Genomic DNA, 105073 nt, shown 5'->3' with positions numbered 1-105073 from the left:
AGGGCCATGCGAGAGCGCGGCCAGGAGCATCCAGGCTGACCTACTTACAGCACGGGCCCTGGGACTTTCTGGGATTCATCCTCCTGGAGACACGAGGAAGAATTTTAGGGCAGCAGAACCCCGCACGGGGTTGGGATGCTGTCCCAGCCTCCGCCAGGTCCGTGATGCTGGAATCACTGTGACTGCCTCTGAGCGCGCTTGCTGCTGCAAATCGATGCACAGGCTCCATTAACAAACCAAATTGCCACGGATATGCTGCTCATTATATCTCGGGCCTTACGCGTCATTATTTCATTTCAAAGACAGCATTTGTTTTCCCTTCCCTGAATTCACGTCCCCAAAATCTCATTAGGACGTTGTCAGTCGTTGAGATTTGGAGCAAATCGCAGCTTAATCCAAGCTGCCAGGAAAGCCGGCTGTCCTGCAGAAATCCCCTTAAAGTCTCCGTGCAGGAGGGGTGGGGATAATAAAAAGACATCAAATTAGAAGGTGCCAAGGCTCATTTCAGAGGAGAGGACGGGACTGTGGATACTGACAGGGCTGTAATGCAAATCCCCCTTGGAGCACCCAAAGAATCAGCCTAAATGGATTAATGTGAGGACAGAGAAGAAATGACTTCAGTTGTTGCCCTAATTCAATTCCATTTATTTTTATACGGCATCTTCATACAAAGCGTCTCACAGCTGCTTCACCCATCAGAGGAATAATAAAGGAGCACCATTCTGGCCGAGCTGCTCACCAGTACAGGCGTCTCAGCAGGAGGAAGGAACACGACTGCTGGCCTTGAGGATTTGATTTCCCAAATCACCAGGAAATCACATGCCTTCTTTTTTTTTTCTTCTTTTTTCCAATTCCAATATTACTAATTTCCCTAGGCTTTCCTCAAACCATCCTTGTAATATACTGAGGCTGATTCTAATCTCATGCTGCTTTTATAGCACTGTAATTCTGATCTCACACTGGTTTTATACTGGTGCAGTTCCACTTATTTCAACTGAGTAAATTCCTGATTTATGTCAGTGTAAATGACAGCAGAAATAGGCCCACGGTTTTCCCTGGAGCAACGCCTGGCTCCCACCAGGGTGAGGAAGAGGAAGACCAGGTCCTTTGCAATGCAAACAGTGCAGAAAACTGCCATTAAATCACCCCCAGACCCTCACTTTCCAATACACTTTTGCTTTCTGCTAGAAAATGCACTTTATTGTCCAAGTTGGAAATCCACAGAGGAGTGTCGAGGAGCAGAGGCCAGGGTGAGTTGCAGCCCTCCTCCTGCTCCATCCTCAGAGATGCATCTCCCTTCCTTGGGCCCAATTCTTTCCGCAAAGAGTCTGTTGCTTTGGATTAAATTGAAACGTGCACATCCTGTTTGATTTAAAATATCCACAGATAATCCCAGGGAATGAAATGAAAAGACAGGGGTGCAATGGGGCAGCCTGCAGCACGGCCTTTCCCACCCACTAGGAAGCAAGGAGAGCCCGTCTCGGGGCCAGATCACAAGAGGCTTCCTCCACAACAACATGGCAACAGAACTCTAATTAATTTATTTTTTAAGGCTACACGCCGGGGAGCTGATCAATGCTTTGCCTGCAGTTTGGCTTTTTCAGAGTACGTGGCATTTCCTTGATTTATTCTCTGGGATGTGATGGGATGTGACTGGTACCTCACTGGTGTGAGCAGGTGTGGTGCCCGGAGGTAACTCCTGAGCTGCTCCTGCAGCACCTGATCCCCGTTAGACATTAGACAGCCTTGAAAAGCAGCTCGCCTGCAGGCAAGAGGTGATGCTGGAGGGACTCCAGGGCTGTGAGTGTTGGTGTGTGAGGGCTGTACTCCCCAAACCCCCTGCAGACCCCACCAGGCAGGACCACGACTGCTGCAGCCACCTGGAGCTGGGCTCCCCACCCAGGTAAGTCTCATCCTCCCTTAATTCTGCTAACGGAGGAAAAACAGGGCTGCTGGAATTAATGGCTGTGATGGCCACTGAGTGGATTTTCCCCTTGCATTTGCCCTCAGAAAAGAGTGGGGTGGAGATGAAGGCAGGCTGGTGGCCAGCAGGGCTGGGGCCCTTTGCTCCTTTGGTAGCAGGGGCAGGATGTCTTTGCTTGGGTGCCGACCCGGTGCTGGGGATGGGGTCCCTCAGCCTGGCGCTGGCCTCTCCTTCAAACCCTTCTGCTGCTGCTGGCCCTCCTGCCCTGTGCCATTGGGGGAAGCACCAGCACCAAGGGCATCCTGCAGCAGCCTCATGAGGCCCCTGTGCCCTCCCCTGCCCCCCTCCCCCAAATGGACCCAGGAGGAGGAGATTCCCCCACCCAACATCAGCAGAATAAAATATGGCCCTGGCAGTAATCTGATAGAACTCGATGGCAATTTTGGGTGGAGGGGAGGGGAGAACGAGGCATTGAAAAAAGAGGCATTGAAAGTACACTTCCTCTCAGTACATTGCTGGGAAGACCATTAGGAAAACCACTAGATTATTTTTCACATTCTTCAGCGCAAAACTACTGCGTTTTATGACCACTATCAATAACAGCTATCATATTACTAATGCTACAGTTGCCACATATATAATATTTAAATCACATTTGTGGCTGACAGAGACCTATGGATATTCTCGATCCCAACAGGCTATTACAGTTCATATCATGTCTGTCATATAAATATTATGAATCATTTCCCACTATCTTTATGGGGGCTATACTGACATTGTCAAAAAGACTCTGGGTACTGCCAGATAGTGGCTGCATATTTATATACACCTTATGTATATGTATGTGAATGGAGGGAGATTTATACAACAATCAGTAATAAATGCCTATGATAAAGCATATTATCTTCACACTTCGTTTGCAAAGTGCTTTGTATGCAGGGATGGGGGAAAAGGCTAGAGAAGGCTGGAGTGAGTGTCTGGGTCACACCTCCAAGCTCTGGTGCAGGTTATTGGGCTTCTCTGCAATGAGGCTGGTGGTCAGGAGCTGAGGGATGGTCCTGGAGCAGCTCCTGCCTGGGCTAGCAGGGCAGGATGAGCCTCAGCTGGTGCCCACCAGGTGGTCAGGGTGCTGTTGGTCTGCATCAGGTCAGGATTTGGTGTGTGTTTCCCACTTGTTGGATGGGTGATGCTCGATGTGCCTTCCCCGAGGAGCTGTAAGTCTCATCATTCGTGTACTGCATTTCATCTTCCATCAGTTAATGCTTTCTTGGGCTTCCTTAGCAGTCAGGCCCTGGTCAGGGTGAGGAGATGAAATAGAGATCTCCAGGTGTTGTAAGAGGCGGAACCAGGCTTTCTATCTTGAGTCTTTTTGTGAAGCAGTGAAACCACTGTCCCTGCAAACCAGGTGAGACATGTTAAACTCAATCCCCCAGCAAATCACAAGAGAGGCAGCAACCTCCCCTAGGGTTATTCAAGCCAGATCCAGCCCAGGTGCCCTCAGCTCTCTTCCTCAGATCTGTTTAACTGCTGAAGCACTCTATTAAGGTTTGCTCCGTATGCAGAGATGGACAAGACCAAATGCAGTGTTATGGCTTGGAAGTTAACAGGTCTCTAATCAGCATTTAATGTCCTGCTCTGAAGCACGGAAAGCACAGCATGGTGTGTCTGACTGTGCAATGCTTTATTTTATCCGAGGAGCCTCCTAAAGGGGGGACAAACGTGGTGTCACTGCCTGTCCTTGGCATGGGAATGCGGCTCTCCAGTTCCAGCAAATCAAATAAATCATGTGCGTTTCACTTCATAAACAAACATCATCAGCCTGTTAAATGCTGCTGGGAGGAAAAAAAAAAAAAACACAAAGCAGTGGATTTGAATCTGCAGCACTTAAAGAAATGCCTTGTCATTTTGAGTTTTTGCTGGTTTGCATGTGCAGGGCCTGTCCTAGGAGTGGGGGCTCACCTTCTGGAGGCATTTGGGTTCTCAAAGAGGGGTCTGAGGGGGGTCTGACAGGAATGGAGGAGCCTGCTGGCTGGGCTAGGGATGGGCATTCATATACTCAGACTTCGTATTTATTCTTTAATCTGAAATAAAAGACAACCAGGGAGGGAAATGCTGTTATTTTATTTTATCTTTCCCCTGAGGTGCAGGAGGACATGAAACAGTTGGGGATTACAGCAGGCTTTGCTTTTCTCCTGTCAGATAATTTTGGGTTATGGACAAGGCAAACTGAAACTGCTCAAAAATAATAGCTGTGATTTCCAAATCCTGGTCCTGGGCCTGAATCCAAGTTCCCACCTGAATGTCGTCCAAGGTGTCTCATTCCCCCCCCCCAGAACAACTCTGCACCTACATCCCTTGGCCCCAAATATCTCAGGCATGTGCAGAAGGAACAGTCAGAGTGTGGGGCTGGGGGGAGAAGCTGTTCCTTCCCTGACCTGTGATGCAGGAACACTGTGTGTCTCTCTGTCTTGGTCAAAGCCAGCTGGGTGGTGGGATTGCAAGTGGCTTGGGTGAGGGCAGGCAGACCCCAAATCACCCCCCTCATACACCTGCCTTTGTTTGGATCTCAGGTTAAAAGGTATTTGTGTTATCCATGGGCAGGGAGAATGAGAGCCCCTGAAGAGTTTCCCGAGACAATGTGGGACCTTCAAGCACCCCTGTGCCAAGCAGATGCAGAAGCCAACGACCTGCAAAATTGATCCTAACCCCTCTCACCTCGATGATCCAAGTCCTTTGCTAGGAAATACAAAGCTGAGGTTGAGCACAGCATCAGGCAGCCTGGTGGAGCTTATTAAATTAATAGGGCATTAAAGAATTGAGGGGAGGTGGGTGGGTGGTGGTGGGGGGGAAAGGGAAAGAAAAGGTTCATAACATCACAGAAATATCCTTGCTACCTTCTGGCATCTTCAAGAGACTGGAAATGTGGGACTGCATCCAGCTGTCTTCTCTGGGGCAAAATTCCTTTGGCTTCTGTGGGAGGTTTTACCCAAATAAGGGCTGCAGGATCAGACCTGTTGTCACTGCAATTAACATTTCGATCCACATCTAACGCGGACTGTTACAGGCTGGTTAGGGAGAAATTTAATTTGCTCTAAACAGCTTGATGGGAGAGGAGCATGAAATGTCCCAGTTACAGTAATTTCTTGTGTCAGAGCCTACAAAAGGTGGATTTCCGGCCCCGGATCTAACAGTCCCAATACCTGCTGTGACTCTCAAGCGAAGTGTTTTGGGGGATCCCGACCTCTGGGGCTGGGTCCCCCCTTGTGCTATGTGGCAGCAGGAGCTGTTTGCCTCGACTGGCAGCCCAGCTGGTTGCTGTAGGCTTGATCAAAGCGGTAAAGGCCCACACTTACCTTAGGCTGTTAAGGCACCGATGACTCAAATGGCATTCGTGTGGTAGAGGCAGGCGGGAGCTTGAAGCTGCCCCGGCGAGGCCTGGGAGGAGCACTGCCCCCAGATGTGCTTTCCCTTATCAGACACAAGCACCAGCTTCAGTGTGTGTGTCAGGGGAATGATTTCTATGAATTTACTGTCGGTGTTTTGTGTGCAGGTAGCCACGAGATCTGTGATTTTTGCTGTGCCAGCCCGCTCTTAGACTTTGGCCCTGCTTCTGGGACCAGCCCCAACTTTCATTTGTGTCCTCACCCGGTTCCTTTTGGGCCTTTTCTCCCAGGAGTTAATGCAACTCAGCCATAAAAACTGACTTGGAGATGAAACTTGGCATTTAAGGTCCCAGCCCAGGAGCAAATGAAGTTACCAGTTACAAACACACTCCGAAATCTGTTTGGACATGCTGAAATTACAGGAGCAGAGGATAAAAAGGATCCAAGATGTTTTATTTTTTTTTAACTTCTGCAGCAATGTGTGTCAGTTCGCAGCCGCTCACCTCTGATGTGACAGGGGTCGTTTTGGCATTTTTCTTGTCCTTGTCATAATTAATGCTGATGAATTGTGGTGCTCTTGCTCGGGGGGGCCTGCTGGGCACCCCTCATCAAGCAGCCCTCCTGGGAGGAAAGGCAGGGCTGTCCCCAGGCAGATGTACGTAGAATGGGCTGGAGTTGGGAGAAATTGTGTGTTTGGGCCTTTCTTGGGCCTTCCCTCTGTGGATTTAGGTACTATGGTAGTAGGTATGAGGGAAACTGATAAGTGCATGCGGGTGATAGACAGGGACATGGCACTGAGCACGAGATAAGAGGCTGTTGTTATAGGAGGAGGTGCTAGAGTGCTAATATTTATGGCCTAGGAAGCGTTGCCAATTAAAGGATAAATCAGGGTGGGTAGGAGGCTCGGAAGTGCTCCATGGCTGGAGATAATGCTTGGTGGCAGCAGTGTGACTGCACGTCGTGGTGACTTCTGCTTGTGCCAAACCAGCACCCTGTGGTGAGCCTGGCCACATGGGACAGCAGGGGCACCCCGAGACCCCCAGCTGAGACCCCGACCCTGCTGGCCCCAGTGTCACTGGGATGTCCTGTGTGACCTTGCTGCTCTCACTATGGGTGCTGTGGCCCTCAAGAGTGAGGGGCCCTATGGTGTTTGCGATGTTTCATATGTCAGAGGGGTGCTTGGGTCCATGGAGTCACTAATGTGCCACCCTGAAAGGCCCAGGACCATTTAGGGAGGCTGGAGGCAGGGGGGTGGCCAGGGCCCCCTGCCCAGTGGCTGCGGAGTGCCCCCCTGACAGGACCCCTGAGATCACCCAGCAGCACCTGAAGGCACAGCCCTCATTTTATTTTTCCTTTCCCCCACATCACTTTTTAAACTTATTTCCTTTTTTCTCCACATCACCTGCTTTTAATATTTTTTCCCACATCACTTTTAATTTCTTTTCCATGTCACTTTTTAAACTTTTTTCCCCTTTCTCTCATTTTTAAGTTTTCCTTTTCCCCACATCACTTTTTTCTTTTACCCACATCCCTTTTAATTTTCCCTTTTTAAAGCATCACTTTTCCCCCTCTTCTTGTACATCCCCTTCTTTTAATTTTTCTTCTTTCCCATCACTTTTTATTCTTTTTTCCTTCCAAATCTTTTTCGTTTTTTTCCCATCGCTTTTTTCCTTTTCCTCCTGCATTCCTTTTTCTTTTCTTTTTATCCCATCGCTTTTTTCCTTTCCCCTACATCTTTCTTTTAATTTTTTTCCCCTTCACTTCTATTTTTCCTCCCCCCCCACATCCCTTTTTCCTTTTCCCCTTTTCCTATCACTCCGCATTATTTCCTTTTCCCCCGCATCCATTTTTCTTTTAATTTTTCCCCACTGCTTTTCTTTTTTTTTCCTTCTCCCCCCCCCCTTTTCCTTTCCCCCCCCCCCCCCAAACCCCCTTCTCCTTTAATTTCCCTTCTCCCCCCCCCTCTCCAACCCCCCCCCCCCTCCATCTCCCCTCCCACCACTTCATTTTCCCGTCCCTCGCCCCCGACCCCCCCGGCGCGGGGCGGCGCTGCGCTGCGCGGGGCGGGCGCTGCGGGGCGGTCGCGGCGCTCGCTCCCCCCCCTGCGCGGGCCCCGGCGCGGAGCCGAGCCGTTCCGTGCCGAGCCGAGCCGTGCCGCGGAGTTACATTGTTGGGACTTTGCACCAAACTCGCGCCGCCGCCGCCTCGGCTGCGCGCCCTGCCGCCGGTGCGGGGCTGAGCCTTCCTCCTCCTCCCCCTCCTCCTCCTCCCTTGGGTGTTTTTTCTTTTTTTTTTTCCCCCCTCTCCCCTCCCTCCCTTCCCCCTTTCGCTTTGATTTCGCTCCCCGCCCCTGCGCTGTGTGTTTTCCACCAAGCCCCTTGGCATGAGTTAGGCACCAGCGATGGACACCAAACACTTCCTGCCGCTGGGTGAGTTTGGGGCCGAAAAGCTCCTCCATTCCTACCGCGGGGCGAGGGGGGGGGAGGACTTAAAAAAAAAAAAAAAAAAAAAAAAAAAAATTTAAATAAAAACATTAAAAAGAAGAGACCGAGCTGCCCCCTCCTTCGCTTCCCCTCCGGTGTCAGCTGCGGGGCTGCGCGCTCGCCTCCGCGGCGTGCTTGCTGCTCGTTTGTTTTGTTCTCATCCTTATTTAATTTTTTGTTGTTTTTATTTTTTTTTTTTTGGTGAGGCGCAGCCGGGGGGCGGCGGGCCCCGAGCCGAGCCGGGCTGGGCGAGGGGCGCCGGGCACAAGCGGGATTTTCAAACGGGGCAGCGGGAGCGGGGCAGCCCCCTCCCCACTGCCCCGGGCTGCTGCTGCGGGGGGGGGGGGGGGGGCTGGCAGCTCGCTGCCTTGGCTTTATTTTTTTTTTTTTGCTCGTTTCTCCCGGATTTTCTCTTTATTATCCCCTCCCAAGCCCCCCTTTTCTCCCCGGGGTGCGCAGTCGAGCTGGGGGCAGCACCAGCAGGGTCCTGCATCGTCCCTCGCCGCTGGCGCGCTTGGGACCCTGCACGTTTTTCTTTATTTTTTTTTTTCCTTTTTCTTCCCTGCTTCTTTTTTCTTTTTAAGCTAACATTTTGAACCCCGTTTCCAGTCAGAGGTTGCCATCGTTCGGGTGACTTGAGTCAAGTCGTGGCTTGCAGGGGCGATTGCCTCCCTGTGCCTGGCTTTTGGGAGAAGTGAGATTGCAGAGCTCGCTGCTCGGGGAGGGGGAAGAAGAAAGTTTTAGCGAAGTTGCCTGGCGCCAAGCCCTTGGCGAGGAGGAAGAGGGGGCTGATCCTGCCCCCTCTGCCACTGCTCAGCCCAAGACCCCCAGCCACCGTCCTGACACCCCCCTGGCCCGTGCCGGGGCTCCTCTGGGCTTTAAACCTGTGCACGAGCTTTGTTAGTGTGTGGTTGTTGTTTTGGGTGGTTGTTGCTTTTTCTTTTTCCTTCCCTCTGAAGAACTGCAGTTTTAGTTGGTCCTTTCTAAGCGCAGCATAAACACATGGAACCAGGGGCTGGCCCCTGCCCTCCTGGCATGTCGGGGGCTTCGGCAGGGAGAGCCCGGCTCCACAGGCTGGTGGGGAGCCGTGTCGTCGTCCCCCCCCCCCAAATTGTGGCTATAGGGAGACCCTCATCGGTCTGGCTGTGAGATGGGGAAATGGAGCTGTGTTGACTTATCCTAAGTTGTTGTTCGGGCTCAAAGCATCTCACCTGCAGTCCTGCTGTTAGGGTCAGACGCGTTTGGGCTGGGTCAAACACAGGTGCCTGGAATGATCCCAAACACACCCCCCCGAGCAGAAATCACCTGTCCCTGGCCACACTTGGGGGTGGCTGCCTTAACTATTTACACCTCTTTCCAGTCTCTGGTGGAAGAGAGAGCCCCCAGCCTGTGCTGGTGGGGGCAGGATGAGGCCCTGCCTATCTGCTCACCTTTTCTTCCGCACCTGAGCGCTGGTGCGCCGCGGATGCTGGCTCTTGTGCTGTGCTCTTAGTCATGCTGGCTTTGCCGGGGGAGGTGAGGGGGAGCGTGTGTCACCTTGCTGCCGTCTCAGGGAGGGATCCCTCGCGCTGGTGCGGATGAAAACCCAGCGATTTGTCCGCTCGCCTAGCGGCGTGTGCGTGCGCCCGGTGGGGAGAGGGGGAGGCAGCCGAGCGCACCGAGCTGCTGGGGGGGGGGGGGGGGGAGCACCCAGGCAGCTGCCCCAGGACAGCTGGGGGTGCTTGGCTTGGCTTTGCTGGCTTGGGAGAGGATTCAGCAGCTCGTGGGAGCTGATTGAAGTGTGTGCAATGGGGGCCTGTGTCTGCTGTGTGTTTGTGCTGCTGCGGGAACGACGCGCGAACTTTATCTGCAGGCCTTTGGTCAAGCGTTGCTTATAAAAAAAAAAAAAAAAAATCGGCTTTGGTTTACGGCCGGGGGATCCTGCAGGTTTGGGAGGGGAGGACTCTGGTGCTGCTTCGAGCATGGGAGGCAGGCATGGCCTGGCAGCAGGCAGGCAGCTAGTGAGGGTGTCTGGAGCTGGCGGGGCCCCGCTGCCTGCAGGAGGGTGGCTCAGACCCCGCTCCTGGCTCCGCAGGGCACCAGTGGTTTTTCCAGCCCCGTTGGGACTGTGGTGGCTGGAGCTGGCGTGCCCAAGACAAGGGACGGAGGGGGGGGATCTCCGGGCTCGTGCTGGTGGTGTGTTCCTGCACGCTGGCACAGGCCTGAGATGGGGAACTGGAGCAAAACAGTGCTGCCCCATCAAAATCTCAGCTCAGTTTGGCCTAAAAAGGATAACCGCGTGGAGGATCCTGGCCAAGCCCTGCCCTTGGTTAGACTCAGATAACCCCGCTGATGTCATGGGTGGAAACGTGGCCAGCGCCGGGCACTTTTAATAGTAGTATCTCATTTTCCTGCTGGTCTCGGGAGCGGGTGGCAGATGCCAGGCAGAGGCTCCGGCGGGGACGGCGTGTCCCCAGGCACCTCCTGCGCTGGGAGCCGTCGCCCTGCGGCTCTGCGCACCGTGGTCTGCACAATCCCACTATTGCTCCCTTCTCCTCTGTGCCTGCTCCCAGGAAAGGGGGGGGGGGGGTCCTGTGATGGGCAGGGGGAACCCTCCCTGGCTCAGCTTCCTTCCTTCACCCTGCTGTGGCCGGGGGGAGCCTGGGTGCTGTGCAAAACCCAGGGCGGATCGGGGGTGCCTGGGCCGAGACCTCGGTGCGATCCCCCATCCTGCTCCTTTTAGCTGCAGGAATTTATGGCAGGTGAGCAAATCCGTAGGGAGGAAAGAACAGGAACGGTGCAGAAAGCACCACGGTTTGCACGAGCATCCCGTCTGGGCAGGAGGAATCCCCTGCCCCATGCCTGCAGGGTGCTGAGCGGGGCTGCGAGGGTCCCCGAGGGAGCAGGAGGGTGAGGACGGCCGCTTTCTGGTCTCTTGCTGAAGCACTGAGCAGGGCTCGACCTCTCCCAAGTGACACATGCAAAACAAGCTGGGAAGGAATTTTTGTCTTTATCAGGATCTCGGCTGTGACAGTTAAATAAATCCTCGGAGGGTCCGTGAATTTACTCCGCCTCGTCCTGCTGTGTTTGAGAGAGCATTTGTTCTCCTTGTGTTTAGGGCATTTTATTTATTTAAAAGGGAGCGGGGGAGAAAGCCGCAGAATTTTAGTTATTCATTACAAATATTATTATTGGCATTTTGCTCCTGTGGGGGGGGGGGGGGGGGGGTTCAAGGGGGGGAATCAAAACATTTCACTGGAAAATACACCCTGCCTTCGTCCCACCCACATCTTGAAGGCGAAAATAAATATTTATTTTCGCAACGGGTTACAAACCTTTTCGTTGCAGTATTGTTTTCTGGGAGCAGGGGTGGATTCCCATATGCCAGAGTCCTGCCGCACAGCTGAATATCTTCTTTTTATGGTTTTTTCCTTTCTTTTTGTTGTTGATGGTTAAGAAAAACAGCGGAGCTGTCGGCGCCGTGGGGCAGGGGCTTGGGTTTTGGGCCATGCCTCGTGTCACAGTGTGCTCGGTGCTCTGAGCATCCCCGTGTCTTGGGGGGTGCACGGTGTTCCCACGAGGCTCTAGATGGCCTGAAATCATGGAATGGTTCCTGCTATAAATGTCCTGAGCCTCTGCTGCCAGAGGTGCTGGGGTAACAGGAGGTGGTGGCGATGCCAAGTGGGTCCCTGCCACCAGCCTGGTGTAACCAAAGCTGCCTCGAAATCGCTGCCGGTGAAGCGCCAGCTCTTGCAGGGCCGTTCCCTGGGAGCTGGGTAACCTAATTGGGCTCTAATTAATCCTGATGGCTGGCTCCGAGCCCCAGCGCCTCTCCCCGTGTCGCAGCCATCGTCGCCTCCCTCAGAGCTGGGTCTTTCCCTGCGGTGCCGCTGGGCAGGGGGGTGCTCGGCGGAGCAGGATCCGGCCCGGCAGCTCCGTAATTGCTTCCTAAAAGGCCCAGGTGGGCTCTCCCAAGTCAGCCCAACTACAAAGCGATAGGGGAGGCAGCCTGGGTGGTTTTATTTTAATTGATTTTGTCAGGAGTAGCTGTGTTTTATTACGTTTAAAGACTAGACTCCGGGATAACTTTGAACGTTTGACACGCACACAAAAAGCAGCTTTCTGACGTTTCCCTCTTTGCTTGTCTCTTATTTTATTTCTCTTCTCCTCCTCCTCAAAGCGAAGCGTGTGCCTGGAGGGAGGACGGGAGGAGGGAGGAGTGGTTGTGTCTGTCCAAAGGCTGCTCAAACATCAAGGCAGCGCGAAGCAGACGAAATAATATTGCAAATAAGGATTTAAAAAGCCCTACAGAAGGATTCCCGCACATGCCAGCCGGCTCAAACTGCTCGAAGATTTTCAGACAGACGCAATTTAGCCTCGGAAAATGCCCTCTCGTTGTAATGGAAACTGGCTGTGGGAACTTGTCTTTTCTGAGAGTGCTTTGCTCAGAATAAAGCAAAGGAAGTCAGCGAAACAACCTGAGTTTTTATTTTGGGAAGAGAGCGTTTCAAAATGGAGGGTGTTTTCTGAAATAAACAGGGAACGACAGCTCCTGTACGAGAAAGGGAAGAAAGAGTTCAAATTCGGCCCAGACGCTGCTCTCCTCCTTTGAAATCTTGTTTAACGTGGAGTTAAAAAATAATCCTGTTCAAACAGACCGCTCATAAGCATGAAATGTGTTTGTTTTTTTTATTGTGATCGACAATAAAAGTTTCAAGGTTGCAGCTTGGGGCTGTGCTCCTGCCCCCGGCCCCGTTTGTGCCCTGGGAGCGTGTCCTGGGAGCGGGCTGGGAAACTGAGGCAGGCCCTGGGGACTGGCTGCTGCCCCCGAGTGAGGAGGAATTGGGATTGTGGGGCTTTTTGAGGGTTTTGACACTCGTGGGGATGCCATCGGGGGGTGCTCGTGTGGTCACTTGAAGGTCCCAGCTCTCGGAAGCCAAACCAAGCTGCTTTTTGGGCTGGGAGTAAAGAAAAGCCTCTGCTGGTGATTTGTGTGCGGGCTGGGCGCTCGAAAGCAGTGCGTAAAGAAGAAACACCCCAAATCTTGGTCTTAAGAAGCATCCAGAGCAGGGCTCACGTCCCTTCTTCTCCACTCTTCTCCCAGTAGTGCCCCCGCTGCCCTCCTCCTGTGCGCAACTTCCCTGTGCCCGCTTTTGCGCTGTTGGTGGTGGAAGAATTGACTTTGGTGACCGTTGTGGTGAGATGCCCGCGAGATGATCTGGGCCTGCCGGGGGCTCTCCAAGCCCTGGCGGTGCTGGGTCCATGGGGCGGGTTTCCCGTTGTGTTGTCTGAGTATTTGAGTTGGGGGTCCCGGCTGAACCGTGACCCCTTCGTCGCGTTGAATCGCGTGCGAGATCGCTGCGAGATCGCTGCGGGGCGAGGAGGTGAGAGGTGCAGCAGTGCTGGTATTTGTGACCAATAAAATGGTAACGGGATTCCCATCTGGTCGTTGCTTCTCGTGGCCTCCTCTTTTGCAGAGTTTTGGCTTTCTTTGGCTTTTACAGACTTTTTTTTAAAAAAAAAAAAAAAAAAAGGGAAGCAGGGCAGAGGGAGGTGAGGGGTGCCCCCGGAGCCCCGCTGCCTGCTTGCCTGGAGGTTTACAGCCCCGCTGAGCTCCGGAGCAAATCTTTTGTGCTGGGGCTGCCAGGAACGCATTAGGGATGGATGCCCCGTCTAGTTTCAGCTGGCTGTGTGGCTCTCAGCGCCGAGGCAGAGCCATTTGATTATTGTTTTTCCATTTTTGGCCGACGAGTAAGCGCTGGAAAGTTTTCGCTGTGAACTCTGTGGGCTGCCGCGATACAATTTCGCTGTGGGCAGCGCGTCTCCTACGTACCCATTACCGAGACGGAATGAGGCAATGTCAGCGGTGAAGCAAGAGCGGAAGGAGCGGGGCAGACGGGCTGGCACGGGCGAGCCGAGATGCGTAAGGAGATGCGGAGGTGACGGCGGGAGGCGGGCAGGCTGCGCCCGTGCGGCGGCGGAGACTTGCTCTGAGAGCGGTGGTGGAGGAAGGAAGGAGCAGGGCGATGGAGCGGCAGGAGAGGCCCTGGGGGAAGCTCACAGGGCCGGGGAAGCTGCAACAGATCTGGGGGACTGGTGCAGGCGGCTTGCGGGCGCTGTGGCTTTACCATCCTGCGGCGTGGGGACCCGCGGTTGGGTGGAGGCTCCTGCAAAATGGCACTGAGAGAGAGGCCCCCTTTCCCCACCAGTGCTGGAACACCCCATCCTTTCCCCCCTTCTCCTTTTGGAGCCCCGTTTCTGGCAGAGGAGAGGCTTTATCAGGCAGGGGAAGCTGTGGGCTCAGCCCCCCGGCAGAGGAGCAGTGGCCCCTAACATGGCTCTGCAGGGCCTGGCTGGCAGTAGATAACGGTGTATCAGCAGCAGGTCGTGCTTGCTCACACCATGGTGGGGTCGTGCACGGTGTTGGGGTTGCTTTTGGAGCCTCCATCCCCTCCTGGCAAGCTGTGGGGCCGGTGGCTCAGAGCTGGGACCCTCCGGGGACACCCGGTCCCTGTGAGGGTGCAGGGAGCTGGGGCGAGTTGGAAGGCGCTGTCTCGGAGCGCTGCACCTGCAGAGCCAGCCCTCCCTTTTGACCTGCACTTGTTCGAGTGTGACTTTCAATTGATCATAAAAACCCAGCGTGAGTCGCAGCGCTTCTGCCCTCCAGCCTGCCGGGCTCCGTCTCTCTGCGCTCGCGTAGCGTGAGGGAGAATTGCCCTCCCGTTCATCCTCCTAATTCCTGATGGGGAACCACTTCTTCCAGGGTCTGCTCCCCCCCCCCCCCCTTGATTTGTAATACGTTAGAGATAGTCACTTAGCATTTTAATTTAATTTTCTCTCTGCTTTTTGATTTTTTTTATTAAAACGTTTCAACGCAAGCCGCCAGGGTGGGGAGGGAGGGAGGTGCAGCTCCCTGCTCCATCCCCGCGCAGCCCCCGTGTGCGTGCGTGTGGCTCACAGACAGTGAAATTGCACCCTAGAGTTATAAAGCAATTGTCTAGCTCAGCAGCAGAATGAGCATGAAATGGTGCAGAAAGCAACTAAATAAAATTGGGTAAGGCAGATGCATGAAAATAACGACATCTCTATACCATAGTCAGGCGCGCTCTCTCTCTCTTGCACACGCAGATAAACTTTTATAACAGACTTAGCATTTATTTTCCTAGAAACTCTTCTGAAATGGAAACGCGTTGGTTTGCCGTGAGCCCCCCTGCCCTCTCCCTCGCCTTGGGAAAGGTGTCGCTGGGGCCGCCGGGCTGTGCGGCCCCCTCTCCTCCCCGCCGCCTTCCCAGTCCCCTCCTGCTTTTCCCTTTTCTGTTTCCCGAGCAGGATTTTTATGCTCAGTCAAACACGGAAACGATAACCTTTGCAACTTCATTGCCCTTCTGCGGCAGCGCAGGGCTCGGGGAGCGCTGCGAGCGGGTGGCTCCCGGCGGTCACCTGCCCAGTGCGGTGGAAAAGAGCCCAGGAGCATCTCTCCAGGCTCATTCTCGGGCTGTCTCTTCTGATTTCCTCCCTGGGCTGGGTGGAGGCAGCCTGAGGGGGTGGCACTGTGCGGGTGTTGTGTGGGGCTGGGGGACCTGTGTCTCCCTGCAGAAATTTTCCCCGCGGCAGCGTTGTGCTGGGTATGGCTGCGTGGGTGCAGAGCTGGGTTAAAAACACCCCAAATTGGAGGTCTGGACGCGTGGGATCTGTCCCTAACTGTCTGCCCCCGTGCTTCCCCTTCTCCCGAGCTTGGTGCTGCCTTCCCTGCTCGCAGGGTCTGTCTCGCTCCGTGCTCAGACGCTGCCCCGGAGCCTTTAACCTCCGCAGAGGCACGTTCCCCCCCATTAGCTCCTGGGAAGCTGATATGTTTCCTGACATTGTCTGACATCTCGCTCCTCCTGTGCCTGCCGAGATTCCTCCCAGGGTGGAAACAAGCTGCTAATCTTCCCACCCAAGAGGCCCTTTACGTGAGATTAAGGCTGCGTCCCCACCTGCCTGCGAACCCGTTCCCTCTCCGCGGGGGAAGTTCAGTCCATCCTTCAAAATTCAGTGCAGCCTTTTGCTGCTGCCAGCGCTCCGACTACGAGCATCCTGCTTGGACGCGATGTCCCCAGGGTCCAAACGTGGCACCGAGGGATGCGTGTGCTCCTGCTCTGCTGGAGGAGGCTTCCCCGCAAGCGCTGCTGCGGTGGGGTGCCGAGGCTGCGCCCCGATTTTGCTACAGGGAAGTGCAGGCTTGCAGAAATCCGTCTGCAGGCATCCATCAGGCCCGGTGTGAAAGGTTAAAGAAATCCAGAGGAAACAGAGCGGTGAGCCTGAGAGAAAGGGGTTTCCTGTACCTCCCCGGGCCACCCAGGCTCCCTTCCTGTTAGGGTAAACCTGTCGGAAGGCGAAACTTTCTGCACACCTAAGCAAGTTGCGGGCTGTTGGCCGCGCATCCTGCGGCATTAATGCTTTGTGCCTCTCCCCGGGCGGTTACGGGATGCCTGGCAGCTTTGGGGGAGCATCGAGGTGCTCGACCCCGTGGCAGGGAGCGGAGCTGTGGGATGTGATGCTGGTGCTGAAAGCCGTCCTGCCACCCGTCAGCCCTAAATCCCTTGTCCTAGCAAAGTGTGCCCAGAGCCGCATTAGGACCAGAGGTCGTCACCGCTGGGGGAAGAGGTCAGGCTGCGGGGACAATTACCTGCAGGCCCCCGTTTAAGCACTTAGGAAGGCTTAGCTGTGATCCCTGCCCGAGATAGCCTGGCCCCAGGCCAGCTGATACCTATTGTTTGCAAAGTCGGAGACTTTATCCAAACACGCGCCCAAAGCCGGCTCAGAGCATCTGATGGGGGGCAGCGGCGTCTTGCTGCGAGAGATACGGCAACGCAGCGCCCTGCCTGCGGGTTTCCCTGCTGCTTGTAGGGTCGGGAGACGCGGATTTAATCCGTGAGGGTTTTCGGCTGTTGCTTTTCCCATCGCTGCTGCTTGCCCTGGTGGGCCGGGTGCTGTGCCATGGGAGCGGGGCATGGAAAACCGGCGCCGGTTTCTGCAGCGAGGTTTCAAGGCCTCCAGGTGTGTGCAGGAGATGTTGCAGGGCAGGGATTTCTCGCAGCCAGCCCCGGGTGGCAGATAGCAGCGCCTGTGGGCGGGGAGGCTGCACCTCGCCTCCCCAAATCTCCCCGAACCCCAGCTGATTTATGCCTCCTCCAGCTCCCCTTCTTGGCACCAGGGCATTTGTCCCATGTCCCTTGCTGTCACCAATTTCCCTGGGTGACCTGGTGCAAGTCCCCTGGCTGGGCTTGTCCCCACTGCTCTGCTGTAAGGTTTTGGGAGCAGAGAGACTTCGGTGTGGAGGGCAGGATCTGGCCCTGGGTGGGAATTCCTGGGCTCAGGAATTTTTTTAATTCCCTGGCTGGGAATGAAAGCCCTGCACGGGGAGGGAAGCTTCAGCTGGCGAGGGGGAAGCCGGCCAGCTCCCTGCCTGAACGTACGTCGCAAATTAATAATAGAAGTGACTCTACCAAAAAAAAAAAAATAGCATGTTGGCCTGTCTTGTAGTTATCAGCGGGGAAATCACGGGCACGCGAGGGCTTGCAAACAAGTGGTTTAATCCACAGCCCTATTTCAGAACCAGGGGAAGGAGCCCCCCTCCGTGGGGCTGGGGGCTGCGGGGTCCCCTGGCGGGGTCAGCGCTCGGCATCGAGGGGGCTGGGGGTCCCGTCGCCGTGCCTGAGGTCTGGGATTTTTTGTAGTTTGCTGACTTTGTTATTAGGACAATAACGCGGCTGGGCCGGGGGAGCAGGAGCTTGTCGTTACCGTCTCAGAATGGCGTTGAAGCGCTCGGCGTGACAGCTCGGTATGGGGACGAAACGTTTTCCAAAATTTCAGCGCCTGTTTTGCTGTGGAAAGGTGAAATCCTGAGTGCACCTTGAAGGAGCGCTGGGAGAAGGATTTTTCCATCCGAGCTCTTGGCCCTGTCAGTAGCTGCAGAAGAGGAATGTTATAAGGGGCTATTCATCACTGCAATTATTTTATTAAGAGTACACAGTGTGCTTGGGAGCTGGAAGAGATGGAGCTTTGGGATGTTTTCAGCATTATAAATACTGCTTGATTACATCACCCGGCTTTTAAAAAATGGTATGTGTAGCCCTGGCGAAAGAGGACTCGCAGACAACCTCGGAGAGCGGAGCTGCCTGCGTGCTGCCGGCCCCGCATCCCGGCAGGAGCAGCGGGGAGCGGCGCTTTGGGGCTCCCAGCCCACCTGTGTCGTGTGGATCCCCCAAAATCCGGCTCTGGGCACACGCAGAGGCTGCAGCGGGGACCCCGGGCTGCTCTCCGCCAACCACATCGCACAGCTCACCCCGCGGTTGGGCCGAGAGCTGCCCTCCTCCCTTTGCTCTCCTGCAGCGTGGCCTGAAAAGCTGAACCCTCTGCGCTGGGCAGGGGGTGGGCACTGAGCTGCAGCATCCATATCAATGGGAACCCTGCCTCTAAAGCTTAAAAGGAAGCTTGGCTGCTGCTTTTTCCCTCTCCCATACGCTGCTTTTGCCTCCTGTCTCGGACACCTGCGTGTCGGAGGGGGGTTTCTCCCAGCATCTTCATCCTTCTTCTTTGTGCTTTTTCCCCTGCTTTTGTTGTGCCTGTTTTCCTCTGCAAGTTGCGGCTCCCGTTTGTTAGGGGAGGGCCTCTTGAAGCCTGGAGCTGTTGTGGGGTCACCAAAACGGGTTTCCAGCAGTTTCAGCAAACCCAAGCAGCCACCCTCGCTCCGGCGCCGTGTATCCCAGGGGAACTGATCCTGCAGCGGGGACGGGGCACGCTCCCCAGCAGGACCAGGGGCTTGCAGGGCACGCAGCACGCTGCCCGGAGCGCCACTAGCACAAGCTGTAGGATGCTGGTGCCAGCTCCAGGCCCCCTTTTTCCCTCTCCCATCTCCGGGTAAGGCAGGCTTTTCCTCCAGCCCCGGCACTCGTTGCAGAAAGGCTCCATTCAGCTCCGAGGGCACGGGGCCAGCCTGGGAGGGATGGCGATGCCGGGGGGCGCGGGGCTGATCCTGCACCCCGCTGTGCCCCTTCGGAGCAGCTCGGCGCGGGGCAGGCATCGCGGGCAGGGTTTTTTTGGGGCACACCTTTGCCTGCGAGCCGAGCGGCTTCCCCGTGCCTCCCATCTCAGGAGCTGGGCCGTCAATGGAAGCGGTTCGAGGGTGAGAAGTTCCAAATGTGAAAGCCTTTATTGCTGGGTAGAGCTAGGTTTGTTTTGTTTATCATCCATTTACTTGCCTTTGGAGGCATGCCCAGATTTCTCCAATTTTGTGCGTGTGGATGTGTGATTTATTAGGACTCAGGGTTTTTTTCTTTTTTTTCTTTTCTGCTTTAATTTCACTTCCTCAAACTGACAGGCCCCTCGAACAAACTTCTTTTGGATGATTTCCTCTATCGTTCGAAAGGGATGCCTAAAAATACAGAGAAAACGCTGCGGCACGGGCGACGATCAAGAAAACACACGCTTTGCTGCTGTGACAAGCACCGTCGGTAACAGCGAGAGCTCGGGGGCTAAAAAATCCCCAGAGGTTTCACTTCGAGGTACCTGGGGCTTCAGACAGCCCGTCAGGGACCGCTGGCTCCGCTCGCTTCTCCGACCAGCCCGTGCACACTCGGGCACGTTCGTGGCTTTCCGCATGCGAGCGGCCCATTAAAATAGCCGAGCGTGTCTAAAGCTCTGCCAGCTCGCAGCTTTGGTTTCCTCTCCTCGGTTTGATCTGTTCCGCAGCACTCGGGAAGAAGTGGAGGGGGGGGGAAAAAAACAAAAAAAAAGATCCACTTAGGAAACCCTGGGAAACGTAATCGCAGCCTCCGGAAAGCGGGGAGGAGGCAGGCGAGGGGCAGAGCACCTGTGGCAGCTCCGAGCTCTGTCTGCTGCTGCTTTTGTTCTGCTGGGGATTTTTTTTTACGAGCTGGATTTCGCAACGGAGCCCTTGCTTTCGAAATAAAGAGCCGGGTTTTGCCTGGGCGTTCTCCGGGCTGGGCCCTGGGTGTGCTGGCGGCGGGGGGGCCCCCACAGCAGGGTTTAGGGGTGCAGGAGCAGGGGGGGGACCTTCAGACGTGCTCCGTCACCTCGGTGCCTGGCAGCGAAGAGGCTGCGATGAAGGAAAACTTCCTTTCCCCCTGTCCGGACTATAAAAGCGTGAGAGAGGGAGAAAGAGAGAGAGTTCCCCCAGGGATCGGCGGTGATAAAAAGCCTCTCCTTTGAAAGGCGCCGAGAGAGAAGCAGTGTGGCTAATCCTCCAAGGGAAGAAAGGGAGAACATCCCGCTGCCACGGGGACGGAGGGTGCAGGGGATGGGGCACGTCCTGCGGGAGCAGAGCTGAGGATTTGGGACGGGATGGATGGGGTTGGGGGGCTGGGGTGGGGGCACGGCTCTGCTGCCTCCCCCCTCCTTGCTCAGCCGTGGCAGGAGAGCTCTCGGCCAGACACGCACAAATTTTCTGTCCCCTTTTACCCTTGGCCCTGGGGTTGGAGAAGAGTGGGACGGGGAGGCGCAGCCCTGTGCGAGGACGGGTGTTTGTCCCCGGGACGGGCACCCGAGGGACTAACGCAGCTCCTGGTGGCTTTTTTCCCAGTGACGCGGGGAGGTTCCCAGCGTAAGGCTGGGAACGGGGTTTTGTGGGCTGGCTTGGCCCTGGAGGATCTGGGATGGAAGGAGCTGGTGGTAGCGTGGCCTGCTGCGGTGCTGCGGCTTTTCCCAGGCTGGCTTTTTTTTTTTTTTTTTTTTGCAGTCCCTCCCGTTCCCACGGGGACACGTGGCAGAGCTCCCACTGCTGCACGGGAGCACCGAGGTGGGGGCTTTGGGGCTGCCCCCCAGCACCCGGGGTGCCAGAGACACCCTGGGCTCATTGCAGGGGCCGAGAGGACACGGGACGTGCCGAGCATCCCTGGGGACCAGGCTGGGCGAGGAGCACCGTGCCCTGCCCGCACCCCTACAGCACAACCTCCCTCCTGCCCTGGCAGGGTGAAGGCTGGGGGGCTCGGGGGGGCTGCCCGTCTTTCCACAGCCCTTTTTTCCCCCGTCGTCATTTCCTTGGTGCCGACCAGGCGTGGTGCTGAGCCGCTCCGTCACCCGGTCAGCGATGGGCGGTGGAGGCTGCGCCGCCGATCCCGCGCCCGCTCGGCCTCCCGGTCGTCTTTATTGTCGCTGTGGTTGATGATTTATTTCGGGCGGCATCCGCCCCGCCTCGTGACTTGGTTGGGGAAAAAAAAAAGAAAAATAGAGCAAACACAAGGGCAGTGCTGCGAGCCGGGGGTTCCCTTCCCTGCGCCCCCAGCCCCCTGGGTGCGAGCAGCGGGGCTGCCCCGGGGGTTTTGCAGAGGGCTGGGGTGAAGGCAGGCACCAGCCCTGCGGTGGGCAGCCCTGTCTGAGCTGGGAGAGCGGCTCAGCGGGGTCGGGTGGGCGGTGGGGTGGCAGCAGCCGTACGTTGTGCCGGGGAGCACGACTGCCACTGCCATCGGTGGGTTTGGAGGTGGCGGAGATTGGTCTGCTGGCTGACGGCTAGCTGCGCCTGCTGGAAGTGGGGAACGACAGCCCACGGCCAGTGAAATCCTCGTTATACTGGATTTAGGGAGTTTCTGCTTAATAAAAAAAAAAAAACCACCAAACCCAGATAAAAGTAGAACGTGACCCCGGGAAGGAAGGCTGCGATGGGTGGTGGCGTGGGCTGAGCTCTCGCCCGGCCCTGCTGCCCTTTCGGATGGGGGCACGGGGCAGGCTCAGCACCTGCACGGTGTCGGAAATCAGGTCCTTGCTGAGAGCTGGGGAGCGGAGCCTGGCTGCTGCTCGCAGGGCTGCAGCTTCGGTGCGACCTTCTTTGTAAGCTGGGCTTTGAATCAGCAGCCCGGGCGAGCCCTGGCAGCATGCGGACAGTGCCACGCTCCCGCACCTGCGCCGGGTTGCGCTCGCTTTGCTTCCGGACGGGGATTTTGGAGAGCATCGGCAGCCTCCTGCTGTCGGAGAATCGCGCGGGGCTGACCGGCGGGCGAGGACAGAGCGTCCTTGTGTGCCGGGAGCCTTTGAGGAACTGGGTGTTAGACAGCGCGTATCGCCTCTCAGGGGCACCTCCTGCCAGCCCGCCCTGCCCAGCTGCTCCTCGCGCTAGCGGTGGCAAAGCGGGGCTGAGGTTTCGCGGGTCAGCCTGGGCTGGTACAGCCCGCAGCCCTTCGTGCCCTGTCCCTTTGGCGAAGCCCACCGCCCTTTGTTCGTACACAGAGGGAGCGGGTGACTCACAAACCCTCGGATGGAAAGGGGATCGGGAAATTAGCTCACGGCTCTTGTGAAAGACCGAAGCCAACTCGATACCTATAATTAAAGCGGGTGTCAAGGAATGAAGTGCAAATTCCTCCGTGGGCATATCACTGGGAGGGAAAGCAGCGCCTGCCGGCTGCCCTGGCTCCCTCCGGGAGGACGCGGGGCTGCCAGGGGACAGGGCTGGGTGTCCCCTGCGGCAGGAACGAGCCGATGCGGGTGGCATCAGGCACCAGCCTGGTCCTGTCCCCGGCCGTGCTTTGGCCAGCGTGAAGCTTGGGGGCTGCTTGGTGCCCTGTGGGGTGGCTCTGCCCCGGGCAGAAAAGCAATGGCTCGGGCAGCGTGCCCCTTGTCCACCCGGTCTGGTTTGCTCCATCCTCGCCCTCACTGTTAGGGTTGCACTCGGTGATCGTCGAGGTCTTTTCCAACCTGAATGGTTCTGTGACGCTGTGATTGCCCTCGTTACATTTATTGTTTGCTCCTATTGCCGCTTCTTTTCCTCTGTTCTGGGGCATGGCCAGGGCCAGGGCATCCTTCTGAAGACGTCGGTGCTGTGCCAGGAGCTGTGGCAGGGGGGGGCTGGGGAGAGCCAGGATCCTGCTGCGGCCCCGAAGGTGCTGGGCAGCCCTGCAGAGCTGTGCGACGGAGCCGTCCTGAGCAGCATCCGGGGTTGGTTTTCCCCCTCTCCAGCCCAAACACGCCTCTGAGGGGAAGAGCTCCTGCTTCAGGCGGGGAAACTGAGGCACGGGGTAGCGTTACTTATTCAGATTGACTGCAGAGCACACGCAGTGGTTCCAGCTCTTGCACCGGCCCCATCTTTTGCAGCCCCTCCTGCCTGCAGCCCCTGGCCTCGTGACAAGGACACGGAGCACGGCGGGGTCCCGCGGGTGCTGCTGCGGCTCTCACCCGGCGCAGTGCCCCTGCTCGGTCCCCGCAGCCACCAAATGGCAAATCTGCTGAGCAGACGGAAAAAGAAAAAAGAAAAAAAAAAAAACACCCAACCCAGTCGTACAAGGAAGAAATGCTGGTGTGTCCTGGGTGGATTAGTCGAGACTCCTCGCCGGATTCCTCCGAAGGGAGGTGCTCGCGCTGGAAGCCGGCCACCAGCCGGGCCTGCCGCATTTTTCCTGGATTCTCTTACCATTTGGGGACTGAACTTTTGTCTGAAAAAATACGTATTTTTAACTTGGTTGTGTCTGAAAGCGCGGCGTGGCTTTGGGCCGCTCGGCTTTGTCCTGGCCCGGTGTGCGCCCAGAGGGATGAGGTGGGAGGTTGGGGCCGGATCCTGGTGCCCAGCCCAAGGTCAGGAAGCGAGAGAAGGAAAGGTTTGCTCTGACCCAAAAACAGGAGTGGGAGAGGTTGCCTCCTGCTCGGTCCCATCGCCCGAAATGCGCAGCAGGAGAGTGGAGCAGCTGCACTGGGCGTGTCAGAGGGCAAAAGCAGCAGCGGTGGAGACGTGAGCGAGAAAATGCGGTGTGAAGACAGGGAAAAAAAGAAGGAGAGGGGATAAATATTTCAGAAAGTCTTGCAGCCCCCGACACGCGGGACTGATGGACGCAGATACACGATTGCCTTGGAAACAGCCGCCGGAGCGCGAGCCGTTTCTATCTCCAGGTGCCTTTTTCCATCCCAGCTGCTGCAGGGCACCTGCAGCCGCCCTCAGCTCGCTCCCTCCCGGGGCTGGGCTCCGGCTGCAGCCCGAGCAGAGCCAGCAGCTCCTGCACCGGGCCCGGCTCAGCCTTTAGGGCGATAATTTGGGGTTTGGGGCTGGTTTCGAGCTCCGCAGGGCAGCGCTGAGCTGCGTTATAAGGTTGCCGTGCTCTGCGGGGCCGCTAGCTCGCTTCCCCCGCGCGGGGCCGGGGCCTGCCCAAGCCAGCGGGACAATCCGGGCTGTGTTTTCCTAATTCAAACAAATAAAACAACCCCATCCGCGGCGTTATTTACAGTACGCGCCGGGGAAGAGTCAAGCTGAATATTGTTTCCTCGCCGAGTTTTTCCCTTTGTGGCTCACACACGAGTTTGTTGTTGTTGGCCGGCTCCGGCGGCCCCGCTCTCGCGTGCCGGGCTGCTGCCGGCCGCCCCGGGGAGCCGGCGCGGGGTGCTCGGCGCTGGGCTCCGGTGGCACGTGCGGGTCAGTTCCTTTGCAAGGTGCTCGGGGAGCACCCTGGGTGCTGTGCGGAGGGGCAACGGGTGGTTTCCCATCGGTGTCGCCCGCAGCATCCCTCCCGCGGGGCCGTGCCCTGGCCCGGAGGCATCGCTCCTGTGCGGGGTCTGAGACCTTGCAGCGCCTGGTGGTGTGGGTGGTTCATTGGGGGCTGTGGTTTTGGGGAGGGGAGCGGCGTGCTTTGGGTATCGTGAGGGGAGATGTGGACCCAGGGTGGTGGGAGGAAGGCGGCTGCTCGTCCCCTGCCCGTGGGGTTTGCTCCCCCGGAGCATGGGGAGCTTTGGGCAGCGCTCGGCACGCACCCGCGATGACCAAGAAGGCCATGGCTTCCAGCTGGGCTTAGAGGCTAAAGTCTAGCTAATGAGTTAATGGCAATTAATTAACTCCAGGGCACTTTACACATATTAACTAATTGTTTTGCTGGGAGCAAGGTCCGTACAATTACCCCACCTGACAGGCTGAGGGGTGGAGGAGCCGCGCGCCCGCAGAACCGAGGTGCATGAACATCAGGGCCGCGACGCGAGCCGGGGGCTAATCCTGCTCCTGCTGATGTGGTGAGCAGTCCCCCGGGGTTGGGGAACAGCAGGTTCAGCTCCAAACGCGGGCTTGTAGGTGCTTCTCACGCAAACAGCACCCCGTGGCCTTTGGAGCCCGAGCATCTCCCTGCCTGCTCCGTCCCTATGAAGGTTTTAGGGGGGAGGCAGCTGCAGCTGCGATGCTCGCGGTGACAGCCGGGCGTGCGCCTGCAGGCTGGTGGCTTCGCTCTCCAGAGGCGCATGAGCGATGGCTGCGGTGCGCTCCGAGCGCCGGAGAGGAGCCCTCGTGCTCTTTGCTGGGTCGTAGTAGGTGGCAGCAGTGGCTGTGTGGGTCCGTTTCTTTTTATATCCCCCTGGACGGAACAGTTTGGCCCTGGGGTGGCGCCGGTTTGTTTGTTTATTCACTTATTTTGGTGGCCTGAGAAGTTTGTAGAAAGGTTGCAAATGGCAGCTCGTTGCCCTGCCTGTTTGGGGAGGGAAGGGATTAAATCTCAGAGGCCCATTGTGCGAGCGGAGCTAATTTTAGGTCTCTGATCTTAAAATAGATGAAAGGAAAAAAAAAAAAAATCAGGCTTTTCCCCCGGGGCCGAGAGAAAACAGTCTGCTGAGGTCGGCTGACCACCTGCGAGGTGGCCCCAAGGAAGGGATGCAGCCGATGCCAGCCAAAGTCAACACGGGGGAGGTGAGGGCTGCTCGTGGCCGGCGGCTGCGCCGCGAGGGACGTGCGGCGGGGAGCAGCGTGGGAACAGGGCAGGAATTAACCCCGAGGCTGTAGTGCCTGGGGAGGCTGCGGTGCTGGGCCCCGCTGAGGACCACGGGGCGTTAGGGAGCGTCCCGGAGCTGCTGTCCCCTGCCCGGGGAGAGGCTCCTGCAGGGCTGACCCCAGGCTCCGTTTTGGTGTCCTTGTCCCCAGCCGAGGAGCAGCGTCCTCTCGACGGGCCGGCTCCGCGGAGGCTGGAAACCATTTCATGGTGGGCTAGTCCTCCTGTGAGCAAATATTCTGGCTGTATTAAAATGCTTGGGATTTTCTAGCGAGTTTGAAGCTCTCCGAGCAGTGCCAAGAAAAATTCAGCAGCCTCCAAAAACATCTTTCCCGGAGGATTATTTGTTCCTTTTGCCAGAAGGATGGAGGAAAAGCTGGTGGATTCAGGTGACTCAGCCCAGTGTGACCGGCTGGTGCCGTCCCGTCCCATCCCATCCCATCCTGTCCCATCTCGTCCCATCCTGGCAACTTGCTACCACGCCGTGCAGGTGACTTTGCCAGGGTCCCCTCTCCGCTGGCATCCCTGGAGGAGGCTCAGCAGAGGCTGACAGCAAGCAGGGCATCTTGAAAACATCCCGCGAGCTTGTCAGCACTTCGTAATCTCCTTTCTCCCTTCTCCCCAGGAAACCTCTTGCAAAGGTGTTGACAAATTCGGAGGATATTGCAGCCCAGCCAGCGCGTGAGCTGCTCATGAGCCGTGGCGCGGGGCCGTGCGCTCGGTCCCCCCGTGCAGCTCACCTGTGCGAGCTCCTAGGGCTGGAAACCTGCTCCTAGGGACAGAGCTGGAACTATTCTGGCCGTTCTCCTAACAACAAAACCAGAGAACGTTGCGAGCTGCTTTGCAAACCGACAGGGGTAGCAAAAATGCGAGGCATGCGTTCAGGCAGCACGTCGGTCCCTGGGTGTTTCTGCGGGGAAGAAATCTGCCCGATTCCATTTTCTTCTGGTTAAAACCTCTTTTGTGACCCTCCCCATCCCCACTTTTCAATAGAAGTATAACTTTCAGCAGCTCACGCTGTAGGTGGATGTTTGGATTTGGAGGTGTTTTTCCATATGCTTCCCATAGCTTCCCTCACAGATTTTGCGCAGGGGATGGGAGAGAGAGGTAGGCTGCCTTAATATCATATGATAAAACAAAATTAGCTCCACTTTACATAAATTGAAAGCACCAGAGCATGTTAGGCCTGGGGAAGGCTTGCTGGGGGTTTCTTAACCCTCCTTCCCTCTGCTGAAGGGAGGGGAAGCAGAACTGGGGGTGCTGGGGGAGCCGAAGCCCCCGGCCGGGACGCTCCTTGCACGCTGCCCTGTGCCTGCAGCGGGGGAATTCCAACCTGCGGCGGGGAATTTGGGTCAGAGGTGCTCTCGGTACAAGGAATATGGTCTAATTGGGGCCTTTCGTGTTGTTTGGTTTTATTTTTTTTAAAGGGACTTCTGTAGGCAGGGCTGGAAGAAGAGCCTGGTGGGAAGGTGGTCACATCCTGACCGTCCTTAACTGGTCAGGGCTGATGGAGAACAGGTCGCCAGCTGGGGATGTGTTTGTGCCCTGCCGGGAAGGGTGAAGTGGGCAGAGCCCCAAGCCCCCGGCATCCCCTGCAAGCCTGTGAGCTGGTGTGGGTCAGGGACGCCTCCGGGCTGGGAGCTGGAGGTATTAAAATGCCAACCCGTGGGAAAAGAGTTGGCATCCCGATAGCTGGGAGCGCGGGTTCCTGCCGGCGGCGCTGGGATTTCATCGCTGCTCCTGCATTGCTCCTGCCCCGCTGGGAGGAGGTGGCAGCCCCAGGGTGCCAGGGCAGGAGGCAGGGATGGAAGCGGAGGCAGGGGTGGAAGTGTAGCTGATAAAAGCACCGTGGGGGCACGTGGGGGGCTCGGGGGGCTCCCCACACCTTGCCCATGCAAGTAGCAGCTGGACTGGGGCTGTGCCACCGAGCGTCCCGTTCCCCTGTTCCCGTAAACGCAGGGCTCGCTTGTGCGCAGAGCTGTGGGAAGGGGTGGGTACGTGGCAGATTTTCCTTGTAAATAGCCCAGAAAAGGAGCTTTTATGCAGAAACACGTTAGTTGTTGTCTGCTGTCTTAGTCAACGTACCGCAGCCTCTTAAAAACTGTTTGTTTTCATCCCTGACATTAATGCGTGGTCTAAAATAAGAGCTGCAATTTCCAGACACTTTTGCTACTAGTGATAGGCAGGAGTTAACCATTCAAGCTTAAATTAATTGTGCTGTGGTTTTTGTTTTTTGTTTTTCTTATTGATGCATAATGTATGATGAGAAAAAGTGAAAAAATAATTAAAGTCTGAAGAGCCCTGCATGGATTCATTCATTATGAAATCTGGGTCAGCAGCCGGGGAAGGGAAACAAGGAGGGGGGGGCCGCCCGAGTGGAAAAACAGGACTTCAGAAAGGCTGCAGGCAGCGGAGGAATTCGCGAAAGGCCTTTTGGAGGCAGCCTGGGAAACCCCAAGTCGCATGGTGCCTGCCCCCCGGGAGCAGCGTTGCGAGGGGATTCCCTCGCCGGGGGGCTTCTCCTTGGGGCCGGGGTGGGCGCAGGCGCCGTGCTGAGCCCGCAGATGCGCACGGAGGTGCCCGAGGAGCTGGGTCCGAGCGGCAGCAGGTTTCCAAAAGCGGCCCTGCGCCGAGAGCTGGTGCGCCTGGGAGCTCCTCTGCCCCTGCAGGCAGCGTCTCGCAGAAGGGGCTTGCTGGCGGGCGGCGCTAAGGCGGTGGAAAAGTTTCCATTAATTCCTCTGGGGCTAGTGCCGGGTGATCCTGGGGCACAGGAGGGCTGCTTGGGAAGAAGCAAACCAGCAAAAAAACCTGTGTTGGTCATCGTTCGCTCAAAATTTTTTTTTTTTTTTTAATAACAACTCAGGAAAACCCATTTTTATGCAGCAGCGTGCGAGTCTTTGAGCAGTAGCGTTTGGAGGGCTGCGCTGGTGGGTTTGCAAACAGGAACGGGATTTTGGGTGCCTGGGGGTGGCGAGGGGGCTCCGCAGCCCTTGGCATCACACAAGGTTTTGGTCCCGGTCTAGGACACGGCTAATTGGTTTGCAAAGAGCGTGGCTGAAGCTTGGAATCGTCCCCCTTGGCAGGAAGCGCAGATGCTTGAAGCCGTGCTTTTGTCCTGCTATAGAAGAATAATATAGTACTTTCAGATTTTAATCACAAAATGGAAATTCTCCTCCTTCCTCTCGCTCTGTCCACAGGAAATACAGTTGAAATTGATTGGCCTTTGCAAACAATCAGCATTCATCCTTGAGAAATACTTTCATCATAAGAGCATTCATCCTCGAGAAATAATTTTCTGACCAAGTCAGATTAAGTGCTCTTCAGCGCAAGGACTCTCCATCCCCGTATCCAGTAAGACGGAGCTGGGATCCCGGTGGGAGACTTCGGGCTTTCTGTTCCAGCAAATATTACTTGTGGCAGTTAGAGGAGACCCTTCCTCTTGTTTTACCTCACTCAATATCCGTGTGAGCGTGGAGACGTGCACCACAAAACCCAATAGGGGCATCGCTGTTCCCGGAGAACCCCCCAGCCTCGCCCGTATGCAGGCACCACGTGCCCATTTTTTATCTTTCTCAGAAGATACGTTTCTGCTCTCTCGCAGATCTGCTTGTATCGTGCGGCGCCCATACATAAATTGATGTTGAATTCAGACGCTCGCGCTGTAGCAGCCGGTGATACAATCTCGCGCGCAGCAGACGTGGCAGGATGGGGCGGCTTCGAGGACGGATACAAATGCGCATTGATCGCCCTGCCGCTGCGGTGCATGCAGATCTGCCGCTGCCTCCCTGAGCTTCCCGGGGCAGATCTGCCTTTGTGGGACGGATCCAGGCAGGGCACAGCCTGGGTCGGTCCCACAGGGACCTCCGTGTGTCCCCGTGCAAGGTGCGGGTGCTGCCGAGGCTCCCTGGTGTGGCCGTCCTTCTCCGGCCAGCGCTGTTGCTGGCTCTTGCTCTCTCTCCCCAGGTCTCTGGTTTCCCTCCTGCTCCCCGTGCTCAAAGGCCGACCTGATTTATTTCCAGGCTGCACGGAGGGATGCTTCAGGGTCAGGAATGCTGGGAAGAAATGGTTAAAGCGGAGAGCCGGGATGTTTTCCCACACGGTGAATGGTGGGGGAATACAGAACACGTATTGAATCGGAGGGAAGTAATAACGCTTCTAATTTTCCTGTGTGATTTAATAAAAATGTAAATTGACTTCGGGTGGATGACTCACTATGGAGGGTGGTGTCGATCAAGATTAATTGGTGGCTGCGTGAAACCAGTTGGGCTTTGTTCCTTCCCCTCAAAGGCAACTGGAATTCCTCCGCGATAATAGCGAAGCGATGCCCTGGCTCGGGGGGCTGCTGCCGTGCGGGGCTGCTCCGGCCCCATCCATCCCTCCCAAACCAAAGTCACTGGGCAAAAGGGCAGCGAGGTGTCCCCATGGGGTCGGGTCCCAGCAGTGGGACCGGGCAGGATGTGGCCCTGGAGCAGGGGGACTTCGTCCACCCGCTGCCGGCTCCTGTCAGGGCGAGCGCAAGTGCGCCAGGACACTGCACTCTGACCCGAGTTCAGCTCTGGACACTAATGGATTACAAATAACAATAATAAATGACAGGAGATGGGATAATCTACCTACCGTAATGTCGTATTGCCGTGGCTGTTGGTTATATATTAATGTATAATTGTATTACGTTAGCTACATATGCATAAACCCGGTGCGCCGGGGCCCCAGCCAGCCGTTAACTCTCTGTGGTTCTCGCGCCGCCGGCATCGCTGACCCCGTGCCACGCACACGGGGCTGCCCGGCCCCCCTGGGGCCAAAACCCCGCACCCAGCTCCCCGAAAGGTGGAGAAAGTGGGAAGGGATCCGTGCGTTTTGCTGGCCAAGGAATTGGGGGGAGAGTGGGAATCCAAGCCCCCCGCGGTCCCCCCGTTATCTCCGGCCCCGTTTTGGCTTCCCACCTGAGTGGTGCGAGGGCGGTCTGCAGCGAGCGGTGCCGGGACTGCTCCCCGGCACATACTTGGCGTGACCAAGACCCAGTTCTGTCGAAAGTAATGAAGTGAGAGCCCTTCCCTTCAGTTATTTTTAATGCGCTGAACCCTGCGACGGTTCTGCTCCGGCTCTCGCCAAGAGGAGCGAGCTGCCTTTTGTTCGCAGAGCCTCCCGCGCCGCCCTGCTCCCCGCCAGGGCTCGGAGGGCAGAGGGGCTGCGAGCCACAGGAGCGATCCCGTGAGGATGCCCCGACCTTCACCCTACAGCTTCCGGTCCCATGTGTCGAATCTTAGTCATTTAGGCTGGAGAGGACCTCTAAGATCATCGAGTCCAACCGTAGGACGGTGTCAGAGCATGCGGCGAGGAGCTCCTCTGCTGCACCCCGATGCAGCTGGTCCCATCCCTAGCAGTGCCTGGTCACCTGCGGGATGCCAGCCTGCAGGATGGGTGCTTGGGCACGGGGAGGAAGGGGAGATGGGGATTGTTCCCCCGTCCCCATCCCGGCACATGCCTCCCGCCTCCCTGCCTCTGATTTGCGATCCCTCTCCCCTCTCCTCCTGCGAGCGCGAGAAGCAGAGGCAGGAAACGCAGCCTGCTGCCAGATGGCTAGAAATGTAGCATCTGTAATACTTTATCAGAAGAAATTACAGCCGAATCGCTCTCCCTGATTAAACAGCCTGGCCAGATCCTCTGTGAGCCAGCTGGATGGCCTCACCCTCTCGCGACAGGCGGGGAAGCGACGGAGCTGGGGGGCGCGGGGCGGAGGGTGGCAGCGGGATGGGGACGGGGTCGGACCAGGGGTGTGCGTCCCCTCCGTTCGGTGGGCATCTGCTCCGGGAGCTGGCATTTCCCTTCTCTTCTTCCTGCTGCTGTTTTTCCAACATCTTTCCCTCTTTAAAAGCCAACCCCAAAGCCACCCTGCAGGCCGATGGCACTTTGCGTTTGGAAGATGCTTGGTGAAGGCAGAGCGCGAGGAGCACCACGGGTGGGTGCAGCATCACCCTGCCGGCACCCCCGGCCTCCCGGCTCCCCTCGCCCGCTCCCCGCGGCCAGGATGCCCTGAAAGCGCCCGCAGAAGCGCGGCCGGCAGCAAGTTTGGCAAGAAGGGAAACCGAGGCCGGGCGCTGGGCTGTTTCTAAGCTCTGAAAGGTCACCGAGAAGCTAGCGGGAGGCAGCCGCAGAGCTGAAGCCTCGGAGCAACCTGTCCTCTGGCTCACCCTGCCCTCGTGCTTGTACCGAGCTCGGTGGCCAAAGCGCCGCGCTACCGCTTTCAATGGACTTGGCGTACGGACGACTTTTATATGAGTTCACTCTGTCTGGCTCCGGCTACGCTGGTGAAATGCAGGCGTGGACTAATGCCACTAATTTCCACTAATGCCGGCGGAAAATCTCTGGCTGGCAGGAGCGTGGCCGCCTTCCCAGGCGGCTGCGTGCACGGCGTGGGCAGCGGTGCAGGCGGGGAGCGCCGGCACGCCGCTCGCGAAGGCTTCGGCGTCCTGGCACCTCTCCTGCCTGGTTTGCTGCACCGGTACTTGAAGGGGTGACCAGATATTTCTTTCTAAATGGAAACCAGGCGGTATCCGTGCTCTGAAATGTGTGGAATTAACCGTCGGCGGTAGGAGGTGTGTGTATGAAACACCTTGAATAGCGCGAAAGGCGCGGAGGTGGGGAGAGCTGGTGTCCAAGGCTGGCTTTGCAGGGGATGCTTTGGGAGCTCCGGAGGAGCGCTGTGTCCCCCTGCCTCCGTCCTGAGCCCCGTGGGACCCAGCCAGCGGTGCCTGGCACCGGCCATCCCTCTGCCCTTGGTGGGGAGGAGGTGCCCGTCCCAAGAAAGCACCCAAGAAGCATGTTTTCTGCTTAAAATCAGCTGAAAGGCGTTGGGCCTGTTCGGCGCTGGTGCAGGAGCAGTGATTTGAGCGGGTCTGCAGTTTGGTGCAGGACGGGTTGTGAAGGGGCTCTGGCGTGGGGAGTGTTGGAGAAGCGGCTTTCTTTGGTGGCGAAAATGCAGCGCAAGGCGTTTCTCTGTGGGGTGAAAAGTGGCTGCCGTGGGATGAGCCTGGACACCCCCGCATCTTCTCTGAGGGGCCGAAGTCATTTCCGTGCGTGGGTCGAGCATCCTCCTTCCTCCTGCCATAACCTGGGAGCCTCTGGCACAGGGAACCGGCCGGAGGAAGGGAACCGTACACCTTGAGAAATATTATCTCCTTCCTCGCCCATTAATGTTTCATGAGCAGATTAAAAATTTAAACCAAAATGAGCCCTGCCATCAGAGGAAACCGGCTCGGTTTCAAGTTCTGTTTAAGTATTTTTCTTTATAATGTAGCCGCGTCAATTAGAAAATGACATTGCTATTTAAAATGCTGTTCCGTAGCCCTCTTTAATTAAGGCAGCGATATAATACCAATCTGCTCTCATTAATGAATTTTTAACAATCAAAACGAGAGGTGAATGACGCGCCGTTGGCTTTGCGGCGTGGGCATTTCCTCCTGGTGCTGGAGGTGCCGGGGCTGCCGGGGGGGCTGCTCCTGCTCGGCCCCACAGCCCGGGGATCCATCTCTTGGTTGTTTGCGGTGGAAATCGAGGGGCTTTGACCCTCTGCAGGCTTTGCAGGGTTGACCCACGAGGGGAAAAGGCCTTTCCTAGGCTGACGGGTGCCTTCGTGTGACCTGCGCGTGGTCTCCTTGAAAAACCAACCACAAGCCGAAGACTCGCAGGACCTCGAGCTCGGTCACAGTTTATTCCCCGTCCTTCTCCTTCCTTTGCCAGGCAGTAACGCGGCTGAGACGAGAGACACGACTGCGGCTGGGAGCCTGGCGGCCGCCTCGCCCCTCCGAGGGGGTTTAATCCCGCCCGGTGCGGGGCATCCACTGCCCCTCTTTCCCCCGGCGATCCCCTGACCTCGCCGTTCTGCTGCGGCAGCAGAGCGCGGCGCGATGCCCGCTTGCGCGGGTTGACGACCCAAAATAAATTACTGAGCGCAGCACTCCTTCCCCGTGAAGTGTTGGTTTGTTGGTTTTTTTTTTCCCCGTTTTGACAAGGCAGGGCGGATTAAAAGATGCTCCCTGATCGCGGCTCGTGCTAATTGTCTGCCATTGTTTGAGCAGGAAGCGTTTTTTTCCGCGGCGGTTATTATCTGCGGTTGCTGGAGGAGCGCTCTCCCCTCTGCTTCTTCCTTCGAGGAGGCAAAACAAAAACAGGAATTTCTTTGAATAATTAAAAAAAAATAAAAAAAAATTAGCCAGGCGTGAAAAGCTTAAGTGCAATCATTTCCGTGGCCTGTTTTGATTCGAGTTGATGCGATTTGCTTGCTCTCTTATCCTCTCCCCCCTCCCTTTCCTCCTCGGGATCCACTCCTTGCTCTGCCCTTTCCCCGCCGAGCCGCGAGGAGCTGTGCAAGGGGCGTCCCCGGCACCGCTGCTGGTGAGCAGAATCCGTCCCAGGCTGCAGCCCTGGCCCTGGGGGCAAGCCACACGTGTCCCTATTGGGGCCAGATCCTGTGCCCTCTGTGAGCGTGGCAAAAGCTTGCCTTAACAGCTCGGCGTCCGGCTGGAAGGGGCTCCCCGCTACCTCCTGGACGAGCCAGTTGAGGTTTCCCGGCCGGCTTTTTGTTGCCATAGGGAAGAGAATCGAAGCCTGGAAACCATCTTGCGGGTGAAGGGAGGAAGTGTTAACGGCTAGGAAAACATCAGCAGAGAAAATAGCAGCAGCAGCAGCAGCAGCAGCACGCTGCTGTCCAAGCGGTTCACGTCCTCGTTGTGGACCTGAAAGGCCAAGGGGGTCGGGGTCCCCCCCCCGGCACACGCAGCCCCCGGGGCATCGCCGTCGCGCCAGGCTGGGGGTCACAGCGGGCACCCGCAGACCCCTGCTCTGGTCCCTCCTTGCAGGGCTGGGAGGGGGAAGAACGTATTCATAGCAAAGAAAGCCCCCCCCCAAAAAAAATAATATGTTCTCTGATGATTTCAAGAGGTGGGGAGAGAAGTAAAGGCGGCTGTGATCTTCTGCTCAGGAAGAGCCAGAGGTCTGCCTGGAGGCTTACATCCTCCTGCAGATAATTTGGGAGCTGAATCATCTGCATTTTTGCTGCTCCTGAGATAGGGTCAGGAATAAGTGTCCCCGGCGTGTCAGATGCACATTTTTTTGCGTGTTGACAATGGGCTGGATTAAGGAAAACATCCCAAATGACCTCTCGCACAGACATCCTTGAAGTCTGGGCTCTTGTTGCTCATCTCAATTTAGACACCTCGTAGGGATGCGCCTGGCTGCGGTTGTTTTTGCAGACAGACGGACGGACGAGTCAGATTAGTGCGCTCCTCCTGGCTCACCCGTGTGCCCTGCGGTGCAAACGTGCTGCCACCTCCGTGGCACCACCGGCAGGCTCCGGGGCAGGGATGTGCAAGGGTGAACCCTGCTGCGGTGTGGGGTCCCCGTCTTGCGGGGTCCTTCCCTGCCCTGGCTCCCCGTGCAGGCAGACCCTGGGGGAGCCTCTTGCTCTCGAGCCCAGGGGCTGCTTTGTCCTCTTTGGGAGGCATCGCCCTGAGCAGGAGGACGTTTGGTTTGCACGCCCCGTCTCGCTCCTCCTGGTGTGGGGTCCCCCGGGGGAGGCAGCAGCAGAGGGGTGGGAGCACTTGGAGCTGGTGCTGGGGTGGGGTAATTAACTCCGGTGGGAAAATTGCAGAGGGGTTGGGGGCGGAGCAGGCAGCTGCGTTTTTAGGGGGCCGTGCGTGTAAGTGGGGTGGCCCCGTTTGCAGCCGGGGCTGCCGGGGTGGGGGACAGGACACGGGGAGGGCACGGCAAGCGGGGAGCAGGTGGAGCGTGCTGCCCCGCGTGTCCCCGTCCCCTCTGGCCGCCGTCATCCCCGCTCAGGTGCTGGGTCCTCTGGACCCCAGGGCAGCACGGGGAGGTCGCCCAAACCGCCGTGTCACAGCCAGGTGCCCTGCGGCTCCCCGTGCCACATCCACCGCGGCGAGAGGGGCAGCTGCGCCCGGCCGGGGCTCTCCCTGCGGCCGCCGATGGGAAGCAGCCATCAGAGCAGGTTAACGTAAGCTGGTGCACGAGGAACCGGGGGGCGCCGGGCTCCGACCTGCCCCGTGGTGCTCGTCCCCGTCCGTCTGAGCACCTGCGTGGAGCCGGGGCAGCGCGGGGCCAGCTTAACCCGTCCTCTGCCGGGCAGCGACGCCGGGCGCTTCGTGGCTCAGTGCTCGCATAAAGCACACCCCGGGAGGAGAGGGGGACGGCCGTGCCGCTCCTCGTGGGGATGGGAGCGCGAGCCGGGGCCGTGCTGATTCGAGGAGCTGCAAAATGCAGAGCCCTGGGCGCGCCCCAAAGAAGCGCAAGGGAACAGATCTGGACGCCGTTTGCCATCCAGCCTGGTGTCAGACGCTTGCCGCAGGGCCTCATCTGTGCGCGGGGGGGTTGCAAGCAGCTCCGCGGTCTGTTACTGCTGCTGGTCTTCTGGGTGCTGCTGTGGGGCCGGGTGCCTGGGAGCTGCTCGCCCCGGTGCTGCAGCCTCGTTTGCCCCTGATGCTGGGGCAACGGGCGGCCCATTCGTGGGATTGCTTTTGCCCAGGGACCTGGATGCACTTGGTGGGTAATGCAAAAGAATGGGGAGGTTCGGTGTGTACCTCAAGGGGACCTAATACTGGGTGAGAATAGCCCATGAGTTGAATTGTAGTATGTTAATCATCATATATAACACTGTATGTCATCACTACCATGGTTGCTATATATCATAGATGAAAATGGTGACTAATTTCTGGATGGTGGATGGGCCAGGCGCCATCCTCCAGCAGGAAGCCGTGCTGAGGGACCCGGGATGGGGATGGGAGTGAAAACCAAACCGGGGGCACCCCTGCAGAGTGAAAGCGGTTTGGGTTTTTGCTCCCGTGTGGGTGAATATGCCAGCTCATTGCTCGGGTTGTCGCTGGGTTTGCTCTGGGGCGTGGGCACTTCCGAGGCGCAGGGATTTCGGGTGGCTCCGGCGTTGCTGCAGGATGGAGGCAGTGCGCCCGACGGAGCCGGGGCAGAGCCTGCCCTGCTGGCGTGCGTGGCTGCAGCCCGGCTGAGTGGGATGTCAGGAGGAGTCTTTTCTCCTTCTCTCCACTTCAGCGATGGGAAGACAACTTCCTAGCTGGAAAGTCCCGTCCTTCCCTCGCCCGTGTGTTTATTGTCACCGAAGCTCCTGGCACGTGGGGGAAGAGAGCAAGCAGAGCCACCCCGGAGCAAGCAGAGCCACTGGCATCTCCTGGCCCGCGCACATCCAGGACCCTGGCGGCCCACACCGGGCCATGCCCAGGGCTCTGCAAAAAGCCACGACATCTGCGGGTCGCTGGCCAGATGTGGCTTTTGTGCCTCCTCCTCCTCCTCCTCCCGGGGGGGACAGCCGGGGCTGGGGTGTCCCTTGGTGCAGCCACCCCGTGGTGCCCAGCACTCCAGCCCCCCCTCCGTCCCACATCTGCTCTCTCCTGGCAAACGAGTTTCATTAACGTACTAATTAGGATGTCTGTGCCACGTCCTCGGGGAGGGGCGGGGGGGCGGCGTGCCCGCCCCCCCCCCCCCGTGCTAACGAAGCCGCTGTCACAACAAACGCGGCCGCGCACGCGCTGCCCGCCCGCGGCACCGGCCGTGCTCCCGCCCCGCTCCCCGTGGCAGTGATGAATTGGGGGAGGAAGGCCTTCAGGCACGGTATTTTGAAGAGTTTGCTTTTGTTTATGAAGGTTAAAATTTGTTTTCTCTGGCTTCTCCATCCCATGAATTTCCTCCCCAGGCTGGAAGCCACCGTTGCGCTCTCCGTATCTGTAGCATCGATATCTGGCTGCGGTTGGCTGCCCTGCTCTGGCTGGACTCAGCGAACGGTTTGATCCCCCAAAAGAGAAACGTGTTGCATTTAATGCTTCTTTTTCCGATCAACCTTCCGCTTCAAAATACCGTTTCCTTTTACAAATAGACCTAGGCTGGCTAAGCACTCCCGGACGAGCCCCAGCGCTGCATTTCACCACGAGAGCAGCCGCGCGGCCTGACAACAGAGCGATTTTCCTATGCCAGGGAAGAACCCGGAGATCTGGGGCTTTGCTTTAACCCCGTAGTTTCCTCGCGCTTCCCTTTCCTGGCAGCTCTTTGCGAGGAAGGAGCAGGCGGAGCCGCGGCTGCCGGGGAAGCCGGCGGGCAGGGAAGGACCTCCGGGAAACGCCGGGATCCATCTCCCGGCGGCGGCGGGGCTGCGGTTGCCGTAAATGACGCTATTTGTCTGCACGGCGCTTGCTGTGCCCGAGCAGCGTGTTCCTGCCTTGTCACGAAACAGAAGACGGGATAATTAAATTGCCCTTTTCCCAGAAAAATGTTGCTGTCTCCCGCGCGCCGGCTCCGGCAGGGGCTGGCTGTGGCCCGATGCCAGTCGCACGTGCCTGGCCGCGGGTGGGAGGCGTGAAAAGTGCCGGGGAGGGGACCCGGGTGGCAATTTGGGTGTGACACAGACCTGGCTGTCTCCAAAGGGTGGGCACTGGCAGGAGCTGGCAGCTCCGGCGGTGTCTCGGGGGGGCACCTGTGCGTAGTTCCCCTCCCGTAAGCAGCTCGAGGGCTGCGGGTGAGGATAATCGAGATATTCCTGCCGCTAAGCTTCTCGGGTGCTGCAGGGCTTAAAAAGAGCCCTGGCTGTCGGTGCTGGGTGCTGGAGCAGGGCCGGCCGAGCCTTGGCTTCCCCAGAAATGAGGAGAGGCTTTGGGGGACACGGACGGGTGCGTGGGACGGGTGATGTGGCTTTGGCAGCGCCCAGGGTCACCGGGAAATGCTCGGGAGGCAGCATGGCACAGCGGCCTCCTTCGCCTGGCTTTTCCTCCAGCGTGATGCTCCTTCCCCGTGGCCGGAGGGGCAAGCTGATGAAACCTCTGTAACACACTCGTGGAAACCTCGTGCGAAGATGGACTGCATTTGTGCTGCTTGTCATCCGTCCTCGTCCGCCGTCTTCTGCTTTTCTTTCCTCCTCCTCCAGCCTCTGCAGCGCCGGGTCCTCAGATCCATCAGCGTTATTGCTTTGCCTTCAGCTATAACCCTGCTAGTTGACTTCCCAGAGATGGCTGGCCCCAGCCTTTGTCACCCTTCCGCTCCCCTCCCGGCCCTCCCCTGAAATATTAACAGCACAAATCACAAGTGACAGCAGCGCCGCTGGAGCCCCTTCGCTCACACCCGGCCTCCGGAGGGAGGTGATGGAGGAGGGCTGGGACGTGCGCGGTTTTGTGCTTCTCCTCCGGGGCTGCATTTCGCTCCCGGGTCAGAGTGGAGAGGCTTAACCCCTGTTTAAAGACTGGGAAATGGAGAGGAAGACGACCGAGGCTGGGGCTTGCTGTGCCCAGTCCTCCCTGGGTGCAGGCTCCTTCCCTTTCCTCCCAGCGTCCCACCCCTGCTGTATTTTCCCGGGCAGGTGGCTTTCCTCTCCCCCTCGGCCTCTCTCCCCCCGGCACACCCGTGCAAAGCCAAGCACCCCGGCTGCCACCGAGCCCCGGGCTGCGGGGAAAGCAGGCGGTCCCACCGGGGGATGCGCGGCGTGCGGCTCATCGGGATTGCTCCCCGGTAGCTGCTGGGTTCGCTCGCGTGAGAACGAGCTGGGAGCAGCAGACGTAAAGGAGATTACGGGCAGCTTTCTGGGCACGCACGCGTGTGTACGAACGTGTAGCCACGCAGGGTGGTGGGGAGCAGGGTGCGCCCGAGCATCGCGCCCTGTCTGTGGAGGCTGTGACGGGGATGTTGCGGGTTTTGTCCCTGGTCCCTGCAGCACTGCTCGCGCTGCCCAGGGGAATGGCCCTGCACAGCCGCCCTGGGGTGGGTTTTGCAGTGTGGAGGAAAGGGGAGAGCTGTGCGTGGGGTTGTGCACTTGGTGTTCAGCCCCTGCCCCGGTTTCCCCAGCTCACTGCTGGACTGGGGAGAGCGCAGAGCGCGCGCAGGAGCGGCCGTGGCTGCCTGAAAGGTCTCTGCCCGTGCAGGGTATATCCCTGTGCATCCTCCCAGAGCACAGCCCTGTGGTTTCCCTATTCTTCCCATCACAGCAGGAGCTGGCGGGGGGAAACGGCCCCAGACTTTCCCCGTAGCAGTGCTCGGGAGGTGCAGGAGCCAACTTTGGCTTTGACGGTGGAAATAACAGCGGGTAGGGGGCTGCTGGCACTGCCCTTCGGGATAAGTAGACGTGGCTTTGCTTTTCTCTCGTTTCCCTCCACTGCTGCCTTTAAAAGCTTCATTTCTGCAGGGTGAGAGCTCTGCTCGACCCACCTGCAAGGCTCTGGCCAGGGACACCCCGGCAGGGCTGGGAAGACGGCACGCGGGAGCTCAGCCGGAGCTGGCTTTCGCTCTGCGCTGCCCCTCGTGCCCATCAGCACCAGCCCGGCTCCTCAGCTGGGGCTGGCATCGCTCTGTGCGGGGCTGGGCAGGGAGCAGGGGGGGTTTTGTGGGCAGAGGCGGCGGGAGGTGGGGTGGGTGCACTCGGCTGTGTAATTCAAGGACTTCGGCTCACTGGCAGAGGTTAAAAGGGGAGCGGTGCGATCTGTCGGGAAAATCATTACCGCTAACCTCTGCCGGGCGTGCTGCTCATTAGGCTCGCACGTCCACCCACCTGCCTTCCCACCGGCCTCCTGCAAACAAACAGGGGCGGAAAAAACGCCGGCAGCGCAGACGGGAGGGGAGCGGCGGGGGGAGCGCGGCCGCCCGGGGAGCTCGCTGCTGCCAGAACTGCCACGACGGGGCACAGGCTGGGCAGCGGCTGTGTTGGAGAGGTGCTCGTCCTCTCGGAGCGTACAGGAAACCCTTCTGCTGTTACCCGGGTGTCGCCGGGGGGGTTTGCACCTCAGCACCTCCAGTTGTCCCTTCTGGAAGCGCCCCAAAGCGCCCCTTGGAGCTGAAGCTTGCCGCAGCCTCCACGTGGTCACTGGAGCCGTCCCGTTCCCGCAGACGCCTGGGGAACGTGAGCAGTGCCCTAAAGGCCACGGGTGGCGGAACAGCAGCGCTGCACCAAGGCGGCGAGCGCCCCGATGGCACCCTTCGCTTGGAAGCTTTTACACCCCACCCGCTGGAGCAGCGCACACCCGAACTCCGCATCCGTCCGTCCACTGGATTATAAAGGGGAGCAGCCCCGGGGCAGCTGGTGACGTCCCAGCGCCCGCAGGCACCCGGGTGGCAGTCGGTTTGCGGGGTTCCTGGATGAACCCATCAGGGCTTCGCCACTGCCCCCGTTTCTGCCCCCCGTGCCGGCCACGCTGAGGCCCTGCGAGATGCTCCACGAAACCCCCCGCGGTCCCTTGGGTTGTTCTGCTCTTGGACCTGCTCCAAAGCCCGTCGCAGTCCCTGGAAGCCGTTCTCGGGTGGCTCCATCGGAGTAAAGAAAGCGTTGAAATACGACAGGAAATGTTTTTCCGAGATATCTTCCCTGGCCAGAAACGGGAGGAAAACACCGATCCCGGATGAAAGGCCAGCCTTTCTCATCTGCTTCAGCTCCCTGAGGTTCCTTTCTCCCCGAGAAGCAGCCGAAGTTTGGGCACAAAGCAGGTGCCGGCGGCCCCAAGGGAGCGGCGCAGCGTGGCCGAGCGCCGGTGGCCGCGGGTGCCGCCGGGCTGGGGACACCGGGCCGCGGGGGGAAAACGGGACAAGTTTTGTTCTGCTCGCTGAAAACTCACCTTGGCGGTGTGCGTGCTGCCTGCAAGCAGCCTCAGCGTTTCCCCAGGTGTAACGGAGGCAGGAGGAGGCAGCTTTGGGCTGGTAGGGACCCAGCACGTCCTGGTGGGGACCAGTGGGGGGGGGTCCCAGGGCCGGGGTGCGCTGGCTGCCCAGCCAAAGCTTCCTTTTACAAACCCAGCTCTGAGTCTGGTCTGTGTGTGTGTGAGCCCTGGTATGCCGGGGCACGGCTCAACTTGGAGGCCAGTTTCCTGGCTTTGGCTTCGGGTCCTTTTTTTCGCTCACAGCAAACATCCGTTTTTATCCCTCTGCAAGTCCATTATCGCCGGCTTAACGGGACACCCGGCGGGGCCGGCTGTGCAAACACCCCCGCGGCGGGGGAAGCGGAGCCAAACCAGCAGCAGCGGCCGCTTCTCGCTCCTGCCCGGCTGTGCTGCAGCCTCACCACCGATATATGGCAGGGGCCGATGGGCTGGAGGCATGGGGAGCATCGGGATCCCTGCATGCGGCACCCCAAGTGGCTCCCTGCTTTGTTATGGCGAGGAGGAATGGACGTGGTGTTAGGCACCGTGTATTTCTACCTGTTGCCTGATAGACGTGCAGCGGTAGGCTTTACGCCACGGTGCCAGCTCGGAGGGGTTGCGGGGCAGCCTTCACCCCAGCTCTCTGGGCGAGCAGGGTGGTTTAGGTGATTTAGGGCCGTAAAGCCGCTGGCTCGCGCGGCCCCATGGGCTGCGGCTCGGCGCGGTGCCTGGGGGCACGGCGAGGTTTTGTACGGCTTAATGTGAGGTTGGCGGGGTGGGCCACGGGTGCAGGATGGGTGCCCCTCTGTGCTGGCACGGGGCAGGCATCGCTCCCTGCTGCTTTTGGCCTCGGCTCTTCTGTTGTCCGCCAGCAGCTGCTGGGTTTGCTGGTCCCAGGAGGGTCCCCGCTGGATTCGGCGCTGCCCGGGAAGGACGAGGCGGGCAGGCAAAGCGAGCAGGGCCAGCGGCAGCGACCGCCCCGCTCACGCCCTCGGCGCTGCGCAGAGTACCTGGCGAGGGGGCCGAGCCTCCCCCTCCGAGGAGGAGGAAAAAATAATAACGTCCAAGCCAAGAAAGTTGGAGCTGCTGGGAGCGTATTTATCACCGCGAAGAAAAAGGCTCTGTTCCCTGCCTCTCCGCAGCGGCTGTTTATCACACACACAAGGGTATGGAGAAAATGTTCCGTTTGTTGGGTACAGCCATCGGCCCACACAGCGTATAAATTAAGGGCTTTTACATGCAGAGTTCCCGAAATAAAACACACACACACACACACACACAAAAGAGAGAGGAGTTTTGTAGCGGCCCCGGCGCTCTGCCTCTCCCTCGCTGTCTCTGCGCCCCGGCCCCGGCAGGCGCTGGCTCTCGTTCAGGAATTCCACATTATCTCAGAGCGTTTCCAGCTTCCTCAGCAGGGAACAGCTCTGCTTCTGTCTTCCTGCAGCCACATCTGGAACGTGTTACGCCAGGGTGTCAGCCGTCAGGGCCCGGCGGCTGGCATGCGCTCCCCCCGCCGCTCTCGCCCCCCGGCCGCCGCGCCTGCCCTCCCCGGAGGGCTGCGGGGCTGGCTCGTCCCTGCCTCCTCCTTTAGGGGAGGCTTTGGGGGGGCTTTTGCAGCTGCAACGGGGCTGGGGGAGGAGGAGAAGTGGCTGCGGGGACCCCCGTGGTGCCCCAGAGGGCTGATCTGGGTTGCCACGAGCGGGGATGCTCTGCCGTGGGCTCGGCCCTGCTGCCTGCGGGGAGAGGAGCAGGGGCTCTCCGGCGGCTCCGCGTTCTGGTTCCTGGCCCTGTTTCTGGGCTGGCAAAACCCAAAAGTCCCCAGGCTGCCACGCCGCAGGGACGTGGTGCTGCGAAATCCCAGGGGTTGAAGGAGGGAGCTCCGGGGGCTGTTTGCTGGGCTGGGGCAACCGGTGCGGTGCGCCAGAGGTGCAGGCAGGTGCTCGGAGAGGCGTCCCTGCACACTCGCTTGTAACGCCTGGATTTATCTCAGCGGGATTTCCTCGTGCGTAACGGGGGTGCCAGGGGCGTAAAGGCGTTTGGGCTTTAAATGAAATGAAGAAGCTTCCCACAGCACCCCGGTGTTTTGGGGTTCCCTGGGCTCCCCGGCTGCAGGCGCGGTGCACCCCGTCGGGGGGTGGCTGTGCGCGGTGCAGGGGGCTCGGGGGCTGCTGTGCCCCTCGAAACAAAGGGCACGGAGAAAGCTGGCGGCTTGTTTTCAGAACGGGGGTAATGACAGTGACCTGGAAGCAGGCTTGCGTGCCCTAATGAGCGGCGTGTGCAATGCACACGAGGGTCTTTAGCAGGGAGGGTTGGTGGAAGTGGTTCACCGTGCCTAACTTATTGTCAGCGGGAATCAGAGAGGGTTCCCTGGAGCTGACTTCTGGCTTTCGTCGTCTTTTTTTTTTTTATTTTTTTTTATTTTTTTGTCTCTTGCTTTTAAACTGGCGGGCCTACTATTATGGTATTTAAAATTAAAGGGGGGAAAAAAAAGAAAAAGAAAACAGGCCTTGGTTTTATAGACCCTACAGATGCATCCGGCACCAAACTGATCCCAGATGCAGCTCCGCTGTCAATAGTGTTACACGAGGGATCAATCCCGTTCATTGTTTTATGTGGCCTCTACAGCATCATCAGCTAATTAAAGCTAATGGTTCCCAGAGCAGCACTGACAGCATCTGATCCTATCGGCGCGCGCAGCCGTTGCAGCTCCGCGGGGCACTCCGGGGCCGGATCCTGCTCTCCAGACCCCGGCGAAAGCCTGTGTTGGCTTCGGGGATCAGGCTGCGGATCGATGGGGGCTGCCGTTAACAAACAGTGCCGTCTTCATGTCAGCTCCGCGGGGGCAGGAGGTCGATGGCTGCTGGTGCGACGGGGACACGGGAGGGGGACGGGGACGCGGTGGCTCCCCGTGTCTGTGGCTGCGCGTTGCCCGATCCTGCAAGGATTTGTTGTCTGGTGGTGTGGGAGGCTGGGAGGTGCCGGAGAGGAGCATCACGGCATCCCCAGGGGCTTTCAAGGTGCCAAAATCCCGTTGTTTGTGCCTCAAGGAAGGCGAGGTGGCCTGCTAGGCAAGTCAATGGGCAGCGTGGTCGGTTTAACCAGGGACGGTGGGCTCTGCCCTCCTGGAGACTCAGAGAAAATCAGGTGCATTAAAATGAGTTTTTCCCCTCGTGTGCCCAAGAAGCGGAGTCTGGCTGGGGAATCCTCAAGGTGTTGCAATCCGTTCCCAATTTCCCTGTAGACGCTGGGGTCTCTGCTGCGTCCCGGGCAGAGGCTGGACCGGGTCGTTTCTCCCGGCACAGCGAGCTGGAGCTGAGGGTCCTCATCCGAGCAAAGCCTGGTGTCAGAGGGTGGAGGCACCTCTGGATCTGCCCCGTCCCTGCGGGGAAGCATCGCCCTGCCCTGCCGGCGTGCTGCGATGCTGCCTGCAAGGGCGCTCGCTGCCCCGAAAGCATCTGGAGGAGAGGCAAAGTCCAGGCTGGGCAAAGGGCAGGGGAAGAGGGGCAGGTTCACAGCACATCCCTGCACCCTGCCCGGGGAAGCAAGTTGATAATTAAATCCTGCAGCTTTTATATGAATTCCAGGGCACTCTCCTCGGGCTGGAGCCATCTGCGCCGCACACCCCACCCGCTCTCCCCTGCCCCTTTTCCTCCCTGCAGCTCGGGATTTTTCGCGTGGCACCGGGTGAAAGCGGTGCTGCGGGGAGCCAAGGGGTGGGGGCCCAGCCCCTGCTGTGCACAGGTCCCTGTCTTGGTCTGTAGCACTCTTCACTTCCTTGCTTTCCTTTCCCAGTCCCTACACATGTGGGGCAGTGGCAGGGGCAGAGTTCCCCCCTTTTATTTAAAACCCAGCACCTGGGACGTTAGGAAGGGGCTGCGCCTCCCCTCGTGCCTCCTGTCCCGTCCTCTTCCACGGGGAGCACGGCGCTGTGTTTTAGGGCCAAACAAGCTGCCTTTAGGGCCGAGCCCCCACGGGCTTTGCAGGGGGATTTGTCCCATGCGTGCGGGATCTCCGGAGCTGGGGGATGCGCTTGCCACAACAGCAGTGGTTTTGGGGCTCGGGAGTGCGTCTGGGACCCGTTTCCACGGGTTTTGTGGGTGCAGGCAGGCGTGCGGGCGGGGAGGAACGCCTCCCCTTGCGAAACGGCCGATAAATCGGGCACCGTCACCGTCTCGGCTCCCTCGTTTCGCTGGGCGTTTCGCTCAGAGCAGTTGACCTGCTAAACTCTTCCCCGTGGTGAGCAGCGCGGTTGTTATTCGGCTATCGCTCGGCAGAAGTGCCGGGACTCTTTGACCCGAGCCTCCGAGAGGAGGAGTGGAGTGGTTGCGAGATTATTGGTGGCAGGGACATGAAGGGAAACTCTTGCTCAATTGAGAGGCGGGACTGGTGCTCCTTTGCTCTTTTCAAGAGTCTTTGGGTCTTTCCTGGGATTAAACATGGATAAAAGGGAAAAAAAAAATAAAATCAAACTGGAGGGGTGATATGCACAGACCTTTCCCAGCAGGTCCCAGAGCCCAGAGTCATCGCGCCTTGTGGATTGCCCTTCCCATGAGCTGCTTGTGGGATCTGGGGTTGTATTTCCAAACGCTGCCCGGTGTGCTGGGGGTTGTAGACGTTTCTTTAAGCCCTTGGGAGTGTCCCACAGCCCAGAGCTGTGGTGGGATGCTCCGGTACCGGGGGTCTTTTGCCCCAAAGGAGCTTTGCCCATGGGACGCAGGGGGCACCACAAACCTCTGGTTGAAATGGTGTCGCGCAGAAAATCTTTATTCCGTGCATACAGTAGCTGGGCTGGTGGGGGTTTGTCGTTTGGGACTAGCCCCTGGTTTTGGAGCCTGAATTCCCCTCCATCTCTCCAAGACGTATGGTGAGGACAGGCCTGAGAAGGCTCCTTCCTTCCACCCCTTTTTGATCCCTCACCTCCTGCATCCACTTGCTCCGAGGTGCCTCCTAACCAGGGTGTTGCCGCCGAGTTCAGTGCGGAGCTTTGGGGATTGTTTGAACTCCAGGCTCGAAGGAAGCAGCAGAAAAGCTCCCTGGAGCTGTTACCAGCTGACAGCTGGGCGCTCAGCCGAGCTCTGGTGTCAGCGAGACGTGCCGTTGAAAGAAGAGGAGGTGGGAAGCCCAAGACACCTGCAATTTGGTTAATAAATATTTATTCCGAGGTGACAAATGCTCTTCTGGATAAAACAGAGCTAGCAGAAGAAGGATTGCGAGGGAGTGATGACGGGGTGTGCTTTTGGAGAAAGGTTTGCAGCGGGGATGTTGAAACGAGCAGCTGAGGAACCGAAGGATGTCGAAACCCGCATTCGTTTCCCGGGGTGCTGGGCTGTGACGTGGGGTGCAGGCGCCCAGCACGGGATCGGGGAGCGCATCCCATGGGGACCACCCCGGTCCTTCGCTGGGCTCGGGGCCTCGCACCTCTGTTAGGGGTAAGAGGCGAAGGGGCGGGCTGGGAGCCCGGATGATGAAAAGGGCGAAGTCGAAGTGGTTTTGTAGGAAGGAGAAGCGAGGGGAAGGAGGAGGGGTAGTGCTGATGGGCTGCGTGACCTGCCTCGGAGTCTGGGGGATGATTTATGGGGCCTGGAATGGGGACGGGGCGGGTGCCCCCGGCACCACCCACCTCCTGCCTGCTTCTCCCAGGGAGATGGAAAATGCTGCTCCAGTTTCTCCCTGCTCCTGCGGGACGTGGGATGAGGTGGGGTTTCTGCACACGGGGCTGACGTCCAGCCAGGGTCCCCTGGGCACGGAGGCAGGAGGGATGAGCCGATCTGGGGGTCACCTATCTCCTCCCTGCTCCACAGCAGGCTTGCACCCTGGCTCAGCCCCGGTGCTGGGCTCTTCCAGCACGCTCTCCTTCTCCTGGCAGCCAACACCTAACCGCGATCCCCATCCCTGCCGTGCTGTGAGATGGTTTCCCCACTGCGAGGCCTTCCTGGGACCGATATCCCTCAAACCACAGCCAGCTAGCCTGCGGGCACTGCCCTTGCTCACCCAGCAGCTCGGGGACGCTCCGCTCAGCACCGCGAGCACCGGGAGCCACCCCCGCCCCGCTGCCACCCGCTCGCCTCTGCTGCGGCTGCGCGTGGAAGGGGGCTCAGCGACACCAAGGCTCGGGAAGCACCCAGCCCCGGCCCCGCTTTGAGCTGCCTGGGGGATGTTTTACCCCCCTAGGAGCTCACATATGAGCCGGCGAGGAGGGGCCGTGGTGCTGCTCGCGTGGGGACGGGGCTGGTGGCGGCAGAGCCGGGGTCCCCCCCCGCCCCCCCGCGAGGCGGCACCGGCGGAGGCGGGGAGCTCGTGACCTGGGAGGTTAAAAATAGAAAGGCTGGCATCCGTTTTAGATTAGCGGGAGAAAGCTCGGTGCCCGTCTCGTCCCAGCATGTAACTTTAATGCCGAGATAATGAGCAATGATATTTATTTGTAAAAGATCTGGAGATATCACTGCCCGGAGAGCAGCCAGGAGCTGTCAGAGTCCGTCCCGTCCCCGCTGCTGCTCGGAGCTGTAACCCAAGAGCTCTCCTCCGATCGCTTTTCACGCTCCAGCTCCGTTAGCCGAGCAGGGCACGTGGTCCCACGGGGCCGCGGCTGAGATTTGCTGAAGCTGCTGGCGATGGGGGCCGTGGCAGCGAGGGACGGGGCTGTGCGGGACGCTGCAGCAGAGCCCAGCGACGCCCCAGGGCTGTGAAATTTGCTCAGGGGCAAAGCTCCCCGGTGAGACGAGTTCGTCTGAGCAAGAGCCTGAAGGGTGTTGGGGCTGGTTCGGGGAGTTGAGTGGCACACAGCCTTTCCCGGTGGCTGGGTCCAGTGAGGCTGTGGGGATGGAGTCGGGGTCCCTTGGGCACCTGGGCTCCTTCAGACTCCCTACGGCTCGGGGACAGGCTGCCCCTGGTTCCCCTTCTGTGCCTGTGCCGGGCTGGGTCAGTGCAGAAGGGCTGAAGGCTGCTCCCACAGATGCGCCTTCGCCTCGTGTAACTGGCAGCGAGGCAGGCTGAGGTTGTATTTGCAGGTGGGTGTCCCTTCCTCATTAAGCCATCCCCCGGGGTAATTACTGGGTTAAGGCCTGATGAGATAATGCTTCATTATTTTTGTGCTGTTGGGGGATTAGGAGCAGCGGGATTTCTCAGGGGCTTTGTCTCTGCTAAGGCTGTCGGGCTGTGCGGCACGTTTGTAAGAGGGCCTCGGTGGTGCCTCGTGGGCTGGCAGCAATTTTGTCTTCCTGTGGGGGCAAACGCCTGATGCTGGAGCCCAGGGGGTGCGGGGCCATGGTGCTGGACATGTGGGTGGGCTCGTGGGCTCGCCCTGGACAGCCACCACAACGCCCAGACAACGATCCCCCTATGGCTGTTGTTCCTGCTGGTGATACACACACATCTGTCTTCCCAGCAGCCTGCGTAGTGAGAGCACTGGGATGCTCTGGGAGCTCTGTGCAGAGGGACACGGGGCTGGCACGGGTCGCACCCGAGCACCTTTGGGTGCAGCGGTGGCGCTGGCTGTGAGCAAAGGGGGAACCGGTGTGGGGTGATGGCTCCTTGCACCCTTCCCCAGCTCAGCAATGAGGAATCTCCTTTCAATGCCGTTGCAGCCCAATGAATCAACGCGTTTCTCCCGTGGGCAGCGAGGCAGAGGGAGGAGAAGAGGTGACGCTTGCAAATAACCAGGGCGGTGGGTGGCGGGCGCGGAGGCAGGCAGCGGAGGGCTTCCCAGGTGGCTTCTCCCGTGATTTATGGCCGAGGCGATGCGGAGCTGTTAGCACGGCCTCTGGAAGCTGTTTACTGAGCGTCGTCTCCTGGCTGCTACACCGGCATGGGCTGCTCGTGGGCAGCAAGGGCAAATCCCCCCCCCCGTGCATCCCTCCTGCGCTCAGCCCGGCTCCCAGCCTGCTCCCACCCTTCCCTGCCCGGAGCAGCCTCCGGGTACTGGTAGCACTGGCATCGGGCACTCTGTGCCTGTCCCGGAGATGCTCTTAGGAAGGATTTGGGAAGAAGGAACCGAGTGAAATGCTCTTTGCCAGGCTGCCCTGGCCTGGCGGGGTCTCCTCCTCCCCGGTGCAGGCAGCGTGCGGCCGCCGAGCCGCGGGGCTGGAGCTGGCACGGGCGCGGGGAAGCAGGCGGGCTGGCCGCGGGCCAGGCCGTGCACTTGATCCAAACACAGCTGGAGCTGATCTGATGAAGTGAGAGGTTAAGAAGAGAGCATCTGTTATCTAAAGGGGACACGCAGTGGGAAACTGTAAGCTCTTTATTCCCCCCGCCCCACCCCCTCGGTGCGGTGCATCATCCCTGACTTTATTTCTTTGATTTATGAAGGAAGCCCGTGCTTCCGGGGCTGTAATTAAGTGCCACTGTGTGAGCTCGTGATAGCGGGCGAGTGATACAATGCCTCGCACATTCGCCGTCCGCTCAAGTGCTTTAGGATCTAGATAAGGGGAGGAGGGATTTCTGCTGCCCGCCAGGGGTGGTGGCGGTGGTGGGGTGGGGGCGTGGGGGAGCCGTGGGCCCGGGGAGGGATGCGGGGGCTGCTTGGCTCTGCGGGGACACACGAGGTGGGTACCTGGAGCTGGAGTCCTGCTAAGAAGGGAACTCTTCTTCCCCTTGCAGAAGAGCATTATTTTGGTGTTGCCTCTCTCCCAGATGCCCTCGTTCCCTCCCGGCCTCATGGTCCTGGAGGTGCAGAGGGGACCCCAGCCCCTCGGCCGGGCTCCCTGGCTGTCACACAAACACCGGGGTGTTTGTAGGGTCGATGAGGCTTGAGCCTCCTTAGCCTTGAAGCCATGGAGCAGTGTGCTGGCTGTGTGCTGGTGCGGAGCCCGGGGCTGGGGGCTGCTGCCTGGGGGGGGGGTCTCGTGGTGCCAGGGCTCACAGCTCCTGCACAAGGCAGGGCTCCGAGGTTGTCGCTTCCAGGCAGATGTGCAGAGAGAGCTTCTGGTGGCCTCCCCCTGTCGTGGTGACAATACCAAGGGATCTGCTGCCTCTCAAACCAGGAGCCTCGGGCAGGTGGAGTGGTTTGCATCGCCACCGGGCATCTCTGTGTGCCACGCTCTGTGCCACACGGCATCGGGGGCTCTGGTGCTCCTGGCAGCCCTGTCCCTGTCCCTGTCCCGGTCCCTGTCCCTGTCCCACTCACACTGGTACCTGCAGACCCTGCTCGTTCCTCTGCCTTCCCCCAGGGCCCATCTCTGCCCTCGGTTCCCGGGACAGCCACTGAGCCTCCCTGCGCCCCAGCTGTGACACCGGTCACCCAAGCAAGCTTTTTAGGAAGAAATAATTTTCTTCTCAGTATAAGGACCGTTTTTAATACATAAACAGGATTATTTTAAGGTCTCAGTCAGTGGCCGTGGAGGAGTGAGCCCGAGATGCGGAGCAGCCCAGCATTTTGGTGGCATGCAGGGATGCAGCTCCCATGCAGCTGGTGCTGTGCTGCGAGCCCCGGCGAGGGCAAGAGGAGGAGAAAGGGGGTTAAAAAAAGAACACCACAATCCTACGTGTAAATAAACTTAAAAATAAAAAGTGACAGAGATTATTTGCTGCTTAATGAACTAAAATGTCCAACCTCCCACTGAGCGGCAACGTTGTTTATAAACTACAGAGAGGGCTTTATTTTAATGGGCAGTAAATCTCATTCATCCCCAGCCCTGGCAGTCACGAGCGTGCGGGATTAATAGGCTCACAGAGGGAGGAGGGAGGCTCGCTGCCTCCTTGCGCTCCGGGCAGCATCTCAGCTCGGGGTTTTTAACTCCCTCGCCGGCGTTTGCTGTTCTCCTCCCTTCCTCCTCTCCTTCTTAATCCCCTTCGGTGCCGATAAAGCCGGGTTATCTGGCCAGGAAGAAAGGAGTATTCCGTCCCTGTGACTCGGCATGTCACATCCGCTCTCCGCTTGGTTTTGTTTATTCACTTGAAAAATGTCCCCCCCCACCCCCCCTTCGGTCCCTGGGTTGCAGCTGGAGGCCAGCCCGTGATAACCACACGCGTTCTTGCTGCTTTTTCCTAAAATAAAGCCTCCTCTCTGTTGCCTGCGGTCAGATTTTGCCTGGGTGCCCCCATCCCGTTCCCACCCTGTTGTAAATGGGACAGAACCGGGGCCAGGTCCCTGTGCAGGGGCAGATCCCACCTGAGGACCCCCCCCCTGGGGACAGTCCCCTGCCCCAGTGTCCCCACCAAGTGGAGTGGTTTCAGGTAGCAAATCCCTACTGATACTGTGTCCTGGGGAGGGACAATAACTTGTTCTGGGCTAAAACCACCCCGGATTGAGCCCTGGGCTCAGCTCTCTGTCTGCCGTCCTTTGGGGCACTTTCAGGGCAGGTGGGAATTTTGGGTATGCCTGAATTTCCCCCTGGACAAATCAGGCAGCTCGAACACTCCTGCCCGTAACTCACAGGGTGATGTACTCCTAAGGCAAGAAAGAAAACAGTCAGTTATCTATTCCAGTTTGAGTTTAATATCCATAATCTGCCATTAATCAGAGGAGGACTGTAAGATCCTTACTTAGGCCTAATCAGTGCATAATGGATTATCTACAGGAACTAATAAAAGGTAATTATCTATGCTTTGCAAGTTCCAATTACTGTACTTAGATGATCAATTAATTCTTGTAACAGTTTCACAGGTGCATTCGGTGTGACAGCCTTGTGCAGGCTCCAGGCTGAGCGCTGCAGGCGGCGCGGGGCTGCGGCGGGGGCCACCGGGGTCGGGGACGTTTTCCAGCAGCCCCTTGTCCCCAGTGCTCTCTGCACAGGCAAAGAAATTGTCACCCCTGGCATCAGCCACCACCTCCTCACCCCCTGCCCAGCCTCTGCCCTGCCTGGCGCGGGGCTGCAGAGTCATGGGGGGGGGTGTGAGAGGAGGAGGAAATATTCCCGCCACCTCCGCGCAGCTTTAGCGACGGCTTAAAATTGCAATGCGGTTTTTCCGTGTCCACTCGGGGCCCAGCATTGTTCTGGTAATCTGAAGCAGATTCGGCGCTTGGGGCAGGCGGCAGCTCCGAGGGCTCTAATGGAAAGCAGGGGCTGCGGAGCGGGGGCGGTGCCGGGGGGCAGCAGGAGAAGCGGTGCCGGCGATGCCGGGGGCAGCTGGCACATGCCCCGGGCACCTCCGCAAGGGAACGGGGCTGCTCCGGGTCTCAGCTCCGTAGTTTTGCCTTCTCGTCTTGTGGCCGGCCATCTTCTGGACCTCAGTAATCCAGCTGCGTGTCTCGGTGTCCCCAACACTGCGCCGTGCTGGGGTGTGTTTGGGTGAGGCATCTGAGGTCCTGGAGCCATCTGCTGCGGGGGCCTCGTGGGGACATGGGGAATGGGCGACATCCCCCAGCCCCACAGGGCTGGGGCACAGAACTACCTCATGCTGTGAGTGCAAGCCCTGGGGAGCCCAGAAATCCCGAGAGGCTGCGGCCCCTGGGTGCGAAAAGGAGAAAGCGAAGGACAGGGGGGAGCAGGGCTGGGTCGGGGGAAAGGCTTCTCCTGGGAGAACCTGGGGCTGTGCAAACATCTCCGGGTCAGGGGGAGCGTGCTCCCACACGGACCCAAAAAGGACCCTTCAGAACATTTCAGGTTGATTTCAGCCTTTGCCAAGAGTCTCATGGCATGCAAAGGAACAGCTTGGAGCACGAGTTTGTTTCAATACAAAACTTCTTTGTAAAAAAAAAAAAAGTCGACATGGGATCTTCTGACAATTTCCATTGTTGTTTCGCCTCTTCCCCCTAAACATGACATTAATTCATCTGTGCGAGTCCTTTTTCTGGGAACAGCCTTGGTTTCGTTGACATTTTTGGTTAACGAGGGGAAAAGCAAACCCACAGCAAAACAAAAACAAAACCCGAGTCCCCCCAAGCCCTTCTCCTTATAAAAAGCAACTCCCCTCGGAGCTCTTGCGGTGACGATGTTGCGGCTCCTTTGCCTGTGGGGGAAACTGAGGCACGCAGGTAACTGAAATACCAGACCTGAGGGCACAAAATGGTGCTAAGCAGCGGGGCCAGCCCGAAGTGCAGCCCAGGTACCCCAGCGCAGCGCCATCCTCGGCCCCATGCAATCCCTCCCAGCCTCTCCTCGCCCATCCTTCAGCACTACAGCCCTGCAGTGTGTTCTTCCCCATGCCCTGCAGCCCTCCTCCACCTCCTTTGCTGTTGCTTTCCGAGGCTGGCCACCACGTCCAGCCCCGCAGCGGGGATGAAGCTCCCTTCGTGCTGCCGCGCGATGCTGCCACACGCCGCCCTCGCCGCGCCTGCCCGCAGCACCGAGCCGCTGCCAGGGCTGCCGCCGCCTCCTTCGCTGCCTTTTGTTTCTCTTTCTCTCCTTTTTTCGTTTTCCCAAGCAAGCCGCCACAGGCTCCTTCAAGCATTCCCCTAGATTATTCCCCCGCTTGCCTGTAACGCGTTGGCAGCGCTGAAACTCCCGTTGCCCCATCCCAGCCTCCTGCGCCGGCTTTCTCGTTTTGGCTCCGCTTCTGGATTGTAAGGCCCAGGTCTGGGCACGCCGATCCCCGCTGAAAAAGTGTTTTTGTGCCTTTGATTCCACCCGCGGCCGGATCCTGGAGGCCGTGCAGGTGGGAGGCACTGCCGGCGGGCACAGCACACGCTGTGGGACCTGGGCGCAGGAGACCCGGCACGCCGAGCGCGAGGGGGCTGCCCGACCCCAAATCCAGCCCCGTGTATGGCTGCAGTGAGCAGAGCTGGGGCATTCATGCTGCCAGGCAGTGGTTAGCGTTAATGAACCTCATCCTTTGGATTGCACTAATCGTAGGAGCTGGTTGGTAAAATAACGACTGAAGAAACAGAAAGAGGCTGGTCCACCTTATTTGACAGGATTTGCCAAATTTGCTAAATTGCAAAAGTCTCATGGGGTCGACGAGAGCCCAGCAGGTGTGGAAGGAGACCGATGCAGAGCACGTTTACAAATTGTGGGCACGTTTACAAATTACAGAGCACATTTACAAGTGCCACGCTTGGTAACGCAGAATCGCTGCTCGATAGCTGCCCGGCAGTGGGCAAAGCCCCAGAACTGTTTGTCCGGGTTGGGAATTGTGTGGTTTGGCAAAGCGTGGCTCGGCAAGGGTCGCATGCAGACAGACGCACCTTACGGACGGCCTTTGCGTTTGTTTGCTTGCTTTGTTTCAGAGTGAAACCCAAGCCTCTTTCCTGTGGTTAGATCCTCCCAGCTAAGCAACTTCGAGCTTACAGAAGTTGCTGGAGGAAGAGAAAGGACGCTGGACGCAGCGTAAAGTGAGAGCAACCGCTCTCACCGCAATGCTTTCCAACCTTTGTTAACAAAACCCTCGGCGCTCTTTGGTTGCTTCTCCGCGTTGGACTCGTTTTCCAGCGCAGTTATTTCCTAAGCCAACATTGCCGGGTTTATTCCTGCTGCTTGTTATTTAAACAGTGCCGGCGGTGTACCCAGCGCCGTACAAACACGGGGGAAGGAGAGGGCCTTACCCAGGGGAGTTCCCATTATAATTCAGAGGGTTTCAGTAGGAGTAATTAAGGCTGAGGTGCGAGGGGGGAGCAGGCGGTGCTGCAGGGGTCGGTGTCAGAGCAGCAAGGCAAAAGGACCGGCTTTGAACGAGCCTTTGGAGAGGTCCCCACGCGGTCCTTCGGCTGGCACGGGGGGTGCTGGTCTTCAGCAAGGTGGGTGACAGGAGAAGCATTGGCCCTGCCACACCAGATTAAGCCAGTGCTCCTTCAAACACCGCCGCCTGCCTCTGACACTGGCGAGAACCAAAGGCTTCGATATGAAAAGGGAAAAACAATCAAGGACTTGTGCCACCCGGTAATGCACTGACCCAGTTGTGCACTGCTGTGTAAGGGGAGAGAAATTCCTTCCTGACCCTTGTACTCATCAGTCTATGCCCTGAAGCATGAGATTTGATTTTCTTTATCTGGCTTTCCGTAATTGCAGATGTCGTGTTTGGTACTCCCTGTATCCCACCCCTCGGAAACGGCATCTGCTACATTTAACTCAATGGACCTTCCCCTCGGGGAGTTGGATCCTGCCTCCTTTTCTGGGAAGCGCCTGGAAGGAGGGCAGAGGACCTGCTCCCACCGGGTTTTTCCCCTGGTACGTTCCCCTGGTGGCTGCTGGCTGCTCAGCTGGGGAGGACAAGTGTCCCCCCATCACCAGCAGGTTCTCCCCATTGCCATCAGCCTTGGAAAGACTTTGTACCTGCCTAGAGAAAGTATTTGGAGGGCTTTAATTGATATTGATAATATTGATGATCAGTCAGTTGATAATCAATATCATCAGTCTTGATGTCAGGACTGAGCCCGTCTTGGCGTTTCTTTGGGGAGAGGGCACCTGGGGGCACGGGAGCCACTCGGGCCTGGATGGGGCCATGGGGAACATGAGCAGGGGGATGCTCTTGGCATGCTGCTGGGCGTGAGCTCTGCGTTGAGCTTGGCTGGGGCATGGGCCGAGCTGGATGCTCACCGGAGCTGGCAGAGCTCCGATTGTATCCTCACTCCAGGCTGTCTCCGAAACGGGCTTTGTTTTGCCATAAGAGTAATGGACAGAGAATCTGTGGGTTTTTTTTTTTTTTGGTTTATTTTTCCCGAGCTCTCCCTTGCCAGCGGTGAGGGTCATCCAGCCTCACCTCGTCTGCCTTTCTGCCAGAGCGGTTTCGGATTGAGAAGGGGACGGGGAGGTGGTGCAGAGCCCCGTGCAGTCCCCATCGACCCTCATCGATCGCGCGCCTCTCGCTCCTGCCCGCGCCGGGGCGCGCGGCTCGCCAGCCTCGCCGAAAGAGTTAACGGCGCTCGCCCCTTGGAGCTCGGGGAAGTGGAATTAGTCACGGCCTTCAGGAAAAGTGCTAGGCAGGTTATAAAAATGACTGATGAGCGCGAATCAATAATGGAGGTAGTGTTTTCTGGGAACGCCAGGCGCGAACGGAAAAGCACATCAGCCCGGGTGGCGCGCGCCGTGGCGTGCCGGGCTGAGCACACCTGCAAGGCGTCCCTGGCCCTGGCCCTGTCCCCATCCCTGTCCCCATCCCCATCCTCCTGCACCTGGCTTCACACGCCTGTGGCTCCCTGGGGGATAACAGAGGGTTTTGATGGCAAACCGGGGCCTTGGGGAAGCGGGGTGTTTGGTTAACGTTCAGGGCAACGTTTCCGCAGCACCGAAGCAGCTTTGGAGGCCACGTTTCCTTTGCCAAAGTGGCATTTCTGGGAAGGAAACAGCCTTCTAATTAGATGGCTTGAAAATCTTTGCCGTTGCTTGTTACAAATGCATTAATCAGCCCATATTGAAAGAACTGCAGTGCAAAACAGACATTGTTATTATTATTTATTATTTAGATGTGGATGATTAATCCCTTCCTAGCCTGGACCATGTTCAGAAAGCGACTTAACGTCCCAGCACTGGTTCTCTGAGCAAACCTACTTTTTGTTCCAGTGGTTGTCATTCGTTGAACCCAATTAAAGGTTGCAAAAAAGCCTTCTTTGCAGCTTTCCTACAGGTAGGAGCGGCAGCTCGCTCTGCACGAGTTTAAGCAGCGCAGGCAGCCTTGCGTTGGCCCCATGCAGCTGGGTGGGCTCGTGCAGCCCCTTTTCTCCAGCAGCTGGAGCTCCCATGGGTGTTTCTCAGTGCTGTGTGCTTACGGTAATCCCCGGGGGCACAGAGAACAAGCAGCCGCTGGGTTTGATGCCGCCAGTGTTTGCCTGGCAGAGCTTGGTGCTGGCAATGGCTTGGGAGGAGCAGTGCTACATCTGCTTGGCATCTCGGGGCTGGTGGCTTTCCCAGCACGTGAGCACATTTCTGTTAATGAAAGCTTCCTTAATTGGCCTTCCAAATGTCCTGGATGCCAGGTGATCTCCAGGCACCGTGGCCAGGCATCCTGCTCCCTCGTTTTGGATGTGGTTTTGTTCTGAGACGATGCCCGGTGCGGGCGCTCCGTGGCTGGCATCGCAGCTGCGCGGCTCAGCCCTGCTGGACGCGGTGCCAGCACCGTGCACGGCTGTGAAAACGCACACACGGATCCCTCCGGGGTCTTTCCTGCTTGGGTTTGCAATGCCAGCAGGTCGCGGGAGCGTGCGAGGACCCATTCCTGTGCCGTGGGAGCAGGCTGCAGGCACCGCTTTCGCTGCTCTTGTTGCCTAGCCAGTTTGCCACCTCTGCATGTACGCAGGCTTCAGGTGCCTCTCGTGTCTCCAGATCCCTCTTTGGATGTGCCAGGCGCCGTCTGTCACGGCAGGCAGCCCTCCAGGCCCTCGGGAGAGCCAGCTTTTGGAGAGCGAGTGCAAGAGGTTAATGGAGGACGAGGGTGATGGATACGTGGCGAGAGCTCATCGGGGAGAATCGCATTCCTTTGAGGAAATCGATAATCTGGGATGCTTATGTTGCTAATTTTCAGCGGGTCATCTTCATCACGCCTGCTGGGTCGGGTTGTGTGAGCGGGGCCCTGCCGGGCAGCTGTAGGTGGAGATTTGAGCCGTGGACGCAGACGCACACACGTGTATTACCTGTATTTCCCGAATAAAACTGGAATTAGTGGAGCTGCTCTGAGCTGTTTGCTCTCTCCTCCCTCGTCGGGTGGCCTTATGGCCTGGGTAGGAGTCCTCCTGAGCCCTCCATGGTTTAAAATGCAGCAAAATGGCAAATCCTACAGCACAATCCCAAATGCACCCAAATTAGAAGCTCCAACTCCAAGTGCCCTGAGAATTTGGCAAAGCACTTAAAAAAAAGAGGCCGAAACAGTGCCCAGCCCCACGCCGCATGCTTGGGAAGAGGGAAGCAGAGGGTTGCGAGGGATTCCCAGCCCCTTGGTGCTGTCAGCCGAGGCTGCACACTTCCAAGTGACAAGTGTGCGCTGCGGCTGGTGGCGGGTGCAGGGACCCGTCCCCTGGGCTGTCCCGTTTGGTTTAAAATCTGGGAGAACTGGAATTGTTGCAGAGGGGATGTTGCAGAGGGGCACCCCCAGCAGCCATTTGTTCAGTGTCACGGGGCTTCGCTTTCACCGCACCAAAATTTTGCACTTTTTTTCCCCGCGTTTTCCCTTCGTTGCGAGGGGAAAAAGCAGGGGGCGCGCCACGTGGGCACCGGACGGACCTTGGGAGTGCCAACGGTGCCGCCGCCCCCGTTCCCACCCCTTGCTACGAGGACCCTGCGTGGGGCACGTCTCGGGGTGCCGCGGCTCTCGCCCCCAGCGCAGCCCCACCGCTGCCGCCCGCTTGGGTCCCTGCCAGCGCCCGGGGCCCTGCCCCACGTCCCCGAGCACGCGGTGGCACGGCTCCAGGCTCCGCGCTAACGAGAGGGCTTCCAGTGGAAGTTAATCATTTGCCAGGCTGAGCGGTGCCGGGGTGTGTGTGAATCCCTCGCTCCCACAGACGCGTTGTTCTGTACTCGACCGTCGCGCTCTCGCCGAGAGCTGCTACACAAAATGTTTTGCAACAAAAACCCCAAACCACATGAAAGTGGTTGAGTTTCGCATTTCATTATAACCCCGAATTCAGGTTTGCCAAGAGTTTCAGTAGTTTTACGAGCCTTTCCCGTGAACCTCCAGCAAAGGCTGCCGCTTAACCTGGTTTTGATGAAAAACCAGGTGCGACGCAGCCGCTTTTGGACAAGTTTTGAGGTTCGGGCAATCCTGGAGCTCGGACCCGAAATCCAATAGGGTTTGCACGGAGGCCTGCGCGCCCTCTGGGAAAGCCGAGCGGCGCACACCTGGGCGCAAGCTGCAGTTCCCCATGGGCACGGGGCCACCGGTGCTCGCTGGGTGGCGTACCCCGAGCCGTGGCACCCAGTGGGTGCCACCAGGAGCCCTGCAGGCATCGCGTGCACCGTGCTGTGGGTTGGACCCGCGTCGCAGAGTGGCCACCAAAGCAGCTGCCATCCCTCGGTGAGTGCCGGTGCTTTGCACGTGGATGGGGCTGGCACGCGGTCCCACATCGCGGTGCCTCGGTCACCGCTGCGGCCGCTTTGCTCTGGAGGAGCTGGGGATGAGCCCGGGCTTTATTTTGGGAATAATTCTGCAAAAAATCAGCGGTGCGCGAGAAGCTCGAGAGCCAAAAAGCCGTGCCGGTGCCGGGCAGGGTGGGAATTGGGCTTTTTCTGAGGGCCTGGCTCGCGGCGAGCCCAGCCTGGGGATCGTGTGTATTATTGCATCCACACGCGCATTGCTTTTTCGGCAGCGCCGTCTTTCCTTTCTCCAGCAATTTCCTGAAATAACGTTAGGGAAATGTGAAAATCTTGAACTTTTGAACCTCCCTGGAGGACGGCGTGCAGGGGGTGGGTGGTGGCGGCAGGAGGAGGGGACGCCGGCCTGCTGGCTGCCGTTTATTTTGGCTACGGAGCCTGGGGGTGTACGGGGGGGGGGCTCGCCGACCCCCAGCCCCACGGAGGAGCCGGCTCAGCGCTGCCCCTTATTAATGGCTCTCTCTTTGGTGGGTCGCGGAGGCGAGGAAGCCAGAGGAAGTTTTCTTTTGCTCGCAGATGCCGGGGAGCGGGGAGGGGGTGCCCGGGCTGGGTGGCGAGGGCAGGGGGTGACACGCGGGGTGATGGATGGGACCCGGGTTTTCGGGCAGGCTCTGGACGCGGGCAGCTCTTGCCACTGAGGGAGAGCGAGAGGGGAAAGGGGGGGATACGGTGCGCCTGGAAAGTACTTTTCCCTCTGATGAACTTCAGAGGCGCATAAATCACTGCCAGGCTGCAGCTGCGAAGCATGTGACGCTGGCAAATTAATGGGGCTTCGGAAAAGCGCCGCGCCGCCGCGCTCCCCTCCGCGCCTCTTAAAGGCGCAGCCGGCGGCCGGGCCGGCACGAGGCGTGGGAATGGGGCCGGGTGCTGGGTGCTGGGACTGGGGGCTGGGGGCCGAGGCTGGGGGCTGGGTGCTGGAGCTGGGGGTTGGGTGCCGGTGCTGGGTGCCCCTTGGGCTTTTTTTTGCGCAGTGGGGACCCACCGAGGATGGAGACGCATGGCAGGGGGTCCAGGGCATGCCGAAATCTTACAGTGACAGGGGTGCGGAGCTTGCAGTTGAGGTGGGCATCGTGCTGGGGCTCAGCGCTGGACTGCAGGGCGCTGTAGCAGAGGATCCGGGAGCATCTCCCTCATGGTGGCATCAAGAGGCCTCCTCCTGCCAGGGCCGGGCATTCGCTCCCGCAAGGCACAGCCATCTCGTGCAGGCAAACTGCTGTGGGGCCAGAGGGCAGCCAGAGGCTCCCAAGAGCTACAGCTCACCCGGGGCCAGCACCCGAGCCCCAGCGCGCTGCCCTCCCCTCTCACCAGCTCCCTCCTCTTCCTCGCTCCCTGCACAGCAGCGGAGGAAGAGGAGAGGAACCCAGCGCTGCAACTTCTGCCCAGAGCCGCTGGCACGCAAGAGGGGGAGGGAGCCCAGCCACCAGCAGAACAGCTAAAAATTACTGAATACTTCCCTAATATAATTAGGTTTCCATGCAAGCAATTGCCTTAATTGCCAGAGGGCCGTGGCACGGGGCGGGGGAGCCAGCCCGGGCTCACGCTTCCTCACCCAGCACCCTGGTGCTGCTCTCGGGCCGGACCCAGCACCTCCTGGGGGTTCCCCAGTAAAGCTGGGGTGAGGATTTGGCCCACAGCGAGTGGGAGGTGAGTAAATGGGTTTGGGGGGCTCTTTTTGTTCTGCCGGGAGAGCAGCTCGGAGGCTGCCCGGGCACGCTGCGGTTTAAATCAGTGTTTGTTTTCCAACTGCTGTTGGTTGGAGCAAGGAGAGTTAGGCAGGCCAGAAGGGAAGAAAAAAAAAAACCCAAACCCTGAGCCCTCTGTGTGATTTACGTGGTAAAGGAGATAAGTGGGGATTTAAAGAGGAGGGAATATATAATGGAGACGAGCGTGTAACGTGAGCGCGGATCCAAACAGAGATCGTAATCAGACGTGCTAGGAGAAGCTGAGGTTATTGATGAAACGTCTCGGCTCTTGGTCAGCTCAAGGGGAACAGCCTCGCTGGGCTGCCACCTCCCTGCCCGGCCTGGCGGTGCTCGGGATGGGAACCAAGAGCGGGGTTAGAGACGGAGAGGAAGCGTGTGAAGGAAGCGCCTGTTTTTATGGCGGCATTGCGATTGTCTTCTCCGTAACCGGCCCCAGAAGCCGGGCGCTGGCAGAGCGGCTGATGACCCCGAGGAAGGGCCCCCTCGAGCCTTCCTCACGTCCCCTCTCCTCCTCTGCTGCCCTTGGGGTGCAGCCGTTGCTCCTTGGCTCTGGGAAGTTTACTCCATGCACGGCAGCTGGGTGTAAGCGCGGAGCAGCCTCGGCACCAGCCTCGGCCACTTCCAACCCTGTGTCCGTCCGTCTGCCCGTCTGTGTGGGGCTTTGCCATGGCCCTGACCCGATGGTGGGAGCAAAGCACCCCCGTCCTGCTCGTTTCTCTTAGGGCCACTCGCTGCGTCTCCTCGTTGTGCTCCCAAAGCCGCTGCCACATCCCCGGGGGTCCCAGCCATGCTCCCCCCACCTACAGCCCACCACGGCGCCCAGGCACGTCTGGGAACTGCTCGGAGCCTGTGCCGGCTGCCCCGTCTGCTCACGGAGCCGTGGGGCTGGCTGGGACAAACCCCACTTGTGTAAAACATTGGGTAGGCTGCTCTCCAGCAGCTGGCTTTGTGCGGTCCCCTACTGATGCCCGGCACAGACCATGGCCAAGGGACGTCCCAGCACCTTCAGGGGGTGCGTGGCAGGGCACTGCTCCCCTGCCGGGTCTATGGGGCGGCTGCTGCCAGTCCCAATGGTTTGCTGGGCTCATGGCAACGAGTGAAGCTCGCTGTATTTTTTGGTGGGTCTGTCCCACGGGTGACGTATGGCACGCTGCGTGGCCCACCGAGTGCCTAATTCTCCGAGTGGCACCTCGAGAGGTGCACACCAGCACATGGGGGGCATTCCCCGTGTTTTCTTCCACTCGTCCACGTTTAGCTGCTTCCATTGGGGTATCTTCATCCATCGGGGCTCCTGGGCCACAAGGACGATGGTAGCAGTGCCCAAGGGGTTAACCCAAGTCTGCTTCCTAGCTCCGGCATGGAAAGGCTCTGGCTTGACATGAAGAGAGAAATTTTTGAAGGGTTATTCCCCTTCCCAGGCCCTGGCTGTTATCTGCAGGCTGACAAAACGCCTGGAACGCAGAGACCCGCTGGATGTTGACCTGGCTGCGCCGAGCTCAATTAGCCAGGGCTATCTGATTGGACTGGACGCAGCCTAATTAGTTTTGGACTTGAACCAGGAATTCAAACCCAAACGCCGCTCGCAGGCAGAGCATCCTTCGCTGCAACCCGCCTTGGGGAAAGGCTTCCCCGGGACTCTTCCCTGCCCTAGGAAGGGAAGAGCCACCCCCAGCCTGTCCGTCTGTCCGTCCATCCCTCCTGCCAGCCTCATAGATGGCACCTGGGGAGGAAAATCTCGGGGTGGGGACGAAGCTCCCCTCCTGCCCAGTGCCTGCTGCTGAGCCCTGGGGGTCACGTAAGCCCGGAGGCAGCTTTTTGCTCTGGAAGCGCAGCGCGCGCTGTCTGGCAGCCAGCAGGAACTCGCTTGTAGCGAAGGCGAGCTGGCTCTGGCAGCTGCCTTCCCTATCTCGTCAGGCGCCTTCCTGCGGCACGTAGGCACCCAGTTCTCAGGCTCCTTCCGCCAGACCTCCAGCGGCGGTGGACGAAGTGGGTGGCACGGCCCCGAGGCATTCGGCTCGCTCCGGACAGAGCTCTGCTTGGCGCTGGGAGTGGGGCTGGAGCTGGCGTGGTGGGACGGGGCGGCAGCTCGAGCACCCCAGGATCCTCGGCTCACCTCGGGTTTCCAGCTTTGTGCTCTCTTCCAGCGTTAAACACAGGAATGGTGGTGGGAAAGGACCCCCAGGGCTCTGCTCTCCAGCCCCGCAGAACAGGGAGGGGGACACTTCTGCAAGGAGAGCTGGAAAACGGTGTTCCCACGGGCTGCCCCCGTGGCTCCCGGCCTCGCCGTCACCTGCTGCGATCCGATCCAGCTTCCCCCACCACAGAAAACCAGTTAGAGCCTCCTGGAAAACCAGTTAGCGGCGTTGCCTTTCCCTGCCCACGGCAGAGCCATGTTGGGGTGTTACGATGCCAGCTGCACGCTGGCGGCAAGCACCAGTGCCAGCCGCGCTGGATCAATTAAAGCCCGTTATGCCAAGCGAATGACTGTAATTATCTCAAATCGGGATTAATGCACGCGCACAGCCCCGTAACACAATCCGTCTGGCCGCCGCTTTGCGGGCTGTCGTTGCTGGGAGCTGGCCGCAGGAGGGGCTCCGCCAGTCGCGGCGGTCTGAGGTCTTGGGGTTTTTCGGTTTTTAGGGTTCGGCTCATCCCAGATATCCCGCGGGGAGGATCCCGAGAGGTGCCCGGCCGCACTGCTAAAGGGTTAAGGCTGTGCAGTGCTCGGGTGCTCGCGTTACCCCTGGAGCTGCCTCACCCCTGCTGCTGTAAGCGATCTGTTTGCAGGAGGGGAGGGTGCGTGCCGAGCCCAGGGCTGGGCAGGGGGAGCTGGGGAGAGCTGGGCTAGGTTTGCCTTCGGTTTGTTGGACCAGGCCAGGTGTGCAAACCCTCCTCGAGCAGGACCCCGCGCTTCTTGTCCTCCGTGGGAGCCGGGCAGCCCCAGCAGCATCCTCCCCTTCGGCCAGCATCCAAAGCAGGATGCTCTCGAGCCAAGAGCCCCCTCAGCCAGAGCTCTCAGCCCGGCTGCGTCGTGCTCTTCTCCTTCTTTTCTCCCTTCCCTCTTTGGAGAGGAGGATTTGGGGTTTGGTGCAGGGGTTCCCCCCCCAAAGCACGGAGGCAGGTGAGGGGCCGCTTGCTCTGTCACCTCTCCATGCACCGGGGGAGCAGGGGGGACAGAGGGGGCAGAGGCGATGCCCAGCACGTGCCAGGCACACAGCTCGTTGTCGTGGTCCCCGGGGGGTTCGGCAGGAGACGAAACTTCTCCTTTTCTCTGCTGGAGCGAGCCTAATGCTTTCAAGCTCCCCTTGCATCTCTCTCTGGATCCTGCTTGGTTTTTCATAGCTCAGAGCGTAGCACCCCCTCAAGGACAATTAGATCACTTCCAATTTGCCCGTAAGCCCATAAAACTGCAATTGAATGTAATTAAAAGGCCATAATGAGCTTCAGCAACCTGCGGGACCACTGCGCTTTCGCTCTCACCGTGCTCCTGTCGGAGAACGGGACGAAGTCGGGGGGGGATGCGAAGGTCAGCATTTGCTGGGGAGGATGAGGATGAGGATGAGGACGGCTCCTCGGCCAGCAGGGCCCTGCTGGGATGGGCCGGGGGGGAGCACCCTCGTGCCACCGTGTGCCCACTGTGGTGGTACCCATCGGGGAGGGCAGGGGGCTGCAGGGTCCCCTGGGCGCAGCCCTGCGTCCTCACCGGAGCTTCTTCCCCTCCCTTGGCAGCTTTTGCTGCCATTCTGGCTGCACTGATGGGCTAGGGGACGATAGCAGCGATGGGGGCTCAGCCCTTGCGCTTCGCTGCTGACGTCTGGGTCCCCAGACCTCCTTTTCGGGGGTGCCGGAGCCTTCCTGTGGCATGTTTGGGCGGCGAGCTGGGCTGGGGCCACGTGCCAGCCCCGGCTCCTGCGCCCCAAAGCGCGTGGGGCTGCCTCTGCCCGCGACGGCACGGGCTCCGAGGAGCCGCCACGCCGAGTCCTCCTCCAGGGAAGCCCCGGCGGCCCCGCTGCCTTCCCGGCGCCCTGGCAGCCGGCACTGGGCTGCCCCCTCTCACTGCCTGGTCCTGCGGCGGGTTCCCAGGCAGTAAATCAGGGGCGCTGACGGCCGCCCAGAGCGCACTGCGAGCGCAGGGACAGCGCCGGCCCTCCAGGGCTGAAACGGGAGCCTGCAGTTTCTCAGGGCTGTTGTGACATCTTTGCACAAGCGTGTGATTGAGTCACATTTGCTTTCTCAGCAGAATCCCTTGTTTGCCTGGGTGCACCCCTCCTTCCCTCCCCCTCCGCCCCCTCCCAGGCTCGGGCAGAGCCCGCAGCCCGCTGTGCCCCCCCCCCCCCCCGCCTCCCCCCCGGTCCCCCCCTTCCTTTCCCTGGCGGGGACCCCTCACACTTTCCATCTGGCACGCTCGCCCGCTTGCTCACGCTTCCTGCTTTCGCCTCCTCCACCCACGGCACCCGCGGAGGAGGGCGCAGAGGCTGCCCCGTGTGTGTCGTTGGGGGGGGGGCGGGGGGGGGGGGGGGGTGGATGCGAACCGAAATAAACTGGGGGGGCTGCCACGGGTCCCCGCGGGTGGCAGGGGCCGGGGGCGCAGCGGGCAGGAAGCCGGGGAGGGCTCGCGCCGGAGGAAGAGGCGTTGGTAAGCGTTTCCTCCGGTGACACGGCGGCTCGCGGGGAGAGCTGCTTCTGGAAAATTCCTCTCCGAGTCCTCCCCCCTCGGGGACGGGGACGGCCCCCACGGGCTCGTGGCTGGGCCGGTGGCTGCGGGAGCCAGGCTGCGCTCTCACGGGGCTCCCGGGAGGGCGCGGGGGGGGTGGTTTAAGGCAAAGAAAAGGTGTAAAATGAGCCCTGCTGAGGACGAGGTGAGGATGCTTGGGCAGTCCAGGGGGGCTCCAGCAGAAAATGGGGTGCGAGCGGGCTGAGCTTCCCCCAGCAGGGACCCAGTGGTGCTGCGGGGTGGGCTACCGAAACCTGTGAGCGTTGGCGAGCCCTTGCTCACCCCCAGCGAGGTGGGAGGGGAGGGCTGATGTTGCGTCCGGAGGGCAGAGGAGAGTTAATGGGATGGAGATGGAGTGGTTCCGCCTCAGAGAGCCCAAGCCCCCTGCTCGCTGTGGCCCACGGTGGGATGCTCTGGGGCTTCTTCCCCTTGGTACGCTCAGGGGGAGAGCAGAGGCTGCACCGAGAGGGGATGCGCAGGGTGCGATGGAGAAGCTGCTCGTGGGCGCTGTGATTTCACGCCGTAAGGTGAAACACGGGTTGGAGGCAGCGTCTGGCACGCACAGGGCCAGGTAGGCAGCGCTGCCCCCCACGGGGGTGCTGTGAGCCTCCTCCAGCCTGGGGAAGCCCGGCAAGGAGACCCCAGGGGGGTCCCAAAGCCCCAGGACGCACCCCTGCCCCGTCTGGCTTTGCAGGGGCCTGTGGCTTTTGGTGGGAGGTCAGGGCTGGAGTGTGGCTTTGAGGTTGTAGTTTGGTCAAAGTGAAAGCCTGCAGCGAGGAGGAACCCACCCAGAGCAGAGAGCAGCCGAAACCGAGCTGCTCGCCCCTGGGGGAAAGCACCGAGCGCGGCTGCGGAACCGCTCCGGGACCCCAGGGCGCAGAGGCCAGCCGTGATTTCCTAACACCCGCCAGAAAAAACCATCTACGTGTGCTGTCCCGTGCGCGGACGTAGAGAGGGCCTGGAAGAAAAAAAGAGATCCAAGTGACTTTTTGGTGAAACCACGCCACTGCAGCAGCTGGGGCCTTACAGAAACGCTCGATGCCTCTGGTCCCTTGGTGCCAGGGGTGCTGGGCTGGCCCCAGGGCGCACGGTGCAGGGCATCTCCAGAGCCTGCCCGCGTCCGGCCCTGTTGGCATTTGTAGGGGCTTCGCTCTTGCTCCATCCCCCTGCACAGCCGAGTGAGCTGCTGAGAGTTTCCTTAGGTGCAAAACCGCCGGGTGTTTCGTGCTGTGGGCGTTTCTTGTCCTTCCTGGTCGGCTTCTTCTTCTTGCAAGCTCTGAGCGGAGGTCGCAGAGCTCCAGGGCAGGTGGCCCAAAGGTGCCCTGGCCTTGGTGCCTGGGGAACGTCGTGGGACGGGACCGATCCTGGGGAGCAGCAGGCTCAGGGCGGGCAGGGACGTGGCCGTTCCCAGCCACGCTGGTGTAAATTCGGAGCAAACTTACTCCAGAGTGTAGGCCGGGGCTGTTTAAAATCATGTGCTGCAAACACGCTCTCTTCCGTCTGGGAGCGCTGTCCCTTTTGGGGACAAAAGCGAGGACCTGACCTCTTGTGGTCACTGCATTCCCATGGCGGTTTTCAGGTGGGAGATGGGGTCAAAGCCTCAGGTCCTGCCCTGACACCTCCACGGCTGAGGTTCCTGGGGTGGAAGGCGCTAGGAAATTTCTGCACCGCTTTTGAGGGACGAGAGCAAACGGGCAGGGATTTCCACTGCCGAGTGCGTTCAGGGAAACTCGCCACCCGCAGAGGCACCAGAAGAAGGAACAGCACTCGGCACGTTGCATTTCCTTGCGGGTTCCCGTGCGTTTGGCTGTCGGGGCTTTGCACCTGGCCAGCACCGGCTCCAGGGAGGAGGTTTCCAAAAGCCTGCTCCCTGCTGCTGGTCCTCGCCCCTCTCCGAGCGCGGCCCCGCAGCACCGAGGGCTGCGCTGCGGAAGGGAGCGGCCACCCAAATTTAGAATTTCCTGCTGTGCAGTACCCAGAATTGATCTTCTTGCTGATTAAGGAGGAAGAGGTGCTGAGAAAAAAAAAAAAAAAAAAATAGCGGAAGCCCGGGGGTGTGGGCGCCTTTCCGAATCTCAGCCGGCCTCAGCTGGGGCTCTCCCCCCGGCTCGGGCACATGCCTGGCTCCGACACCTCGGCCACAGAGAAGTGCGGCCGCTTCTCCTCTTGGTGACTCAAGATACGGCTTTGAGCTTCCCCTCTGTCAGGAGCAGAGCGCCGAGCTTCTGCGTCAGCTCCCGGGATAGGCTAGAAAAGGTTTTCCAGCAGAGCTAGGTCACTGTAGTTTTACTGGCAAAGCCTCTTAGGCAGAAATGAAGATTATACTGGCGAAAGCTTCTGCTGGTACAGTTTATTCTGGTACAAAGGAGCTATCCTGGGAAAAAAATCACCCCTGTGCTGTTGTAATTGTTTCTGCTCTGGGATGTTTTGTGGGCTAGGAAGGTTCAAGTCGCCGCTCTTCTGGATGCTGCAAAGCTCCTGGGCTGCTTAAGACGGCGGAGCAGCAGCACTCTGATGAGAAACGCAGCGCTGGGGGGTAAATGCGAGAGGAAAGCACTGCAGGGAGCAGGAAACGCGGTCCCGGGGGCTGAAACCTGCCCGTGGGGGCCGCATCCAGACGAGCCCCATGGGAAACTTGTGGCACAAATTCGGGATTTGTGCTCGTGGCCCCGGGCACGCCGAGGGGATGGAAAATAGCGGAGAAGCTGCGGAGGGACATGTTGTACTCGTCCGCTCTGAGCGGCCAGTGCCACGGGATGAGAATGGGGACAAATGTTTTAGGGAGATGTTTTCTTGCCTTATTGAAAATTAATAGTAGTGAAGGCCTGGCGCCAAGCCAGGAGGATGGAAAAAAAAAAAAAAATTACAGGGAAGGTTGATTGAGCAGCCGAGATGCTAGCCCGGGTCTTGCCGTCCCTGGGATCTATTCCGGGCTTTGGCTCCGATTTCCCTCGTGACCTTGGGGAAGGTCGCGGACGCCGTGCCCCGCTGGTGCCGGCCGGGTGCCTCCTCGGCCTCTGCTTCCTTCTGCCCCTGCAGAAATGGGTGTCACGGAACGGGCTGGAGGCTTTTTTGTGCCTCAGTTTCCCCACCTGTGAAGCAGGGGTGGTGGCACCCAAAAGCGGTGTTGTGGAGGGCTGCGGTGAGCACCCTGCTGGCCAAAACCAGGGTCGAGCTCCTTGTCTCGAGACCGGATCGCTCCCTGCAGAGGCTGGAGCTGAAATAAGTTCCTCGGCCAGAGCTGAAATAAGTTCCTTGGCCACGGAGGAGAGCTGAGAGCACACACACCGCTCCGTGACCCCACCGCTGTCGGTGGAGCACGTGGGCTGCCCTAAAGGTCTTCTTCTTTGGGAAAATTCCCCTCCGAATTCTGTGGCTCGCGGGTTCATTGTTGAGAGAAGGAAAAGAGCTTCACTGCAAATTCCTTAGCTGCTGAACAGCGCTCGTTTCTGATCTCCCAACTGCCATGGGGCATCTTATAAGATATATAGAGGTCGTTGTGTTTAAACAAAGGACGCACAGAGAAAATAGCTGCAATTTATGGGTGCGGCAGGAGGGGAAATGCTTAGAGAACTTTTTTTTTTTTTTTTTTTTTTTTTGTATTTAGAAACAGGCACGGAGTTTATTTTGGTCAAGAGATAGTCACACACAACAGCTTCGTACGGCAAAACTCCGCAAGAAAAATGAAAAGTCTCGCACTGCTTGAGCCGAAATGGCGCCGGGGAAAAAAACCTCCCCGGTTTGCTCCAGCCTGAGACCTTCAACCTAGGTGGTTTTTTTGCTTGAGTTTGTTGAGATGAAGGATTGTTCCTCAGCCTGGCTGTCAGGATTTTAGCATCCTAGAGAGGAGTCCTGCGTGGAAATGCAGCTGCTAGCCGCGGGGTGCCCAGAGCCATGTCTCGTCCTTGCTCTCCTGGCCGGTTTTCCTCCAGCCGGGTGCGCACACGAGGGCTGCATCAGAGGCAAACGCTCCCCACCGCTGTGACGGGGAAGCCTTTGGGTGAGAAGAGAAAAATTCCCGGTGCTCAAGGGGTGCCTCAAGTCACGGCGCTCTGCTCCAGACTTCGGAACATTCTCCTATGGGATTTGGGTGAAAACACACCCAAACGCACGCCCGCGCCTAAAGCACTTCTCCGCGGCGTGCAGGGTTCCTCCTCCCCGCCTCTCCTCGTGGTTTTTTTTTTTTTTTGCTGCCTGGCCGGGTTTCTCCACGCCAGCCCTCGGCAGCACACCCAGTTCCTCAGTGGGTGCCGGGGAATGCGCCTGCCTGGCGGGGAAGCGCGTAAACAGGATGGGTGCGGGGGGCCGGGCGGGGGGCGCGGGCCGGGGAGCTGCTCCCCCCCTGCTCCAGGGCACCTTATTTCGGGAGAGGTGCCGGGACAGTGGCTCGGGCCCCGCACGTGCTTCGCTTTCTGATGTGCTCGAGTAGGCACGGGCTGGTCGCCAGTAACCCGCCCCTGACCTCGCCTGCTTCGCTGCCTGAAATATTGAGGAGATGGGAAAGGCACGGCCGTGGGGCGCTTCCTTTCCTCCGCCGCCAGGTCAAGTGCCTGCTTCCTCCGTGCACCTTTGGGGCCGGGGACCCGGCGCGTCCATCCTCAGATTTATCCCGGGGCATCTCCAGCCCTGTCCGTCGCCTCGCTCCACAGCAGCTGGTGTTGGTGTGGCTCCTCCGGAGCAGGGCTGGCGGGGTCCCTGTTCCCAGATGCACAGCCCGCGGCAGAATAAACTTCACCCTTTGCCCCCCTGCCCCCTGGGAGTGAAGGACAGGAGCGCAGCCCGCATCCCGAGTCCCCGGAGCACGTGGCGGTTGCAAGCCCTGCTCCACGTCCTATAAAAAACCCCGAAAGCAGAGAACTGGGAAGCACGGCCCTGATGTGCTAAACCCCAGGACCAGACCCCGAAACCTGGAGGAATTTCCCGGGGTTCCTGGTGTGCCGCACGCACGTCATCCGGCCGCGGGTGACGCGAGGGCCGGCGGTTATCTTATATCAACATCCTGCGAGAGCCGACGTGAGGCCAGGCCCCCGGGGACCGTGGGCCATGTCCGTGGGGACGTGTGCCAGGACGGTGGCACCGGGCTGGGTGCTGTGTCTGGGCACGTGGCCCCTCTGCCTGGCCGAGACGATGGGACTGCCGTGCAGAGGGCGCTGGATGTGTCCCTGCTTTGGAGCCTAATCCCCATTTTTTGCATCCAAGCCCCCTTCACCTTGGGGATCCCGTTTCTGGCATTTATCGGGGAGTTTAAGGAATTACCCGCGCAGGGAGCAAGCCTCTCTCCTGGCAGGTGTAATCCTGTGATGCTTACAAGGGGGGGGAGGCGCGTGGGGTCCTGCCGGGGGTGGCTGGGCCGTGTGGGGGGCCGTGCGCCTTGGGGGGGCTCGGTGCCAGGACAGCACGGCTCCAAGTGGCAGTGCCCTGAGCCCTCGGGGGTCTCTCGTGCCCCAGCTGGAGCCAAATCCAGTAAGGCTGGAAGGGAGGTGCTGGGCAGGAGGTGCGAGCACGTGGGGTGCAGCGGTGTGATGCTGGGGGCCGTGATGGGTGCTGGGTGCACGATCTTGCAAGAGGAGCATCGTGGCCTTGCTGGGCCTCCCGTGGTGGGGTTTTCCCCCCGATCGGTGATGTCCTGGGCAGATTGCTGGTGCTGGGCTCGCTGGGGTCCATCTGTGCAGTGCTCGTAGTGCGTTGCTTAACCCCCCGCCCCGCATTTCCCTCAGTAACTTCGGGGGCCTGCAGCCAAAAGCAGCAGCTCCCTGGGAGCAAACCCCGCATCCAGGTGCTTGCCCCTCTCTGGCTGCACGTTTGCAGGGCAGCCCGGGGGTCCCGGGGGGCTCCCACAGCCCCACCGCTCACCGCCCGTCCACCCCCCTGCCTCCCGTCAGCCCCCCCTGCACCCCCCCGGGGGGCCACGAGCCTGCCCCCTTCCTCGCCCAGGATTGTTTTGCAAGCAGCGTGACAGGATGAGGAGGAAATGTGCCAGGAACGGCTCCATGTCTCCTCTCCAGAGAGAATCGGCGGCTATTTTTAAATGCCCCCCCCCCGCTTCCCGCCCCCCCCTCCTGCTCCCCCGGGACGGCTGAGCCGGTCGGACACAGAAACCCTACCGGCCTCTGCCGTGCAAACCCCCCCCGGCACCACCACCCTGGTTTTTGGGGTGCTGCTGGGGTCCCCGCTGTCCCGTGCCTCGAGCACCCCCGTTAGATCTGATTTGGGGTGTATTATGGGGTGGGATGGGGGTGCTCCGTTACTGGGGGTGATGCTGCCTCCGGGCAGAGGCTAGGGCTGGGTACAGAGGGTGAAGGAGGAGGAAGGCAGTGACAACTGTGTCTGGAGGCTCTCTGTGTTGAATTTGGGGTCCTGCAGCACCAGGGGATTTTGGAAGCAGGGCAGAAGGAGTTTGGGGGTGTCGGGCAGAAGGAGTTTGGGGGTGTCGGGAAGCAGCTGGGGGGCCGGCTGCACGGGGCTTGCTGCGGTCAGAGCCTGCGCCGGGCTGGAGACTGAAACCCCGCTCTCTTCTTCCTCTCTTACAGATTTCTCAAACCAAGTCAATTCCACGTCCCTGAACTCCCCCACCAGCCGGGGGCCCATGGCCACCCCATCCCTCCACCCGTCCATCGGGCCGGGCATCGGCTCCTCGCTGGGCTCGCCGGGTCAGCTCCACTCGCCCATCAGCACCCTGAGCTCGCCCATCAATGGCATGGGGCCCCCCTTCTCCGTCATCAGCTCCCCCATGGGCCCGCACTCGATGTCCGTCCCCTCCACGCCCAGCCTGGGATTCGGCACCAGCAGCCCGCAGGTAAGGGGAAAGTGGCGGGGACGTGGCCGCTGCTCGTTTATCGGGGCAAGGGCATAGGCAGGGGGGCCTGATCCTGCCCTGCTCCTGGCCCCGTTGTTCTGCCCAGGCGAGCACGGGGAGCAAAACCCCCTTGCAGACATCCTTGGAGATGCGGGCAGGCGCCGAAGGGTGGCAAAAAGCAGAAGCCCAAGGGGGAAATGAAGCTGAAGCGCCCTGCTGCTCCGGCAGGGTGGGGGGGACCTCAGGGGCACAGGGCTGGATAACAGCCATCCATCCGTCAGCTGCCATCGCCTGTCCCCTCCGGTCCTGGCTGCGAGTGAAACTGCCCCTGGGTCTCCTGGGGATGGGCTGAGCTCAGGCAGGGGCCGGAGCCCCCCTGGCACTGCCCTGTCCCCTCCCCGGGACCCCGCACGTCCCCTCTTGGTCTCCAGTCCCCGAGGCACGCACCGGGGGGCTCCCCTGCCCGCTGCCCCTCTTGCCCCTCGCGGAGGGAGGAACCGGTGTTGGTTGGCTGAAGATTATGTAAAAAAACCCTCCAACTACGGAGAGATAAGCTCTTTTTAAAAATAGCAGGATCGGGGAGAGCTGGCCAGCCCCCGCCACCTGTTGCTGGCTGCTCGCACGTTATATGTTTAGTAAAAGGGCAGATTAAGGAATTGGCTACCACCTGCCACTCACTGCTGGTTTATTTATTCCGAGCCCTCTCCGGGAGTCGAGCACCTGCCGGCACCTTTATTTTTAAATATTGGCCTGATTTATTTCCAGCAATAACGGGTCTTTCTGCCCAGGGCCGGGGAGGGACGTGCTGTGCCGGCAGCGTCAGCCATCCCCGGGGCTCCCTCGGGATCCAACGCACCCCACACCAGAGGGAGGTGGCTGGGAGGTGGCTGTGAGCTTCCCCCAGGCCGGGTCTGGCCCCTGACCCCATAGAAATGTGGGGAGCTGCCCCTGCTCCGGGTCCCCCAGGCCGGAGCAGGGCCAAGTCCCGTCCCGTGACCGAGGGAAGGGGAACTGAAACGGCTCCTGGGAAGGGGCAGCGAGAGCCAAACGAGCAGGGAGAGCATCAAAAGGGTGGGGAAGGAGCGGGGAGGGGAGAGGCGAAGCAGCGCACGAGGGAGATGCAACTGGGGAGGAAGCGGGGAGGAAGGGGGCGACGCGGCCCCGGCTTCAATCGAAAGGCACGGTTTGGTTTAGGGGTGGAGGGGCCAGAGGAACCGAAATAAAATGCAGCCACGGGGTAAAAAGGGGAATTGAGAGCGCGGTCAGATGGTGCCGGGGAGCATCCCCGAGCCCAGCCGCGGACGAATCTGAGGTGGTTTTTCCTCGAGGAGGTTTCCAGCCTGATGGCTCCTGCCATCTGTCCCCTGTCTGGGCACATTAGGGCCCTGCCCCTGACCCTGCAGCAGGCAGAGGGGCCTACCTGGGCCCGTGGAGGAGCACAGGACGAGGAGGACGAGGTGGAGGAGGTGGAGGAGGAGGAGGAGGAGGAGGAGGAGGAGGCGAAGTGCCGGGGGTAATGAGGCGTGGGGCCCCAGCCGCCTGGTGGGGCTGGCCCTGATGGAAGGTGCTCCGCATCAGATGGCAGATGCCACTTGCCATCAGGCCATGCCTCGTTGCCTCATGGAAGGCAGCAGAGCAGAAGGGCACGGGACGCGCCGGGCGGTGAGGCCTGCCGTGGCTTCCCTCTTCCCCAGCTCCTGCCGGCATCGGGGTGGGAAGGAGCTGTCAGCTCCCAAAATTTGGGCTGCTTTCCCTCTCCTGTTTCGTCCCGTGTGAGCAAACCTCGCTCCGACCCAGCTCCTCCAGCCCCGAGCTCTGCACAAGACGTCAGCCTTGACCCCAGGCGTTCCCTCCCTGCCTGGGACCTCACAGAGCCTCCAAACGCAGCCCAGCAGCTGGGGTGTGAGGCTGGGTGCCCTGCAGGGGGGTCCCAGCACCCAGGGACCCCTCACTGCTACCCGGGGGAGCTTTGGGGAGCTGGGTGCTTGCACAGAGCCGGGCACGTGCCGGCAGAAAGCCTGGGGGCACTTTGCAGCGGGGAGCAAAGCCCCAGCCTGACCAGGAGGCTGTTTACTGGGATTTAACACATATTTAAGCCCTCTTAAAGTTTCTGGGAAAACCATAAAAAAAGTATTTTCAGTAAGAGATGACAGGGAGGGACTTCCCACGCTGGATATTTCTTCCTCTCCCTCCTGCTCTGCTGCTCGCAGGGCATGGCCGGCAGCAGCTCGGGGCGCCCGGGGGCGAGCAGGGAGAGGTCAGGAGCAGGATTAGGCTTCTCCAGAGCTGCTCCCTGCCTTGACACAAGGCTTTTTGTAAATCTGGGGCACTGGAGAAAGAGTGGGGTGTTGTTTTTGGAGGAGGAAGCCTCTGGTTGCCGGTGGAGCAGAGGGAACAGGATTCGGTCCCCGGAACAGTGAACTAAAAAAGGAAAGGAGAGGAGCCGAGGAGTCCCAGCGCACGGGGCTGCCACGTCATCCGGGAAACAGAGCAGCAGTTCCTGTGGGTCCCCAGCCGCCTTGCCGGGCCGGGGCCGTCCTGCCGGGGGGGCAGAAGCTCGGTGCTGGGGCCGTGCCGGCTCCCCATGGCACGTGCTCCCGGCTCCGCGCCAGCCGCGAGGGGAAGGAGCGGGGCCGGCGCCGGGGCGGCGTGGGAACCCCGCGGCACACGTGGGGCCTCTGCCGAAACTCAGGCGGGTGCTGCAAGAGGAACCGAGGACTTCTCCTCCCAGCCCGGGGCTGACTCAGCCCCGGCGGGCGTCGTGCTGATTCACGGGGGGGGCGGTGGGACCCCGTTCCCCCGAGGGCTGGGGCAGGGGCAGGGTGCTGTGCTTGCCACGTCTCATTTTGCTCGACACCCCCCGGAGGGATGCTGCTGTGGGATTTTGTGGGCTGCTGGGGCTGGGGGACGTGGTGGCAAAAGGCTTGTCTTCAGCTGAAGTCCTCTGCCCCAGCTGCAACGTGGCGGTGACAGCGTGGCACCTGGCAAATGGCTCTGTTCCCTAAAAAGTGCTCCAGGGAGTGTTGCTAGAGCCAGTGACCCCAAAACTGTGGAGGGATGTGCCGCTGCAGTGCTCCTGCAGGTAGCTCGTGCCTTCCTCCTTGATGCTGTCAGGCCCCAAAGGGCGATGCTCCTGTCCCCCCCCTGCCCCATCGTGGTGGAACCGAACAGCCCCGAGCAGCTGAAAGCCAGGAGCACGGCTCTGGGTCCTGCTGCCTTTGGTTTCCTCATCTGTCGCAGGCAGGGCAGGAGAGGCAAACCCTTCACATTTCTCCAGGGGGGGTTGCCTTGCTCCGCTCTGCGGTTATCAGTCAGCTGCCTGCCAAATATTCCCCACCAGCCTGGAGACTTGAAAGTCAGAGGAACGGCTGCGCTCGTCTAATTGACAGATCACGAGCCCTGGGACTTCCCTGAATTAATTTGTGACAAGTGCAATTGCCGAGTGTCTCTATTAAGGGAGGAGAAAGACAACAAGGCGAAGCACAAATCCTGCGTATCCCACCTGGATTTAGTACTTGGCAGGGCTGGGGGCTCTGCTGCAGTCCCTGGCACCGCTCCTCGCTGCTGTCTGGAGCTGAACAAGCCTGGCTCCGTGCACCCCAGGGACATGGATAACCCCCACCCGGGCTGGGCAGGAAGCCCTGCTGGGGACCCTGCTGTGTCCCTGGCCCCTCTCGATGGGGCTGAGCAGGGAGGGCATCGTGGCACTGGCATGGAGGAGCATGCAGTAAGGTCTTTCTGATGACATTGTGCATAAAATCTTGTCTAACTCCTGATGCAAAGAAAACCCCCGAGGCTGTGAAGGCACTGACGGCTGCTGAGATGAGGACGCCAGCTTGTAACTCGGAGGCTGGGGCTGTAATTCCGTCCTCTCACACCTTCCCTTCATGCCTCAGTGGGTTGTGAGGGGTGTGCAGCCATGGGGAGAGGCACGGATGGCAGAGCTGGTGTGGATCAGCCCCAGCAGCACAGGTTGCTGTGATAACGCGATGGGTCCCTCTAACATCTCCGTGCCTCAGTTTCCCCCTGTGTATGGGGGGATCACGGGGTCCTGCCTGTGAAATAAACCAGGAATCCTCGCCAGCACCCGTGTCCCAGCTGCTGCTTTTAATTCTCCTCTTCCTTCACCGCCTGTCGGGCTCAGCAGGGTCGGGACGGGAGGCGCGGAGCGAGGCTGCCGGCAGACTGCAGAGTGCAGAGCAGTGTCCCACGCCTGCCAGCTCCGCAAAGCCAGGCCCCGCTGCATCTGGGATCTATTTATTTGCTGCGGAGCTTTCCTTTGGAGAGATAATGCTAAAAGGATATATATAAATTGCAGAGCTAAAGCGCTCGTGTCCTGGCCTTCGTCATCCCTGCAAGCGCTCGCTCCCAGCCTGCAGCTCTCCCACGAACCGTCGCTGCCAAGCATCCTCCCTGCCCTTTATACCAGGGGGATGGCTGGTGAGCACAAGGGGATGCGGGCTGTCCCGTGGTGCTGGGCAGTGCAGAAGGAGCTCAGCCTCGCGTCAATCCACGCCGGAGCATCGCCCGTGGGGCAGGTGCTAGGAGCAAGACCCAGTGTCCCCCTGCTCTGAGCCGGGGTAGCAGACGAGCACCTGGGCTTTGGTCTCTGGCCTCAGGTGCCCAAATCCTCTTGGCTCAGCACTGTGGATGTGGGTTTTAAGCTGTGCTTGTCCCCGTTTGAGGATTGTCCCCTACTTCAAACCTAGCCCCCACGTCCCACCTGCTCCCTGCTGAGTGCCCCGCTTTTGTCTCAACAGCTCAACTCGCCCATGAACCCCGTCAGCAGCTCAGAAGACATCAAGCCCCCCCTGGGGCTCAATGGGGTCCTCAAAGTGCCAGCACATCCCTCAGGAACGATGGCCTCCTTCACCAAGCACATATGTGCCATCTGCGGGGACAGGTCTTCAGGTAAGGCTGGTCCCTGTGCCGGGCGGTGCTGCTGCCCTGGATGAGCACAGCGAGGGTTTGCATCGTGGCTGGGGCACACGGGGACAAAAAAACCCTGTACAAAAGCCTCCCCAGGCTGTCTGCTCTCGGGCAGGCGCTGACACGAGCCAGGTGAGATGTCCTTGGTGCAGCTCTTTGACCTCTCCATTTTTCATCATGCCCTGACAGTAACAAGAGAAGTAAACGATTTGTCCGGCTCCTTGGGGGAACAAATCCCCCAGGTCACAGCTTAGCCAGCGGTGTTTTATCCTTGGCCCTAAGCAGTGCTGCCCCTCTCAAGGCCAGGCATTAGCTGAGCGTCCCTCTCTCCGCATCCTTTGATCCGTAGCTGGTCTCATCACATAGCACCAGATAAAAAGATGTGCTTCGCATGGAGCCTCCCCACTCATGGGAGATAAAGATGTGCTAATTCCCTTTATTCTCATGCTATTTTAAAAGCTTTCTGCTCCGTAAGTGCTCTGGCGTCTAGGTTTTGAGGTCCTTGGGGACACCTCCTTGCTCTGTCGGGCTCAGAGGCTGGAGGAGGCACGGGGTGTGCGTGGTGGAGCGGGGGGTGTCCAGGGGAAGAGGGGGGATAGGGACATGCCCCCATTTTTGCTGCGCTGCATCTCCCTTGGTTTAATTCAGAAATGGTGGGGGCTTTTTCTGGCTTTTTGTGCAGGGGCTGAAGCCCCTGGAGGGCATCTTGATGGTGAAGTGAAGGCAAAGCCGCTGCTCTTTAGCTCATGGTCACTGTGCCAAGAAGCTTTTGCTTCCCCCAGGCACTGGCCTGGGCAGAGCTGCAGGTCCCTGGGGCATCTTGGGGCCCCAGGACCCTCGGTGCATCCCCTAACCCAAGTCGCATCCGCCCCCCGGCAGGTAAACATTACGGGGTGTACAGCTGCGAGGGCTGCAAAGGCTTCTTCAAGCGCACGGTGCGGAAGGACCTGACCTACACGTGCCGCGACAACAAGGACTGCTTGATCGACAAGCGCCAGCGCAACCGCTGCCAGTACTGCCGCTACCAGAAGTGTCTTGCCATGGGGATGAAGCGAGAAGGTAAGGCAGACAGAGCCTGGCCCGGGCACCCAAGGGTGCTGTGTGTCCTGCAGGCACCTGTCCTTCCTCAGGAGGCTCCTGCACGCTGCCGGGGAGCTTGCTCTCCTCGTTTTGTAGTGGTTTTACACCAGAAAATGCACCAAGTGCTTCCCTTTCCCCATAGAACCCCATCGAACATTGGTGAGAAAGCTGCCGGGGCACGTTTTGGGTGACAAACGGTGCCGCCTGGCTTTGCCTTTCCATCCTGTGCAGCCCGGGATGCTGAGCCCTGCAAACCCCGAGCTGGGCAGGGGACGTTGTGCAGACAAAGAGCCCACGGTTAACGTGCTGCTGCCTCGCCGCCGTGCCGGGAGAGGCTCCCGCAGCTGGTGCGTCCCAGCGGCTCGCTGTTTATCTTTCGCACCTCTCACGGGGCGGCTGGGGGGGTGAGGGGAGTTATCGCCCTGCTCGGCTGCCTGCGGACACGGCCTCGGCTCAGGGCTCCGCTGCCCTAACGCAGAAACATTCCCTAGCAGTAGCGATACTGTGTTTTTTTTTTCCTTACTGGGAGGATAAAGGAAATTCAGCCTTGTAAAAAGATCTCCCCTACCCTTACTGGAATTTAAATGTAGGATCTAAAACTCCCTGGCAGGGCGTCTCTTCAATGCTCTTTTTAAACGCTGACTGCACCTCTTTCAAACTGCTGGCAGAATAGGCTTTTAGCAGAGGCGATTTGAAAATGACCCCTCGGTGCTGCTCAGGTCTCTGGTGCCTTCTCCCCTTACATCTTCCGAGCACCCTGGCCTGGGGCGGGCAGGCAGAGCCCTTCCTCTGCCCGCTGCAGTGAGCGGTGCTCCCGACATGTCCTTTTGGAGAGCTCTTGGTCTCGTCCCAAGCACGAAATGCATCCCTGCCCTTCCTGGCCCCAAGGAGTTTCATCCTTTGGAGGTGAGAAACATGGCTTTCTGGCCCAAACAGCGATGGGTTGTGCACGGGGAGGTGGCTCTGCCACGTGTGGCTGCAGGCAGACACCTAGTTTGATGGAGCAGTGTGGTTTGAGGGGGTTGACGTGATGGCAACGCGTTGCGTTTGTTAGGAACATGATGCACGGCGGGTACCTGCGAGAGACACCCCTGGGTGTAGCATGGGGTGCTCCTGGGTGCCTCCCCGCTGTCACCCCCAGCAAATATTCATTTGAGAGAGGGTTTCTCCGTGGCAAACTTCTCCTTGGAGAAGAAAACTGGTGCGCACAAGGGCAGAGGGGGTGCAGCCCGCTCGGACCCCCAGGACGCACATCCAGGAGAAGTGCACGGAGACAAGTGGCTGCATGGCAGGTCACGGCAGGGCTGCAGGCAGGTCGTGGCGCAGGGGAAAGGCAAAACCCTACAGACAGATCCACCTGGGCAGAACCTGTGGCCATTTGCGAGCCTGCTCGTCTCCTTCCCCTCGGCTCGCCCGCGCTGATCTCCTGTCATCGGGCACCTGCCTCGTGCCTACCATTAGCAGGGATTGCATGGGCAGCACCATTAAAATTATAGCCCTATTAATTAATTTCTAAGTGGCGGTGGAATTCCCTGGGGAGCGCGTACAGTAGGAGGACTCTATTAATTCATCTTGATTAACATTATCACAATGAATACCGAATGAATTCGTAACGATCAGCCAATTATTTAAAAGTGTGACAGATGGGATCTTCATAACTCCACAAGTGCGCTCAGGCGGTGCTGGCTGATCTGCTGCCGGCGGTGCACAAGGAGAGCTCTGGAGAAGGGGAAAATCCCGGTGTGTTGGCAGCCAGTGGGTGTTTGGGGTAAAACCCCTGTGTAGGGAAAGCTGGGATAACTGCCCTGGTTCCCAGATGAAGATCTCTCCTGTTATAAGCCTGGCAGTTCGGCGTCTCCTGCCAGGTTTGGAAATGTCCCAGGGCTGTTTTAGACCTGAAAGAGAGAAGTTGGAGCTTGCTGTGCTTTGGTTTCGAGAAGCTCCCAGATTTCACATGGGATTACCCACCTGATGTGCCAACAGAATATCTCCTTCCCATTACATCCATCCCAGCTCACTGCTGTCCTGCAGGGCCAGCCAGCAGCCTCGGCCTTATCCTTACAGCAGCCCCGCTGTCTCCACGCCGCCTGTCTTTTGGGGAGCAGCTTTGGGCTAAATCCTGCGCGGTAATTCCTTTTGCCCAGATGCTCGCCTACAACAAAGCTGGCTTTTTATCCTCTGGTGTAAACTGTTACATCTTTTAAGTAACAGCCGGGGTAATGGGCCTCATTTCCTTAAAAAATATCTTGCTCTGGAGACCTAATTTATAGCTACATAAATGCATACCAGACTCCTGCTGGGAAAGCCTCTCTCCTGTAGCCCAAAGGTATTTGGATGTCGTGGAAGTGCAGTAAAACCCTCTAAACTAAGGACTAAGAGCTCCGGTGAAGAACTAAAACGCATCCTGTGTGGCAGCGAGCGCTGCTGTGACCTGCAGAGCCACACTGGGAAGATGAGGGCTAAAGGGCTTGCACAAAAACCCTGTGCAAGGAGGGTTAAAAGGCTCCTTAACGTAGCTGATGGGTTGTTTAAAGCTGCTCCCAGCACCCGGGGAGCTCCAGGTGCTTGTGCAAAGGGCAGCCGGACCCTAACCACGTGCTCCAGGGGGGATCCCTGTCCAGGGCAGGGGAGGCAGCGTGCCTGCGGTGGAGGGAATTTGGGATGTGCTCCTGGAAGGACAGGGCACTGCTTCTGTGCCGGGAGCCTTTGCGGTTCCAGCCAGGTCTGGGGGATATTGGCTTCGAGGGGTGAGAGCCTGCGGAAGTGGAGGATTCCCCCTGGAGTGTGCACCTCTTGCTGCTCCCTGTTAAGGGAAGGATGAGATAGATGCTGATGCCTTGTGGATTCCGAGGTACTGAAGCTATAATAAATAAGCGACTGGGAGCATTTTTCCCCTGTGAATTACTGCCAGCTGTGCGAGCCTTTGGTTTTCCTACTCTGTCTCCCACTGAATACCGGATAGTCAACAGAAGTGAGATTACCATCAGGGATCCTGACTAATGCAGGGATTATTGTTGTGGGGGTGGCTGTTTGCATCCAGAAGGCCAACTCTCTGCTTGATCTGTTCCTGATTAGGGTCTGAGGTGGGTCTTGGTTAGCAGAACAGCGTTAGAGGCTCTGCGTATCAGCAGCCGTCTATTTTAAGGGAAAAAGCGGAAAGTTCCGTTGAGCTGGGGAGGAGGAGGTCTTGTGAAGAGGTGGGAGTAAACACCGAGGGTCTTGGGATAACGGCAACTTGCGTGTGGGGCCGTTAGCTGGGGTTAGCTTCGGAGCTGAGCGGGGTCACCCGAGCCTGCAAACCCCCTGGCCCTGTGTTAGCAGTGTTAGCAGTGCTGTTTTCTCCTTCACTCGGGTCCCAGCCCCGCATTGCCGGAGCCAGGAGCAGGAAGCAGCAGCGAGGAGCCCTTTCCCATGCTCCCGCGGCAGCTCGCAGGGAGCCCCCGTTGGGAACCGGCACAGCCCGGCCCCCTCCGCCCCCGCCGCTCCTTCCCTTCCCCGGGCAGCCCGCGGCTCTCCGCTCGCCCTGCCGAGACCGAGGCCGGCTGGGGTGGCTGGCTGGTGGTGCATCTCCGCCAAGAAGCCGTGTCGGTGACCCCCAGCACGGCCCCAAAGCCATAATGTGGCGGTGGTGGCCTCCAGCAGCCTCCAAGGCGCGATGCAGCAGCGCTCGGAGGACACAGGACGTCCCTCGCTGGCTCCAGGACCTCGTTACCCCGAGCTCCTGCAGGGCTGAGGGTCTTAACCCGGGGTGGGCTCGCTGCTCAGCCCTGCGGGAAGCTTTCTGCCTGCAGAACCTCAGCACATCTCCTGGGAGCTGCCCCGACCGCTCCCTCAGTCCAGAGGGACCCAAGTGTCCTCCTGTGCTGGCCAGGAGTCACTCGGAGCTCGGCTCCTGCACTAGCACAGCGCTCACTGATCTGTGCCCAACCTCCCCCCGCTGCATCTCTGCAGCCCCCACACCTCCAGCCCCAGCTCCCGGAGCATCCTCGGGGCAAAAAGGAGCGAGAGGAGTCTGGGGAAAAAGAGCAGGAATTCGGGTCTCCCACCCGCTCTTCCAAGTGAACGCAAAAGCAGGCAAGTGGCCATACCCCAGCGAAGGGGCAGAGTTCAAGAGCACAGTTATTTTTAGTAGTAATTTTGGAATGGAAAATGCTTTTCAGCTTAATGAGCTTGTTTCTTATATCCTTTTAAAGAGCTGCTCTTTAAACCAGCTGGTTAAATGATGCTGTTGTGGTTTTTTTTCGTTGTTGTTGTTTTGAAGGATACTTTGAAGGTTGAGAAAAAGGTTTTGGTTTGTGATTTTCTCTCACTGCCTTAGCAATGTTATACTTTGCCGTGTCCAGGTTCTGAGAGTGAAGTGAGCTGCTCCTTTTGGCTTCTGTTTTCTGAAGCCGTTCCCTGTGCAGACTGACTGCATGCAAATGTCTCAATCCACTCTTTAACACTCCATTTCCCTGATGTTACATTTCTTAGCATCACAGCTGTATTTTGCCTATCTTAACAATAGCACACATAATATTCAAGTGAAACGTTGAAGAAAGCGCCGCCGTTTATTTCCCGTAACGCAGCTTTTGAGGTTGTTCACGACAATAAAAAGCTGCATGTTTGAGAAAAGGGAGGCACGGCTACACGAAGGCGAAGCAGAAGGAACACGGTCGGAACTGGTTTCCTCAGCCATCGTGGCATTTTCAATATAAACAGGTACCTCAGGCATAAGCACTTCAAGATGCCTCTGATGCACGGCTGAGATGTAGCTTCATAAAAAGGCAGCAGAGCCCAATAAATTCCACCGCTGGTGAAACGGAAATCCCCAATAACCCTCCCCCCAGCACTTCATAAATAAAGCAGCCACCCACTTGTAGGCTCGGGGAAAACGGAGCAGGTTTGGGTCTTGGAGGCCACCAGAGCCTCCGGGCTCTCCAAGAGGACGGAGGCGAGCCGGGGCACCCTGCTAGCAGGACAGCATTCGAGGCAGCTGGGTCAGGTCTTCTGAAAGGCAGAGGGCTGGGTGTGGAGGCCACCCTCATCTCCCAGTGCTCCAGTGAGGCTGGGCTGGGCACGTGGGGCCTCAGCTGCCCGTCTGTGAAATGGGCGCAGCCGCGTGCCCTGAGAACCTTGGGCCTCCTGGTGATGGGGCCAGGGCTGAAAATCTGCCAGGGTCCCCGAAATCTGCCTGGGTTGGAGTGGTCTGGAAAGGGGCATGAGCCCAGCGTGCCTCTTCTGCCATCATCTGCCATGGTTTTTGCAATGCCCAGGGACAAGGTCGAGCGCCGGTGCCTGCCCTCAGTGTGCCACTCTCCGGATCCGTCCCCCAGAGAAAGACCCATTCAGTTACGTTCTGGTGGGAGTGAATTATTCTTCCCCCTCGTCCCCCGAGAAAAGGAACAAAGCCCAGCCAGTCGCCCATGTTATTGTTCCTGGAAGGAGAGGGTTTTGTCTCAGACACAAGCCCTCCTCTCTCTTGAGGCAGGGTAATTACAAGCTGATGGAGCCTGCAGCTCTCTCCGAGCAAACAAGCACGCCTCTGACACCGCTGCTGATGGGGGCACCTCGGCCACTGCCTCGGTGGAAAGCCCCATTCCCTCTATGCCTCTGGCTTCCTACATTAAAATCCCTTGAGCACAGAAGCTCGGGGGTCCCGAGCACAGGGACAGCAGGTTGGGGTGCCTGTGGCTTTGGCCGTGGCAGGAGCCCACAGCCCTGTGCTCAGCACCCTTTGCACGGGTCTGAGCTCTTCAGCAAAATGCTGCTGAATCAGCGTCGGAAACACCAAGTTGGTTTTCTGCTTGCATCTCTCACCAGGCTTTAGAAGCAGAGCTTGCATTTGAAATCTTTCTCTTTCTTCAAGCTAATTAGGCTGCAGATCACAGCATCAGATTTCTCTTCACCAGCCAGAAGCTTGAAAAGGAAAGAAACCTTCTGCCCGAGGACGGGGATCCCGGGGCATTCGCACGGCTCGGAGAGCAGGGGCTCGCTGACAGGGGCACGAGGCTTGGGGAGCAGTGACAGCAGGGGTTTCTCAGCAGAGTCTTCCTCGTCGCTGCAGCGGGTGGATCCTGCATTATTTTCACATCAGCTCTTGGACCTGGGCGGCTGAGGTTCTTCTGCAGCCCACAGGATGAGGCATTTTGGTTCTTTCAGAGGGAGAAGCCACCAAGAAGTGGTCTTAGAGCACGTATATTGCTGTACCGCGGCTTGGGGGAGTGCAGATGGGCTTGGGATCTCGAGATGAAAAGTGACAGCAACCAGCCTCGGGCAAGAAGAAGCCAAATGAAGCGGAATAACGTGAGCGCCTCTTCATCAGGTGCCATGGCAAACACAGGCTTCTGTCCTTGGCTCAGCTGAGACATAGCTGGAGGAGGCGCGGCCGCCTCCGAGAGCTCCCCGACTGCAGCATCTTTTTTCTCCTCAAGTGCATTGCAAGTTTTAAATGCTTCTGTTAGGAAAATCAGACTGAAAAAAACAACCTCTCAACCATACGAGTCTCCTTGAAGAGAAATAAAAGCATCGGCACGGCCGTCAACACAGAAGAGCCTGCAGAAGCTGGTCTCCGAGAACACAGCATGTTGTACGGGGCTGGTGCAACAACAGCTCGGCCCTGCTCTGGGGACAAACCTGCCCCTCTGTGTCACCCTAAATCCAGAAATTGGCGTCAGTGGGACCCGCACAGTGCTAAGGGCGTGCAGCCGGGGCGGTGAGGGCGGCAGGGGACAAGGACGCGGCTTCTTTGGGTGGTCTCGCTGCTTCCATTGCAGACAAGCCCTGTGGTCTGTCCTGAGCAGCCTGTCCATGCCGAGAGGAGCTCGGTGCTCCCTGTCGAGGCTGTAATAATGTGGTGGGAGACAGGAGAGACTGGGCAGCAGGGAGGTGTTGCCAGCCCCTCGCCTCGTTGTCACCAGAAAAGAGCAAAAAAAACCCAGCTGCAGTTTGGAAAGGTCCTTGTGGGTCACGCAATCAAGTGCCTGGTTATTGCAGGGCTATTTAACCCTCTTCTCAAGGTGCTCCTGAATAGCAGCTGGATTCTCCTTACCCCCAGCTAAGCACAAAGTCGCGGTGTGGAGGGGAAATGGATGCTGAGCAAGAGGAGGGAGCCAGCAGCGCCAGGTCCCCTGAATTACCACGCTGCGTAGCCTGACCTTGCTGGTCCTGCGAAGCACCATGTGGGAGACAGGAGGGAGAAGTACCTTGGGGCCTCTCCACGGTTGAGAATATTTATTTTTTCTTAAATATATGTTGATTGTGTCACCAGGGAGAATTCGGGTTGGAGGAGCCGGTCACGGAACCCCTCTAGTTTTTTGTTTTTAACCTTTGTACCTGGAGAAACAGCAAACCCCCATGAGCTGACAACATCCGTGAGAGGAAGGGACAGAAATCCAGCAGAAGCAACGAGAACCAAATGATACAATGATCTTTCTAAATTTTACTGTGTTACAGGGATGGAGCACCATCCATCCCGGCCCCCAAGACTTCTGGCAAGCCGAGAAGAACAAGGTATTTCAGTACTGCCAGACAAGCTGCCATGCAGCTACCACGTTTATATTCCTCTCTTTTTATTTTTTATTTTTTAAGATAAACAAAACCAAATAACAAAGCCACAAAGAAACGCAGCTCCAAATCAAGCCCATTTGAATTTTTTTTTTTCTTGTCAGCTCCACCATGGGGCTTTTTTTGATTAATCCCTGGTGGGAGTGGGGAGTGGACTCCAGAGATCCGGTCCTAGGTCTTTGTGGTGAGGTCTTTATTTCTTCCTCACTGCTGAAGATTTGCCTTCACGCAAAAAATCCCATACTGAATAATAATAGTAACAAAAAAAGTAGCTGATTTGCTTGAATCCTTGCTCCCTCTTTCCTCCCCCCTACCCCATCTACTGTGTTTTTTTCCTATGTTTGGAGAAATGATCCCTGTATGTCGGACACAGGGACGTGTCCCTCAGCACCTCTCCTAAGAAAGAGCACCACCCTGCCACCTCTCTTCCATCTATCATTTATATCAGCTGGATTCAGCCCCATCACTAGCAAGTACCGTCGCGTGCCCTATAAGAGTCACTCTCCCCAAAACCATTGCAATGAATCTGACTCCGCACATCCAGGAATGTGACTGTTGGTGTTGGTGGGGCTGAGATCTGCAGATTTAAGGCTTTAAGTAGCTGCTGTACCTGCAGACCTCTGCAGCACTTCCCCACAAATGCTGGTGTCCAGCCCAGCCCTGGCAGCTGAGCTGGGGGATGCATCTCGGGCTGGTCCCGCTGGTGGAAACTGGTGTCAGGCAGCCGCACGCAGAGCCAGGAACCACACTTTGTACCTCCATCTGTGTGTCCTGTGCACCTGGGCGTCAGGTCTTTGGCATCTGAGTCGTTTTATAAAATCCCATTTTCCAAGTTTGCCTTTCTCTCAGGCTTTTCTGTTGTTCAGTAGCTGTTTTATCTCTTCTTATGTGCCCAGAGGAGCTCTGGGGCATCTGTGCTGTTGAGGAAGGGCTGGCATTAAGCAAAAATTTCTGGTCTTTTTATGACTGAGAAAACAGGAGTGTGGGTGGGTGTGGGGAGAAATTTCATCAGGATTTGATGTTGGCCTGAGAAAGTAAAGAGAAGAATCTGAGCCAGACAAGGTCCAGATGGACCAGAGCCACGTCGCAGATCTGAGCTTTACCAGCAGCAGTCTACCTGGCCCTGGTCAGCCAAGCTGAAAACACTGTGTGGGCCTGGGGAGCCTCTGCAGCCTGTGAACTTAAGAGCAGCTTGCAAAAATAACCTCTTACTTTGTGCCTGAGAGCTTTCTGCCAGCAAACAAAACGTCCCGTTGGCGTGCAGCAAACCGCAGGCTGCAGCGCCGCGGCAGGAGGGCAGCCCTCACCAACCAAGCTGGCGAGGAGATAATGCGACCAGTGTCTGTACAGAGCTCCTTTAGCACGTGTTTTAATTTCCTGGCTTTTAAGAAATAAGTTTTGTGTTATAGATTTTATCCTTGTGGTTGGCATAGAGCTGGTTTCACCAGTTCCCTAAGGGTCTCCTTGTGCAGCTCCGATGTCGCCGGAACAATGCCTGTGCCCCTGCTGCTCATATAACCAGGTTCAAATTCAGCAAAGAGGTAAAGTGTTAGGATAACTGATAATAAATAGCAGGCCTTTTACGTTACTGAGTGCCTCGGTCAGTCCTGAACAAAGAGCCGGGGAAGTTGTCTCTGGTGACAAGTGGTGGAAACTCCTCTTGCTCCAGCGGTTCCCGCCGTGCTGTGCCGGGCAGCAGTGGGGCGTGGACAAGCAGGGGATTTAGGGCATGTAACATTAGGATTGAGAAAGAGATGGTTACCCGTGTAACTGTCTGCGTGGAGCTGCTTTCCAGGTTTAGTGAAAGCTTGGTGTCGGTTTCAAAAGGAGCTGGTTAATAAGAATGTTATTAGCATCTAACGAGCCGTTTTCATCTGGGTGCTCGTAGACATGAACTCATCGGCACGTGACATGCTTCTGGCTAGGTTACTCCTTGCACAGGCTTTGGGACAGGTCTCTCCTGTCGGTTTGGAAACTGCCCTGAGACGAAGGCTGGATCAGGGTTTGCATGGGGCGCGTGAGAGCAGATCCCTGCTGCCGGCGGCTGCTCCCACGGTGGCAGCGTCCGGCGGAGCCCCGCAGCGGTCCTTGGCATCACTGCTGCCCCAGGGCACTAGAGGCAAGGCGTGACCTCCGTGGAAACACAGCACCGACAGGCTCAGGAGATGGACAAATTCTGTTTTCTTTAGGGTTCCCTTATGCTATCAGTTCACCTCATTCTCTTTCCCTACAGCAGTGCCCACCCTGGGACTTCCCAAGCCTGACCCGCACTGAGCACGGTGGTGGCGAGGTCAGGTTGGAGAAAAAGGCAGCTGGCATGTGTGTGCTCCTGCAGGTCACAAGGACTGAGGATGCTCTGGGTTTTCAAGGCTCCCTGGAGCTTCAGGGTCCCAGCTTGACCACGACACCGTGGCCGGGAGCCCTGGGCTGATGCTGTCCTTTTTCTGTCCGTTTCCAGCTGTCCAGGAGGAGAGGCAGCGGGGGAAAGACCGCAATGAGAACGAGGTGGAGTCCACAAGTAGCGCCAACGAGGACATGCCCGTGGAAAAAATCTTGGAAGCTGAACTCGCCGTGGAGCCCAAGACAGAGACATACATTGAAGCGAACATGGGCTTGACGCCGAGCTCGGTGAGACACCTCTGTCCCCTGGGCTCCATCCCAGCACACAGGGCAGGGCGAGCATGGGGGGGGCTCAGCATTGGCGTAGTACGAGCACAGCAGCGAGCCTGGGTCGGGGCAGGGTTAATTTTTGGGAGAAGAGCTGTGCAGGGCTCCAAAATGCAGATGAGCTCAGGTGAAAGGCCGAGGAAAGCAAAGCCCTGCCCTGTGCAGCCAGCAGTGCTGGTACTTTCCTGTCTCAGACACAGCGAAGGGTGCTCTGTCTTCAGCTGCAGAGAGGAACATGTGCTGTAAGGCGTAATTAAAAGGACCCAAAGGAAAGGTTTTGCTTTAGTTAACAGCCAGCAGTGCTAAAAGGCAGGAAGACAGCCCCTGCTCTGATGAGCTCATAGTCCAGTCAAGCCCGTAAACAGACCTTTGTGGCTGAAGTGCAAAGAGATAAGGGCTGTAAAATGGGGTGTGACTTTCCAGATGCCGAATTATACAGCTGCTTGCCTGTAAGAAGAGAAAACCTGCAGAAGTTTGCTCTCAAGTTCCCTTCGCATTTGGAAGCTTGTATTATAACCGGGCCTGCTGGAAGCAGCGGGGCTCTAACGGGACCTTGTGCAGAGAGGAGAAAGCTGATGGAATAGGAAAGAGTGGGAGGCTGTGAGGTGGGAAACTGTCTTGCTGTGCTTTCTTAGATTCCCTTATCAGCGGGTTATAGCCTTGCTTTGAGAAGGCCTCCCTGCAAAGCAGCTACCTCCAAACGTGAGAGCCAACCTATCTGAAATTTGGCTCCTAGGGCAGACCATGGACAAAGCCCTCGTAAAGATCCTTATTGCAGAGAAAGTACGTTTAGGCTAATTACCCCCACCCCTACCATACCAAGGGACTGGAAGCCTGAAAGAAAAGAGAAGGGAGGGGGAGAGAAAGAAAATAAATTGTCATGCACCACTGTGTAAGCGCTTTGGGGCTGGGGTCCGCTGCATGTGCTTGATTTCCCATTTGCCCACGGCGATGCCTTCTGGCAGGCACGGGGGAAGCAGCAAGGGGCACTGCTGCTGCAGGGTGTCATCTGGGGCTGCAGAGGGCTTAAATCACCCCAAAACCCCGCTGGAGCTAGTGCCAGGCTTGCTGCTGGGCAGGGAGAGGCCGGAGCACGGGGCATCCCCTGGGCTGCCCAGCGTCCCGTGGGATGCAGCTGGGCTGGGTGAGCAGGCAGCGCAACCAGGAGAGCAGGAACATCTGGGGAAATACCCCTCTGCTTTTCCTATTGCTCCGTGCTGGGCATCTGTGGGGCTGAGACGATGAAACTTCTGGGAGACGGAAGGCCTCTGCGGTATTTATTTTCTGCTACAATAGTACTTTATCTCTTACTTCATGGGAGGCCGGAGGACTGAGCCAAAATACCGCATCTAGCAGGGCTTAACAGATCTTGGAGCCAGGCTGCTCTGTGCAGGGATCTAAGTCTTGGCTGCTTCTGTGAGATGCTCTCTTTGACCTTTACCTGCAAGGGGACTTCATGGCTGGGTCATTAAGTGAAGCTTTTTGCTGTGTAAGGCTTCTTGCTAAGGACAGGGAGGACTCGTGTGAAGCTCTCCAGAAGCAGATTGAGGGGAAGGTGCTCACCTGCCTCTGTGGAGCTTTTTTGGAGGAAAGCAGCCCCGCCGTGGTTAGCGGAGGGCTGGGAAAGGCTCTGACGGCTATCAGGATTAAAAATACTTCAGGGGAGTTGTAGGCAGCGTTGTGCTGACTTGAAAACAAACCCCAGAGAGGGAGGTGAAATAAATGGCTTCGTCTGGCACTGCATCTCCTCAGCCTCTTGTAGCAAATTGAAAGCTGGTTCCTGCATAATTCAACACGCATTACTGTGAACAAGGATGTGTGTTGCATCTAAATAGAAGCAGGAGGCTTGTTGAAATGCCCTATTATTGTCGAGCGGCTTCTGTCGATGAGGTGACATTTGTAGCAGGTTTAGCAGATGTATGAGATCAGCAGCTCGCGGGACGAGGCCACCGGATGAGGCGAGGCAAGACGGAGGAGCTGCCCTCCTCCCAGCCCTCCCCAGAGGGCCGATGTGATGGAAAGACAGGCAAATTCAGTCCCTAATAGACAGGGGTAAAATACAAGCTGTTTCCCGTTAGCCTGATGTGTTGGGTCCTTTTATTTGTGCCCCTGCACCTTTGTACGTCTGCTTTGGGCGCTGCCAGCGAGTTGGGGAGCAAGGACCAAGCAAGCGCAAGCTTGCGAGGACGTTTCCATTGTGCTGTGCCTGGCTGGGATGGAGGTGGCAGCACATAGACAGAGCTAACACCTTCCTCTTCCAGCTGGTCTCATCTCCGTGACTGTCACCTTCCTGCCATCGTCCCCTCTTGGCTTTGCAGGCTGGCGCTGGCACTGGTTTTGGCCACCTAGCAGAGCATGGCACCAGCCGTGGGGCTTTGGCACAGTTATTGGAGCCGATAAAAGGGGCGGGCAGGGGTGGGCCCGTGGTTCTAGGGCAGTGCCAAGCCTCGGCATTTCGATAAGCATCACTGAAACACTCCTAATTGCACCTGCGAGCCCCCAGTAACGGCTCTTCAGCCGCCGCAAATAGCTGCTAATTGGGAGAGTTGGCAGGCTGCTGACTGTGGCAAAAGGGATAAAGCCCCTGGGAGATTCCCACAAGCTTTCGGTGACTGTTGCTGCAGGATTCATCCATGCCACATCCCTGAGATCGCTGTGTCACCCCCTGCCCCTCAGGAGCAGGGCAGTCCCTGGGCAGCAAGACGGGGCGCGAGGGTGGCTTCGCCTCTGCCCCTGCACTCCAGGAGCTGAGGATCTGGGCTCCTGCTGCACGAGCACCACCGTGGATGGGCTCCTGGCCACTGAAAAGCAGAGCCTGTAACTGAGAGATGTTATTCCCATTAGCTCTTAATTGGCCTTTAGCAGCTGGTTTCAAGTCACAGTTTTCTGGAAGATGTCTCCAAGCTCCAGTTTTCCAGAAGGATCAGGTGCCCGCGTGTCCTTTCCTTCTGTCACACTCCGGCACCGTGCCCTTGCTATTTACTGCAGGAGGGGATTTGCTTTCTGTGCATGGGGATGGTTTCTAGCACCACGACGTAGATCCCGTCCTGGATTCAAGCGGGGCCCTTCAGACCGTGGGGATGACACTTTTAGCTGCCTCTCAAGCTACAGCAATTAAAATTCTGCCAGGAAGCCCTGCGGTAGTTCCAGGAACTGCGATCTGAGGTGTAATTAAAGGCCGGGCCCCTCGCTGAGGCTTCGGGTGGTGCCGAGAGCCAAGCACAGCTCGTGCTGCTTGCGGAGCACCGGGGCTACAGCCGGGGCTGTGGGACCAGAGCTTGGCTTGCTGCATCAAGGCGAGTGCTAGAGGCGACCTGCCCAGAAGCAATCCTTTGGGAAAAACATCCAACTTTCCTAAAATACCACTCTGCAGCCACCTGTCGTCCCGCGGGTCAGGTTCGGCAGGAGCACGCGGTCTCCCCAAAGTCGTGTCCTGCTCCGGGGCATGCAGGGCTCCATCCTTCTCCTGCCCCACGGGATCCAGGATCTCCAGCCAGCCGCTGACCGAACCTGGGGGCTCCTTGCAGCCCCTCTCCCAGGCCAGCTCTGATCCCCAGTACTAATGGTATGGTTATGCTGGGCTGAGCCGCAGTCAGTGCAGGGTGCCCCCTCCCAGCTCTCCTGCAAACACCTCTGGGTGCTGCCATTCCCCATGCTTCCAGTGAAAAGCTCCTGCAGAGCTCCTCCTCGCACCCAGCTTAGGCTTTTCCTGTTGTCCAGAGGAAATCCTGCCCTCCTTCCCTTCCTCTCCTGGGGAAGAGCCCAGTCCTGGCTCACTTCTCCTTCCCCAGGGATGAGCCCCAGCTCCCCCAGAGCAAGACCCACCTGTGGCTGCACCCTTTGGGGAGCTGCTGGAGTGAGCAGGGGAAAATCCCCTTAACGATCTCCCTGCTCTGCAGCTGCACTGCTGCCAGCCCATGCCATCCATCTCTGCAAGCAACAGGTGAAAATACTTCGAAGGCGGGTGCCCCCATGCCTGCCAGATGCTGGTTATTTTAAGCCTGGAGAAGGGGAGATGCTGGCTACTGAGGCACAGAGGTGGTGTTTGCTGCCAGGGGACGGCGGAGTGACCCATGCAGGGGTCCCTGGGAATGGCTCTGTGGAGCAGAGGGAGGCATCGTGTGCCTTGGACTTTTTCCCTTTCTCAGAGCAGCATTTCTCACCTCCCTTTGGTTTGTGAGTGCTCGGTCAACTCTCTTGTAACACAGCCAGCAAGGGAAGCAAGAAGAAGTGATTACCTCCAAGATGATTTATTCTCCAGCCTCCTTCCTTTTTCCTTTTCAGTCCCGTGGGGACCAGCACGTTGCTGGTGGCATCCCCACCTCCTGCTTCCTCCGTGCCACCCGGTGAGCAGCAAGCACCTCTGCCCCGCTGGGAGAGGTGCTTGGGTATGGGGCCGGCAGGAGGGGAATGGCCTCATCCTGCTGAAGCTGGGCTGGTTACAGGGGGAGCTGGTGTAGGGTCAGCTCCTGCCTCGGCTGTGCGCATTCCATGCTCCGTCCCCGCGCGATCCAGAGGTGCAGTAAACGCTCCTCCTCCGGGTTTGAAACTGCTCTTTTAAGGACATGGAAGGAAAATAATTGCACGATCAAAGCTGCTAGGTATCAGCAGGGATTACAGCGGGATGTGTGGAGGGGCTCATACATCCCTGTCCGGAGAGGTAAACCATATATACACACTTGGACTAGCAAGGTCTGTCTTCGCCAGGGTTAGACGGTCTCTTCCAGTTCCTAATCACGAGCCCACTTGAGCTGTTAGCAGTTCCTTTAAACAGGGATTTGGTGTGTTTAGGCTGACTGTCCTCCTTGAGAGCAGATGGTTTTTGTTACTGGATAATATTTCAAAGGGAAGGGTTTTTCTCTTTTTCTGTAATGCCCCCTCCGTTGCTGTTTGGTGGGGCTGGGAGGTGCTGGCAATGGGAACGTGCATGCTGCATGGCCACGGGGTCCTGTCCTGGCAGATGGTGCCTGCGTGGAGTGAGCTGGTCTCTTGGTTGGTGTGATGGATGCTGGATCTCAGCACACCTGGGTCCTGTTCTGGAGCTCACTAAAACCAGCAAAAGGCATGCGGAGGTGAAGCCAAGCCACCTCCTTTCCCTGTAACTCCAAACATCCACTTGTGGGGTCTCCCGGATTTGGGGCCTTTCCCCGCAGCAGGGAGGCAGCAAACCCCTTCGCTGCTCCTCTAGCCTCTCCTCTCCTTCCTTTTCCCGAGCCTTTCAATCTCCTTCTCTTTGCAGCCCAATGACCCGGTGACGAACATATGCCAGGCAGCCGACAAGCAGCTCTTCACCCTGGTGGAGTGGGCCAAGAGGATCCCCCACTTCTCCGAGCTGCCCCTGGACGACCAGGTCATCCTGCTCCGAGCAGGTGAGTGCAGCCCCGCGGGCGCCACGTCTCACCGGTGACGGGTGTCGCGCTGAGATTTAGGTCCCGGCAACTCGCAAGCCATTAGCTGGTTCTGAGTAATAGCCTCTGATAATTCAATCGCTAAATGGGATTTAAAAAGCCCCAAGGGACGCGTTGCTGAACGTGATCCAAAATGTTGCACCAGCTGCCAATCGGCTGAAAAATGGCCCGGCTTCCTCGCGGATGAGCGAGGCGCTCGGAGATGTGCGCTGGGTTCCTCCCGAGCTGGGACTTGAAAAGACAAGGGGGCTTGGGACTCCACGAAATTTCATCGAACGACGACGTTTGATCATAATTAAAACCAGAAGGAGGAGAAAAATTTATCACCCTCCCTCTCCCACCCACCAAGATGAAAATAAGTCTTTGGGTTTATTTTAAATTTCCTTATGCTGCAGGGGGTCTGCAGGAACGGAGGCGTTGGGAGGTTGCAAGCGGTTAGCTGGGAAAAGGGTCGTCTTTGCAAGCCCCAGCTGCTGGCAGGTTATGCACAAAGACTGGGGCGAGCAGGAAAGCAAGAGCAGACTTGAGGAGGATGCATTTTGGGTGTGAAGCTCTTTGTGTAGCTCCAGTCATCAGATAAGTGATTAAAAGGGCTTTGGCTCAATGCTCCCTGAAACAAAGGGGCCGGCTGGTTGTCAGTGGGACTTGGGAAACCGCTTCCAGCAAATGGCAAACTCGGTGTGAAGGATAAAATAGGGAGAAGAAAAAAAGGGACCTTGGCATTTGTCTGCGGTACCCAGCACTCAGCTCAGCAATGAGAAAAACCAACCTGGACTTGCAGAGGTCAGGAATTACGGAGAGAGCAGGGTGAGCGGGTGAGCTGTGCAGCTGAACCCGAGCAGGCCCGGGGTGCTGAAATCCCTGGCAGTTTTAAAGCTCCTTGTTTCCCTGGAATGCACTCTTATAGGGAATTTTAGAGGGGAAAGCCCTGCAGGGTGTGTGCTCCTCTCGCTGCTCTCTGACCTTGTGTTATCGGCCTCTGTAGAAGGGACACTGCTGCTCCACCTGGGTGAATTTCTGGCTTCTCTCCTGTTTGGAACGTGCATGCCCCCAAATAAATGCCTTTGAAATTGGGCAGCAAAATGCTTTAAGAGCCAGGTGCTCCTCAACTCGAAATGTAGGAACTAGCTCAGCCCAAGGGCTGTGCAGGTTGCTTCGGGAGGAGGTAGAAGAAGGGCTCCGGAGTGGGATGATGATGGGATTGCTGTTTCCTTCTCACCACGCAAACACCAGCTGTCACTCTGTTTAATAACACCGACTGTTGCCCAAATGCATGAATCTTAGAATTTCTGCAATTTCTTGCTGTCTGTCAACCAGTATCACTGCGTATATACAAATACCCTGTCCCTCTTGCAACCCCTCTGCAGTCCTTGGCCGCAGTGATTTTGGGGTGATGAAGCCGCGCCGTTTACTGGTGTGGGTTTTCCACCCTTCTAGTTTTACTGAAATATGAGTTTATAGGCGTGTTTTGTCTCGTGGTTACAGCGAGAGGCTGGGAAGGGAGCCTTCGAGGGGTTTTGTTCTCCTGTTGGCCTCGCTCCAGGCTTGGGCAAGTCCCCTGGCCTCGGCGGACGGCTGCCGCCAGACTCCTGGGGGAGGCTTTTGGGACTGGGGCGGGTTCCTGGAGCTGGCTGGGGGCCCTCTCTGGTGAACACAAAAAAACATGGTTTTGAAGAGGGTCTCCAGAGCCTCTTGAGAGCGTGGATGAGCGGAGGGACGTGTCTCTGTAGTGGGCTTTGAAATGAAGGCTTTCTGCAGAGATGGCAGGGAAGGACTGGATGCAGACAAAAAGCTGCCTTTTCCTTTTGTGGGGCGGAAACAAAACCCAAAACAATAATTCAAGGTTTCCTTTTCTCTTGAAAAGACAGCTAAGGAAAGCTGAACCGGAGGCTTTCTGACCTGATGTTCTCTCCTCTCTGTTGGTGCTTATCGTGGCTGGCCCCGAGCTGCATCCTTGTGGGGCCGCTCGTGGGGTGTGAGCAGACCCCGTCGTGTCCTGGGCTTTATCAGGACCCTGCAGCTCAGCACTGGGAGCAGCCCCCGTGGGCTCCCTGCTCCAAGCGCCTCTGCTGGGGCCTCAGATAACCTCCCCCAAGTCTTTTAAGCTGTGGCTCCATCTATTATTGAGTGGTGAGAGCGGCCTGCGGAGAACAGCTGCCCATGAAATATTTAAGTATTAAAATTTAGCTAAGAGCGTCAGCCGGGCTCGCTCAGGCGTCCTTGGAGGCAAAACTAAGTGGAGCACGCGGCTTCGGGGGAGCAGCACTGGGTTGGCCGGCAGCAGCTCTCCTCTGTAATCCTGAATCATTTAAAAACCTTCCCTCTTCCAGCTTTTTGGAGGAGAAGGAAACCCAACTTTTGAAACCTCTTTTCCTTCGATTTTCCTTCTCTGCGTCGAGGCCAGCCCGGCAGAGGCTACGTCTCTGGTTCATTTTATAGGGCCCTGAGGGGGAACCTGGCAATGAGGTGGGCTCACGTGGAGGACGCTGCACTGCCAGGTGCCTTTGGGTACCCTCTGGCACCCAGATCATCCCCAGGGGTTGCAGCCACCTCGTTTGAGGAGCAGCCCCAAGCCACCACCTCTCCTCCATCCTCCTTGGGTTTCGCAATGCTGCAATCCCTCTGCAAGTGCCAGGCCTCGCCCAGTAAATAGGCAAGTAAATGCTCCCTTGATTGGGGTGGAAACATCCTGTGGCCACTTAGGAAACAGTGAACTTTATTCCGTGTCAACATTTCTAATGGCACAGCCCATCTGTGCAGCAGTAAGTAAATACAGCACACGTGGACCTTGTATTTATGCCAGTCAATGAGAAAAGGCATGTTTCTGTGGCAGGAGAGATGAAGGATATACTTGCATGGTTTTTCCAGCCTGCAAAAAAAAAAAAAAAAAATATCCTGAGATTTTGGACCCTGCCAAGCAACCATGGGTCCTGGACACGAGAACAGTTTCAGGCTGGGTACGTCAGCCCCACGATGAGCGTGAGCCTCCCTGGGGCTGTAGAAGACCCGTCCTGTCTTGTCAAGGATGCCTCTCCCGCCTGAAAGTCACCAAAACATCAACCCTTCAAACTTTACAGTGTTTCTTCTTGTTAGGGGTTTGTTTCAGGCATTTTTGAGCTCAGCTGGAAACAGCTTAATGAATTTGAAAAAGGGATGAAAGGGGAGCTGGAGCGCGGGGAGGGAAGTTGCATCCTCCTTCCCTTCCCTTCTGAGCTGCTTCAGACTGCTCCTGCGGGGTCCAGGCTCTGAGGACACGTGTTTTCCTATCCCCTGAAGTGCTATATCCAGCAATAAGGCACAAGCTGATGTCCAAGCAGCTGTCACTGGCCTGGTTATGGCTGTGGGACATCCATGCCGCAGGGTGGTGAGGGGAGCGTCGTCCCCTCCAGATGCAGATGGCAGAACCTCGCCTCTCACCGAGGGTTTTCACGGCCCTGTTTTAGCAGAGAATGAACCTCTGTGCCCCATTAGGGCTTGAAAATGAGCCCAATTAGCTGATAGGAAGCGTTAATAGCTCTTTAACTGCTCAGGGGCAGGGAGTATGAGGTCAGACCAGGGGCTTGGCACCCACTCGGGGGTTCGCAGAGAGAGGAGCGGGCAGAGGGCTGTTTGCACCCCTGCCTGCAAGGTTTAGAGAGGAAACTGCTTTTCTTGGTAGCGTTGTGTTTTTAGTGCATTTGTTCCTTAGCAAGTTTTTCCTTCCCTGACATCCACAAAAGGGTCGGCTCCCCCCTGCCATCCCACATCCAGCCTAGGGACCCCAGCAAAGGCGGCTCTCGGGTGCCTTCCTCCTCTCTTAGCCATTAGTGCCAGGGATCCCTGAACCCGCTGAGGACCCCGTGGCTCTAACCTGTGGCCTTGGTTGTTTTCTCCTCCCCAGGGTGGAATGAGCTCCTAATCGCCTCCTTCTCCCACCGCTCCATAGCCGTGAAAGACGGGATCCTCTTAGCCACCGGGCTCCACGTGCACCGGAACAGCGCGCACAGTGCTGGCGTCGGGGCCATCTTTGACAGGTGGGAAGATGGAGGGGATGGATGGTAGGGGAAGGAATCTCAATCCCTCTTGTCTAGACGTCCCTGTCCCCATCCCCGTGCCAAGGCGGGTGTCCCACGTCCCCATGTGCAGGCAGAGGAGCGGCTTCCGGCCGCCCCGTCCGTCCCACGACGCCCGGTCCCCGCTCTTGGACCCGCAGAAACCACCAAGCAGTCACTTTGGGACTGCCCGGAGCAAAGCAGAGCTTCTTTTCAGATGCCTCCTCACGTTAATGAGGGGGCCGCTCCTTTATTTCTTCTCATCTTTAATTGGACCAAGACGTGATTTTGTTTTTGCAATGAAAAAACCGCACCACAAACAGCCGGCAGGTTCCGGGTGCATGTCCCAAGGGCTCGTTAATCTCGTGCTTTGGAAAAGCGTTTTAAAGCAAGGCTTCCAGAGTGTTTGACCCGCAGCGTGGCTCCAGACACCGCGTAAATTGCAGCTGATTTCTCTGCCTGAGACTCATCTTGAGATGCCTGAGCTGAAACCAAACCACTTTTGCTTTTTCGCTTTGCAAGGAAATTGCTCTTTGGGCCCGGGTGACATCATTTGTTTCCTGTGAGGTCATAAGTGCAGGATCATGACTTCACTGCAGGAGCTAACAGGAAAAACTGGGCAATCAGTGGAAAATATTTCAAGACCGGCACCTGCAGAAAGAGCAAAGGGAGTAATAAAAATTACCGGCAGAGGAAATTGCTTTTAGATACCTGCTTTTTTATTATTATTTTTTATTTTTAGGCAGCTTTCTCAGGTGCCAAAGCTTCTCAGTGAATGCACGGAGCCAGTTTTTACAGTCCCTGTTGTATCTCACAGGAACTATCGATGTTCCTAATGAGCTATTTTTGATACAGGAGGAAAATGAGGGCATATCCTCAGCTGGTATAAACGAGACCCGTCCCATGACTTTATTAAACGTGCACCAGCGGACCTCGCTCTGGGTCTGACACCTGTTTTTTTTTTTTTGGTTTGTTTTTTTTTTTTCTATTTCTTTTTAATGCTGACGCCTGTGATTTTTGTGTCCTTTGCAGAGTACTGACAGAACTCGTGTCAAAAATGCGAGACATGCAGATGGACAAGACAGAGCTAGGCTGCCTGCGAGCCATTGTCCTCTTCAACCCCGGTACATGCAGTTACCTCCTCTCCGTGCCCTACGCCTCTCTTGGCTGATGCTGCGTCCTTCGGGCTCCTTTTGTTGCCTGTAAAGCTCGACTGCAAATAACTGTGGGCGCTCCTGAGATCAGGGCAAGAGGGATGAGAGGCGAGAAGGAAAGTCAAATTAAGTGCCACCTTACAGCCACCTCCTGTGCAGCTCGGGTGGGTCAGGATCCATGCCCAGCACTGCACCCGAATTCTCCAGGGCTCCTTCCCAAGGGCTGTCCTCCCCTCCCTCTGCTGAGCTGGAGGGGCTTTGATTTGATCCACGTACACGTTCTTCCTATTTACAGCATCCCAGCTGACTCTGTAAAAAGAAAGTTCTGGTGCTTTAGGGAGCTGTTGCTAAATGGGAGCAAAAATGAATGTAGACATCCTTTAAGGCAAATGCATGGATCAGGGCAAAGTCAGAACATGAGTGTTATTGTCCTCTGTTCTGATCTCAGTATCCAAGGGGGTTTATTAGCTGGCTTTCTGGAAGAGTCCTCCGCAGAGCCTGGAGAGGGTGAAAGGCACGAAACTTGCTCATAAAACACACAAGAACATTTTTGTCTGCAACTTGCTTAGATTTACGGAGTGCAGCGGGCTTTCCCACTGCCTGCTTTGCCCTGTTGGCCCCAGCTGCCCAAGGGGCAGGGTTCATCCCTGCCCTTCCTGCAAGCCTTTGCTGCACTGGGAGGTGGCTGCTGTCCTGTAGATGCCCCTGCTGGGGTTTTCCCTGCGTTTTAGTGTGGGCCAGTGCAGAGCAGACGCAGATGTGGCCGAGGACAGAGGCGCTCATCTGGGGCCCCCCCCACCTCCCTGCTCTCTGCAGGAGCGTGGTTTGTGCCCAGGCACTGCTCGGGCCCTGGCCTTTCCCACTGTCCCCATGCCAGGCATTCAGGCAGGGTTCAGTGCCGTGTCTTGTTTTTGCTTTTCTGTTTGACCTTTTTTTTCCCCCCTCGTAGTCACCAGTAATTTATCGTCTGTAATTTGGGATTAGCCCTATATGGTAAAAAAAAAAAAAAAAAAAAAAGGGGGGGGGATCTGGAGAGGTTCCCGTTGCGCATGTGCCTGGGATATCAATGGCCTGAGTGTCCCTTTCCCCCTGCTAAAACCAACTCCTCACCACCTCGAGGGACCTGCTGGAGTGGGGATTTTTCTTATAGCCCCACTGCAGCGCTTTGTGTTAGAGGGACAAATCCCCCAAGCCCATGCCTCAATGGGGTCTTAAAGCCTTTGAGGTCTGTGACCACTGCAACGAGCCCAAATGGTTGGGATCGGGATACGAGGTGGGGTAAAAGGGATCTGTGGTCACAGGGCAAACCTTTTGGGGCTTGAATGCTTCGGGAAGGTGTCGGGGTCCTGCTCGTGTACTCGGGGTGTAGGTGCCACATCCCTGCCGTGCCTTGCTCTGGTTTGCACTGGTGCTACTGGGAGGGGTGGAGGTGGCTGTGCACCCGGGGGGTGTATGGGGAGGGGGTGCCTCGCCTCCCTGCACACCTCGAGGCTCCTGGCTGATGCTCCTTCCCTTGCCTTTCAGACTCAAAAGGTCTCTCCAATCCAGCTGAAGTTGAGGCGTTACGGGAGAAGGTGTACGCGTCGCTAGAGGCGTACTGCAAGCACAAATACCCCGACCAGCCTGGGAGGTGAGTTGCTGCTGGCCGTGCCCCGTCTCACTGCCACAAAGCCCCGTGCTGGGGTCACTGCAGCCCTGGGGGGGGGTCCCGGTGCCATCCTCAGGGCTGCAGCCCGCAGCGTGCGGGTGCTGGGTCCCGTCTGCACCGGGCTCTCGCTCTGTTCCCGCATCTTCTGGGAGCGAGCAGCTCTCTGCAGAGGCAGCTGCTCATTTGTGCCCCCCTCCAGCTGTGAAAATCCCCCGGAGAAGTGGAGAGAGTTCCTTAGCCCTGTGCTTGCAGTCGCCGAGCACGGGCCGTGGCAGTTCCCGAGGAGCCCCAGCTCCTCCGGCCACAGCGGTGGGCTGAGCGCATGGGGGAAGGGGTATCGTTTCCCTTCTGGAAACCACGGAGAGCAAACCACAGTGCAAACAAGACACACACGGAGTTAATTTTCAGTGGCAGATGAGCATCATTGCTGGGAAGTGAAAGCCTCAATTGAAGCTCTTTTCTCCCCTCCCCGCCTCCCCCAATCCAGCTGGGAATGGGAGGGGGAATTAGGAATGCTTTCCTGGAGCTCTCCGGAGCTGAGTGGGCGCATTTTCCCAGTTACAGCCCGAAGCTGGCAACTGCCAGTTCAGTTACTGACAGTCATTTGAGAAACCAAGCGAAGCACTGGAAACTGCTGCCGGTTTGTATCGCTGCTGAGGCTCGAACGCTGGGAAAAACAGCCCCAGCAACCGGGATTTGCATCTCACCTGCATTCCTGGTCTTGCTGGTCTGGGTGGTTCAGAAAAACAAGGATGCGCTTAAGCAGAGAGTAAAGTGAACAGAACGGAGCCTCAGAAGTAATAGTGGGCCTCTTTTTTCTCCCTTTTGGGTATCAAAGTGCTGGCAGATGAAAAAAAAGAGACAGGTTGTTCAGAGGTTTCTAGGATGTTCATGGCTGGCTTGTGGAAGATAAAGGTCCTGTTGGGTGTTCTTGATTTTGGCAGTGAGGAGGGAAATGAGAGAGGAGCACGGTGCACAGGGCAGGGATGATCGCCTCTGGTGCCCTGGGCAGTGTGTCTGGACCCCAGACCCACTCTGGAGCCGAGTCCTCTTCCTGTAAAACATGATTGAATTGCACCTCCTCAGCAAGTCCCCGGCCCCTGGACTTGGCAGCTGCGGAGTTTCGGGAGAGCTCTGCGCCGCTTTGGGCTCCGAGCAGGCAGCCGGCCGTAAATGGCACAAGGAGAGCTGCGCTGGGGAATGCGGCCAGCAGCTCTCCCGGGTTATTCCCCCGCTGGGAAGCGCTCTTAGCCTCGCACAGGCATCCAGTGTGTACCGCAGCTCTCGTGCGCCGCTGCTCGCTGCCTCGCTCCTGGCTGGGGGGCACCGGGCAGGGGGATGCCGTGGGGACAGCCACAGGAGCGTGTGGCTGCTTTTCATTGACCAAAAAACCACTGTGAGGCTGCCGGGCACCCCTGAGGAAGGTCACTGAGGCACCACCCAAGATGTGTGCCCTGGGGGGCAGCCCCAGTGACGTGGGCTGTGTAAGGGAGCTTTGTGGATCCCATAGCCTGCAGCAGGGGCTCTGCAGTTTGGTCTTGTTGGCTTTGAATGACCTCGGGGACCTCCTCGTGTGATCTGCACACCCTGCTTCGCCAAAACCTTTAAGGGTAATCCTTGAGGGCAGCACGTGGGAGCTGCACTGAGCGTTGCTGGCCTTGCTGCCTCTCCTTTCCAGCACAGGACCGGGCTGCAATAAGCCCCAGCGGCTGGGGAGGGTTAACCGGTGGGCTGGGAGGCCAGGGTTGCACAACAGCTAAGGGAAAGGCTCTCAGGAGCTCTCTCCATCTTCCTGGTCTCATGGCACAATGTGATCACCATCTGGGGCTGGAAACAAGTTCTTCCTGTGGTTGAGCAAACGCACGGAGCAGCGTCGCAGGCGCTGCACATCCTCCCCTGCTCCCCGCCGCGGCCAGCGCCGAGCCTCCACGGGTGCCCACGGCGCACGCCTTCGGCCTCAAACCAACCCTCGAGGGCTGCCGGGCACCCTGCAGACACCCAAAGGGAACTTCTCTGCGGCAGCGGGACGGGGGGAGGCGTTCCTAGGAAAAACCAAGCCGTGCTGCCTCCACGCCACCCCCTGCTCCTTCGCCAGGGGGGCACAGCGTGTACGTGACACGGAGCAGCCGCGGGGGAGCGGGGCCGATTTCTCCCCTGGCACGTTGTCGTGCTGCTGGCTGGTTATCTCACGGTTAAACGTATCGGAGGGCCGCAGCCATCATCTGGTTTGGTTTAAAGTGAAACTTCCTGAATGGGATGGTAGGACTGATTTGTTTTTCCTGGCTCCGGTCCCGCTGTTCTCGCCAGCTCAGCAGAAAAGAAAAAAAAAAAAAAGGCAAAAAAAAAAGAGAAAGAGAAGTGTGCATGCATGTATAATATCGGTATGTTTGTGCATGTCTCTCTCTTTGTGTTCTCTGAAGTCCCCTTCTCGCTGGGCTGGCTCGGTTCTGGCCTTTGCTTGTGTCGAAGCCCTAATTGTGCAGCAGTAAAACCAAAAAAAAAAAAAAAGCACTGCCAGCGATTAAAGGGCCTCTCTCCCTTTCTGCACGCCGGGACGTGTGCCCCCCAGCTGGCTGCCTGCCCACCGTGGGGTACGGGTGGGCAGGATGGGGGCACTCCTGGGTGTCCCCGCGGGGGCTGCAGGGCGGGCGCGGGGCTCGGTGGGCGCCGGGAGCCGGCTCGTGCAGCGCGGTCGGCTCTCCCCAGCCCCCCTGGCTCTCCCCTCCTTGCTGTCAGCGCTCTTTGCGAGCGTGGTGGGTGCGACCTGAAAAGCGTCTCCGCCGGGCAGGCTGGGGAGAAAGGGCTTTTGTTCGGCTGGGGCTCGGCGGAGCCCCGCGCGCCGGGCGGGGAGAAGGGGAGCCGGGGGCTGGCACCCCGTGTCCGGTCTGGTTTGCAGCCCTGTCTCCAGCTTCTGCTTCCAGAGCTCCCATCCGTCTGCTTCCATCGCCTTAACTCATGCAGCACCTTCAGCCTGGGGCTCAGCTGATTTTTGGCCGTGCAAGAACCCCCCCCCCCCCCCCCCCCCCCCAGGGCTGCATGGAGCTGCCTGGGAGGTGCCAGTGCCCGCAGCAAAGGGGCATGGTGCAGCAGAAGCTGACCGCCTCTGCTGCCCTCTTTGCACCTCCTCCATCCCCTGGCTGCAAGCAGAGAGGTGCCGTAAGCTGCCTGCACCGCTCCTTGGGTCCTTGTAGGGACCCTTGTAGCAACCCCACAAGCACCTCGGGGTGCTGGCTGGGCGGTGAAGCCCGTGCGTGGCACAGACGCACGGAGCCGGCCGTGCGCCCAGCCCAGGGATGGCCCTTCGTGCCGTGTTTTCCCTCCCTGTGTAGTTACCAGCAGATGTTTGTTGTGAATATCCACCATGAGCTCCTGATCTTCAGGGCTGGGGATGTAATTAATGATTTCCCGTAATGATTTCTCTGCACAGCTCTGGGTGTAGCCCCATGGCTTTGGTAGTAGAAGTTGTGTCCAGCTCCGAGCAGGAGCAACCACAGAAGCTCTGCACGTTGGTGCTGCCAGTTGGATGTCTAACCATGTCGTGTCTCCTGCCCCCAGGTTCGCCAAGCTCCTGCTCCGGCTCCCTGCCCTCCGGTCCATCGGCCTGAAATGCCTGGAGCACCTCTTCTTCTTCAAGCTAATAGGCGACACGCCGATCGACACCTTCTTGATGGAAATGCTGGAAGCGCCCCATCAAATGACTTAGAGAACTGCTGCTGGGTCAGTCCCTCGCCCGGCCGGGGCCTCGCGGGGCTCCGTCCTCTGCTTTCTCCTCCTCCACCCCAGCCCCTTCCCTCCCTGCCCTCCCCGATGCTGGAGGCACCGTCCGAGCTTCTCCGCGCGCTCCCCGGGGCGACCCCCCCGAAGTCCTCGCCGCCTCGCCACGTTGACCCTTGTCCGTTTGCTGTCACTGCTGCGTCTAAAGACCTGATCCGCTGTTGCCCTGCGGTAGATGTAGAGAAGTGGGGGACGGAGAGCTTTGCCCCGGCGCCCCGTGCCGGGTGGCGCTGCCACGGGAGCTGGGGACGGTGCCGGCCCTTTGGGCAGCGGGGGTTTGGACGAGCTGAGGGAGTGGTTCGGCTCGCCGGGTTGCAGCTGGCTATTTTCAGAGGATGGAGGTTGTTTTTTTTTTTTTTTTTTGAAAAAGAGAAGAGAAAAAAAAAAAAGAATTCTATTTTTGGTTTCTAACTGTTATTAGTAGTCTCGGTAGTTACTTCGCGGAGGGAGAGGCGGCCCTTACCGTGCCCCGTGAGTGAGTCACCCGTGGCTGTGCAGAGCCTTCTTCTTTCACTTAAAAGCAGAGGATTTGGGGTTGAGCTAAATCCCCCCTCCAAATACCCGGTGGCATGGGGACGTCCTCTCCCTCTCTGCCCA

The 105073-nt window shown here is 58.3% G+C and overlaps 1 protein-coding gene across 3 annotated transcripts; it reads left to right on the top strand.

Moving 5' to 3' along the window:
* The first annotated feature begins 7347 nt into the window (after positions 1 to 7347).
* RXRA (retinoid X receptor alpha) lies at positions 7348 to 104835 on the top strand. Of its 3 annotated transcripts, none has more exons than XM_035555200.2 (10): positions 7348 to 7736; positions 71975 to 72240; positions 77001 to 77151; positions 78049 to 78228; positions 88253 to 88422; positions 93701 to 93830; positions 97750 to 97882; positions 98933 to 99024; positions 100579 to 100684; positions 104258 to 104835. In XM_035555200.2, exons 1-10 carry the CDS (start codon positions 7709 to 7711, stop codon positions 104403 to 104405), a joined length of 1404 nt encoding a protein of 467 aa, XP_035411093.1. In that variant the 5' UTR covers positions 7348 to 7708; the 3' UTR covers positions 104406 to 104835. The 3 variants fall into 3 exon arrangements, with proteins under 3 accessions (XP_035411093.1, XP_050570503.1, XP_035411094.1); XM_050714546.1 differs by lacking the exon at positions 7348 to 7736 and adding an exon at positions 65303 to 65366; XM_035555201.2 differs by lacking the exons at positions 7348 to 7736; positions 71975 to 72240 and adding an exon at positions 75202 to 75972.
* Positions 104836 to 105073: the final 238 nt, after the last annotated feature.

Source organism: Cygnus atratus, chromosome 19, assembly GCF_013377495.2.
Source record: "Cygnus atratus isolate AKBS03 ecotype Queensland, Australia chromosome 19, CAtr_DNAZoo_HiC_assembly, whole genome shotgun sequence".
Taxonomy (NCBI): Eukaryota; Metazoa; Chordata; class Aves; order Anseriformes; family Anatidae; genus Cygnus; species Cygnus atratus.
Note: the sequence above shows the minus strand (reverse complement) of the source record. Positions and strands in the feature narration are given on the sequence as shown.

Bases quoted from the DNA above. Each gene is read 5' to 3' on its own strand.
- RXRA (XM_035555200.2), top strand. From the start codon at position 7,709: ATGGACACCAAACACTTCCTGCCGCTGG. The intron at 72,241-77,000 runs GTAAGGGGAAAG...TTGTCTCAACAG, and splicing joins TCGGCACCAGCAGCCCGCAG to CTCAACTCGCCCATGAACCC. The intron at 77,152-78,048 runs GTAAGGCTGGTC...GCCCCCCGGCAG, and splicing joins CTGCGGGGACAGGTCTTCAG to GTAAACATTACGGGGTGTAC.